At 40.3% G+C, this 109,195-nt stretch overlaps 6 protein-coding genes across 11 annotated transcripts; 3 read left to right on the plus strand and 3 right to left on the minus strand.

The window, feature by feature from the left end:
- Positions 1 to 11,519: 11,519 nt before the first annotated feature.
- On the plus strand, positions 11,520 to 16,353 carry slc32a1 (solute carrier family 32 member 1). The gene is made up of 2 exons (XM_082532322.1): positions 11,520 to 12,565; positions 13,710 to 16,353. Exons 1-2 carry the CDS (start codon positions 12,173 to 12,175, stop codon positions 14,895 to 14,897), a joined length of 1,581 nt encoding a protein of 526 aa, XP_082388448.1. The 5' UTR covers positions 11,520 to 12,172; the 3' UTR covers positions 14,898 to 16,353.
- Positions 16,354 to 19,575: 3,222 nt separating this feature from the next.
- On the minus strand, positions 19,576 to 28,666 carry aurka (aurora kinase A). Of its 3 annotated transcripts, none has more exons than XM_082534243.1 (9): positions 28,134 to 28,666; positions 25,436 to 25,501; positions 23,830 to 24,169; positions 23,701 to 23,743; positions 23,409 to 23,600; positions 20,814 to 20,952; positions 20,482 to 20,630; positions 20,179 to 20,353; positions 19,576 to 20,092 (listed from the first exon to the last, which is right to left on the minus strand). In XM_082534243.1, the coding sequence occupies exons 1-9, from the start codon at positions 28,332 to 28,334 to the stop codon at positions 19,910 to 19,912; spliced, it is 1,488 nt and encodes a 495-aa protein (XP_082390369.1). In that variant the 5' UTR covers positions 28,335 to 28,666; the 3' UTR covers positions 19,576 to 19,909. The 3 variants fall into 3 exon arrangements, with proteins under 3 accessions (XP_082390369.1, XP_082390371.1, XP_082390370.1); XM_082534245.1 differs by lacking the exon at positions 28,134 to 28,666 and adding an exon at positions 25,941 to 26,289; XM_082534244.1 differs by lacking the exon at positions 25,436 to 25,501.
- Positions 28,667 to 30,314: 1,648 nt separating this feature from the next.
- Positions 30,315 to 89,062, plus strand: LOC309707119 (guanine nucleotide-binding protein G(s) subunit alpha-like). 4 transcript variants are annotated; one of them, XM_082534249.1, is made up of 13 exons: positions 30,315 to 30,487; positions 30,999 to 31,108; positions 53,424 to 53,496; positions 60,039 to 60,093; positions 60,730 to 60,849; positions 67,951 to 68,048; positions 80,450 to 80,504; positions 81,733 to 81,806; positions 81,934 to 81,992; positions 82,235 to 82,355; positions 83,221 to 83,351; positions 85,827 to 85,894; positions 86,517 to 89,062. In XM_082534249.1, exons 2-13 carry the CDS (start codon positions 31,036 to 31,038, stop codon positions 86,661 to 86,663), a joined length of 1,074 nt encoding a protein of 357 aa, XP_082390375.1. In that variant the 5' UTR covers positions 30,315 to 30,487; positions 30,999 to 31,035; the 3' UTR covers positions 86,664 to 89,062. The 4 variants fall into 4 exon arrangements, with proteins under 4 accessions (XP_082390375.1, XP_082390374.1, XP_082390376.1 ...); XM_082534248.1 differs by having other exon boundaries at positions 30,315 to 30,483; XM_082534250.1 differs by lacking the exon at positions 30,999 to 31,108 and having other exon boundaries at positions 30,321 to 30,483.
- Positions 31,192 to 36,720, minus strand: prelid3b (PRELI domain containing 3). Its single transcript, XM_082534251.1, has 6 exons — positions 36,538 to 36,720; positions 35,260 to 35,428; positions 34,046 to 34,135; positions 33,252 to 33,322; positions 33,040 to 33,142; positions 31,192 to 32,641 (listed from the first exon to the last, which is right to left on the minus strand). Exons 1-6 carry the CDS (start codon positions 36,567 to 36,569, stop codon positions 32,525 to 32,527), a joined length of 582 nt encoding a protein of 193 aa, XP_082390377.1. The 5' UTR covers positions 36,570 to 36,720; the 3' UTR covers positions 31,192 to 32,524.
- Positions 38,239 to 47,470, minus strand: tubb1 (tubulin, beta 1 class VI). The gene is made up of 7 exons (XM_082534246.1): positions 47,148 to 47,470; positions 46,861 to 46,948; positions 46,087 to 46,157; positions 41,904 to 42,024; positions 40,459 to 40,567; positions 40,208 to 40,318; positions 38,239 to 39,737 (listed from the first exon to the last, which is right to left on the minus strand). The coding sequence occupies exons 4-7, from the start codon at positions 41,958 to 41,960 to the stop codon at positions 38,593 to 38,595; spliced, it is 1,422 nt and encodes a 473-aa protein (XP_082390372.1). The 5' UTR covers positions 41,961 to 42,024; positions 46,087 to 46,157; positions 46,861 to 46,948; positions 47,148 to 47,470; the 3' UTR covers positions 38,239 to 38,592.
- A 2,441-nt stretch (positions 89,063 to 91,503) lies between the features above and the next one.
- ipo9 (importin 9) lies at positions 91,504 to 107,445 on the plus strand. Its single transcript, XM_082534237.1, has 24 exons — positions 91,504 to 91,804; positions 93,469 to 93,530; positions 93,641 to 93,727; positions 94,322 to 94,523; positions 94,757 to 94,845; positions 95,033 to 95,119; positions 95,279 to 95,398; positions 95,540 to 95,640; positions 96,048 to 96,106; positions 96,197 to 96,348; positions 96,441 to 96,539; positions 99,251 to 99,357; positions 99,440 to 99,579; positions 99,857 to 100,019; positions 102,130 to 102,356; positions 102,517 to 102,665; positions 103,075 to 103,203; positions 103,319 to 103,594; positions 103,715 to 103,881; positions 104,238 to 104,371; positions 104,463 to 104,582; positions 104,866 to 104,979; positions 105,093 to 105,169; positions 106,653 to 107,445. Exons 1-24 carry the CDS (start codon positions 91,657 to 91,659, stop codon positions 106,761 to 106,763), a joined length of 3,120 nt encoding a protein of 1,039 aa, XP_082390363.1. The 5' UTR covers positions 91,504 to 91,656; the 3' UTR covers positions 106,764 to 107,445.
- Positions 107,446 to 109,195: the final 1,750 nt, after the last annotated feature.

Below are 109,195 nucleotides of genomic sequence, written 5' to 3' on the forward strand. Positions count from 1 at the left end.
TCGTTGACTACATGCTTAATCTGGATGGTATTACCTTTGCCTCCAGTAGCATCTTGGAGTCTAGGGCATGTCTTTCAGTGAGACCATGAACAAATATGTAGGACTGCCTTCATTCATTTACGCAATATCCCTAAAATTAGAAGCATCCTATTTCAGAGTGATGGTGAAAAACTAGTTCATGCATTTATTACTTCTAGGCTGGACTTAAATGGACTCCTCACATAGAAAATCCTGAGTAATCAGACCCCATCGTATCTTAAAGGCCTCATAGTATCATCCCAGTAGAGCACTTCACTCTCAGACTGGTTTATCAGTGGTTCTTAGAGTGTTTAAAAGTAGAATGGGAGGCTGAGCCTTCAGCTTTCGGGCCCCTCTTCTGTGGAACCAGCTCAAGGGTTTGGATTGGGGGAACAAACACATTCGCTTCTTTTAAGATTAAACTTAAAACTTTCCTTTTTAAAAAAAAAATAGTTAGGGCTAGATCAGGTGACCCTGTATCCTCTCTTAGTTACGTTGGCTGCTCGGGGTTTCCCATGATCCATTGAGTGTTTCTTCTTCAATCACCTCTTTTCACTCACTATGTGTTTAATAATAATTAGTTATTAATAATCTCTGGCTCTCTTCCAGACGGTGTCTTTTGTCCTGTCTCCTTCCTCTCACCTTCTCACAGCAGATGGTCGCCCCTCCCCAAGCCTGGTTCTGCTGGTCGTTTCTTCCTGTTAAAAGGGAGTTTTTCCTTCCCGCTGTTGCCTAGTGGTTCATAGAGGGTCCTGTGATTTTTGGGGTATCTTTCAATGTAAAGCACCTTAAGGTGACTCCTGTTGTAAATCCATCCATTCGCTTCCCCTTGTCCTTTCCAAGGCCGCGGGGGGCGCTGGAGCCTATCCCAGCTATCATAAGGCGAGAGGTGGGGTACACCCTGGACAAGTCGCCAGTCTGTTGCAGGGCTAACACACAGGGGCAGACAACCATTCGCGCTCACACTCACACTCACACCAATGGACAATTTGGATTAATCAATTAACCTATCCCCACAAACTGCATGTCTTTGGACGGTGGGAGGAAGCCGGAGTAACCGGAGGGAACCCACGCAAACACAGGGAGAACATGCAAACTCCACACAGAAAGACCCCAGAATGATGAACTCAGGGCCTTCTTGCTGTGCGGCAACAGTGCTAACCACCATGCCACCGTGCTGCCCCTGTTGTAAATCGGTGCTATATAAATGAATAGGACAGAGAAGCCTTTGGTATGAGAGCTGAAATGTCTTCACGGACCAAAAAGGAAGTCTAGTTTGGCTCCAATCTAGTCTAGTTAGCCTTCACATGAAGGCTAACCTTAAAAATGACAACAGAGACGGGATTATCCAGAATGCTGGAGAAACTAGATATACAAAGACACACAACATCAACAAATTTGGGATTAACCCTTTAAAGCCTAAACCATTAAATAATCACCATAAAATTCAATTTCTTTGAAAATTTAGTGTTTATTGAAATTGTCCAAGCGCTCCAGCGCCCCCCGTGACCCTGAAAAGGATAAGCAGAAGCGAATGGATGTGTAGCCGGATGGGCTATTTGCTTACATTTGCTTACAGTTTGTTGCTTTAAAATGTATTGTGCTATTTATTGATGTTTTTCAGGTGGGGGAAAAAATCACACTGATGATGTAGCGCTCTTAAAAACTCTAATATCTGAAATATGATACACTGGGCATTAAAGGGTTCAGATGCAAAACATACACAACAAAAACCTGGGATTGTAACATCGTGTTTGTTAGACATGAACAAAATGTCCACTTCACATGAAAACAAGAAGCCGTGGTCAGACGGCAGGGAGAGAGACTGCTGACAGGACCTGATTTGTGTTGCTGTCAAAACACAAAGGTTAATGAATTTGGGAATGTAAACCAACCAAAGAGAAAAGATAGTATTACATGCACGACTGCAGAGGGCAAATAGACACAGAACAAGCACACAATTTCACATATTATAGGCTTTTCAATACCTTAGAATGGTTCTCCACGTTCTGTGTCTATTTGCCCTCTGCAGTCGTGCATGTGCTCCTTTATGTTCTGCTCAAACAGGACAAGAGGGAGATCAAAAAGCAATCGGCGGTGAAATGTAGAGACACAGGACGAGGGAGCCTGAGGGTCAGCGTGAAGCGGGGTCGGAGAAGTTGGGCTTATTGACAGGTTTGTATGAGATGTGTTACTGCAGTCACCCTCGGGGATGCAGCTCACTATAGAACAAGTAAGGCAGAAACCAACTGGAGAGATTAACCTCTGTGTGTCGATGAAAGTGAATGAAAGATGGACTCGAGGGAATAACAGAAACATACTTGAGTGACTTGCGGATCGGTACCGTTTTTACAGTCTTTTGATTGCACTCTCAGTCAGCTGCTTACATTAAATGATGTTTAAATCGATAAATCAACGTTTTTTACGTTATTTTTGCACTGCCTTGACTGCTTTGGTCACTGTCACATTTAAAATCTGATCGGATGACACCCAAAGAGTCATGAAGAGCAGATTATCTGAATCATCTTAAATCCTGCCCAATCACAGCTATTTTTTTTACTTTAAGAACTTTGATTTAAAGCCACTTTTTAGGACTCAGAGACAGCTTGTATACTGGATTATTATGTTTGAATAAACAAACCTTTGGTTTTATATATTTCAGTTGCTTACTGACAGAAAATACCACAAAAACACTAAACAAGTGTTAGATTAGACAGTTGTGCACGGTAATTTTTTGCAAATGTTACTGAATTTTTCGAGGCTAGCATCAACTGGAAATTAGTAGATATTTAACATATCAAAAATGTTCATTCCTACTAGACTCTACTTGTGTAGCTTAGCATAATTCACAACAATCCTTATTCAATTTCGGCAGGCCCGAAATTCATCCTCTGTTTGAAACAAGATGCTTTATCTCCACCTTAAACCAACTTTCTCCTCATTGGCTGACCTTTGCAAACAGAAGGTTTAAATAGCAGAGGGGTGGGGCTGGTGTGTTCCCATCCACAGATGGCCATATTAAGCATGGCCGCTCTCACTGACATGATACAGATCCAAGGGTAGAAAACTAAATTTAGAGCAGTCTGAACTCTGGGCTATTTGGAGCTTTCTTGAATTTGCGATTGTTTTTTAAAAATATTTAAGCTGCCACTTATCTCTATAAGAAGGTGAAAGTGGCTGAGATCGGACTGAAGATTGAAGCAGTCCACAGCTTTACTGACCTAAAGTCTAAACATAGCTCAGTCATTGGCCTGGTGTCGCAGAACAATCATAGCTCTCGAAAGACAAAACACCTTTTGTAGCCCGGCCTCAGTATTTGTGCGATGTCTCGCACATCAGCGCAGAAATCAATAGTAACACCCATTCTCCTGCTGTGTGTTGTGCATTTTTGTGTGTTCCTGTATGTGCGTGACTCCTGTGGCTGAGCTCATGATAAGTGCTGGAGTATTTTTTTTTTTTTTGCTCCTGCACTTGATTGTGCTGCTGACAATAGCAGTTAATGACAGCCCAGAGTGGCTGCACGGTTCGACTGCTGGGGGAGGGGAGGACACGGAGGGGAAAAACCCATTTTCAAAAGCATACATGGTTTTTGTTCCTAAACCTGTATGCAACATGGCCAGCGGTTGCCTCTATTAGACTGCAAGCACTCTCCACGAGCACGGCGAGTTTCAATTAAATCAAAGCTGTTTGAAGGCCTGCCGACATCACAGGGGCTGAACAAAAAGCTTTCAGCAGGTTGTGAATGTAGTCAATTGCAAACAAGATGTGCATTTCAATGACTCATTCAGAGTGGATGGGAGAGGAAATGGAGGGGTTACGCTAATAAAAACACTGGGATGCATTAGAATAAACAAAGCATCGCTGCTAATTTAAAAATAAGGGATTCCCTGTATCACTCACCTGAATTTGTTTCATCTAATCTTTTGATCCAGTCTCTTGTTAAAAGAAATATAGCAATTTACGCTATCAGAAGAAGCACTTGGCATATTTTTTTTAAAACATAAAGGTTAGCAAATGCAAATAACTTCAGGACAAAAGAAATAACAAAATATTCCAGTGGGGTTTTTTTGTTCGTTTTTTTTGCTTATGGATACAAAACCTACAATTCATGTTTTTCTTCTGTACAATCTTAGCTGATTTTAAGATGCTTCTGTACTGAATAAACTATGGTTACATTAATTACTAGAAGAGATCACATCCTCTGTTAGATGGACAGTGTTTCTTGAATGGCAGATGGAGTAAAGTTAGCTTTTTGCCTGCGACTACGGTTTAGTGAAAGGCCTAGCAGCAGCTCTTGAGCTCGGCAAAGCCCTGGGTACTAATGAGAGGCTTGAAAACTGAAAAAGGTGGAAGGTAGGGTACAAAAATGAGAAAGAAAACCTATGTCTCAGGAAGTCAAATCTAGTCATGGAACCAGAAGAAGGTATATGGGTTGTGAAAATCTGATTGAAGTACACCTTGAATAAACATTTTGAGTCCATCTGGGTCCAACGACTTTTTAGCGATAATGTTTAACTAAAATAACATACGGTACATGACTTTAGAGAATGTTAATCAAAAATAGCATTAGTGGGAAGGAAATATTATCTGCTGACAAAAAAAAAGTCTTTGTCTGACTAGACGGTCACAATGATTTGTCAGCTACAGCCTTACTTGTGCTTTTTTGTGTGTGTAACATATTTTGATAACGAAATCAAAATCTGAAAAGTACTCTTATGATCTCTGTACCCACAGTTAAACAAGTGACCTGGTGATGCTGTCTGTGTGATAAACAGGAATCTGTAGTTAGCATATCTTAGCTTAGTTTAGCATAAATATTGACATCAGAGAAACTATCAAAAGCTTCCTGCGCATACTTGATAAGGGAACCTATGAGCAAACTATCTGTTAATTTACAGCTGGTTTAAAAGTAGCGTGTACTCTATGCTGTCACAAGTGACTTCACAGCTGCTGGCACGACTGTGTTGCACTTTCCCGCCATTTCAGTGACGATTATACAGCGGGAGATGCTAACAGTTTTTAAAGATGAGGCTTTCAAGAGAAAACTCGGAGATGTCCTGTGACATGATAGTTGTCGCCACTCAGTTAGAACTTCCACATCAGTGCTGGTGTGAGTTTGTGTTGTTTGTTTGTTTGTGTGGGGTTTTTGCAGTTTCTTTAGAAAGTCTCTTCTTTTCACATCATTGCAGCATCTCTCTCTGTATAATTTGGAAATATCTGAACTTGTGTTCTTCTGGCAGACGGTACAGAAGCCTGCAGACCAGGACCAACCGACATAGGAACAGTTTCTTTCCCCTCGCCATCTCCCTTCTAAGAACCAAATTCCTTGTATGTGTCTGCACATATACTTGGCCAATAAACACGATTCCGATTCTGATATATAATTAAAATGGAAGAAAACTTTTTGTACAATTGCATCTTCTACCCAGCAACCCCACCTAAGCCACCTTAGCCAGGTTACAAGCTGAACCAAATCAAAGCCTGGCTAGCACCAGGAGTAGTGACATCACTTTTGCTGTGTGCTGCTGTTGGTGAAGGTAGCATCGGGTATAAACAGGCCTTTGTGGGACTGTGGTGATGATACAGTCACCACACACAATAACCAACTATAATCTATGCCTTAACATTCAGGTATTGGCTATTTGGAGGAATTTCTGTTATAGCGAGTAATCATTTATGGAAGAAGGTATGTTTTAAAATTCTAATAAAAAAATAAAGACTGTCTCCAGCCAATAAATTTAATTTAATTTCTGTTTTCTTCTCCATATAAAGTGTTGAACCTGCACACGACCAAAGCTTGCTCAGATATGATTTGTATTTTTATATGCCAATATTTGTTTAGATTGGTTCACACCTAAAGTTCACTGAGTACATAACTAAGTAACAAAGTTTAGAGGGTTGGTTGGACATTCAGACTGTGTTTAAATAGTGTTTATGCTAAGGTAGCCATGCTATAGTTCATATTTAATGTATGTTTATATAATAATGTGACGATTTCAATAAAAAGCCAACATAAAGTGTCTTAGTAAACCACCAGAACAGCTATAATTATTTACGTTTCTACAAATCAAAGGAAGAAGTGAACACCAATCTTGCTACAGATGTTCCCTGATTTGGTCTTTTGGTGATGATGGTTGAGACGACTAATACGCTTATCAATAAGTGTTTAGCTGAGTTGAGATCTGGTGATACGCTTCACATATTTTTTACTCATCAAACCATTCAGTGACCACTTTTTTATATAAACAGAGACCATGGGATAAAAATGATCATTTAGAATAACTATTGATTGTGAGTGAATCTTTCCTCCAGTAAGACAAGTGGACACCAGCTGTATCCCTCCAAGCCACCAGATCCCATCTCTGACATCAGAAGGTGAGACTCTTAAACCAGATACCCTGTTTTTCTATAAGGTGGCTACATGAAGCCATGTACATTATAAGTGCTTTAAAAGATGAACAGAAAGCTTGACATGCACTGAGCTTATCAGGCTCTCACTCAGGGAGTGTGTTGTGCTTCAGTATGAAACACGTGTGAGCCTTTCAGCTCTCTCAGTCAAAGTGCAGCCTGATTCAAGCGTGGGAATCCCTGTGAGAGCGACAAGACGTCGCTGCTTTCATGGCATAAAACTTTAATGAGAACAAAACTGTTACACATCCGTTAAGCAGCCACTGAGGTCTGCTCCTTTATTGACTTGACTCTGGGTGACAAGACCACACACACACACACTGTTAGACAACAAACACACACGAGTAGGAGTTCTAACTGTGTTGGAGGTTGGAGATTAGGTGAGATAGATATTTATGGTTCTTGCTGTGCTATTCACCTTCATACAAACATTATGTCTGACAAAAATGGAAATGAATGGCTAGAATCATTTTTAACTGATTAATGGAGCATTTTAAAATAATAATTAGCTCTGTTAATAGACTACTCATGTATTTTACCCGAGGGCAAAATACATGATCTCAAGTGTCAGATATACACCAGATACCCTACATCATTTGAGCTGAGAGAAAAACACGCATGCCCAGGTCAGAACTGTGTCTGGTGATGGCTGAGATTTTTTTTTTTTTTTTTTTTTTTATGCTGGCAGTGTGTGAAAAATCGATGGTATAGCTTTGTGCCAGCCCCGGGCCGTGCAGGTCCCAGCGGATTGGCTCCGTTTATTGTGCTCAAAAAAAGGCAATTACAATGTTAATGTGTCACAGCAGGAGAGTGAACCCGAGCCGATCCAGCAAGGGGGACGTCAGAAGGTGATGGAGAGAGCGGAGTCACTGTGGGTTAACAGCAAAACAGCGTCTGGGGAGCGTTTTATATCAAATACACAAGCAGGAGGAGAAGGAGTACACTCACCAATGCTTTCAGTTTATATTAATGATATAATATAATATAATATAATATAATATAATATAATATAATATAATATAATATAATAGATAGATAGATAGATAGATAGATAGATAGATAGATAGATAGATAGATAGATAGATAGATAGATAGATAGATAGATAGATAGATAGATAGATAGATAGATAGATAGATAGAGTAGAAGAATTCCTCTTGCTATTTGTCATTGTTGTCGTGCAGACAGAAGCCACCAAGCAGGACTAATACAAACCCATCAATGTGGAAGTCTCACGGGAGCCCATAATAATCCATTAAACAGGCGCATTAGGAGTAATGAAAAGGCTCTTAGTGGTTTACCACTGCAGGCCACCTGGATTACTCTTCGTGGAAGTGGGCGGCGGCTGTGGTTGTCTAACGACTCGGCTGCAGCACAGTGAGGTCAGAAAAAATATGATAATGTGAGCTCTACTCTGCATATCTATACAAGCTTTAAATGCTTGATTTGTAATTAAAATGTTTAAACTAGGGAAATTACGCACAGACGACGTGGCTGATACGGCAAAATTACGCATTCATATGAACACATTTTGACGAGGACCTCCTCCTACAGAAGGCACCGGTAGCCCACTTTGAGGGACACCTGTCTCAGCTGTGCTGACTGCTGGTGTCAGTTTGACTTAAGTGTTTTTTTGTAATGCGAGGTTTAAGCGGTAATACCCATAAAGTTAATCTCACGCTTTTTTCTGGCCTAATCTAAAGTTTAGATTTCAGGTATAACTTATAATAAAGTTCCCTGAACCCAAATCCTGCAGGAATATATATAAAAAAGACAAAAACACTCGGCTGAAAGTGATGCGTGGTTCACGTGGCACAGAGAAATATTCTTTTCTCTCTGCTTTCCAAACGATTCACAGCAGACAACACACAATCCAGTCGATAGCACAGGCAGAGCGCTACCTGTGATTGTGATGCAAATGTTAATGGACTCTGAGGTCCTCTGATTAGCCTGATGTGGGCTAATTTCCCTGCTCTAATCCCCAGAGAGCGAAGAGTGCCATTTCACCGTCCCTTATTAATTGAGGAGTGTTGGGGTGGTATTTTCTGCCTCGCTGAGCAGGCGCAGCAGCCGGACAGTCGTGGGTTAAATGGAAGGTAATATGGCACAGGATCCAGAAATCTTAACCAAAAACCCCCACATTAAAACGGCCGCATGTGCGCGTTTTGTTGGCATCACTGTCTCGTGTCGGCTCGGCTTGGTTCGTGCGCCAAACACACAAACACACAAATAGTGGCACAGTGCCATATCTTTCTATTGTTTCATTGAAAACATTCATGGCTGAACTGCAAACGCTGCAAAAGCAAAAGTTGACTATAATTGTATTCAGCGATGCCATGGTAACATAAAACCACTGTTAATCTTTGACACTGCACCGGCGTAAAGACGTCAGAAGCCCAACATTAGCCTAAGTATAATTTTCCTTTTGATCCAATAGTCTGGTTTATGGTGGCCAACAAAAGCAAACTGCCGCCCCGGTTTATTCGGTTATTTATTTGTTCGGCCTTGTTCTCGGAATGATCTTTCTGAGAGAAAATGTTTCCTGCAATTGAAAATTATTTTATGAATCGAGAAATGGGGAGGGGCGGGGTGGGTGGGGGTCTTGTGCCAGCTCACCCATGTGTGTAATGCGAAATTTTTAAAGAAAAAAAATGTAGGGCCGGGAGGGGGCTGAGACACTGAGGAGAGAGATGGGAGGGAGGGAAAGCTGTGCATGCGGTGGGGGTGCGTGGGCTGAAATACTGAAATAAAATGAATCTGAGGACAAACTGAGATCACGATGCAATTTTGGATTCTTCCACCACAAAAAAGGCCGAATGGCAACGTAGATGACTCGAACATGTGAGTCAACATACAAAAGCAGCGCAAACTAGACAAAGAGCTTTGATCGGCCATATCTGTGTCGACAGAGATGTGGATCCTCCTGGGACGTGGCACCCTGACCCTCTGACGACTCTCGGGATGGGTGATAAACTGGGGGGTGGGGGGGGTGGGGGGGATCACTTTCTTGCAAGGATATCACAGCAGCGTGCTCGGATACAAACACAACGAATACTAGCTCATTCTGCCAGTTTATCATTTTATTATTAATAATAATAACAATAATAACAATAATAACAATAATAACAATAATAACAATAATAACAATAATAATAATAATAATAACAATAATAATAATGTGACATGACAGAAAAAGGGCTCTTATTTGTTTGAAAGTTGTTTGTTATCCTTGTGCACGATTTTGCGTCCCCATGCATGTGTGGGACTCATCACATGACCATAAAACCAAACTTTTACTGCAGAGTCAGACCAAATATCCACAAATGTATTATTATTATTATTATTATTATTATTATTATTATTATTATTATTATTATTATGTGTACAGCAGGTCGTGAGGAGGTCTGCAGCCGCTGTAACCTGCTGGCTGGTGGTGTCACGGCTGCTCTTTTCATCTCGCAGCACACTTCATCAGACAGTGCGGAGCGCAGATCAGAGGAGGGCTGCAGCCCGCTGATAACAGCCTCTGTCATTAACTCCTTCATTCAGGCCAAGGGAAAGCGGCCATTTTCGTTCCCACAGCTGGAAGTTTAAAGGGAAAAAAGGCACACAAAGGCGCGTTTGCCTCGTATTTTCTGATTCAAACGCACTGATTTAAGCTTTTAATGCTGATGCACAGGCCCGATAAAGAGCAGGCCTGCACTCCAGTCTGAGCCAGTCAGCGCAATCGTCGTGATGCAGTTTGGCTCCGGGGTGGATTTGGCTTGACACCGTTCAATTCTGCTACAGAGAGAAGAAAAATACATCTTTCTAGCTATTTTGCTAAAAGGTTTACATCACGCGTTTCATTTGAAGCAAAATGGTTAATTATAGTTTAATATAATGGCTCTTAATAGTTATGGAGTGTTAAAAAATACTGGGAAAAAACAGTTTGATATTGTCTGATTTTGTGGTTGCTGTTTGCTGATGGCCAACTGGAGATGAGTCAGCTGTATTTCTAGGGAGATGCATTTCTGGTCTTATCGGGTTACAAGCTATTGAAGAACCCAACGTGAAAGCTTTTAATAGGCCGCAATATTTATTCTCAGGTCCAAGTAAATGCTCTCCCAATGGAACTCACACAGACAGCAATGCAGCACACTGTCTGTTAGTTCAGGCTTCTTTTTTGCTTTTTCTCGTACCGAGCAAGGCCCCGGCTTTGTGTTACGGCGATGAACTCTGATACTGCAGCCTGAGGAAACACTGAGCATGGTGTGCACATCGCACAAAGTGCTAGTGACAAGGCAATGTCAACAAACCGTTTACAGCAATTTGAGCCTTTGTTACCGCCTCACTTAACCTACATTTACAAAAACAAATAAAAGCCGAAGGATTTCAAGCATTTTTTGTAAAGATGAGGAGAACTCAGATCAGCCAAAAGTTAAAATAAGGATATTTATTAATTCTACTTACGGTATGTTTAGAAGATAGTTTGTTGGCACCCAAATAAAATATCAGACCCAATCATCTGGGTTTAATTCAGGCTGACATATCACTAATCCCCTGTCACGTTTTTTATGTTCAAACTACGTATTTTATTTTCTTAATGAATAAATCTCGCAGCGAAATATAGTTTTCTTAAAGGGAGCATCGCCACGGGTCAGACTGTAACATCACAGATGCAAAATCATGAATGAGTGAATGTGAGTGAATGAATGAGTATGCTGAATGAAGGCTTCAGCCTGCAATAGAGCCACTACATGAGCTGCGGGTTTCAAACACAAGCTCAAATTCTACGTCTTACCACCTTTTAGCAAAGACAAAACGCGCGAGATCACATCCCCTGATCAATTAATCAACCCCAAAGCGATGTTTGAAACCCCGATCCAGGTAATCCCAGAAACAATTAAGTTAACTATTACGCTGCTCCGCGTCCTCTTCTTCTTAAAAAGAAATGACATTTGATAAAAGAAGAAATAATTACACCTTTTATTCCTACATCATACAATCTGGTCCGGAGAGCTTGGGGTTTCGTCAAATTTCAGCTTCCTTTTATATGGGTAAAGTTATGCAAGGTTTGAGGCCCCCGGAATGCCATTGGTTGTTGGGATGAGGTATTATAGATTATGGGTTGGGGGTGGTGGGGGTACTGCAAGCACCTCCCCTAGAAATGCAGCAAATCTCTCCCGTTTTCTCCTGGTGGGGCACTGGGAGGGCTGGAGACGTGCTTTGCATTGGCAGGCTGGTGAGGACACGTGTCTCCTCCCTGCCTCCCCCCCCGGGCTCCACGGTACCGCATTGGCATCAGTAAAGGCACCTGAAAGACGAGAAGTAACTCCTGGAAGCGCTGCCTGCCACCTTATAACCCAAAAGAAAGCGATCTTACAGGCCTGCAATAACCTGTGGCTCGCCTTTTGTCGTGCGTAAAGCTTTTGCGCACGCCGCTGAACTGCCTCAGAGACTGAGAAGGTGCGCTACGCGTCGAGCATCAGAGCGCAGTGCCAAGATGCAGAAACGGAGCAGCGACGTCTGAAGGTGACATGAACCTGGGGATAACGACAGGCTGCAGACGAGCAGTGACTAAAAAGTGGAGATAGCAACTGAAAACCGACGGTGTCTTCAACCAACATTTGCGCTTTCCTTCGTGGCTTTATCTAATGCAGAGAATCAAGAGCTGCAATCCAAAGTAGCCTCATTTTTTTTTACTGACTGGAGGAGACAAACACTAATTAAGCTGCAGACAGTTCGGAATCCGGAGAGGTTCGAAAAATGGCGACGTTAATCAGAAGCAAGCTTTCCAATAAACTGACAAATGCAGCCACGGCTGTGTCCAACAAATCCCAGGCAAAGGTGAGCGGGATGTTCGCCAGGATGGGGTTTCAGGCCGCCACCGACGAAGAGGCTCTGGGTTTCGCCGCCTGCGATGACCTGGACTACGACCACCGGCAAGGCATGCAGATGGACATTTTAACATCCGATGAAATGGGGGGAGAGGGGAGCGGAGATGGAGGCGCACTGGATGGGGACAGCCACTACCAGAGGGACGGCACCGGTCCACCGCACTCTGCCTCAAAGGACGGAGATCCGACGAACGAGTTGACCGAAGTCAGACCAAAAATCACCGCTTGGGAGGCGGGCTGGAACGTCACGAACGCAATCCAGGTAAAAACGCACCCCCTCCACGGATTGTTCTGGGTTCCAAATGGTTGAGCCGCTTCCGAAGCATCCGAGAAATTCGAGATAAATAAATATCTACGAACACATCAAAATAATTATACACAAAGAAAAAAAATCAGCAGGCTTTTCCCTTTGAAGCAACTTTGTGAAGTGGCTGGTTTTTAAATTAAAGTCTGGCAAATATCCACTTTCTTTAAACCTTTTAAGTGCGTTCTCATGATCTCTGATCACAACAGTGCAGAGATTTTTTAGACTTTTATGCGCTATAAAGGGGGGGGATAGTTGATGCCCTGGCCCCCTCCTTTTCTCGACATGCACATTCTTTGTCTGGAGTAATGTGCTGTGTAGCTGATGCACGTCCCCGATAAATGCTCTCACAATACTCCGCGTGGGAATAAATAAGTGGATGGAGGAATTTTTGTGTAGACTCTAGAATAAAAAGAAAACCAAAACCTGCATTTTAAAAATGTTTTATAATTTTGTTTATATTAAAATCTAAATCCAGCTAAGTTAAAAGTAAGAATAACACTGTAGTTATGCAGGAAAATTGGTTTTATGATCAAGTCCAAGTGACATTTTAGACTAAAACCATAAAGACGCGGCTGAAAAATATGAAATTTCAAATTACAGAGATCAGTGTGTGTGCAAAAAGCTGCATTTCGAAAAAGTATTTATTTTTTATTTTATCTTTTCATGTGGGGAAAAAAATCACCACTTTAAAGTGGAGCATTTACTCGAGAGAGCCTGTGTGTACGCGTGCGCGCGTGTGTGTGGAGGCTATGCGACAAAAATCCTTCTAGACGCAATCCTTTTTATGCTTTATCGGGGCTGTGGTCGCGGCAGTCACCCTGACGTCAGAGTGTGTCTCCTCCAGCTCGTGATGACGTCAGAAGCGGGCAGATGCGCTCAAAGCCAAGTGGAAAACCCACAACATGAAAAGGGGAGTGAGATTCACTGAAGGGTCGGGCAGAGCAGCCTCAAAGCACACATTAAAACATCATCTAGTTACACGAATAAAAAATACTATGATAAGAAAAATAATTAATGATTAAATTAATACTTTTCATTTAACAACTTAATATAGCGCACAGCCTAATATTAGCGATGCTTTATTTGTCTGTGTTTGTAGGGGATGTTCGTTCTGGGCCTGCCCTACGCCATCCTGCACGGAGGATACCTCGGACTCTTTCTCATTATTTTCGCCGCTGTGGTGTGCTGCTACACGGGGAAAATCCTCATTGCCTGCCTGTACGAGGAGGACGAAGACGGACAGCTCGTCCGTGTGAGGGATTCTTATGTGGACATTGCCAACGCTTGCTGCGCGCCCAGATTCCCGTCTCTAGGTGGCCATATCGTGAATGTAGCCCAAATCATAGAGCTAGTGATGACTTGCATCCTGTACGTGGTGGTCAGCGGTAATCTCATGTACAACAGCTTCCCCAACATGCCAATTTCCCAGAAGTCCTGGGCCATCATCGCCACCGCTGCTCTCCTCCCCTGCGCCTTTCTCAAGAACCTGAAAGCCGTCTCCAAGTTCAGCTTGCTTTGCACGTTAGCCCACTTTGTCATTAACGTCCTCGTTATAGCGTACTGCCTCTCCAGAGCGAGGGACTGGGCCTGGGACAAGGTGAAGTTTTACATCGATGTCAAGAAATTCCCCATCTCCATTGGGATTATTGTGTTCAGCTACACCTCGCAGATCTTCCTGCCGTCTCTGGAGGGGAACATGCAGAAACCGAGCGAGTTTCACTGCATGATGAACTGGACTCACATCGCTGCCTGCATCCTCAAGGGTCTATTCGCCCTGGTGGCCTACCTGACCTGGGCTGATGAAACCAAGGAGGTCATCACAGACAACCTGCCCCCAACCATCCGAGCTGTCGTCAACCTCTTCCTCGTGTCCAAAGCTTTGCTGTCGTATCCGCTGCCGTTTTTCGCTGCTGTCGAGGTATTAGAGAAAACATTTTTCAACGAAGGGGGACGCGCCTACTTTCCAGATTGCTACGGAGGCGATGGACGCCTAAAGTCCTGGGGACTCACTCTCCGATGTAGCCTTGTTGTGTTCACCCTGCTCATGGCGATCTATGTGCCACATTTCGCCCTCCTCATGGGCCTCACCGGCAGCCTGACGGGCGCAGGCCTTTGCTTTCTGCTTCCCAGTCTCTTCCACCTCAAGCTTTTATGGAGAAAGCTGCTATGGCACCAGGTTTTCTTTGATGTCGCCATCTTTGTAATAGGAGGTATATGCAGCATATCTGGTTTCATCCACTCAATGGAGGGGCTCATAGAGGCTTTTAGATATAACATACAAGAATAATTGCAAGCCATTGCTGGAACTAGATGTTAACTGCAAGTCTCCATTTAGTGAAAAAAATAAAATAAAATAAAATAAAATTTAAAAAACACATGACTCCCTGGCGAGCGCAGTCCCTTCTGCTTAATTCATGCGTAAAAGTGCGCACAGAGCACACGCGGACATTTTCGCACTCATACAGTGCTTGCATCAGTCTACACACACACACACACACACACACACACACACACACACACACACACACACACACACACACACAGTTGGTGGCAGTGAGGGAATCTAATGCATCCACGACACACTTTAGCCTACGGACAATACATGTTGTATAAATATGCCAACAAGAGTACATATACATATTTTCCAGTGGAGTGAACGTTTACAATATCGACCTTAAAACAAAATTGCAAAAAGGGCAGTTCGCCTTTTCGTCGCTCTTGTGGTGCTTCCCCACACGAGACTTCACTTCATGTAACGCTCGAGTTTGTGATGGACGGACTTGTTGTGATTTAATGATGTTTAAGATGTTTTAAAGGGATTAAAACACACGCGCGCGCACACACGCAACACCACTTCTTTTTTTTTAGGTGATTCGCAATTTGACTGCGGGCTTTGAGTGTGGCATTAAACCCAAAATCGAACGCCTGTGCATCTAAAAGATAAAATAAGACAACGGCAATAAGAGATAGAAACACACGACGGCGTAAAGACGATAAAAAGTAATTGTGAAGTTTCCTGAGAAATACGCAAAAATTGACTTTCCCCGATTATTTAATATTCTGGCAATGCAAAATATCAGAGAGTACACAGCAGCTAAACAAACTATGCATTGAATGTATGATATTTTAGACACAAATACATTGAAACTGGGAAGTGGAAATTTAAGAATCCTTTAATTTTCGGTTCATCCTCGTGTAATAGTAACGCTTTGTTGATAGGCCTGGTTTGTTTTTTTTCTTCGATATTTACTTTAATTCACTTTTCAATCGGCAATAACGTCCAGCCCCACAGATCTCAGCAACACGGGGAGTATTAAATGAAATAATACACACACATAAGAAATAGAACGAAAACACGCACATGCACGCACACACACGCGGCCTGTTCGTTTTTTATTTCTAATTAATTTTGAAAATCTCATGTCTCGGAAAAAAAAAATTCGGTGTCTGAAAATCTAAAAGAGAAAGATCGTTAAAGAGGAAAATGTGCATACAGACATTTTTCATTCTGTGCAATCCAATGGGTCCTGTGGAAATGTTATAAAACCGTATGTGTAGTGTGTTATTGTGGTTTCAAAAAGATGGAATGTATATCTCAAAGTCGTTATCATATATCGTGAAAATTAATATTAAAGAATAAAGAAATAAGTGAAATTATATTGTAAAAATGTGTGTGGTTTTATGTAAAACGAGAATCGGTCAGAACATGTATTTTTTTCTCTATAATAAAAGATAGAAAACGATGGTTAGTCGCATTCATATTTGTTAAATTCAAACTGAGGTTCAACGCGCAGAGTTAAGACTGCGCAGGCCCGTGACTTAGAAAAATAACCATATAATGTGTGTGCGAGTGAGTGAGAGGAGGGTATGTGGTCATACTACTACTACTACACAATCCGATTACCGTTTCAGCTCCACCCGTCATAGACCTGAGTCTGCAGAGACATCCACAGCGCGCACGTTTTCCACCAGGCCTCACATTCCTGCGTGTTCACATAAAATGTCGACAGATTTTCTGCTGCAGGCACTCATCAGGGCCTCATGGCCGACCTGTTTATCCACTCTGTTGATTTTATCCCGCCTCCTCTCAAGCTGTCAAGTTTCAACTTTACCAAGTGCGCCATACTAGTCAGTCAGGTATGGATTTTCCTTATAGCGCGGAACCCATCAAAATGAGTGCGCATTTAAAGGCGGGGTTACTGCAGAAAACAGGTTTTACAAAGCTCACTAGCTTGAATGTGATTTACGGCTCTCAAAAGGTGGAGATGCTTCACAGGTTTAACTGCAGACAAAAACAAAAATGAAAAGAAAAAGGCTTAGTTTGGTTTCAAGGTGTAATAGAAAACAAACAAAACTCCATCACGCATCAGTATTTTAAGTGAGCCACCCTAGAGAGCATGACATTATAGAACCAGAATTTACGGAATGTATGGGTTGAAAATATTAACGAAAACAACGAATTTTGTTACTAAAAATGAGTCTGATCGTCCCGTGATGATCTCAGTGACACATGGCAGGGGAGCCCCCTAGTGGACACAAACTGAAAATACTAGCTGGAAGCAGAGAGACTTATTGACTCCATTTCTTAAAATCTTTTCACAATAGCACGAGTTCTTTCGTGACCATTCCGGGACAAAACTACATTATTTTTACTGTAAACATTAAAAGACAGCAGGTCACAGTTGTTCTTGATGCTTTATTAAATACAACTTTGAAATAAGCTGTATAACCATGCTGAGGCACTCCATCCACAGCTGTGGCTCAGGAGGCAAATTATCTACAGATTCAGTCCCAGCTCTTACATTATGCTTGTCAGATGGTCTTTGGCCAAAAGTACAGTGGGGCAAAAAAGTATTTAGTCAGCCACCGATTGTGCAAGTTCCCCCACCTAAAATGATGACAGAGGTCAGTAATTTGCACCAGAGGTACACTTCAACTGTGAGAGACAGAATGTGAAAAAAAAAAATCCATGAATCCACATGGTAGGATTTGTAAAGAATTTATTCGTAAATCAGGGTGGAAAATAAGTATTTGGTCAATAACAAAAATACAACTCAATACTTTGTAACATAACCTTTGTTGGCAATAACAGAGGTCAAACGTTTACTATAGGTCTTTACCAGGTTTGCACACACAGTAGCTGGTATTTTGGCCCATTCCTCCATGCAGGTCTTCTCGAGAGCAGTGATGTTTTGGGGCTGTCGCCGAGCAACACGGACTTTCAACTCCCGCCACAGATTTTCTATGGGGTTGAGGTCTGGAGACTGGCTAGGCCACTCCAGGACTTTCAAATGCTTCTTACGGAGCCACTCCTTTGTTGCCCGGGCGGTGTGTTTTGGATCATTGTCATGTTGGAAGACCCAGCCTCGTTTCATCTTCAAAGTTCTCACTGATGGAAGGAGGTTTTGGCTCAAAATCTCACGATACATGGCCCCATTCATTCTGTCCTTAACACAGATCAGTCGTCCTGTCCCCTTGGCAGAAAAACAGCCCCATAGCATGATGTTTCCACCCCCATGCTTCACAGTAGGTATGGTGTTCTTGGGATGCAACTCAGTATTCTTCTTCCTCCAAACACGACGAGTTGAGTTTATACCAAAAAGTTCTACTTTGGTTTCATCTGACCACATGACATTCTCCCAATCCTCTGCTGTATCATCCATGTGCTCTCTGGCAAACTTCAGACGGGCCTGGACATGCACTGGCTTCAGCAGCGGAACAGTTCTGGCACTGCGGGATTTGATTCCCTGCCGTTGTAGTGTGTTACTGATGGTGACCTTTGTTACTTTGGTCCCAGCTCTCTGCAGGTCATTCACCAGGTCCCCCCGTGTGGTTCTGGGATCTTTGCTCACCGTTCTCATGATCATTTTGACCCCACGGGATGAGATCTTGCGTGGAGCCCCAGATGGAGGGAGATTATCAGTGGTCTTGTATGTCTTCCATTTTCTGATGATTGCTCCCACAGTTGGTTTTTCACACCAAGCTGCTTGCCTATTGTAGATTCACTCTTCCCAGTCTGGTGCAGGTCTACAATACTTTTCCTGGTGTCCTTCGAAAGCTCTTTGGTCTTGGCCATGGCGGAGTTTGGAGTCTGACTGTTTGAGGCTGTGGACAGGTGTCTTTTATACAGATGATGAGTTCAAACAGGTGCCATTCATACAGGTAACGAGTGGGGGACAGAAAAGCTTCTTACAGAAGACGTTACAGGTCTGTGAGAGCCAGAGATTTTCCTTGTTTGAGGTGACCAAATACTTATTTTCCACCCTAATTTACGAATAAATTCTTTACAAATCCTACCATGTGAATTCATGGATTTTTTTTTCACATTCTGTCTCTCACAGTTGAAGTGTACCTCTGGTGAAAATTACTGACCTCTGTCATCATTTTAAGTGGAGGAACTTGCACAATCGGTGGCTGACTAAATACTTTTTTGCCCCACTGTATAACTGAATTCCAAATTGCTTGCAGGCCCACTGAAGGCAGCATGTAGTAAAAAGTTGGTTGCTTATTGAGTAGAAAAGCTCTACAGACTGTGTCAGAGAATCCTAAATAAAAGTGTGAATTTCACAACAGGAAAGAACAAAACATCATGGTCAAGACAGGTCAGCAAACCTTTAACATGTTTTTCATATTTGGCACATGCAGTTTTAATCTGTGACTTATTGAAATTAAAGTCAATTCCACTTATTTAGGACTCACACACACACTCCCTCAAAACAAATATCTAACCAATCCAGTTACCACAGACCCACAAGTCACACTTACATTACAAATAAATGAAACAGGAACTTTTCATAAATGACAAATTCTTCTACCAGCTCCCTGTGCAGCCTGGACACAGCTGGAGGTGTATGAAGTCGATGAGAGCGCCTCACTCAAACGTCAGTGTGAAGACAGGTTACTGAGTAAAATAACTGAGCCTGAAACACAAAAACTGTTAAATACACACTGGACAAATTCCAGAGTGAGAGTCTTTGATGATAATTTATTTTTCAATTTCAAGTAACGACGTTTTAGAAAAGCTCAGTAAAACTCTCATAATTCTGCAGACAGTAAAATATTTACAGGAAACAGAATGCCACAGAAAGAAAGTTCAGGTAAGACAGAAAACATTAAGTTTAAAAAAAAAAAAAAAGATAACAAATATAGCTAAGTGGCTCAAAATATTTGCAAACCAAAATACTGTTCCACCAAGTGGTTTTAAAGTCAGAGATAGAAGCAGATTTTCATACATCAGCTACACCCTCGTGTTTATCTTGTACAGTCTCCATCAGACGTGCGGTCGTACATAGAGACCAGTCACTGGCTGGGCTCTTCACTGTTTAAGGTTGTTGGCTTCTTGGTCGAGTACTCGACCACCCAGGGGTGGGACAGGACTCCCTGGATGGGCAGTCTGTGCATAGGGTTGTGCTTCAGCAGCCTGGCAACCAAGTCTTTAGCTCCAGCACTGATAGTGGCCTGTGGTGGGTAAGAGTACTCCACCTGGAGGTCAAAGACAGAAAATGGGAATAAATATTCAACTTTTGAGAGAAGCCGTAGAGCATTTCTGTACTGTGGTGGTGTCATACCCTTGAAATCCTGCGGTAGGTCTCCTCGTGTGTTTTTGCTTCAAATGGGGGTTTTCCAACCAGGAACTCGTAGCAAAGGACCCCGAGACTCCACAGGTCCACTTTCTCGTCATGAGTTTTCCCCTCAATCATCTCTGGAGGTAAGTAGTCCAGTGTCCCACACAGAGTGGACCTCCTGAAGAAAAGAGAAAAAAAAATGTTTGTTCTCTTTAATGATATACAATTTCTTACCTGTGTAGGCTAAATCATTTCCATAGTTTCACCTTCAACATGATTAAAAGCGAAAAAGTTGCATGAACATACCTGGAGGACGGGGTGTGAACAGACCAGCCGAAATCCGCGATCTTGAGCTCCCCATTGGCCCCCAGTAACAGGTTCTCTGGTTTGATGTCCCTGTGGATCACCTTTTTGGTGTGGCAATAGTTGAGGGCATCTGCTAACTCCATGATGTACTAGAACAACACATTAAGCACACAAGTATTAAGCACACAACACGCATCACAGAAGAGATGCTTTAAGTGAACGTAAAACATCCTGGAAACAGGATTCTCTACAAATAAAGGGTAAAACTAGGGAAGCTCCTTAGATTATAGAACAACAAGAGTGCCGAAAAGGTCTTAACTCTGCACTCTTACCGTGGCGCTTATGTTCTCGGGAAAATGCCCACAGCGCTGGAGCTCGCTGTACAGCTCTCCCCTGGGTGCAAACTCCAGGATGAGGTACACACGAGAGGCATCGTGGAAGTAGCCATAGAGTCGCAGGATGTTCGGATGCCTGTAGGAAAATCAGGACCATTAGATATTTTGACAATCATCATTTCCAATATGTATGGACTCCCCAAACTAAACTGCTATTCATTACTATGGTAAGGGGTAATTTTACTGAAGGGAATGTGTAGTTGGCATATTTTAGTGCCATTTTTCTGTAAATGAATCCATGTGGTCATATTAAAAAAAAAAGTTGGGCATATGGAAGTCCAGAGTCTCACACTCGCCGTCTGATGATCAGATTTGTTGAGATTCAGAAACCATAGCGTGCCTGTGACGTTCTCCATATCTGAAGTAAAATCCAATCACTGAGGGAAAAGGTTTTAAACCTGACAGTGTTAACATTTAGATAAACGTGAAAACCCCACAGCATCTGAACATTTGTCTGACAGTGACATGAAGAAGAGTCTGATTTCCACAGATTAAAATAAATAAAAAATATATAATAATCAAAAAAATAAGTTATCATACTAACACAGGTCTTCCCAGCCATACAGCAGGAGCATACCAACACAGCCAAACAGAACACAAACCACATTTACACACTTTCATATGTGATGAGCCACATTACAGCGATGGACCCATTCATACAAGAGACAAAAGGCATTCACAGGTTAAACTCTAAAACCATACGCTGTTGCTCGTAAAGACTTAAAATCATCAATCAGCAACAAAACCAAGCAGATATTAGTTATGGGCTAATAATGTTTACTTTGAGGTGTTCACCTCATCTGCCCACTTCTTCTTGGCTCACTTATTTGCATTTTTACCAGTCGTAAAAAAAAAAAAAAAAAAAATTCCTGCAATTGAGATTCAAACGACATTTTAATACTTTATTTTCCCAAATTTAAAATTTAAAGGTCTGAATATTTGAGCAAGAACCCCACAGACACATTTACAGTCATTACAATTACAAAGAAACTAATTCAATGCAGTTATATCTAATATGAACAATGAGCACAAGCCACAGATAATCTTCCATTTTGGAACAGACTTTATTATTTTTGACCCAAAACGAGTGTCTGAGCCCGTGCACAAACTCAGAAGCAGCATTTAAAGAGTTGGAGTCAGAAAGCTGTTTTTCCATAGACTTCTAAAGGACTTTTTGCAACCACATCCATCACAGTCTGCTGGCCTTCAGGAGTGCAGGGTTTGTAGGTACTTCTACAGCTGCTTAATTTTTCTGACCTGGAATCTATGACTGTTTTATACCATTTGTATGAGACTCAAGACCAGGACTGGGCATCGTCACCAACATCTACAACTGATTCTATTCTGATTCGCAAGGTCCCGACTCCATTCCATTCAATTCAACTTAAGAGTCAGAAATATTATAATCATTTATCTTTGATTCGTACTGTCCAAAGAATGCTCTAAAAATGGTAAATTAAAAATATTTCATTTCAAATTACTTGAAAATTTCTCTGCAATTACAAACTCAGTGTAAATTATCTAGGCATAAAAACAAAGCTGACACCTGTGAAACTTCATCAGAAGTGCAAGCCTCACAGCTGATGCCTTTGTGTCAAAGTAGCTAATGATTAATCACAAAAATATGAAGGAGAATTTCCTGGCATGGCTTTTTATAGCAGAAAGCCACTGCTGGAACTAGTTGTTAACTACAAGTCTCCATTTAGTGGAAAAAAAACCCAAAAACAAACAAAGAAACACAACTTCCCGGCGAGTGTAGTCCCTTCTGCTTAATTCATGTGTAAAAGCATGCACGTAGCACAAGCGGACAATTTCACATGTGATCTACTGCAAATATTAAAATAGTCACAGTACATTAAAAACAAGAAAACCATGAATCAACATACAAATTTTGCAATTTGGCAGAATTTGTAAAAGCTGAAATTTCTGCGATATGGAACAGCAGAAATATCTTGTCAGAGGTAATTTTTGGGAAAAAAACAAAACAACAGCGGCTAACAACGCTAGCTACAACTGTAGACTGGTGCAAGGGAATAATGCAGAAAATTGAGATTTTTGATGGTAAACTGATCTTGAAGTACACAGTCTTGAAGTACTGTGCAGGAAGTGTGATTTTGTTGTGGTGGAAGCAAAACAGCCAAAGTAAGAGGGAACATATTAAAATATTTTGGACCAGAAAATAGATTTTTTAAAACTCACTCCTACTCAAGACAGTTTTGAAAAATCAGACAAGGATCCAAGATAATTTCAGTAGAATAATGCTGTTGTGCTGACTACCAAAGTCATTTTTGCTTACTTTCCCTACAATAATCAGTCACTTCAGTTTGACCCCATCTCTTTTCCCCTCATCTGTAGCTCGCCTGCAGTGGGTCTATTCAATTTTTTCAATTCAATTTTATTTATATAGCGCCAAATCACAACAAAAGTCACCTCAAGGCGCTTTATATTGTCTACTCACCACAGTTTGAGAAACGCTAGTCTGGGGAGTAGTTAATTACAATTAACAGTAAAATATAATTCGACAGATGTTACCTGAGGTGAGACTGGATCTCCACTTCTCTCCTCAGCTGGTGCTCCACCCCAGCCTTCTCCAGCTGCTTTTTGAAGAGCACCTTCAGGGCCAGGATGAACTTAGTCTGTCGCTCCCTGGCGAGGTAGACATTCCCGAACTTCCCCTTTCCCAAAGGACGACCAATGTCAAAATTTTCCAGACTCCATCGTGTCCTGTGTGAGCAAAACAGCACACGGTTACAGCAAGAGCGACATAAACTTTAACCTGTCATAAAAGTATATGGATGAGACAAGGAACTACTCTTAAACGTACTTTGATGTAGAGGTTTGTGCATGATCGTTCTTGGCAGGTTTGTCTGGACAAAGAAAGAGGAGGATACATTTTAGCACCCAAAACACAGACACAAACACCATTGTTTTCCCAGTTTAGTATTACACTTACCCTGTGGCTTCTCTGGCTTTTGTGGTTCCAACTGGGGTTTGGTCAGGTTTGGTTTAGGAGCTTGCGTTTTCAGCTGCTTTTGCTGGGTGCTGGGTTTGAGCTGTGTTGCTGCATTTACATTCTGAGTAGCGGGGTTCACATTCTGATCAGCAGGGTGTGTCGACTTGACAGTAGCGGGCAGGTTTGACACTGGTTTCTGGTGACTCATAGGCCTCTGAACGCGCTGAGGTCCATTTGATACACCTAGAACTCGCTGATGCGGGGTTGGTGTGACTACAGCCTTCTGAATGGGCTGTGACTGCTGCAATACAGGAATCCGCTTGGGCCCATCACTGGTTGACTGCAAACAAACAAGATAAACAATAATAATAATTGAAAAAAGCTTCAAGCTTTTTACTTTTTTTTTTTAAGTATTATAAATTAGCTTTACCTTGAAAAAAAAAATTTGTAATTTGAAATTCATTTCATTTCTAAATTTTCTTAACCATCTATTCAACCTAGTCTCTCACTGAGCACATCCTGGACAGGTCGCTGGTGTGTCACATGGCTAACAGAGACGGAGACAACCATATGCTCTCGCCAACGTCCAATTTAAGGTCACCAATTCTGCTCATATTATCAAGATTAACAATGCTTTTTGTGGTGTAGTCAATATGGTCAGTTTAGTTTATTTATAAGCTCATTTAAAAAATAAAAAAAAACTGCTGGCTACCATCCCGTACAACTGGATGGGTAAAATACATAGGTAATAAAAATAAAATAGATTTTAAAAAGAAAAAATGAGAACATGAGTAAAGCAGGATTGAGAAAAAGTAATCCAATTAGAGTTAAAAGCCAATGATGAAAACAGGTTTTGAAAATGTCTAATGCTGGAGGGGTCCAGATGTGCAGATGCAGTTGGTTCCACAATTTAGGAGCAAAACCCTGATCAGCTGTTTTAATCTAGGAGAACCTGCTAAGCAGATCTCAGTGATCTAATGGAAGTAGGCAAAGTTATATGGAAGCAAGAAGGTGCAAACGCATGCAATGCCTTAAAAATGATATGTGGTCTGTCTTGCGCATGCCAGTTAAAAGTCAAGCTGCAGCATTTTGGACCAGTTGCAGTCAGGGTAATAGTGACAGACTGTCACCTGAAAAGTCAGGACTCTAAAAATCTGAAACTTTGAAATCTGTTTACCTTTGTGAGTTCCCTAATCTGAAGAAAAAAAAAAACCCCCAAACAAACAAGTTTTAACAACAGCATTTATCTTTTACCTCAAAAGACAAGGTTATCTAAATTAACAAACACCAATTCTATTTTAATCAGTGGATCAATACTCCTATGATCACATACAAGTGCTTAGTTCTGGCCATGTTCATTTTCACCCATCCAGCTTTGTGGGTAAAATCTCTCTTAGCTCAGTTTTTGGTGATGCATATGCCGAGTCTCTATATACACTAGATCTTCTTAATAAGCCATACAGAAAAGTGTCCAAAGACACTGGTATGCTTGGAAGCGCAAATCTAATGCCATACACAGTAATCAAGGATATTTACCAAAACAAAACAAGAAACAAAAACACATTTAATAAAAATTTTAACCAGCCCCGGGTTTATGATGAGTTACCTTAATTTCAGGCCTTTGAAGTTTCGTGCCTTTTGGCATCTTGTGCATAGCAGTAGAGTCCATAATCTAATAAAGAAGTAAACGGAGACAGGTTTTATTCAAAGAAATTGTTAAAAACGTGATTGGAATTAAGAAAAACATGCAGTTTGTTTAACTCTTTAGTCTGTCACATTTCTTCTAGCTAAGGAGGTTGGAAGAGACGCTTTTCTTTTCAACCTCCTTAGACTACGATGACCGAGAACCTTCAAGACATTTCTTCTAGCTTAAAAAAACCAAACAAACCCAATAACAATCCTGTTTGGATATAGACGCTCTTGTATTCATGTCTGAAATAACTGTTTAAAAATGTATATACAATTTACAATGTTTATTCTGTCAGGAAGATTAACAGTAGCCATCATCGTCACGTTGTTGCCGATCAGGTAAATTTAAATTAGCATCCACACCATAACACCACGTTAAACATCACCTTTTTGCAACAAGCTAGTTGTATAAAACCACTTACCTAAATATATTATTGCAATGACCCGATTCAGCGCTAAACGATAATTTTTCTAGAACATAAACAGGTCGAAAACAGCTCTAAGGGAGGCTAGCTAACAGCTACATCGGCCAGTAGACCACAGCTGGCGTTTGTGGCTCGCTACAAACATAAGGACTATCCACGAAGACGTTACGACGAGTCTACCTTAGTATCACTTCTTTTTTCTGAAAAATACTACATGAGTGCTAATAAAACAATAAAGTCGAAACACAAAGCTGTAGCAGTACAGAGACTGACTGAGATTGGCTAACTCTCCGAACACTACTCGTTTAATTTCAAACGGCCCTCGGTTTAAAACCTTTAAATACAACACAGGCTGCTATTGGCTGAGGGAATGCTCAGTACTCACTCTCCATTGGCTGAGGCTATCGCGGCGGCCGGTGGAGAGTGACGTACTAACGTCGAAGTGAATCTTCCAAAACACTAGGGGGCAGTCCACAGACACTGTCAGTACAGGAACTCTTCCATACCACATGCTATTACACTTAATGATTTTATTATTACTTCAGCTGCTTGAAAAAAAAGTTTCTTCCCAAATATAAACTCAGAAAAACAAGAGTTAATCATAGTTTCATAGTATTTTCTTTCTTTTTATTACTATCAATGATATCGCTTTTGAAATCTATTTAAATTTATTATTTTTGATTCCCAGTAGATCAGAAATTACAAAACGCATTTATTTGTCTTTATATTATTATAATTATTATTGGACGACTTTCTTTAAAAAGAAAAAAAGTTAAATCAGCAACAAATATAAGGAATAAATGCAATGCTTAAGTAAATAAAAAATGCAAATTACATAATCAACTGCAAATTATAAAGCGAGTTTAGAGCCCTCCTTTTATTTGTTTGTGTTGTCTAAATAACACAAACAAATAAAGCCTTTTATTTATTTTATGTTTCTTTTTGTTTTTGCTAGTTTTAAAACTTTGGCTGGAAAATGTAAGAAAAACAACTTCTGACCCCCTCACAGATAATTATTACACAAACTAAAGGCCAGAGGTGGGACCAAGTCATTGTTTTGCAAGTCTCAAGTAAGTCTCAAGTCTTTATCCTCAAGTCTCAAGTCAAGTCTCAAGTAATGTCAGGCAAGTCAGAGTCGAGTCTCAAGTCACTGGTGTAAAAGTCCAAGTAAAGTCACAAGTCTGAAATTTTGAATTTCAAGTCCTTTCGAGTCTTTAAAAAAAAACCGAAAAAAGGCATGTTGCAGTTATATGCTAAATGTAAATATTAGACCATGTAATTTTAAAATCTGTGTTTTTCTCAACACATGACAAAATAGTGAACTTAGAAAATATACACAAATTGTGAAATTGCACCTCTTTAAAATGCAGCTCAATTAAACTTAGCTCCAAGAATAATTTTCACCGACAGTTCTGAGATAAGCTGCATGTTATTCTTGGATGCGCTTGTAGGACCGGCTTTAAAATCGCATGACAAAAATATCATACATAAATAAATGATATTTAAAAAAATATATAATTAAAAAAAAAACTGCATCACCAACGTAGCCTGGAAAACATTTGCTAGTTAGATGAAGTCAGCTATCTCATCGTAGCATATTTATATGCATATTTATAATTATACGCTTCTTGGAGTGAGTGCATACACTCATGAAGTTTAGTAACTTCCGGTCACTGCAACAAGCCCAGGTACAGTTTACCGACGGATGGGTACAGGACCTTGAAATGCACCGTGTAGAAAGTAAAGACCATCGTACGTATCATAAGTTTACCAGTCTCACAAACTGTCGTCATAAATACACATTCCTTAACAGTTTATTAATAGGACCTTTGAGCTCAACGGTAATTAATTAGCAGTGGAAATAATTTCTGGTAGCATCACAGAAATGTAGCAGTGACAATAATACTGTATGCTGTAATCGTACTGGACAATTAGTGATACAAAAAACCTGTTTTATCCTGTGAATAAAAGTATATGTTTTTGTCAATGTACCATAATAACAGAAGCGAAACACAATATTCTGTCAGGACAATTCACTATTTATGCACAATAAACAAAGGAGCATAGCGCAACAATTTCTGTTCAGCGCCAGACTTGCTTGTAACCTATATCACCAATTATGTTAAGAAAAATGACGCATTAACTACAACAGCAGACTGACCTTTGTGGAAATGCTTGGAGCAGACTAACCTGTGAGCTGGAGGGTTCTGGGACGTTATAATTGGTCTTTGAATGGCTGCAATCCAGTCGCATCTTTGTTACTTCGGAAACATGGCTCGAACAATTTCTCTTCAACGACATAATCCGATAACAACCGATCTCTTTACCCGTCGGCTTCCCGTGGCTGTCATGCGACCAGCTATTGCAGTTAATAATACAACAGCTTGACATTTTTGTGTTTCTTTTTATCGCTGTGTGACTGGTTTCAATTGAAAGCCTGCGTGCGCTAGTACCGCTTGCCACGAGTTCCCAGAATCCTTTGCGGTTCTACCCGTGAATGACGTCACATTTTCAATCTCTATATAATATGCATGTTAAATTTTATATTTGGGGTAAAATATCAAGTCTTTTCAAGTAAACCGGTTCAAGTCCAATTCAAGTCCCAAGTCATTGGTGTAAAAGTCCAAGTCAAGTCACAAGTCTTAGAACATTATTTCAAGTCAAGTCTAAAGTCATAAAATTAATGACTCGAGTCTGACTCGAGTCCAAGTCATGTGACTCGAGTCCACACCTCTGCTAAAGGCTTATATAACCGAAAGGCTTATATAACCGAACAGCAAATGATTTATTAGAAAACTACGTGGAATTTTTTTTAATTACATGTCTTCAAACCTTTGCTAAGATGTGTATTACTAATATATGAGAAACTACATCCAGGGAGAAATAAACATTAATTAAGTGATTTCCTTTGCAAGATATCTTTGGGCATCTCTTGGTGGGTAATTAATCTAATTACGTGGTGATGAATCCAGTTTTATCAGTACCGTAGGGTCAGATATATCCAGCAAAACAGGCTTCCAAGAGATTCAGAATAATCATAGGATACTGTTATGATTTTTGTGGATTAAGAAAAGAACTTATATCCCATTTGTGGTGTTTTATTGAATTGTGCTAATGACTCAGACACAGACGATAAGGACATTTTCTCTGTTTTCAAAGATACTATGAGAATTTTATGTTGTGCAAGGGCAGCTTACATTCTTCAATATCACTGTTGCACTTCAGTGACCATTAACTATCTAACCATTAGCAGCTAACTGGCCAGAAAATGTATTGAAAGAAATCTCATTATGTCCCTGGAAGTATATGTAAATAAGAGAGCAGGGGCATGCAGATGTGATGGGTGTGAGGTTAGATCAGCCGAGGTTAAATATGATTTATTGCAGTAATCAGGGCTGCAAGACAAGTGACACCAAAGTGCACCATGCACCTGCAGTGGTGATGCCATTTTTGGTGTGCATCACCTTTTGTAAGGATAACACTGAGAATAAACTATCTGTTTATTCCGTTTGAACTGAAGAGCTTTTTATATGCTATTTATGTATTTATATGCTTAATTAGAATAAAAAGTAATACATTATAAAAGAAGAACAACTACAAGAAAACAATGTATACTGAAAAATAATATGTAAAAATCTATCAAAAAAATTGCACCATGTTGAGAAAAAAATACTAAAAACGTAATAAAACAGTACTTAATTAAACAATTTCAGTGACTTGCATACGTTTCCATTCACACTGTTCAAACTGGTTTGGTATAAAAATGTGTGTATGATGGTGTAAAACTGTTCCTTAGAACAGTATTTCTCAAACCACATGAGTGTGTGACCCATAGCCAAGGGGAGCTCAAGAAATTTTTGAAAATTTCAACACCTGTAAGAGATCTCAGCTAAGTTTGAGAGCAGGTGTTCTGGGAATCCATCCTACCTGGCAAACCATAAGGCCCATGCTTCTTTGAAGTGTATTTGCTTTTTTATTATTGTGTACTTTTTCCATACCAGATATACAGTGTTGGAAGGGGAGTAACGGAATACATGTACCGCCGTTACGTATTTAAAATACAAAATATGAGTAACTGTATTCCGTTACAGTTACCGTTTAAAAAGGTGGTATTTAGAATACAGATACTGTGTTGAAATAAATGGATTACACGGTGGTATTTGCCTGATTCATATTGTCACGGGTCAGGACGGTTTTGTTTGACAGCTATGTTCTGTTGTTCCAGCGTTATGGTGGCAGCGTTACGGTTGCCATGGTTACAGGGTGTCGCTCTCTCTGCGACTGTGTGTTTCCTGGGTGAGAGAGCGCCTTTTTGTTGTTGTTGTTGTTGTTGTGCTAAGCTGAATGCTACAGAATGTAGCCTCATGGGCAGTGTAGTCCGTGCTGCGGGGAGAATGGACTGCCATATCCGTTATGTGTCTGTGAGCCCGAGGAGGGAGGAAAAAAAGTGCGAGCTGTCACCGAGCAGAAACGGGAGCTGGAAGCATGTTAATATAATAATAACCACTGCAGCCAAGAAGAGTGCCTGATGAGCCCAGTTGTAAGTAAGCGATTAAGACTCGACTGTACACTGTGTTCGTGTTTTCCTCTGAAACAATAAGTTCCTTGGAGCAGCCTTTCTCGGTCTCTCGCTAGCAAACCTGACCCAGACAACAAAGTAAAGCTAGTTTTCGGCTATGAGCCGCGGACCTTCAGTAATAGTAATAAATCACATTCATGTAGTTATAAGCAGCATGATAATATATTAAGTAATCCAAAGTATTCAGAATACGTTACTCACGGAATACGTTACAAAATACATTTTGGGGCATGTATTCTGTAATGGAATACATTTTAAAAGTAACCTTCCCAACACTGCAGATATGTAACACAGCTGCTCATACACTGGTTCAAAATAAATCAGTCTGACTTGGGGTTCAGTATTTTTTAAATTTCAATAGCCCTGTAGAAATATGTCACCCAAAATATATAAAATATGAATCATTTCCTCTTCCACAAACATTTTAAATAATTCTTTTTAATTAGCATCATTTCATTTCCTTCATTTTTTCCCAGAAATTGTAACTGTGACATTTGTCCACTACGTGGCAGCATGTGGCGCCTGCATGATGAAGTCAGAACTTCAATCATCCTGTCAAATGTGCAGCGTTTCCCGTTTATGTCAGGTAACTCCCTCTGTGTTTAAAATATACAACCATTGCCTCCAGCAAGAAACCAGAAAACAAGAAAGAATATCTGACAAAAGCTCTTAAATAAAAAGGGTTCAAATATTTTATTCACACATTCTGCATTTGGTGAGAATCTTTTACACAATAACCCATTCAGAAAACAAAAATTATTACGTGAACATGTTGTTTTCCTTTAAAAATCAACCAAACTCATAGTTTGCTCTTCCAAATTGTTCTTTTTCCAAAAATAAATATCCCTGACATAGATAAAAAATATTTATAAATATGTTATAGACAGAAAGTTGTGCGTTTACCATCGCCACACAGATTCCCACTATGAGACTATCTCAAACACAGAGTATCCACTGAAACAGTTTTATCAAAAAGCTTGCTTAGCACATGTAGCAGCTTTTACTGGTAATAATTGTGAAGCTTTCGGCCCCGGCATTCAGTGATCATGCACGTGCTGATAAAACTACTTCAGTTGAAACGACCTCATGTTTAGTATGTAAAAAGAAGTCTGACCCTTGTTTCTACACAGTAAACAGATTCATGTTTATGTTACATTAAAGCAGCATTTGAGAAGGTCTACTATACCTTTTTAAAAGTATAAATATGGCAAGTACTTTGATCCCTTCATTTCACTTAAATACCTCAATGACATAAGTTATTACATTACATCAGTACAGTTTAGTATCAGGCTTGCATTCGTACCTAGTACAGTCTGTTGTTGTAACTGAGGTCCCATACGAAAACACTGTTGAGGTGGCTCTCTTACACAAATAAACCTTACTGTGGTCACTGTGGATAACCCAAACCGTTTAATCTGACCTGCTTGCATGCATTTGTGACATTCAGTGCGCTTGACATGCCGCCTCCATGGCTAATATCAGCCATCATTTCTCAGTGTACGCATTTGTTACAGTCACTCCTATACGTCTCACCATGACCTGTTTTTCTGCTGTAAACGTGAAGCTCGGACCAGAGACGATATGCTGGCATTCTGACACATTTCTGCCAGATGAATACACACCTGGAGAAGGCATTTGTAAAGACAAACAGCAGCGTCTGCATTGGCACATTTCTTGTGTTTCCAGTCCTTCCACATTGCACCTTTTTTCAAAGACACAAATGGCAGTAGTGTTTAAATGTCCCTGAGTGAGCCACCAACTTTTCAGCGCCCTATCAAAGCAGTCCCGCCAGGCCGCATCACTAGAAACCACTCAGACCTCCTTTAGGCAGCAGTCTCCGGCTTAGAATATAACTGGTAAAAGTACACAACATGCCAAATTGTACCCTTAAATAATACAAAAATCCCCAAAGCACCAAACAGGACCAGAGTATCATAGAAGGAGGCTGGCTGTTCTGCTGTGCAGTCCAATCTGAAACTTAGCTGAACACCAGAGTTGGGTGTCATTTCTCTGTGACTGCAGCAGCCATCGGGGTGCGTATGGTCCCACGTGCTGTGGCTGCCAGCTCCTCGATTTCTGTATTCAGTCGCCTGATAACCCACTCCACGGCCTCACGGCCCTGTTCGAGAACAAAGTGAAATGTTAGTTCACGGGAAAATGAGTTGCATCAAGTAGAATACAAGAACAGAAGAGACGGCGTGCCTGAAACACGTAAACCCACTTCATGCAGCGACTGGTCTGGAGAGAACGTTAAGCTGTTGACTAGTCATCTCGTAGTTTTTAAAGATTTTTCCACACAAGTACTTTTGGACGTACAAGTGAAATGCCACAAACCTGCTGCTACTGCCCCAGCATAACAGTTATCATCTCCCTTCTTTTCCTGCGATTTGCAATGGCTATAAACACTTCTGCCTATATGTAATTACAGCTAGGTTTTAGTTATTTAACCAACACTAGTCACATGCAAAACTACTTAAAACTTTACCAATCTCAGTACAGTTTGAAGGAACCTCTTACCTTTCCAGCATTAGTAGAGATGGTGCTGGCCATAACTCCCTCCAGGTAGCTGCTGAGACTGACCCCTTTCACAGAGATGATAGCCTCCTGGGTCAATATTGTTCTAAAAAAATCGTGAAATCAAAGTTATGGTGTGCATTGAACAATCTGACACTTCAAGCTCAGAGTGTTTATAACACATGTTACATCAGTGTAACAGTGTTAAAACTTACTTTTCTGGATCTTCAGGGTGTGGTTTATATGTTAATTTTTCATCCACAGATACCATGTTTGTGAATGTGATCTGGAGAGAGGGAAATGCAAATTGGGAGATTATGGAGAGATCATGCCTTACAGCAATAGGACAATAACCATAAGTCAATTGTTAAAACACCAGAAAAGGCATTAACAAAAAGAAAAAAAGAAAGAACTCAAATTCTTCCATTATTGCAGGTGCGGTGAAGCAAGTTCACAACAGACTAGTTACAAATCAGAATACTTATTAATCCATTAAAAAAAATTATGTGCAGATTATATGGTGTCTCCAAGACAATAAGAACAGTAAGAGACTGAACTAAATCAAAAACGTATCAGACTTGAAGATTTTCATGCTCTTAACGAGTTGATTGAATCACAAAGTTGAAGTTCGTTTTTAGTTCCAAAATACTCTACATGTGCCTCTAAAGTTAAAATGCACTCTGCTAAGAAGTGACTTCTCACGCAGTTTAACAAGTTGGACTTGATTCCAGGATTAAGTCACAGAAACTCTTCAGATGTGTGCATGTCAAACAGGTCTCATAAGAACATGTAAGAAAAATTCTCCCATTCTTAGCAGTCAGAAATGAAATCAGATTTGCTCCTGCTTGCCAGCATCATGGTCTATATTCAGCTGGCAGCACAACGAGGTACGACTGTAAAAGTGTGCTTTGATCCGTGCTCGGTAATCTGGTTTTTCACCCACTGTGAGCCAAAAAACAGGAGGTGTTTATACAATATTTGTAATTTTTTAAAACTTTTTAGTACTCACATTTGAAGACTGAAGTTCAAAAGTCTGCTCTTTGGGATCAATAACTGATTGTTCCTGAACATAAGTGTATGTTCGTGCGTTACCAACGAGCTGAGGACAAAGAGAGAGATACATTTTACACAAACCTTAAAAGATATTTCAGAAATGGAGCAGATAATTCAAAGATAATTCAAAAAAGTGAGGTTAGAAATCATAATTGACCTTCTAATGACTCTAAAGTTCATGTGAAGAAGTGTTACTTAATCTGTGTTTTAAGTAGAAACATGAAGGCTGCAGCTGAGTAAACACTTTGTGTTTTCACTAAATTACTACTTCCATGGATTACTTCCAAAAGAGGCTTTTTGATACCACGACACCTTAATGCGAGTTAAATTATCACATGGTGCAAATGTTAACTTCTTGTAACTCATATGCCATATTTTCCAGAGTACAAGAGGCAAAATAGACTGCAGTAAGAAAAGGCTGATTCCACTTGCTTGAGCTTCAAATTGATGATTTAGTTTGCCACAACTACAACTCTCCTAGGAGACCTTTGTCACAGGGCATCATCCATAAGATGGATCTAGTTCATACGCAGAGACTGAGGCAATCTGATTAAAGATTACATTAATACACTATCAATCACCGGGTCATAGTCTGTCCTTGGAATTACAGAGGCTAGTCATAGATGTAGTGAGTGAGCATTCCTTCACCCGAAGAAATCCAAGCAAAGGTCAGTGCTGACGAACAGCACCTGATTTCCTAATATTTAAACAGTTAAACAGTATGTAGCATATCAGCTTTCTGCAGTCTTATCATTACTGGCTTCAAAAAGTGAGGGTCAGAAGGAAAAGTTCAATGACATGACAGATATTCAGAGGCTTCCGTCACTGCTCCGATTCAGGAGACTGCTAGTTTTAACTGGGCTGACATACAAAGACGGAAAGTTACATCACATGGCGTAAAGGGTTACATCTGAGCAATGACAGAAATGTCACTACGGTGTCCTGTACAGCACGAGTCATGGCACGCAGCCATGAACCCGCCTGGGCAGACAGGTCAGCTGTTGCTACTATTCCTGGACAGAAATAGCCTGATAACCTGTTAGGTTATCGCTGCACTTGTTGAACGGAAAGCCTTAACCTCTCACCATTGCCACGCTTCTATCTGCTTTTTCTATCATTTGATAAGATTGTGCGTTTGTCAGTGATGCACAGCTGGGTTTTGATACTCACAGATTTCACTATAGATGGAAGCCCCCACTCTGTGCTGAGCAGTCTTTTACTGTGGAGGCATCCTTGTGTGTCAATTTTTCTGTCCAGAACATCCACCCCAACCACACTGGGGTTCATGGGGTTTGGGTACTTCTGCATAGCAGCTTTAATCACCATCTCCCAAGGGTGGCTGTTGAAGCAAAGAAAAATAATATTGTAACAAATAAAAACTGCCAAATACACATTTTTATGTCTTATACATTATATTTACACAAACTGAATACAGAGCTAAAATAATTCTTTATAAATTACCATTTTATGTTGGCTATCAACATTAAATCCAATATCAGCACTCATTTTATCTCACATCTATTAATTTATTCTCTTTCCTTTGTATAATATCTCAAACTAGTCCTTTGCGTTACATTTTGGTAGCTATTCTATTTCATTTAAGCAATTTGTGTCATGTTTTTCTTCTTTTTTGGCTGTATGAATATATTTTCCAACACTGCTAAAGCGAGTTTGCTAACAATACACACATTTAACAATTAAATGACTAGTGAATTAACCACTACTTAGTAACAAAAAAAAATGTTTTGTTATGTGCTCATTTAAAAAAAAAAAAGAAAGATTCGAACTTGTGTTTAAAGCATTTAATGTGTCAAAATATTTTAATGAGTCTAAACAATTTCCCACTTTCCAATTTTTCAAAATATCCATCCAAAGTTAGTTAAGTAGATATATAATGTTTGAACAAAACATCAGTAAAGAGCGCTCATTGAGTAAAAATGTTGTTTTGAGTGGTTGCCATGCACTGGCCCGTTGCGTAGTGACGCACACGGAGATGTAGGGGAAAGGTTACGCACCAAGGGCTTGACCTGGCTGGCTGATTATGCAATGACAAAAGCATCTGTAACCAGAAACCGGCAGTTCCGCACACACCATGGCTATGTTAATACTTTTACAATCACCTATGAACTTGCGTGACTTCTTTTAAGCATTACATTGTTTTTAAAATTACACACAGACTGACAACGAATAGAATACGTCTGGTACTTCTCCTTAGCATGTCATTTTAGCATACAAGCTAGCGACAGTAAAGTTATACCGTAGACAGGTTATATTTCACTTACATAGTCCGTTAGTTATAGTTAGGAACATCGTCTGGTTACAGTTTTGTGTTATAAACCCTACGTGTGTTGTTCAGCGGATTAAAACTAGCGTTACTTAAGTGCTGAACCACACACCGAGCTCCTGCAGGCCGGACATAAAAACGCTTTGCAGGGGTAATTTACTCACTTGAATATGTGCTCTGAGGTCCAGATCTTCATGGTTTAGGTAGCTGATCGCTGCTGGTGAAAGGGGGGTAATTTAAAGAGCCGGTAGACTGGCACAGACGCACTGACAGACCGGGGTGAACCACGTTCAAAGACAACCGCATGTCTCCTCCCTTCATACCAGAGCAAGTCACGGGTGCGTGACGCACTTCCGCTACTGTGGCACATGCCGTACAAGTCCGCTGACCCTGGAATAGAAGGATAAGAAATAGTTTATCGTAAATGTCCATGGACAATTCACTTAACCGATGTAACAAAAGCGTGATTATAACATATCATCTTAAGTATGCATAATACGTTTTTTCCCATCAGGCTTGGCAGGCTCTGTGAATATCGCCCTTGTCTGTTACACAACTCAGCTGAAGGTTAAGACCTACTCAGCTGATGCAACAGGACGGAGTCACAGATCAAATCTTCATGTAATGGTCCAGCACTTGGTTATAAGTGTGCAGGCTCTGTAGATCCCGAGTCTTTATTACGTTCTTAATTTTCTCTGCGCAATTATGAAGTGACAGACTTGTTTTACTGAGTGAAAACAGGATTTATTTTCACTTTCCCCCCCTTTTGCTCAGTTTTCAGTTAGGTTTAGTTTAGTTTATATAGCAAAAAAAAGTTACCCCCACCCCTCAAAAAACAAATCTTTATTGGCAGATCTTTAAAAAATTGTTTTAATATATATACAACTGTGGGCGGTATTTTTCAGGAGCAATATTTTAGAAAATTTGCAATATGCGTTACAAAGAAAACAGCAATACTCACATTTCCTTTAAAAAATATATTTTAGTTTTTTTGTGTGCAGTGTTTTTTCAGTCAAGTTTTGCTTCTTCAAAAGTGTTCTTTGAAAGTGTTTTGTCATACCTAGTTCTGGCTCAGAGTAACAACCTTGGGGTAAATGGTCGTCCTTGTCAATGGGAAGATGAGCTACTGGACGAGTTTGGGAACTGCTAGTACTGTGAGTGCTGTGTCAAGTAAAAACTGGTGTCCTTATCTCTTCCAGTGCAAGACAGTTCCAAGTAATTTTTTCAAGCTGAGTGTGATATCTTGTGGTTAATTACATAATTATTCAATAAAATTACAATAAATGTTAATGCTGCTGGACAGGATTATGTGAAATAAAGTTATTTTTTTAACATTTACATAGCTTTTGAGTTATTACTGAATACTCAAACTATTGAGAATGAGAAGTAATATCTCTCTTTAGTCAGTCCTTTTCTTTTTTGAGTGATATTAACCCTGCTTGCTTTTTGGTAAACATGACAGCTGTTTTTCCTTCCTAGCTTTGTTGCTACATTGTAGAATTTGTCCTCTGTGGGGCAATACTGCACTTGTCACCATAACCTATACCCCCGTGTGATTTACAGGCTTTTCTTTAATCCCAGTGCAGTGTGGCTTTATTGCGGTTGAACTTGGACATCTTGGCAGCATGTGTACTTATCTCAGAGTGCAGCTAGTTTGTTCGAGTTATGAGTAATCTCTATGCCCCAGGCTCGTGAAAGTGGGAGGAAACTGTGCGACAGCCTTAGCCGGTATCAGTGTCAGTGTGCTGTCAGAGGAACGTCCATCAGTAGAGCTGAGTTTAGTCCAGTTTAGCTTAAAATTGTGTCACTGAATTAAAAGTAAAAATATGGTTTTCCTTTTTCATTGTTGGAACAAAATTTCACTCTTGTTTTACTGTTTTTAATTGCTATCACAACTTATGCAAAATGCAAACGATACTGGTCAAGCAGTGTAAAGGTGACACTTCATGTTTAAAGCTGATGGATATATATTGCTGCCAAAACATTACTTTTCATATATACATGCAAAAATAGTATTTAACAAATTTACTGTGAAATTAAAAAAAAATCGAAAACGCACATTCAAGCACATGATCAGTTTAAGAATACAAAGCAGACAATCACCATTATTGTTGCAAATATGTTGCAGCACCTTTTATCACTTACACCAACAACAGATGCGACAAACTACAGAGTAAGAGTTCATTTTAATACCAATATTCCAACATTTCTTCTATCTTCTACTCATCTTTGGCTTCTTTGCTCATTTCAGTCACTGTTTCCAACGTAACCTCCACCTTAGACTGTGCCTTTCTTGTTGCTGATGGTGAGGGTCCCTCCTCTTCTTCCTCTTCTGGTTCCCAATCTAGATCAGCAGTGGCATCTTGGTACTGCTGGTACTCTGAGACCAGATCATTGAGGTTGCTCTCTGCCTCCGTAAACTCCAATTCATCCATACCTTCCCCCGTATACCAGTGGAGAAACGCCTTCCGTCTGAACATCATGACGAACTGCTCGCCCACTCTTCGAAACACTTCCTGAATAGCTGTGTTGTTGCCAATGAACGTGGAGGCCATTCTGAGGCCTCTAGGTGGGATGTCACACACGGCGACCTTCACGTTATGGGGGATCCAATCCACAAAGTAGTTGCTGTTTTTCTGCTGGATGGCAAGCATTTGCTCATCCACTTCTTTGGTGGACATCCTACCACGGAAGACGCCAGCGACCGTGAGGTAGCGGCCTCTCCTCGGGTCGCACGCTGTCATCATGTTGCGGGCGTCAAACATCTGCTGGGTGAGCTCCGGTACAGTGAGAGCTCTGTACTGTTGGCTGCCACGTGGCGTCAGAGGGGCAAAGCCTGGCATGAAGAAATGAAGGCGAGGGAAGGGCACCATGTTGACGGCGAGCTTCCTCAAGTCGGCGTTGAGCTGTCCAGGGAATCTCAGAGAAGTCGTGACCCCGCTCATGGTCATGGAAACCAAGTGGTTGAGGTCCCCGTAAGTCGGCGTGGTCAGTTTTAACGTGCGGAAACAGATGTCATAGAGGGCCTCGTTGTCAATGCAGTAGGTCTCGTCAGTGTTCTCCAGAAGTTGGTGGACTGACAGCGTAGCGTTGTAGGGCTCCACCACCGTGTCAGAGACTTTAGGCGACGGCATGACACTGAAGCTGTTCATGATGCGGTCGGGGTACTCCTCACGGATTTTGTTGATGATGAGGGTTCCCATTCCAGAACCAGTGCCGCCCCCGAGTGAGTGAACCAGCTGGAATCCCTGCAGGCAGTCGCAGCTTTCACTCTCGTGCCTCACCCTGTCGATCACCTGCTCCACCAGCTCTGCGCCCTCTGTATAGTGGCCTTTTGCCCAGTTGTTCCCAGCTCCTGAGTTTCCTGTAATGCCAGAATAAATGTATGTAGGTCAAGGATACTGATAACATGCATCACAATTTTAAAAAGAAAAGAAATTGTGACATTTTTCAGTTCTAGGGCAGTAAATGTATCAACTTTTCACAGGTTAAATGCTTAGCACAGCTATTTTGCAATAATTTTTTATCAGTTTTACCAGTTTTACTTTCTGAAATTCAATAAGTCAAATTCAGTTGTTTTTTTTTTTTTTAATAAAGCCAAGATGGAAACCTTATTATTTTCTTACTGCAAGGCTAATATTATAAAAATAATATAGCATTTACACTGTACAACTCTATCCAAGAGCTTTCTAAATCCAAAGCACAACATGTAGTGTATAATATAGTAAACTGCATATAGCCTCCTTTCTCAAAAAGTCATGAAAATCAAAAGCAGTGAAATGTGAGACAGAAAGTTTCAGAGTTTCAGAGTTTGCATATTATTGATTATCTCACCATGGATGAAGTTGTCTGGTCTAAAAAGGGCCCCAATGCGGCTTCCTCTTACACTGTCCATGGTGCCAGGCTCCAGGTCCACCAGTAGGGCCCTGGGGACATATTTACCACCTGCAAACACAGTTGAAGTTTTAAAAAAGACTTAATTAATTTTAATATTGTTTATTTGTAAATTTGTAAACAGCTGGAATTTATAAATAAAAATTTGAAATTTATCAAGCCAGATAAAGCAGCTCAAGTTAATAACGCACCGTGCGCCTCGTTGAAGTAGACGTTGACCCTCTCCAGTTGGATGTTGCTGTCTCCTTCATAAATGCCTGTTGCGTTGATCCCATGTTCTTCACTTATCACTTCCCAAAACTGCCAAGAAATAAAAGCATCAGTATAACATAAGCAGAAGCAAAAATGTTTGCAGATGCAGAAAATTAATACTTCATTTAACACTTTTGATGTTAAGGTCTTTAAATGGTTTCTTTAAAAATATATTTTGATCACTGTTTGCAGTATTTACAACCCTAATGACCATTAAAACAAAAAGGTGTAGGCTAAAATATCAGGCTGTTAAATCTACTGTTTTTTTCTAAATAACAAGAAATTTATAACATCTCACCAAATTAATAGATAATAAAAAAAATGAAAACCATACATCAGCACTAAAGTTGGTTACCACATTACTTTTAAACATTTATTTTACATTTTCATATTGAATGTTCCACCAGTTAATCCCTCAATATTTGTCCGGACCCCTACTTTTCCGCCCTGAGTTCAAACTGTTACTCTCTAATTTCAAACAGCCTCTGAATACACTTTAGATTTAGATTATTTTGTGCTTTGTGTTTTGTGAGTATAGCATTAAGATTAATAAAAAAATTTAGGGTGTGTAGTTTAACAAATAAGGAAGTGGTTGGTTCATATATGATTTTTAAAGCTTTCTTCTGTTGCATGTAAATTGGATTAAACTGGAGTTTATTTACACACACGATGTGCAGAATTTGCTATTGGACATAAAATTAGATTTTTTAAAAAAATTGTCTCAACTGCAAAAATCAACAAGTTTGTTTAACTTCCCACGTATGCAATATATTCGAAATGACTTTAATTAAGTTGCGCTGACTGCTACAATAATTGACTTTATCTTTTAACATTTTTTTAGTTTTACGTATTAGACACATCAGGTTGTACAAATGGAAATCTTTACATAAACAATACAGAATTAATAACAGATTCCTCAAGCTCAGATCTCGAGTTGTACAAATGGTAAAGTTATTTAAAGTCAGCATCTTGAGTCAACTTTAAAAGTATCTAAAAGTGTTATGTTTTCAGCTTTATTATCTTGTAGTTTCACTCTCTTTTTTGTGTCAGCGACGATAAAAATGTCACACCCAGTGCTCGCACTGCAGTTCTCATTTTAGCTCTTATCTTTAGCCTGAATGCCTGACAGGGAACACCCTGTGTCACTCAAAACTGTTTTTGATATGCAAAGAAAAATTGCATGTGACAATATACACCGAAATAGAAAAAAGCAAAATAATGCGGCCAGTAAAGAAAAGTATTTTCTGTCATTTTATCTCAACCACAATTAGAGTAAAAAGTGGTTTATAGTCAAACTGACGCATCTTTAAATAATCTTTTTAAGAATTACATAGGAAGTTTTAACGATGCTAATGCATTTGTCTATATATTTTATTTATTTTACCTTTGAGCCGATCTGGTTGCCACACTGTCCAATTTGCAGATGTACAATTTCACGCATGATGGTCGGGCTACAGTACGCAGAACAGCTGGTGGTCTGTGATAGTCTTCAGTCCTCCTGTCAGCTTTTATAGTACAAGAAATGATGTCACCAGCAGTGTCGGGGAGTCACCCCTGCTGATAATATGTGAGAGACCCATGATACACAATGGAAACTGTGCACAGAATAGCAGCGTTTACCATTCATTGTTTATGCTTCCATTAGTAAGTAGACATAGCATGTCTGCTTTAGATTTGTTTTTATATCTGTATGTTTCACATATGCAAATATAAATAGCTAATTATGAAAAAGGCATGGCATATTTCCTTTTGTATAAAACTTTGTAGACTTGCAAAACACCTCTACACTGAAAAAAGGCCAAGTTGGATTTATTTATTTCAATAGTGGACATTGGCAGAAACTTAAACAACTGAGTTAAATCAACACAACTTGTTCATATTCAATAAACCTGTGCATTTTGTGTTGATAAAAGGCAATTGAAACATGTTTAGATGAAGTAAGGTGAGCTCTTGGAATATTTTAATACTTTGCAATATTGTCGTACTAATGCAAAACACGACATTTTATTGGATATAAAAAGAACATCTGAGCTGTGCAGCTGGGCAAAAGAAGGAAGGAAGTGAACCAGAAATTAATGGAAGCTGATGTGTTTCTCTGGTCAGCGTCAGATAACACTCAATAAGCATGCTCGTTTATATATAAGAAGAAAATAATGTTAACACTGTAGATACATCTGTTTGCAGTGAATGTTATATGTGTGAGAGATGCTACCATCTAGAGGATTTATGTAAGCATAACATGATATAACTGAATAAAGTTATGTCACCCAAATGTAAATTTGGGTGACAAATTGGTTTAAACAGAATTAAACCATCATTATTGTTACTATAGTTGAGAGAAGTGATTTAGAGATAAACAAAGAGGACAAATGTTATTCTCCTGTCATAGCTTTTAACTTACTTTATTAGTTAGTGTGCACAGAAAATATCATAATTATTTAAGTGTAAGTTTTCTCCTTGACTGTACCTTCAGTACAGGTCAGCATAAGGACAAAGGCTCTATTGCTCACACCTACAGAAATGCCACATATGGTCAAATCATTTGCGTTTGTTGAGATTTTTACTGTCATAGTTCATGATACCACCCACTTTGACAGTTTGCAGGTGACTGTACAAAATTCCTTTCAGTATACTGGCAAAACCTTATAAGCGAAGTGCACGTGGTTTGCGACGACAAAAACGCCGTTGAACTGAGAAAAGTTTTGTTTACAGAGATTTTGCATTTATATTGCTTCTGAAATTGAAGTTATTAGTCTTTTTTCACTCGTCTGTGGGCATTCATTAGTGAGCCACAGCAGCATTTAGTTGTCATTGATGACCTTTATGTGTTTTGCCCTGAGCTTGTTTCTCTTGCTGTTTGACACATTTATGGAGGGAGGTGTGTGTGTGTGTGTGTTTTACATGCATCCGTCTGTGATCTAAAGGCCAAAGAGCCACTTGCATATCTAAATCGCCAGGAGGTGAGTGAAGATGACAGGACGTCCTTTTTTTGAATGGCTCTCGGTGTCTGTTTAATTACTTTAAATAATTGTTTTTATTGCTTTTTGCAGCTCGTCAGTAAGTTTAGGGTAGAACCATTATGAAGTGTTATGTTTTTCCAGATTTTCTGTCACATATATGCTCTTACAATGGTAAATGTACATAGTAAAGACGGCAAAAAATGGATGTTAATAAGGTCACCGGATGTATAAGGAATAAGTCCAAAGTTCAGGCTTCAGACTGCTCTTAATACTCTGTTAAGACTGTTAAGACTCCAGGATCTGTACGACGTCAGTGATATAGCCCTCAAAGCAAACACAGTGTGATCTCACCCACTAGCTACTGACGACCTGTTACCTCAAAATTTCTGATGTACCTTTTACCTCATGTTTAGCATTATTGTTGTCATCATTTTGGTGTTTTGAAACCAGATGTGATGAGCGAGGGGGTGGGATGGGGGTGACTGTGAAACCACACACTCACGGATGGTCATTAGCTAGTGAGCGTATCTCGGATAATCCTTTTGAACTCTAATAATGAGCAAAATTTACCAAATAAAGTATTTGGTAAATTAAATATTAAAGTATTTATTACAAGTACATGTCCATGCAACAGTAATGTTAGGCTTGTTAATGCTGCTGGCAAACCTATATACTTAATCAGAGTGAGAAAAGTGAATAAATAAATAAAACATATGTGTGGTAGATGCTATTTATATGCTAGGTGTAAAATATCACGCATATTTAAACTTTTGTGGATATAAATGATAAATTGTTGTCCAACAATAAAATGATACTGAGCTTTTTAAAGGTTGTTTTGCATGAATAACAACTAAAAACTGGTCATTTTAGCACGTTGCTAGGTGGTTCCTTGGCAACATGATGACATTGTAATATCTGATATAGATAAGAACCTCCGGGGGCCTATGATGTACCTGTGTGCCAAGATTGGTTGTTTAGCTCCTGATGCTCTAGGAGGATAAACAAATAATCATGCAAACAGAGATTTTGTGTGTTATTATAGAAGTTTGTTTCCAGCAGTGGAAAAAAAACAATCAAACATACAAACAATTTTTTCAGCCATATGTGGCTATATCAGAATTTTGACTAACTCAAACATCTGAGGAAAAAAAGGCTTGAATTTCTGAAATAATAATTCCAATTTTGACTTATAGATGACAAAAATAATTGTTCTTTCATTTGAAATAAACTTCCGTTATATCAAAGTAAAGATGGCATGGAACTATTTATTGAGTACCTAACGTCGAGGTGGAGACTTCTAAATTTCGCTCATGACTAACAATGACAGCACAATATTCATTGTTAGAAAGACAAAATTTTTAATATTATTACATCTTGTTTTTGCTGGATGCTAAATTCACATTTCAGCTTCATGATTTTTTGTATTTTTTATAGACATAAGATATATATATATATAAAAAAAGGTCTATCCTAGTCTTAGCATTAACCATAACATACCCTAAAAAGTGTTGGTAGTCTCTCAATGCCAGATTTATAAAAACCATGAGTTACTAAAGCAATGTGACCTCAGTGGTCTTTGGCAAAGCCCTGTAAACGCTGTTTCAGAAGCTCCATTAGGTGTTGAATTGGTTTGCAGACTGTGAAAGGCAGGACATGATTTATAGATATCCTTCTCCTCCTGAAGTCCTCTATCAGTCTCAGCATTTGTTTTGCATTCACTGTTGTAGTCTTTTGTAATTTAATGAAAGTTTCTTCGCAGCTTTTAAAATGCGATTCCAACAGGGCATCGCTACTTTCTTTTTCGTTCTCAAATAACTGACAGCGCTAATTTGACTTTTATAATCACCGTTTAGTTTGGAATGAAGTGACAATAATAATGTTATAAACGGAGAGCTTACGTTTACTTTTTCTATCAGATGTGACAACATGCCATTAAAGTAGTAATTTGTACCAAACCATGTGATACATTTGCTTTGAAAGCAGAGGAGGAGCCAGACATTTGAAACACCCGGGGCTTAGCCCTAAAGGGTAGTATGCATGTGGGATTTTTTTTTTTTTTTTTTGAGGGGGGGTGTAGAAATGACTGAAAGATTAATTGGCTCTGTTTTGAGTTTTGTTCAAAAAAGAATGACTTCATATAGGGAAATATATATATCACACATGCAGGACACCTTAAACTAGTTTTTTAATTAAGCAGCAAGACAGAACGAAGTCGGGGCTGTATCAAGACACAGGGACTAAACCCCAATTCAACCAGACGCAGAACTGATCCAGAATTAAAACAGGACTACAACAGTTCAAAATCAGGACTACTGAGGACTTAACCAAGACATAACCACAATCAGAACTAGATGATAGTAGCACTAAAAATCATCATAGACCTGCACTACACTTATTTATTTAATTCTACCAAAGTACAATATTTAGATTGAGAAAAGTTTATATAATTATTTAGCCTTGTTGTGCAAACAAGCCTGCAGAACTTAATAAATATAGAATTTGAAAAATAGCAAACCTAAAAAGAAACACTAGGTACGAGATACATGAGTACCTATGATACAGTGATACTTTTAGTAAGCAACCATTTGACTAACATGTGTGTCTCACCTGCTCTTGTTCATCTCTGTTCTGTCCTCATTCTCCATCTCAATCTCTGCTCCTCTCTCTCTCTCTTTGTGCTGACAATCATCAAATATACAGTTGAAACCAGATATTCACAAACTCTTCAGATAAAAACACAAACACTTTTTTAATTGTAACATCAAATCAGACTAAATGTTTATTTTTTTAGATTGATAAATATAAAAACATATTTGTTAACTTTAAGAGTAAAGAGAGAAACTGTCTGTGTTTTTTAATTGCAAATGGCACCAAATTGTATTCAAACTGAGCCACACTTATGGAGCTCCACAGTTCTTTTCCTGGTGTTTTGGTTGACATCTCTTGATTTTCCCATGTCACAGAAACAGGCTCTGTGTTTTGCCTTATATGCATCCACAGCTGTGCCACCAATTTACTCACATGGACTCTACTAACCTATCAGAAGCTTCTTCAGCTCAGAATGGAATCCTCTGGAGTTTTCTTATTAATTAACAATAAACTTAGTGTATATGTACTCCTAAATTTAATGAAAGTGATAAAAAATAGACAGCTCTGTCTCTCTTTATTCTGACATTTAACTAATTCAAAAGATATTTCAATATTTATCTAAAACAAAAGTTTTGATGTTGTACAGTAAAAATGTTTTATGTTTTCTCCCTAAAGTGTATGTAAATATCTGGTTACAAATGTGAATATCCTGCTGTGTACTGAAATCCCTCTTGTTTTGCATAGAAATATACTGAACAACATACAAAGCATAATATATAAAATAACATTTACCTGAGTTTTTTCTTTGAAAGAACCCTCTAATGTCCATTCTTATGTTTCAGTACATAACTGAAACCGATTTAGTCGGGGAGGGTAAGAACTGAAAATATGAAATAAACACACGTAAGCTAAGACTCTAAAAAAAATAGCATTTGTTCGGCTTTTCATTTTGCCATTTGTTGATTCACTTGAAGAGCAAGTAACGTAATATTGGTCAAGTGATCAGTTTCATATCAATCTTTCGTGATGCACCGTCATATTTACATTATTTGTACAGTACGAATGATTTGCTTTGGTACCTGGTCAAACTTAAGCTCTCCTTAGTATGGCTGGCTCCGTCTCTCCAACAGCGCACTCACGGGCAGCAGCTGCCCCGCCCCCTCGCTCAGTCGCTTAGTGCCTGAGCTTGGATCATACCAATATCAGGGGGGGATTCACGCACAGTCGTAAATTCCCACAGTGTGCACTATGTGCTTCGAATATTGTGTGTACTTTTTGTTTTATACAGTTGTCAGCCAGGCATCTAACTATGAAAAAATTACACTCCAAAATACCCCGGGCTTCTGACAAAACAACCCGGGCTTAAGCCCCGTAAGCCACCCCCACGCTCCGCCCCTGTTTGAAAGGCTGCAAGTTTTATCACTTACTTTTTACACGGACTTTTTTTTTCCATTTTTGCCACCTGAAGAATTTGGTAAACAAGATTGTTGCCCTTCACTTATTAACTGTTGATAGTCGTATTAGCATATTCCTGTTATTAGTAACCTAGCGGTGTTACTGCGATTGAATGTATATGGAAGCATTAATCTCTTTATGAGCCGATATTTGAATAACTTGATGTAAAGTTTGTCAGAGGTGTTGAATGAGGCGGCGGACAGGATAATAATCATTTTGCTTCAAAGAGGGCGCCTCTCCCCTTCTGTACCTCTGCTTCATGACGCTCCGGGCAATCATGTGATCCGACCCTGCTTCATTCCAGATGCGTCAAGTGGCATGCAGGCGGAAACGAGCGTTACTCTCACATTACCCTCAAAATAAAAGCCAAAAGTACCTTCTCGGCCTTAAGATTTGGTGGGTGGGTTAAATGTATTGATGTTTGTTCTGTTTTCGCAGTTCAGGTGAAACGTTATACTTTAACACACACACACACACACACACACACACACACACACACACACACACACACTAAAAAATTAATGTATTTACTAAATATATTTTAAAAATAATTAAAACTCCACTTGTGTGGCTGTAAGTTTTGTGCAGTTCAGAGAGAGGATTTTAAAGCCAGTTTTAGAAGAACTGCAAAAATCTGTGAAAAGAATAAATGTTTCACATAGCAAAAGTTTCAAAGGCTGTTTTTTTTTTTTTCTTCAATTAATGCTTGGATGCCTGATTTTTATTTTAAGCTCTTTCTGGGATTTTCTGTTGCTGCGGGGCTATATTTATCAGGAACCCTTTGCCCTGAGCTCCACATAGATTTGCATTAGTGAATCAATGTCAAATGTCACATGTTAAATAAGTAAATAAAATAAAATATTGAAAATATTTCCCTTTTTTCTTACACTTATAGGAGTACTGGGGTTTCGTTGGGACCTCTGGTCAAATTAGCCAAGGCTCAAATCTAAGCCTGTTGACGTTCCCTTTTATTAAATGCATGGTTTAGAATTCTAAAAGACCCCGACCCCTGTATATTTAATGGTTAAACAAAACAACATAAATTGTCTTAGTAAGGTCTTATACCACCATGTGCCACCAGATAATCCCTCAAAACCCAGATGTTCAAAAGATTTTCTTGGATTTGGTGGTAACAGTGGTGGAAAGTGCTGTCTAAAATTGGAAGTCTAAAATTCCAGTGTTGGATGGGGCTGAGAGCACATTACTGTGGAGGCCATTTATGACACATCACTGTGAGGACCTTTGCTATCAAAACAAATCACAAGCTATTTGCATTTTTTAACCCAAAAAATTATGACGGCTGATGTGATTTTTGTACTCAAATCATTTAATGACTCATTGCTACCTATAAATGGGGACATTGTAGGGCACCATCATTGAGGTAGAAATGTATAATCATAGGATAAAGGTCATCATTCAGCCCAACTTCCTATTTGTGCCACTTCCCTCAAAGGCAACTGTTCTGAAATGTCAGGTGCAGCCGGTGTATGATGGTGAAGTTTAAAAATATAAGGTGAAAAAAAAATTATGACCTTTTTTTTCCTTTTGCAGGGGAAATAACCCCTATCACTATTACGTTACCTCCATTGTAATTAGCGTTTTATGTTATTATTACTGATTATACACATCAGTCCACAAGTTTTTTGTGTCTGAAGAAGGCCACAACAGAGAGATTTTGTAAATTATTATGGAAGCTTGTTTTCAGGCCACGGAAAGAAATAAACAAAACAACCAAAACTATTTTATTTTTGCCAGCCATAGGCCAAACATGTGGGATAATATGTAATTTTCAACTTACTCAAACTTTTGGAAAAAGAAGTTTCAAGTTATGAAGTCTAAAATTTGAAATGAGAACCAGTAATTTTGACTTGGATGGCATCTTTTTTATTTATTTTTCAGTCAAAATAAACTCTCATATATAATAGTAAGAAATGACCTCGAATTAGTGAACTGTGAACTGAGGGATTGCACAAAGGTCCAGTATACAATCAGGCAATGTCTTGTAGAGTGCAAGAATACAGATAAAATGAAAACACAGAAAAACATTAAATCAAAGACGTGTGACCTAACTGTATACACACCCTGTATTTGTTTTTGTGTGTGTCAGCAAAAAATACTTAAAAAGGACGAAAACATCTATTTTTAAGAGATTAGTTCCGCTTATGCGTCCTTTCGGCTTTTATTGTGAAAGCTTCCAGCGGAAGTCGAGTTTCTCCGTCCCGGAAAACTTGACCACGGTTCTTCGTTCCCAGGGTTCCGTGAGAGCCGTTTGCCCCACCCCGCCTCTACAACGCTATCTATCTCAATGTTCAATTCTCAGAGAAAAAAAAAGGTGGGCAAAAATAATTCAGGGTAACACAGCAAAGAAACGAGTCTCACCTCCCCGACCGGTTCATCGGAGCAACCGCGGCCTGTCGGCGGTTAAAAATGACAGCGTCGCCGTTGGACCAGTGATTGAAAACACCGCGGTATGTTCATGTATCATGCACATGTAACCATAATCTACCATACGGATTCAAAGGGAATACAAAAATCCGAGAGACTTGACAGCGCCTTGTACCTGCGCCAAACGGGAAAATAACGGAGGATTTTCCACGAATATCACCTGGATATCGCGCTATATTCAAGGACATCCAGCTGCCAAACACCGCCTTAGCTCGGCCCCGGAGAAGCTTTCTGATGTGAGGAGAAATATAAATTGACGTTACGGAGAGAAAAAGGACGGAGAAGGGGCCTTGTTTCTTTCCCCCCTTTTTTTTCTTTTCTTTTTTCCTTTTTTCTTTTCTTTGGGGGGTGGGGGGGGTTCTCGTGAAACCTCAGGAAAAAAAAGCCAAGCACCAGCATCTACTTACGGGGGAGAGGAAATAATTTGGACATCGGCTAAAAACGGGATCTTATTGATAAGGCTCCTATATATAATGTGACTGTTGTGGTGGAGACAGAAGCCCGGGTTGTAGCCTGATGATTCACATGCCGTCATTTTAAGAGGAAATATTAATTTTTTAATTTCTCCCCATCCGCCCTGTTAATGTGCTTTTTTTCCTGGCCAGCCTGAGATAGGATTTCAAATAATAACCTGAAATTATATTTAAAGGGAGAGTCGATGGAAAAAAAGAAAACGGGGCTCTTTTTGGTTGTGAGTGGAAATGAATTGAACGGCAGAGTAGTGAGGCATCTGCCAAAGATGGGCTCCGGAGGAGACATTTGCTGAGGAAGATTTAACATCAAAGCTTGAGAAAATATACATACGTGTATATTTAAAACAAAGGAGGAAAAGAAGGGGGGGTAAAAAAAAATACACCTTTAAGGAATCTGGACCCCACCACCAGCACCATCGCCATCCCTAGACACTCATTCATGTGCAGCCAGAAGCTGGAAATTTTACATCCACTCTCATATCAATGTTGATGACTTCATTGCGGATTTACAGTGGGGGAAAAAACTACAGGAATCAAGCATCTGAGAAGGGCGGCATCGTAGCTCTGCTCCTTTCTGACTGATCTGTTGCTGATAAATTGCCAGTAAATATCCACACCCCCCACCCCATCCCCTCCTCCACACATACACATTTTGCCAAAGCCTGGTGAAGCTCACTGTCTACTACCTGGCGTCTACTTCTTCTGCATCTGGCAAGATACATGTCACCCATTTGGAGCCAGGTGTTCCTCTCTTGGGCCAGTCTAGGAATTTGGGATTGATTTAAAAAAAGATCCTCTCTTTTCTGACCATCACCCTCTTCTTTCACCCACCTACCCCAACCATATCAACCGCCCTGCCTCCAAACCCTGAACCTGCAACTGGGTTTTTGGGAAGATGGGCTGCCTTGGCAATAGTAAGACTGAAGACCAACGAAATGAGGAGAAGGCACAGAGGGAAGCCAACAAAAAGATTGAGAAGCAGCTCCAAAAAGACAAACAGATATACCGGGCAACTCACCGGCTACTGCTGTTGGGTAGGTTTTGTGAAATTTAACATTACTGTTTCCATTTTGTTCCTACAAAACAGCATTTTCACCTGTTTAACTCATGTTGGTGCCACTGTAGCAGACTGTACCCATGAAAAGTGTGTAAGGACCACTGTTACAGCAAGGCATCAAGAACTGATGCAACGCCATGAAGTCCCGACTAATTCGCTTCAAGCGTCTTGGCACAGGACAGTTGAAAAAGCAGGCCTGTCTGCATTCATGGGATATTATGGAGCATGATTGCAGAACATGTGAGAGAGAGGGGGGCAGACAGACACCACCATCTGTGTGAGGGAACCACACACACACACACACACACACACACACACACACACACACACACACACACACACACACAGGCACCACGCAGAGGCCGGGAGGCCACTCGCGGGCGTTTGTGCATGGCTCTTTCTCACCTCCACACATGTAAAAAAACCCAAAAAAAACCAAACTTGTGATCTGGTTCATTTGTGGCTGCTGCGTACATCCTGGTTGAGCCTAGTTTTCATACTGCATATGACATACTTTTTTTTTTTCTCTCTCTCTTTTTGCATAATCCGTCCACACCACCCACTCTGGAAATTAATATCCTCTAATTAGCCATTATTTGGTAAAGCTATTTTTGGCCTCATCACGAGAGCCTTCCTGACATGATGCAGTGTGAACCTTAAGGCCAGCCCTTGTGCTGGACTACAGAGTGCAAATTAGGATTACTAGTTTGCCTTGAATGCCTGTTTCTCTCGCTCTACGCCTTCTCTGAAAAGCAGGCCTGTAGCCTGGCTGGCTCCTGGTGCTTGGGGATGGAGATGTGATGGCCGGGCTCCTTTCACACTCAGTTTTGCAAGGACACGTTGAAGGCTGTTCTTATCCAGAAATTTATTTTCTTAATTATTAACATCAGGGTTCAGGGTCTAGCAGTTTTTCTCCTGAATGACATGCTCGGGGAGAGAATAGTTGTCTACATGTTGGAGCTTTTTTTTTTTTTTCCTTGGTCCTTGTCGCCTCTGGAAGAAGGGGCAGACTTTGGTGAAAGTGCACGTGTCGTGCATCAGCCTCCCTATGTAAAACTACACAAGTTAAATGTATTTACGATTCAGTGTTGCATAAAATGCGTAGTACAAGTTAAAAGTAGTATCCTAGTGTTTAGTGCTTTGCCAAGGTGAGGTAGAACAATTCATGAAGTTACCTGTGGTTCCCAAGATAAGGGTTTGGGTCACAGGAGAAATCTAAGGGGTCATGAGGTTTGCTTTTCTGGTCTGTGTGTGTTGCTTTGTGACATAATGGGTCTCAAAATTGTTCTTTAAATGAGACGTTTAAAGGGGAAATCTCTCTTTGGAGGAACTGCCTTTGGAAGAGGTCACTAGCCAGAAGTGGCAGGAACCACCGGTTTAATCTTTAACAATGCAGTGTGTATAATACGCTGACCTTTTTGTTTTTTTTAATGTAAAATCAGAAACTGCAAAGTAACAAATACATGAAGTAATGTTTTAAAAAAGGATATTTCCTTCTTAAACACAGTGAAGTAAAATGCACTGTTGAAATGGGAATACTCAAGTAAAACTCAAGTTTCTTCATACGTAAGATAAGAGCAGTCAATGATAAGAGCAGTAAAAAGAGATAAGAAAAGTAAAAGGTTCTTGACTCTTAGGTTGGGTACATCGAGGTCTCGCCTTTTGGCTTTTGTGTAACATGCACTGTTTAAAAGTAGGTAAGGCCTGTGACAGGGCAATGTCTGTGCACAATGGACAGGACTTCTCTGCTAAGGTGCAACATTGTTGTAGTTCAAATCATTAAAGGCATCGCTGTTTAGTGCTTCCAGGACTCGTCTAACCTTGGAACATCAAAATGCCTTCCATCTCTGCTCCTTCCTGGATATTTTAGTTGCTTGTACAACTTCATGAAACTCTTGTCTGACTTGTTGTTTCTCTGCTTTCAGGGGCTGGTGAATCCGGGAAAAGTACGATAGTCAAACAGATGCGAATATTGCACGTTAATGGCTTCAACGCAGAGTAAGTTTCGCTGGTTCCCCCTCAGTTCACTATTCACTAAACACTCCCACAGTTTCTCTTTAGAGTAAAGGAACCCATTTAGATGGATATCTGCTCAGGTACTGACATATTTGTTGACCAAATACCTAAATTATGTAATGATGTTTTGGAGAGGAGTAATGGGGCATTAAGAAGATACCACTGATACAAAATACCTTTCCCACCAGTCTTCAAGTTTTCAGGTAGAGCAGGAGACTTGGTTAGTTATTACTTTTAAAATCACCTTAAATACAGAAGTAAAAAGAAGCATTGGATGTTACTGTTCTTGCCTATAAATAATTTCTTTAACCATATATTTAGAAGTGATGAATTAGCAGCTGTTTCCAGCTTGTTTTTATATTATAGCTAATAGAAATACTGTATTTGAAGTGTTAGTTGGACAATGAAAGAAAAAACAAAATGTTATTGGATTCATTGTGAAAATGGTAAATCAGATTGAAAGCCTTTTATGATAACTGTTTAAAAAAATATTCTATACATGTCTATACACCAACAAATTCCATATATATATCTTAGTATTTTATCATAGTGGGTTAAACAATATGCATCAAGTGCAGTATTTTAAGAGGCATTTACCTTTTTATAAAACCTCGTAATGCAGCGAGTGTAAACTGTTTTTAGATTGCAGAAGCACTGCTGCAGTAGTTCCTTACTTTGTATTAACTTCATGCACAGCAGGATCTTCTGGTTTTTACCTTTTCTAAAATCAGTAGAGATGCATGCTGGTTAAATATACTCCACATTGTTTATAAGAATTAAAACAGACTTCCAGGTCCTTATGTCACAGCCCGGCTCGACGCAACATAAAGTGTAGACTGAGTCCAGAGTTTGCAGAAACATTGGTTTTATTTTAAATTACTTAACCTCAGCTAAAGACGACAGCCCGTAGAGCATGAAGGTAAGAAGTGGCATCTTTCCCTGAGCCAACCTGAGGCATGCCTTTATCCACGCCTCGTCAGGTGTAGACAATTGGGAATTAAGCCTCTGCAACACCCAGAGACTCTTTCTTCCAGAAAACCATTGTTAGTAATGACACCTGTCGTTAAGTGCACTGAAGTCAACGTGACGTCGGCAGAGCACGTACTCGCGTTCTATCTACAATTAGCATCAACCAAATCAGTGAGGAGACAAACTCCAGTTTGTCCTGACCTGTTATGCTTGTCATTTATATGCAGTCTACAGTGGCTGAAAGATAAATGTACACCTTGGTGTCAGTATAAGGATAAAAAAGTTTATTTAATAAGACTACCAATGCCGGATGAATATTTGCTAGCCGAGTTGCATCAGACGGTCTTTCTTCTGGCTAATGTTAGCTAACATTAGCCTAACTGCTGGTATGGACTGATTACTGCCCAACATAACAGGTGGACATCCTTCTAACCAACCACTTCCTGTCTAACTTTGTCACTGGTACAATAGAGCTTGATTTAAACATTTCCATGGTAACACTGATCTCCTGTCAATCACACTGGTAGAAGATCGCTGCCATTTGATTGGTTATAGTTTTTTTTTCTGCAACATGGTGAATATAATGTCTTTAAGGAAGGTTGATATCATACCATCGTTTCACAATATCAAACCTCGTATTATGTTCACTTTGGATCGCTACAGTATTATGGCTCATAATCAAAATCCCTATGGAGAATTCTGCTGAACTGTGTACCATCTGAAGTAACATGAGTTTGTCTTTTTTTGTACTTACTGCAAGTTTGCGTTGGTGTCTGGGTTGTGCTGTGAGCCAGCTGTTTGTTAACATTACTGATAAATAGACGCAGTGACTGAAAAAGGTTGCTTAGAGAAAGTTTAAGCAGCAAAATGCCTTTTAAAGGTAATTACACAGCTTTAGATGTGCTTTATGTTGTCTCGCATTTATAACAAAGAAGTAAAAGGTTTTTCCTTTTGGTAAACTGTAAAATTTACTAAACATATTCTCACTTTTTCAACCCGATGTTCTTAACAGAGGGGAGGAGCTCCTGTCATTCCTGTGAGTCAGGAAAATAAAGTTGTTGGGGCTTTTTTGTATTGTTGTGGAGCAAATTAGTGAAAAGTTGTGTGGCACAGGAGGAAGGCTTTGTCCTTGTCAGCTTTTCATGTGGAAACATGGCTTTGGGTGCTTTTAGCCACCCTGTCTTGTGAATTTCCTAAAACTCCTTCCCAACTTGATGCAGTGGAAATAAAAGTCACATTTTTCTATTCTTAATCATCAGTTTCCTTGAAAGGGGTTTTGGGCTAGAAGAATCATCATGTGCTTATTTTTGGGTCGCATCAAACAGACGCTTCTCACAGACCCAGGCGCCCCGGTGCAGTGATGAATTCCCAGTCTTTGTTAGGGTTCCTTTTCACTCTGTGGGTTTCCCCCTCTGCATGCAAGGCTTTGCCATTCAAGGTAAGGTCAGGCACAGGTATTTGTAAGGAGCCGGTAGTGGGATGATGATGATGATGGTGTTTAGTGACACACCAGGAAATGGGTGGGGGACACGAGAGATGACTGAGCAGGACAGCTCCTTTTAATAGAGGTGATCTGTTATTTACTTATTTATCTTGTGGAGGTCCTAGTGTGAGGAATATAGCATTTGAGTGAGTTTCATTACATTCACATGGAGCCTCAATTCCCTCACTCATGTTGCTTCCTCACATCCTGGCTCCTCCCAGCTAGGATGGAGGTGAAGCTGCCGTGTGCTGCATTGTTTGCTGCTTGCTTGTATACTTTTGATTGGCTGGGATTTCTTTATGGGTAGGGTTATATCACCACATGCTACTTTGGCATGTTCTTAACAATGCTTTCAATCACTTTGTTGTATTTTCAGGCGAGTGGGAGTGTTCACATAGATGTAGCCAAAAAGCATCAGGACAATATTTTTTTATTTTATTTTATTATTTGTTTTTTTAGACAGGCTACAACTGTTGAGTCAACCAATAAGCCAACTGGAAGAAAATATAAACAAGTTAGACAAAGAGAATGAAACACATGACAAGGTTGGGTCGCCAGGTAAACCTATAGACTAACATCAAACTGAGTATTTGTGCCATCACCATTTTATTTGTTTTTTTAAAATAAATCGAGACATTATGAGTGAGAGATGGATCTGACTGTGAAGCAGAGGGACGCGAGTCATAGGCTAGCAACTTGCTTTTTAAGCTCACTTTAAAGCATACCGTGGTAATATAGAATGATGTTAATAATTTGATATAAAAGCTGTAGCCTTATGAATTACAGCCTGTTATCTAGGAGATTTGATTTAAAGCAGCTGAGTTTAGAAACTCACATCATTTCTTTTAGATTAATGACAGTTTAACTGGGAGAAAGGACTGACTCTGTTGGACTTGGTAGGTCAACAGTGGTCAACAGAGTGCACTCATGGTTGTACTCGAGTGTTACCTGAGCAAAGCTTCCTTTAGACCAGGGGTGTCAAACTCAAATACACAGTGGGCCAAAATTCAAAACTGGAACAAAGTCGTGGGCTAACATTAATATTTATTGAAAAAAAAAATCTTCCTCCAGATATGAGAATGAATCTTTTCTTATGGACTCAAACAAGTTTTGCTGAAAAACTGAATATGGAACAAGCAAAGCTTAATACTAAACAATATATATATTAGCTGTATAATACCAGTAGGCCAGCTCTAATAGTAATTTGGTGTGGCTTCGCGGGCCAAATGTAATTAGGCTGCGGGCCAGAGTTTGACACTTATGCTTTAGACCGTAGAGAGATCACAAACTCAAACACAGTCAGGTTTTATTTGACCTTTTATCAAGTTATTCACAGACTTGCTGTTAGTTAGTGATTACTGACTGTGACACATATGTTCATAGCAGGAAAAGTACCTGAAGCTGCTTACTGCATGTGTTTTGGTGAATTTTGTCACATAGAGTCAGCGACTGGTTTGACCAGCAATCAGAAAGGAATCGATTAATATTTGCCTTGAAAAAACAAAACAGGGATGTGTGCAAAAATCCTGTGAAAGCAATTTTCTGAATGGATTTTTGTACTTGGGGTGGATTTCTCTTTTTAGCCTGATTGCGTTTCATGTCATTAGGTCAGTTGCAGTGCGTGTTCAGGTCTTCTGTGCTTTTTTGACTTGTTTTTTTTCACCAGTCAGGAATATATCCTACTGCCATGAATTTAAATGGCAATTATTTAGAGAAATTGGGTGCTTTTTAAAAATATTTGTAAATATGCAGACGAAAGAAATCTGTACAGCTGTGTTGGTCTCTGTATGGAGAAATAGTCATAGGTGAGAATGAGGATCACTGCAAAAATTCACATCTGGAATAAGGCAGAAAGTGCTCAGAATAAGTGACACGGGGTTGTTTTGGAGAATTTGTGCTGCTGTTGTGTTGCCTGTTCTGATATAATTGTTCTTAATCCACCTTATTATCAACAACGCTTTAAAAGATTCGAATATCAATTAGAAATGACCAGCATTCATCCCAGAAATATTATATTTTTGGTTAAAATATTGACATATTTTACTATTTCAGTGCCAGCTAGCGATGGTAGCTGATTAAAATGCCCACATGTGCTTTTATATTAACATGTGAAGTGGCTACAACTGGGAAGTATTGTTTACATTTTACATAGGACGCATGAGCGAGAGATATCCACCCATGCCTTTAATTTAAAATCTTTCCCCTCAGCACAAGTTGTATACGCTTAATTTTAGGGTTTGTATTCTTGCTGTAAGGTTAAGTAGCCCATTGTTGAGATATTTGTGGAATTCATTATCAAATCTGAATTTCAACAACCAGACTTTTGTGTTTTGTCAGGACACATTTGAAGGAATCCAGCACTTATGTTTCTGTGTGACGTCAGTGCTTCGCGATATCAGCAAAGCTCACAGATTGCATGAACTGCCATGTTGTGAAATTCTGTTTATCTCTACAACGACAAGGAAGGACAAAATGTGGACCGTATTATTTAATTTAGCAGTACTTTGGGCTCCTTGGTGTTCATGACTTCTCAAACTATAGTACAAAAATGTACTATAACAATCAACTAGCTGTGTGGTTTAGTGCTTAATGAATAGGGATGGGTATCGTTTAGGTTTTATCCAATACTAGTACCAAACCGGTACTTTTGAAACGGTGCCGGTGCTCAAACGGTGCTCAAACGGGTGCTTAAAGAATGGAGAACACAAAATTGGTCCAAAAACCTCTCATGGTCAGCTTGTTTTTTGTAAAAATATAACAATGTTAGCCTTTTCTGCAGCTATAGGGCATATATGGTATCACTCTTGGCTGGAAGCAGTGCTTAAACACTGGAAAAAAACACAAACTTTGTCCAAAAACCTCTCATGTTTAACTGTTTCCCTCTTTTTCTTTGGTCATTTTAGCCTTTTTGGCCAGGGTGAAGGGAGTATCTGCCATCAAACAAGAAGACAGCCGCATGTAACTACGACGGTGTTTGCTAGTTCACCTTACGTGCATTAATGTAATAACGTGGTTAGCCTACTCAACGTAAATCACACACGAACAACATTAAGTTACTCATGCAGAGAAGAATGGCTGCTGCTGCCATCATCATCCGTCATCATTTCTGCTACACTGGCAGGGCTAGGGGCCAGGACGCTCCTCTCCGGGTTTTTGGGGGATGTTGCATAACAGGCAACCCACCCGCAGTAGATGTGCTCGGTGTGAGGTCTCGCAGCAAGCTATCAAATTCGGCGCATTTCTGGGCTTTTAAAAAAAACGCTATGCGTCGCCAGGTGTTTCATCGGATTTGAGGTGTTACTTCCTTTGACAGTATCACAGTATCAGCTTAAAGCACTTGTTGCTGCTGAGTTTGCATATTTTGCTGTGAAGTACAGCCAGACTTTTGACCGCTTCGCCTTGGGCATTTTTAATCTGTAGCTCTGCTCTAAAAGAACGTACCTACCTGGACCCGCCTACTATCCTCGGAAACGTAAAATGATTGGCTAGAAGTGTATCTCAGCTCAGGAAAAAAAAGCACCGAAATAAAGCACCGAAATGTGCGCTGCTTTTCGGTCTGGTTACTACCGTTTATGTCAGAACCGGTGCCATCATGGCACCGGATACCGGTACCCATCCCTATTAATGAATGTCATTGTCAAAATTAAGACAAGCTGTTCTGTTCTTCTTTGGTATCAGCAAAATTCAGTGGTTGCACTTGGTCAGCAAATAAACAAAATATCTGTGTATGTGGGGCAGTCGTAATACTGATGTCAGATATAATTTAGCTCTAGGCTGACAAATACATCCTGGAGAAGTTAATATTACACAGCACATTTCCACTGGAATCCACTGGGACTGACACTGAAGAAACAAAACATCTCTGTGTAATTACAGTTTTTATTTAAAAATATTGTTTCCTGTCCCTGTTGCACTGCGATGGCCATATTTGGATTTATAGCTGTACATGAATATTTCTTTAAATGTCATCATTCACTGTTAACCTTTGTAGCTTAGGTCAATTAAAGCTAGTTGCCATCTATGCTTTTAAGTGATAAATAAATAAAGCACATGCGAACTCTTCTCTTCACAGGGAGAAAAAACAGAAAATTCATGATATTAAAAACAACATTAAAGAAGCTATAGAGGTAAGACACTGTTCTTTTTTCCTTTGATAGATGAATGATGTTTCTTTGTAATGTTCTGTCTGATATGCAGGTTTTTGGCTAAAAGAGGAAAAAACATGGATTATAGCTTCTTAAAAAAATAAATAAAAAAATCCAAAACTCAATGCTGTATTCTAAGCGAGGAGGCTTTCAGTCACACATTGCTTCAGACCGGTCAGCGACCCCATGTGCGCTCCCAACCAGCTGGGAGTCGTTACAAAAATTTGCTGCACCACAACTCTCCTTGCTGTTACTTTGGGCAGTACCACATTGTCACAGTCACTTGTAGTTTGCATCATCTCGTCTACAAACACCCACTACCCACTCGCTGGGTGGTGGAGAAATTTCAAAAAGTGCAGAAGCAACCTGCTAGCGACCAAAGCAATCAGATGGAGGCTTGCGGTGCAGTCTCGAATACCTCCAACCACATGGGGAATACAGATTTATCACTAGCAGGTGGTGGTTGTTGGCGATGGCTAAACAGCCTCTAGGCGTGGGTGACTGAGGGGCTAAGATGATGAAAATTTGTATCTAAAGCCGTTTTGAGGCAGTGTAAACACATTTATGAATAATATTAATGAATGAGGCTTTTTGTGTTTGTGTGTTCTTTTCATACAGACGATTGTGGCGGCCATGAATACGCTCACACCTCCTTGCCAGTTAGCCTGTCCTGAGAACCAGTCTCGGATTGATTATGTCCTGAACCTAGTAAACCAGAAGGATTTTGATTTTCCTACAGTAAGTTCAACTGTACTTCATCTCAGATCTCTGACTTTTAAATGCAGTTTGTTTCCTTCTGCTTTCATTCGAACCTCTTGATCTGTGTGTAAAGAAAATAATGAATGTCGTGACACAATGAAACATGTGATCAGACAATAAAACAAAATTGAACAGCACAATTTTTGAAGAGCAATTTGGTTTTAAACAAAGCTGCTGCAAGTTAATAAATCAAATCTCTTTTTCCCCAGTGGGTGTTTTTTGTTGTAAAATCGCTCCTGCTATTTTGCACTAACAGGTGTAAATGTGTCAGATTCTCATTACTAACCTGCTGAATCTTACAGGTGTTCTGGCTAGTTGTGCTAGAGGTGAGTAAGGTATCACGCGACAGCCTGTATGAGTCCGCCTGGTGTGTTTGCGTGGTGATTCAGTAATTAGCAAGTGTGCTTCCGCTTGGGAGGTTGTCAATTGAATGAGCCTCTCACCTGAGAGTACCACACCGCCGATTAACTCTAATTGTCTGTAATAAACCTAAATGTGTCCAGAGGGACATGTCTTCCATAAACGCGTAGACCAGTCTGCTCCCAGCGGCCTGGGAGGAAGTCGATGAAGGTCCCACCACTGATCTGGAGATTGATTCATTGATTTATTTGCTCATGTCTTTCTGTTATTAAGACTGGTGTTCCAGATTAGTTGATCAATCATATTTTACAAAGTAATGTTCACCCTTCACTTGACGCCCCTTGGGGTTGAAATCTGCGGCCACAGAATCAGTTTGTGTGTTAAGTATTCTGGCTTTAAATTTGTGTTTCGCTACTGAACAATCTCCAATATTTCAGTAAGTACACAATGACCGCAAAATTCAAGCTTTTTTGTGTTAACTATCTAACAGTGGGCAGTTAATTAAATTTTAATTTCAATTACAATTTTGCATCCAATGATTATTTAAAAAAATAGATTTTTTTAAAATTACATTGATCTTTAATTGAATGTGGCACATTGATTACTTTTTTGCATTTTTACTATAGCGAATCAGATGTTGAATGTGTTTCCTCCACCCTAAAAGCCCAATCGCTTACTTTAGCTTAGCTAGAGCCAAGATCATGCAAAAGAAGCAAAAGTTGAAAATGTTTCAATAGATGAGCTTATGTTGGGAACAGTTTGTTGCAGCTATGGATGAGGTGGTCTCTCACCTGGTCCACTTTTGGGGACAGAGGGGTCAGGAGATGTTGGCTCTCCGTTTCTCTGTGCGTCGCTGCGATGCCGGTGTTCTGTCCAGTCAGCTTACGTTCTCAAATCAGCATACACTTTATGACACCCTGACTTGCCAATTTACAGTTTGGCATACAGACCTTTTGTCGTCTGTATGCCGAACTGACGGCTCCTGTTCACATGGTGGAATTATGTATGTATGCTACTCTGATTTGTCTGCTGAGATGATGGAACGACCGGTTTCCTGAGGTGGGTTAGTGTATGAAGGTGCGCTAATACTGAAAAACACACCATTATCTCTACACCAGATCAGCCTGTGTCCTGCCCTGCATCCATCTCCCTTTCTTCATTTATCTGGTTGTTTTTCATTTAAATTATGTACTAATTTAAAATTTAAGGAAATCATACATTCAAAAAAAGTGTTGTTGTTTTTTTTGTTTTTGTTTTTAACACATTCAGTAAATGCATGTTTAAAGTGAATGAATATTTTGTTTTGGCCCTATAACTATCCCCATTATCTGCTGACAAATCTGACAATAAGATTATGATCATGCAACCACACACAGTGAAAAACACGTCCTTTGCGTTTGGGACGCCATCTGTGAGAAGCTGACAATCACTGTTAAAGCAGGGATTCAAACAACCGGGTCTTTAATAGTGATAGTTTCTGATAAACGGGAGGAAAAAAATCCCTAACTTTAGTTTCCCAAATGTGAGTTTGCAGCTTTTCTTTTTTGTGATCTTATACTTTCTATGTTTATTGTATATAGGTCAAATTAACTGATGAGTAAATCTCTATAAGCAGAAAATAAATGAAACTCCTGAGTGCAGCATTACTCAGTTGTTGTCTAACAGGGGAGCGGTTACATAGAGGGAAAAGAACACAGAGTCTGTGTTTTTCCAGCATGGTGGCCTTAGTGTTTAAACTGGTTGCTCCTTTCGTGTACATTTGTCTTGTACATTTGTCGTTTACAGCTGAGTTTCCAGTAAAGAGTGAGCGTATTTGTGTGTAAGCAAAAGGAAGTCTCCTGATATTGTCTCTGTTACGTCATGGCAAATTTATTATGTGGGCCTATCTCGAGCTGACCCTTCCCTCGGGCTGTCCGTCCGTCACTAGACTTCCACTGCAGGAGGGAAAAACCAGAACTCTTTTTAATTTTAGGGTGTTGAGGATTACAGTAAATCCAAACGTGAAGGCAGTGCTGTTAGTGAAGTACTGCTGTGATTTTTGAAAAGCTCACAGTGATAGCTGGTTATTTAAAGCAGTGTTTAAAGAGCATCAAAAATTGAACAGTTTGTCCATCTGAACGCGTATTTGTTAAGGAAAGAGAAATGATGGGGTCGGCTCCTCCTCAGCTGCCTCCTCTTCCCGCTCCCCCTTGCCTGGCCTTAGGGTCTACTGGAAACCAGTTTGACTGGTTGACGCTGCCTTTCACTGTAGACAGACAATAAGCATAGGGCTTGTGTTGAATATCCACAGGCTTTTTGTGAATTTCCCCTCGAAGCTTTATGTCTAATCAACAATCCTCATAATTATTATTCACTAAAATTACTTTTTCTTTGTAAACATTAAGCACTGAACTTTTTTTTCCATTTTAAAAGAAAAACTTTTGTACTAACTTAGTCTTTGTAGACTGATTTTTGCATACCTGTGCTCAGCTGTTTGCAGCACACAGCATACCCTATCCTTAAAAGCCTTTCGATGGTAAAAAGAAAAGGAACGTTCAGGGAGAGGAGCAAAGGAGTGATCCCTCTTTCAGGACAGACAGGTGGGGTGTGTGTGTTTACAAATTCACCAACCCCTTCACTTTCGTTTTACAGTAACAAATATGCAGGAAGTCTTTAAATGAAAGTGACCATGAAAAAGTAAATAAGGCCGAGATGCATCAAAAAAGGATGGGAAATAAATAGAGGTCATCTGTGGATTTGGCATAAAGATTTATCTGTGTTTTATTTTATGCTCTTATCATTTTTCATTGTCTAAGTGTATTGATTTGCAATTAAAAATAATATATAAAAATAAAAGACTTAGTCATTCACACAGACACCCCTGCCTTAATAAACACATACACTTCTAAAACATATAAATGATACTTTAATTCTAATTCTGTAGGAACCCTTTTAAATATAATATAAAGTTAAAAAAGAGAATAAGTGAGTTAGTTGTTACTCCTAACTGAAACACTTCTTTTCTTCTTAAAACCAACATTGTTAGCTGATTTACAAGCTGGTCTGACAAAACAACCAATGGATACAGATTTCACCCAGATTTAAACTTTCCCACTTTTTTATGTTATTTTAATTATTAGATTCTTTTGGCCTTTTCTTTTTGTAGTTGAGCTGATCATGATAACAAATTACATCCTTTGTAGTTGTTGGGTTTTTGTTTTTTGGCAGGGTAAACAAATTATTAAACGAAATTATATTTAGCAATATTTATAAAAAGTTTTTGTGTGCACTTTTTTTTCTTTGCTGCAATTTATTTCAAATGGTGCTTATTGCTTTCGATTGATCATTTATTCTGAAAAATGTTCATCTGCTTCTATTTTCTTAACTGTTTATCCAGTTTAGGGTTGGAGGAGCATTAGAGCGTTTCCCAGCTGACACAGCTTTTAGCTATCCTAAACTATAAATTCAAAGCCCTTAAATCCAGGATGCAATTACAGTCTCACTTGTTTTTACGTCATTACATTCAGTTTTTCTAAGTTGGTTCAGAAGGAAGTTAATGTCATTGTCACGATCATTAGACCTTCTGAATTCCAGCACGTCCAAAACGTTGCTCTGAGCTCTTCCCACAGTCTACAGGGATAAATTAAAATAACAATAATGAATAAGACTGTGTGTGTAAAGACAACAAGTAAGTGCATACAGTTCACCTGTATGCATGCACTTTGGGGACGATCAATCAATCGGATACAGCGAAACGTTAAAGTTAAAATCCACATGCGTAAAATAAAATAAATTCTAAAAACTGCAGTGGCGGATACATGACCAGTTAGTTCTTCTGTTAAGTAACAACTGTTTCCTGAGTTGAGCAGTGCCTTTTGAAAAAGTGTGACAGCACCTTAATGCCAAACATTTATGTCATGTGCAAAATCTCACTTTGTGCAACATGTCAGAAGATAAAAAGTTCCCAGGGTTAACTTTTCAGATGAGTGTACTATGAAGCAAGATTACCGGTAGTGGGTTTCTGTGGAATGCCGAGCTGAAAGCCAAAGTTTTGTGCGCTAATTGAACTTAGCTAGATTACCACAGTCGTTTCAGAATCACCGCGTTTAGAGCGTGCTCTAAGAGCGATAAAGATTTTCTGCAGAAGGAATGTGTTTTATACATGTAACCTGTTGATCCATACCTTTAAGAAGCAGACTCGTTGGGAACATGCGAACATGCAAAAGGCCCTGTGCTGCCAACCTTTCCCAAGTTTGTTTTATACTCTGCGAACTGCAGCTAATTGTGTTTTTAGCCTATGAGTAAAATCGTGTTCACTTTGATCTGGTGACGAATTAAACTTATTTCTACAACTCATGCATTAGGTCATGTGACCCACCTGAATGAACTGAGTAGCCTATAATATGTTTTATAGTTTCACACTTTGCACCTTTTGTAGTCATCAAGTTAGAAACACACAGCAGCTTCTGATAGCGTACCATAATTTAAAAAAAAAAACCCCAATCCCATGTCCTCTTTATTTGTTGCATTTTTGTTTAATTTCTTATATCCTGTATGTATCTTAATCACCTATCCCTCTGTCAGAAGTAGGCAACATTCAGTCTTTAAATTCTGTTTGTAGGAATAGTCAAGGGATACATCAAATGCCCCCTTTTTACATGAGCATGCGCAGAGCCTAAAAAAAGAATGGGTTAACAAAGAGAGCTAGTTACCCACCCTCCCCAGCTAATGTAGATGAAGCCTAGCTATACTGGACTTGCTACATAGCAAGTTATATCTCTCAGAGTGTTTTGATTCTAGCCCAGCTCATAGCCTTTAACTAGTCTTTACTTGTCGGACCAACTCTGCAGTGATAGGTGGAAAACACAGTGCCCAGCATTTGGTTAACAATTACACTGAAGCTGGTAACACTTTTATGGCGATTTTCAGTAACTTTGTCTATGTTACTTTCCACACACTAACAATAGATTGCCACTCATATACAGAACGTACAAATTACCCAAAAGGCCACTTCTCTAAAGTGAAAGGCTCAGCTGATAACCCATGACTTCTACTCATTCCATTATCCTACTTAATCCTTCCTGATTTTTTTTAATAGTATACAGTTTAACTCTATGTCTCATAATGGCTTCTTTGTGCCTGTCTCCATTGTATGTGACAATTCTAGATCACAGTGAAGATAGGCCCCTGCGTAGTGACAGTCTAGCCTTGTGTTGGTACAAAGCTCTCCGTTTCTACATGAACTCTGTGAACTGCTCTGTTTCCTGCTTATATCAGTTTGCTCATCTGCTGCTCCTCGGCGAGCCGGCCTTTAACTCCAAACTAAGCTGGGGTGTATCACTGACCCCTCGGCTGTCCTTAAACGGTTTCAGCCATCGAGAACCAGATGAAAAATACAGCTGTAAGAAAGGGACACAGGCCTGTCCAAGATCACACTCAACTTTTTCATGTATAACTAGTCACTAATATTAAGAGCAGATCGTTAGTTTGTCGGTCCTTCTGTATCCCGCCTTGTAAACGCTACATTTCTTGAACACTTTTCAGGCGATTTCATGAAACTGAACTCGGTTAAACTGATTACACTATAGTGATCAGGGTCACAGTGACATCACAGGAAATATAAACAAATGCTTAATCCAATAAAATAATTATGCGATGGCATTTTATATTTAAAAGGTCAAAGGTAAACTTCACTGTGACATCAGAATGTCCTGCAAAAGCTGACTAAATGCGACAGCAGTAAGTGTTAGTCACATTTGACCAACTTTAACTGCTTTCCCTTTATTATTGTAGGGTCTTTACCTTACAGTATAAAGCGCCTTGAGGCAGCGGTTGTTATGATTTTCCGGTATATAAATATAACTGAACTGAATTGAAGTGAACATTTGTGTGACGAATAGAACGTGTATACGCTACATGTAGTTGCAAACAATTATGTGTTAAGGCTAGCTTAGCACATATTTTGGACTGTTTGCTCAACTTTTGGAGGTCAACACAGCACATGTTGCTTCCTGTGTGAAAGGCCCTGTAAGTTAATGATATCCAACATCTGTAATGCATAATGCGTGGCCCAAAAGGCCCCCAAAAATCCAAAAACATGCGCTGTTGAGAGAGAGAAAGTGAGGAACATACAGACTAGGAGTTTATCACTTCCAGCACAAAGAAACATCTGACATACAACACTGGGTGATTTAGCCAATTGTAACTGGGTAACATAAGTTGACAGATGTAAGCTGAATTGCTAAAACGGTATGAAGTCTTAACTTTTACTGGCTCTACTTTGTTTAAAATGTCTAACCTGTCTGTCCGGCGCCCTTCATGGTCCCCTCGCCTCACAGTGAACAAAAATGGGGAAAAGTTGGAGATAAGCGTCTCTGCAAATTAGATCACGTTGCAGTTATTTAAAAATCAGGACATCAGAAATATTTTGTCTCATTTGATAATAATGATGTCTGGCTGTAGTTTCTCCACACACCTGCCGAAATCTGGGCGTGCACTTCTCCAAACACGCCCGTGCATTCCCAGAAACCTTGTGGATATGTGACGCATGACTATAGGGAGGGAGATTTGATTTATTGTAAATCGTAATTGAAATTAATTAATGCAACTTCAGGTGTTGGTGGAGGTTAACAACCATAAGGTGGTAATTCTTGTTTTTACAATCAGTTACCCTGTTTCCAGTCGCAGAAAGCCGCAGATCTCAGATGTGTTGCTGATCCAAACAAGCTTTTGTCTTTTCAGGAGTTTTATGACCACGCAAAGATCCTCTGGCAGGACGAAGGTGTGCGGGCATGCTGGGAAAGGTCCAACGAATATCAACTCATCGACTGCGCACAATAGTGAGTCTTTGCTTTTCTTATACTATTTTCACCTCTGTACGTACACTAGCAGTTAAATACGGGCACATTTCTAAGAACTTCCTTCTTCGGGTTTTGACACTCAAAGGTGAGACATATAAACCATTTAATGTGTGCTCTGGGGGGGGTTGGGTTGGGTTGTTTCCCTGTGGTTTATGTGAGCTCAATGTGTGAAGATAAATGGTGATAATGAATGCAGTGCTACTTTGTCAAGTGTATTTATTTTGGCTAGTTTATTTTAGTAGTTTTGTAGATCATTTCTTTAGGCTGGAAATAATGATGTGTTGTCTCTTTTTTCTTTTCTTTTTTCTTTTTTTTTTTAAAGGATTTGTGGACTTTGTTATGGTGTTGGTATTTTGTTAGTTGGTCCACCACTTTAGTATTGACTGAAATATTTGAGCTACCATTAAATTGGTTAATATGAAACCTCTGACTCACGTTAGTTGTCCCCAGTGGATAGTTCCCTTGTGGGGACACCAGGGGATTCCCTTTGTAGTTTGGACTAAAACCTTTCTATAAAGGTTAAAGCCACTTTCAGTATGAAATGTTGCAGGCAGTCTATACTTGCAGTTGTGGCTTGTGTATGCCAAAAATGGCATCACAGCTGCTGGTGTGCAGTGTCCTTTGGTGACGTTTTGGTTTGCCATGCACCTTCTAGCTTTTGTAACCTGAAGCCTGCGATTATATGTTCTGCAAAAAAAAAAACCTGCTTAAAACTTAGCAATCGCTTTGTTTGCATACTATTATGACCATTTAAATTTTCTTCTCAGTTTTGACACTTACCCATGCACGTGTTGACATAGCTTATTTATTAAAACATGGATTTTCCACATGGTAACGAGTGCTGTTGAGAGCATGCCAGAGCAACAGGTAGCAATAGACCCCAGCACATAGAAAACTTTATAGAAATATTGAATCCTACAGACAATAACTTTGTGCACATGAAAAACTGAAAATGAAGGCACGCACAGCATGTGGGCAAAGGCTTGATATTCAAGTGTTTATCATTGAAAAGTACACTGCTACTTCTTGTGCTCACATTTATGACTATGGTGCTGTGTTGACGTCACAGTTCCCTCAAGCAGCCACTAATGTGTCAGGCCAAACTGTGGCATAATTAGTAAAAATGTGTTCATTGCATTGGTTCAACTATTGTTCCTATTTTGTGCTAATTAGCAAATATTAGCTTAAATGTTAAGCTAAGGTAGTAAAAACGGTAAATGTTAGTGTCATAGCGTCAGCATTTAGCTTAGAGCACCTCAATGCCTCCATAAAGCCTCAAAGAGCTGCTAGCATGGGTGTAAAGAAGCATCACAGATGGCCGGTGTTGGTCGCACCAATTAATTGCGATTTTGGTCATTTTCTGACTAAAATTTGTGCTCACCCAATCTAAAGTTTCCATGATGCTTGGTTACAGATGTTCCTGCTGTGAATTGGACTGTTGAAAGGTTTCGTTTCCATGTGCTGGCAATTGGTTTTTTTCTGTCAGGTGGATTTCTGGTTAGTCTTTGCTAAACAAAGTGCAGACCTTTTGGATGGTGATAGTGTGTGTGTTTTCACTGATGGGGAATTGGTTAATCTTCCTGGAACATCTTTTTGTGTTTTCTGCATTGAAATTTGGAACATATTTAGAGGAACATTAGCTTGAACTTCCCCAACCCGTGCCGCCTGACTCTCCCTCTGCTGTTCCAAGCACGTTATCTTTCCCTTTGGTCTTTGGTCAGTCTGGCTTCATTATAAGACACAAAACGATCACATGCGTCAGTATGGGACGTGTGCTGACTGTTTCATTTGTCGTTGTGTGTTTAAAGCAAGTATCAAATATAAAAGCTCTCATAGCATTATATTCGTCATTTATTGCATGGTCATAGCATGCAATAAATGACTAGATATAACGGTGATGCATGAATTCAAATGGCATATTTTACTGTAGCAGCCGGTTAAGGGGGAACTATTTTTAAACTGCTTCACATATAATTAGTTATCGAGTTTCTAACCTTTGGGTTTAGATCAAAAGAGGAAGGAGTGAAGCAAAAAGTAAAGTTGTACTGCACAAATTCATGTTCAAATTGTAAGACTTTTGATATGTTACAAATAGTTAAATCAACTATTTGATGAAACGCTTAATGAATGACTTTGCCTCCCAGGATTTACTGTTAATCTGTAGGGACTACATGCCACCAAGTCCACTTTCAGCTCTGTGTGGCATGTTTTACATAAAATCTCACTGTAGTAACTCAAGCAATCAAATGAATGAGGAGTGAATTCTGTATACATTTCCAAAAAGTAGAATTAGAAGTTCTACTGCATGTGAAGTTGTACTTTGTGCCGTATTTTTGATGAGTGTACTCAGTTACTTTAGTTACTCAGTTACTGTCTTTGTGAGCGTATGTTGTCATTGGGGGGTGTGTATGCATGTCATTTCCATGTTGCAAATGCGACCACAGTTGTTTGTCGCAGTCACAGTTGCGTGTGTGTGGCACTCTTATGTTTTGTGGGAGGCGGGTGGGCTGACAGCACAGGCTGTCAGTGAGATGATCATGAAAAACCATCACTGTAAGAAGTGTGATTGAACACATGCGGCGTTTCACGCATCTGAGGAGAGACAGCGATTGAAAATGACAAAAGATCGAAAAGAGAGATTGAAATTGAATGAGGGTTTTCCTCTGTTGCAGGAACCCTCTCCTCCCTTCTCCTCTCCTCTGTCCTCTCTTCTCCTCTCCTCTCCTCTTCTCCACACCCAGCAGCCCCAGTGTTATGATGGATCAGATGTTGGGCTGGGTGGCCAGACCGGAAGTGCTCCCCTCCCCCCTCTGTGTGCTTATGTAAACGGAGAAGCAGAGAAAGAGAGAGGGGAGAGCTATTTTTAACCCAGGCAGGCTGCAGAAGGAGAAAGAATGAGCGACTGTGTTAGAAGAGAGAGACAACTTCAGCATTATTGATGAAGGTTGTTAGCATTAAATGAAAATGTCAACCCTGGATCAGCACAGGAAAAGTGAGGCCCACCATGTACACCTCCTGCCTCTCTCTTTGCAAAGATCACCTGACCCGTGTCATGATCGGGGGGGGGGGGGGATAAAATCAGGAAAAAAAAGGGAAGAAGAAGTTGACATGGCACTGATGCTTTGTCTCTGTGTGATTAGAAGGAAGTCACTGAAGCTTTTGCTCCGTCATGCTCCGCCGTGATGCATCATTATTGTTGCTGTTTTTCCCCTATGCATTGAGGATGCACTCTAACTGTAAGATGTTCAAATGCAAAGTCCACTCAGTGCCTCGTTGCCCCCTCTGCCCAACAGGGCTGAGGCGAAGGGTTTGTCAGGTTTCTATTGTCTCATCATATACAGTATAGCAGTGTGTAAGTGTCGCTGTAAGTGTAAGAATTTTCAAGATAAGTGGAAAAGAGAAAAAAATCGTAATTTTTATTTATTTATTTTTTCAAATTGCTTTACTCATCACTTCACAGACTCTGTTACCTCATACACATAACAAAGGCGAATCCAAGCTTCTTTTGGGCGCTCCCTTGCTAACAAACAGCATGCCACAGTGGATGGCTTCCCATACTTGATTTATGATTTTTATGCTGGTTATCCTTCCTGACCTAATCTCCGAGGGTTTTTTGTCTCCTGCTCGTCTTGAACCAGGGATCTTTTGCATGTCAGACAAATGCATAAATCACAAATCTATGGGCATAGTACAGCCAGGGGTATTATTCTAAGTTTCTTATATTATTTGTATAATATTCCTAACCTTGCAAATATCCAGGCTTGCAGTGGTAAAATTTGCAAGACAAAAATGGTACATATATCCAGAAAATAAGAGGGATTCTTTGAGATTTAAGACACAAATTTATAAGAAACAGATGTTTAAAAGAAAGAAAAGTTGCTTTTATTTTTGCCGAGCTTCCACATCATGTCAAAGTGGGACGTTAGAGGTTTTGTAGGCCTTATTTGGCGAGTCACAAATACACAACAGTGGTAGTACAGACTGCACTTTCTACAGTTTTACTGCTGCTGCCATGTTGGATTCCAAAGTTGGAGTTGGTGTGACTTTGCTGACTTTCCGAGTGGGAAGTCCAACTGGAGGGGGCGTTTGAGCTGAAAATCCAGTGGAATTCTGACTTTCCACTTCAAATGGCATGCAGCATCATTCCTAATATAAGATGGACTATTCAAATATAGTCTTTTTTGCAGTTGGGGTTAGCAATAAGTGTTTATTTTATAATAACCCTTACATTTCTTATCATCATAAGAAATGTAAAGCATTTTTAAAAACCTCTGTGAAAGGGGAATATCACCTGTCCAAAGCTTCAGTATGGTGAGCGCAAATTATATTATTATTTTAAGAAAGATTTAATTGGATCAAAGATCAAGTTGAAATGTATCTGACTGCTGTTCCCAATTTTATAAACTTTAGGAAATATAAGGTTTGCTTTATTTTTTTCCCCTAAGGGCATGCTGGGTAATCTGGCCAGGTAGTATGGCAGTGTGGAGGAGGCTCTGTGGCTACAGGACACTCAACAAGATGCCATAAAAAAGAGAGGGATTAAAAAGAGAGACTTGTTTAAGTGTTAGATACTTGTTAACTCAGAGAGGGTTAAATATTTGTGTGGTTTCTTTTATTTATGTGGTATTTATTGTATGACAACATGCAATTGTAAAAAGTGCAGCATGGCTAATCTTTTGAAAATACTGCCATATTGCTCAAAAATATTCCCAAACTTTTTCAATAATATCATAAATTTCACGCATTTTTCTTGAGATTTTATTTTTTTACCTAAACCTCTGTAAATTTCAGGATTTTTCCTCATTAATTTACCAAATTAAGAGAAATCACAATTAATTGTTGAATAAGTACCTGATTTTAAATATGTCGAGTCTTGCACATATTTTTGCAAATATTTATTTATAATACACCTCTTTTATTTTATTTTTATTTTTGATATTATTATGGCTTATTGGAGGATCAACTAACTGTTTTAAAGTCATGTCCTTAGTTGTAGCTTCTTGTCATCTCAGTGAAACATCTAAAGGTTACACCTTTTTTCCATGTTTTGTAAGACTTTAGTGTGGGTGGTAAGCAGATTTAATCTTTGGACAGAGACAGATATGCTTCTAAGCTAAGTGGCAGCTTGCTTTTTGTCTGCAGAGGCATCGTCTCCTCCATCTCTATAAAGCAGATTGCCACCAAATCTGAGCCCTTCCTTCAAATGAGAAGTAGAAAGACGCTTGTACTTGTGGCCTAAAGACAAAGAAATAATGCAAACATGTGGCCAAAAGGAAGTTATGGAAAACTAAGCCAATAATGAGATGTTGCTGACCAGTTGGAGACAACTGCATATTTGGAAACAGTGAACAAAGCTGTACATACTTTAGCACAAGTCCTTTGTAAGCTTTACACAGTCTTCACCTTTTGTGGATTTTTTGAAAATACCATGAATCATTTTGTGTTTGTTTATGATCATTGCTGATCATATGAAGATTGTTTTCCTGTAAGCTCTGTTCCTCACACCGAGAGGAAAAAATTGACTGGAGATCATTCTTTTAACTTTAAGGCAACATCAGCCTGAACTTAAACATTTGCTTCCCTGACTTTGTAACATGTAACAAACTGTACATCCAAAAATAAGTACATTATTCATGTAATTCCTCCGCAGGGGTCTTGTTTCATCTGTCTGACCCTGCTGTCATTTACACCGTCATTCTTCTTTACCTACCCTCTTTCTTCCTGTCTCACCTCCTTACACACACCTTCAGTGTGGAGTGGAGCTGTCAGGAAACAGATAATAAGTGAAATAACGTTAATTGAGTTCACGAGAACACATTACGTAGCTGCTTTTATTCTCAATCTGTGAAAAATATAAATGAAAGCTAATTTGAGAGAAAATGTTTTTTAAGCATTTGCTGAAGCTGTCAGACCGACTTTTATTTCTTTTTTTAAACGATTGATAAAAATGATTTGATGCAGAGCGTGAACTTTCTTCCAGGATATGCACAAGCATGTAAGGCAAGCATAATTGTTTGAGCTTTTCAGCCATGTTGACACACTGAGGTCAAGTAAAAAAAAAAAAACCCCAAAAAACTGCTGTAATCAGACACGGACAAGTTGCTGGTATAGTAGCCGGTGCACAGCTCCTGGTATGTGGCTTAGTAAACACGGAACAACGTAAAATTGGATAAATTAATTATTTAGTCTCTTGAACCAGAACGATATTGATGTTGTATATTGTTTAGGTCTCCTGTTACCTTATTGTCTGACTGCTTTTTTATTTTTAAATGACAGTATAGAGGTACCCGTTGTGTTAAAATATGACGAGGAGTACCTGACCTGAAGCTGGGAGTGAAGGTGTTTTGTTTTTACAGGCTTTTATTTTGAAGGACTCTTGCGAAACAGACTTTTTTATGCATTATTTTATGAAGCATTCCTTCCATATGCAACACTTTATTAACAAAAAAAATACATAGAATCTTAAACATGAGCCCCAATGAAATGCTAATGTTCCATTTGTTCATATATTAAAGTGGATAAAGTAATAATGTATTTGGGGGGGAAAGTAATTTTCTATTACTTTGTTAAAAATTAGTTGTGCCATCTATAATGCAAAATAACGTCAGGATTTTGCATAAAATAATATAAACAGCGCCACGCCATAGATTTGCAACACCAGATGTAGTGGATTTTTAATCTCTGCTATATATTTTGTTTGGTTTTCTTCTTCTCAAATGTTAGGAGTGTCTTTTTTTTAAATTGGGGGTGTTTGTAACTGTAGGAGAAGTCACTCAGAGACGTTACGTTTGTGCCGCCTGGCCATGATACCGGCCGAGAGTTACCACCGTGTTTATTAATTGTGGATTCTTTGAAACGTTATCCCAGCGATAATGTGCCAGAGTCCCCCTAAAGTACTTCTTTGGCACCCTCGTACTCCTCTTCTCTCCCCCCGTCCTTCCTCTGCTCTCGCCTCTCTCTGTCTCTCCGTGATGTGTGGCGGTGTTTGTGCAGGGACAGAAAATGGTTGAGATTGAGTCTCTGACTCATCCTGAAGGAGGAGGGAGGGGAGATGAGGGATGGGGGCAAAGACGAACTGATTTTTTTTGTGTTTTGATGGGGTGGCAGTGTCACTGTGTGTTATCCTGAAGATGTTTAAATGAAATTTCCAGGTGTGTGCAAGCTGCAGATGTTAAATGTGTAAATGTGTTTGGAGACGGGCAGCTGTGGGAAACTTTGCTGCTGCTGCTGTAATCTCGCCGTCTTGTGATTTTTCTGAATGCTGTTTAGATGTCTCGTGTTTACTTAGTTACTTTTCCTTTATTTTTCTTCTTGTCGTTGTCTTTCTTTCATTGAGTTTTGTATTCTTTTTTACTTTACTGTACAGGATTTGTATTTTCCTTTCTGGTCCTTTGGGGGGTTTTCTTCATTTTTATGCCTCATTTAAGGTTTCTTCGTGACTTTTCTCTGGGCTTTGTCTCGCTTTAAAAAGTTTTCTTCATGCTCTTGTTTGTTTCTTTTTTGCTTTCTTTTATTCTTTGATTTCTGATCATTTGTTCATCAATTAATTTCATTTTTTGTCACGTTTCTTTCCCATCTTTGTCAGTTTCTTTAAAGTTTTTATGCTCTCCTTTTACTTTTCTCTTTATGTTCTTTTTTTCCTCTAAACTTTCCATTCTTTTATTAATGTTTCACTATCCTGTTCATTTTTTTTTATTTTTATCTTTGATTCTTCTCTTTCGTTCTCTTTTTGTCTTTCTCTTTCACTCTGTTCTCGTCTCCTCCTACCTTTCCTACTCTTATAATCTGTTCACTTTTCTCTGTTTTCCTCGTGTGTTAGTTCTTTAATTGCCTTCCTTCTTTTTTTGTCCTTTTCTTCTCTCGCGCACTTTTCCCTCTGTTTCCTCTAACCCACTCCATTCCCTGAATTTCTTTCTTTCTGTCTCTTTGTTGCTCGCTCCATTCCTCTCTGTCCCCTTCTTCTGCCTTTCTTCCCTTCTTTTCCCTCTCCTCTCTCTGTCTGTCTCTCCCTCTCTCTGGCCTCTCTCCAGCAGCACAAGATTTGGAGCCGATTGTCTATTTATAGCGCCTGTGGTTCTGTCGCCATGACAACCAAGCTGGAGGCCAGGGCGCCAGGGAGCTATTTTTGGAGCAGCTCTGTAATGTCAGACATAGCCTTCTCTCTCTTTCTTCCCTCTCTCTCTGGATGTGGTGTGTGTTTGATTAAGGATCGGCTGGCGAAGCCTTCGGTTTGGTCTGCTCGTCGCAGTGTGAAGCGCTAACGTACAAAGAAGCGGTAACCCCCTCAAGTCTTGCACCGTCCCCCTCCCCCCACCTACCTATTACCTCCACCTTGAGGAAGCACCGAGACCATTTTTTTGTTGGGTTTTTTTGTATTTATTTTTTTGAGTGGGCTCGGTGCTTCAGAGGCTTGTAAAGCTTCAGTTTTCTCTCGTGCAGCTGAGATTGATTTCAGGCGCCTTAAGTGACACGTTTGAGTGTCTGCAGTGAGATTTGCAGCAACAATAAAGACACAATTTAAAGCCCTGTTAACGTAAAAAAAAATACTAAACTGCATTTTTTGTAAATCTGAAAAAACAAATTTAAGTGTTAATAAATGGCCAAATTATTGTCAGTAAAATTGACACTAAACTATATTTAAGGATTTAATACTTAAATTTACAATTTTAAAATGTATCCTTTTTTTTTGTAAACTTCTAATAATCTTTTAATTTGTTTTCACAGTTTTCCTGTTTTACAGTTTTACTGTTAATCAGCTTCTCGGGAATGTGCATTTTCTGTATTTGTAAAGGTTTTTGAGCGTCTTCATTTTTTACTTTTGTGTAAAGACATGGTGGTTGAACTTCTGAAAACTTGCTTGGACATGAATAGATTTGAGGAGATGTGGAAAGAGGCGCTTTTTAGGGACGCAATCCTGCTCGCTGATTTGTGTGTGTCTGCGTGTGTGTTGTCACACAGCGGAGCTGCTCGGACGCGGTGGGGCAAAGTTTTCCAGATGCTGTGTGTTTGTATCTTGTTATACTACAAACCCTGATACAGGTTAAAATACTTTAATTATTACTCTGGTACTATTAAACTGTTAACACAGTTAATGTGTTCTTTGATCAAATACTGGCTTTTTTTTTTTTTTAAAAGAGACATTTCATAACTGTTTCTCATATGAAGGTAATTTAAAATTAAAGTACTATGATCTGAAAATTTGGCTCCCTAAAAACATAAAAACCTGCTCCGTCCTGTTACGTTTGATCTGTTTCTGTTTTATCCTTACCAGCTGTAAGGTTGCAGGCCGGACGACACAGTTGTGTGTCAGAGTAATCTAATACTGAGTAGAGATGAGGACGTATGAAAGCTCATAATCTGAGTAATCCTTTGTTCTAATACTGCCACTTTTACAAGATAAATGCATTATGGGAGTGTTGTCAGCTATGTTGGGACAGTGCGCTGCTGCTGTTACGTTTTTTTTGTTTGTTTGTTTTTCAACACATGAAAAAAACAAAAACAACTTCATCATGTTCAAAATTACACGTGCAAAGCAGATCCAGTTAAAAGGTGTTTTCATAGCAGTCCAATAGGCTTTAATTATTGTAGCAATAATATAGAAGAAATTTGGTAATTGAACTTTTGTTAAAAAAAAGTCTATTTTTTAAAATATAATTGATAAAACATGTGATTTTTATTTTATAAATTTGAACAAGCATATTTAAATATCCTTCAGGGTTGTTTGTGTGGCAATAAAACAATGAATCCAAATAAAGAATTGAAGTAAATATGACATTTTAAAAATATGTAAATGCTAGAGTATTTATTTTTCATTTTTCCACAATCGTGGCCTACATTTATTGTATCTGCAAAAAAGAAGAAGAAAAGAAACCCAAAGAAAACAGAAGAATGAATTTTAGCTTTTCTTGTAAATACTGGGTCATTTTTAGCTACCAGACAAGTGACCTGTGTATATTTCCAGAGTTTAAGTCACCCTGTCTGCTGCCCAGAATAACCCTGTGGATATACATAACACCGTAGACCTCTCTGTTACTGGGGCAGCCACTATTATTTAGTTCATCTTAGTAGGCATGGTTATTATTGGCACTTCTCCTATTAATAGGGAGAAGTGCTAAAAATTGAGCAGTGTGTTTGTCCTGGGCGTGTTGATGCCTCAGACCGGAGCTGTAGATAAACAAGATTTTGGCCTCAGCAGATGTTGGGGGCAGGCATGTTAACTCTCATCATTAGAGCTGTAGCTTTCACCTTCACCCAAAATGAAAGTTTTGTTGTTGAGGTGCTCACTAATAATGTAATGTTATGGGCTGAAGTTTGACTCGAAGGTGCTGAGGTGTGGGAGCACCTGAGCCACTTGGCCCCTGCAGAGAGCGGCTGGTACCAGACCGGCTGACTGCCTAATGGTCTTTCTGTGTGTTTTACATGAATATCTGTGTCAGTGCGCATTTGTGCAGAGAAATGCGCATGGCCCGCTCTTTGTCTCTGCGAACCCTTTCTCCTCCCTCTCCTTCCTGGCTCAGGGGTCTTTTTGTCCGTTTGTCCAGCACTGTAGCGCCTGCAGACGCAGCCCCCCGTTCCTCTCAGTGTGTTACCTGCAGCCCTTCTGTCACATTTCACCCCTGCCCGCAACATTCCTAGTTATCTCAGAGGGGGCTGCATACCTGTTCTCTGAGAGGCGGCTGCAGGCCAGTGTCTTGCCTTGCTAGTTGTAAGAATAGAGCGTAGACAATTATTCAAAGCAGACAGCCGGGCGGGCCGGGGAACAGAGTGGGAACGCAGTATGTTAGCAACTACTCTGTAACAAGCAGTCAGGGATTACTTAAAGCATTTTGGTTGGTGAAGCTTTGCAGAGATTTAAAATAAAATTGGTTAGATGAAGTTGCAAGCAGTGCTTTAACACATCAAAGCCATGTCTGTTCATTTTTTTTTAAATTAGCAAGCATTAACTGTGTGGCTACACTTTAACACTACTGCACTATAACCCTCATCCCTGCTTAAAACATGCTGCTCAGGGGAAAGCTTTAATATTTAAATATTGTTCCGGAATTTTGTGAAGTAGAAATGCATCAGAATAAGGTACATTAAAGTACATTAAGGTTAAAGTACAATAAGGTACAATAAAGTACATTTAGCATATTTGGTGTTTTATTTTAACAATTTGTATGGAGGTAATTTTCAAGTTTCTTTCTACAGAAAGACTCCCATTGCATTTCAAGCTATATCTGTCGGAGACCCTGTAATTATTTGTACTGCATTTCACGTCCATTCAGTATTTACTTGAGATCTTGTTGTTTAATATAACATGGTAACACACACGAGGAAGGGCTAAAGTTTAATATGCAAATGTTTAAGTTTGAGAGCAGAATCCGTGATTGAAACATTTGCATGATATTAAAGCTGCGATTGTGAAGTTTTCAGCTCAGTTTCTGTAGGAAAACTGCAGCACTTGTGCTCGATCAGTGCAGGCGAGTGCGACACTGCTGCTTAAAGATAATCACCAAATTCCTTTCGGTATAACTGGCCTGAATTCAGCTCACTCCTCTTTCCATGCCACAGCTGAGCAACTCTTCTTTGATAATGTTTACCTCTTTACATCTGAAAGTCCCGTCCGGACAGCTTGGAAGTTTAATTTTCCACCTTCATTTTATTTACATGCATGTGCAGTGGCTCGAAGGGAGATGATAGGGAAGTTGTTTTTTTTTCCTGTGTGAAAATCTTATTAATGCTGGTGTGCATGTACACGACGGGTACTAGTGTAAAAGTGTCTGTGGTCCAGACAACTCCGAAAGAGTCGTCAGGCTGCCTCACACACCTTGAAAGCATACACCCGTTCACACAGACCATTAACATGCATTTGGGTAGGCGCTCTTCAAAATATGAACGCGCTGTAGGCCTGCATACCCACCCACGCACACACACACACACACACACACACACACTTCTCCTTCTGTGCAAGTACTACTACAGCAGCTCCATTGACGAGGCTTCTTCAGTCTGACAGAGCAAACGGCTGCCGGTGACTCAGACTGGCTGCCTCTGATCTCGCTGCGATTTCAAACACTCGCCCCCTCGTGGCCATTCAGGGACTCATATCCTCCATGTTTCCCGAGCTCTCATTGCTGTGCTCGGCAGCAGCGCTCGGCCTGTGTTTGTGTGCGTTTTTGAAGCCAAACTCTTCCAGTCTGATAGGTTGGTGAGTTAAGGAGGATTTTAAGTTGCGTTTACAGTTCAGTAGGTTTTATTTTGAAGATTACTGTGGTTAGTTAAAATGGACTGATTTACTGTGAAAGTAAGCAATACATTAGTTTTATTGTAATATTGTATATATATTTTTTCTATACAGTTCCAGCTGAGATTTAAAAGCTTTTGTGTTGTCTTTGCAGCTTCCTAGACCGGATTGATGTGGTCAGGCAGAACGACTACACACCCACTGATCAGGTGAGGCAGTCAGCACTCAAACACCAGTTATAACAGTTTTTATCATTTTTATTTAGTTTTGTAAGTTTCAGTTATATTCTGTTATTTTATTGTTTAAAAATGTTCACCAGTGTTTAGTATATTCTATAATGTTCAAATTGAGCAAAAACGAAAATGGAGAGTAGTTTTTGTTTTCTATTCCAGTTAATCAAAATGTTTTTTTCTCTTGTAGCTTTCATTTTTTGAGTTTTAGTTCACTGTAATAACACAAACAGGATTGAAGGTGATGAACCACCAGAGCAACGCCTGCCAGACATTTGCATTTATTCACCAAACTCAAATAATATTGCAATAACAACCTGTAAGCAGATTTTCAGGTTCCCATCATGACACACTCATGCTCTGTGTATATTATTTGGAGGCACCTGTGCCTTCCCTTCTGTGACGTGTCAAAGTTTAATCTTGGGGAAACTCGAGAAGAAGTAAAAAGTGTGAGTGTGTTTAACTGTGTAGCCGGAACCAGACAAAGGATGTGAACTGCAGTACACGTCATATCATACGTGAAACGAGCGTGTGCAGATGGAGAAGTTCACGTCCCAACGACCCGTGTGGACGTGGAAAGCATGAAGAGACCTTCATGACGGCATTGTAATTACGCATCACCACTGAGGGCAGCAGAGCCGTGCACAGGGCATGTTTGCATATAGAAAATCATAGTTGGTGAATACTTTCTAGATTTTTATGTACAATCAGCTGTGATTAGCGTAGAAGCGAGTAAGAACAGTGCCGTGGGAAATGGAAAGTGAATATAGAAAAATTAAAAGTAAAATGAGTGTGGAATTTATCTGCTTTTATTTGATTTAGATAGCCAGATAAAACTTTGAATTTGATTGTTTTTGACCTGTTTTTACAAAAGATCTACTCATCTACAAACACTATTCATTATTAGGTGTTATTATTCAGTATGTCTTATTGAAAATGGACTATATGCACAGCTTCTTTTTAAAATTATTTTATTTATAATGTGTATCAATACTGATAAGTGCATAATATGAACTGTGTCACACATCCCGGCATTTAAGTTTAAATGCTGTTCCCTAGATGGACTTTCAAGACGCACGCATCAGTTATCTTTATTTGTTTTATTTCCTCACGAAAGTCGACTTCTTGCCCATTTACTGCCATTTTATGCTTCATTGTCCACTTGTGCTTCCTTTAACCCTCCTACTCCTTTTTTTTTTTTTTTCAGGACCTGCTAAGATGCAGAGTACTGACATCTGGGATCTTCGAGACAAGATTTCAAATAGACAAAGTTAATTTCCAGTGAGCAACCTCAATGTTTATTTATCACGATGTGTGCGATAGAGCGAAAGTAAAAAAGTCAAATAAAAGGATTAATACTGTTTTAAAAGTGTAAATATAAAACTTTTTAACTTCCTCTGTCTCTCAGTATGTTCGACGTTGGAGGTCAGAGGGATGAACGGCGAAAGTGGATCCAGTGTTTTAATGGTAGGAGATGATCCTGAATTATTTCTGAAGTATCTAACACTCACTTTGCTGCTTTTTTCATGTCATTGGGTTTATAAAGTTACTAAAGCAGATATATATGTAGTGTTCAGCAATCCGTAACTGGATTGAAGCATGTGCGTTCATTTAAAGTCCAAGTTGAGAACAAGGTTGTGTATCTTGAGTTTTTGGGTATTTTTATTCATAGTGGTTTTATTAATCCTGCTCTGTGTTGTGTGCCGCAGATGTGACAGCTATCATCTTTGTGGTGGCGAGTAGCAGCTACAACATGGTGATCAGAGAAGATAATCAGACTAACAGACTACAGGAAGCCCTCAATCTTTTCAAGAACATTTGGAACAACAGGTCGGAGACAAATTTTTCTTTGGACACATTTCTTTCTTTTCTGTTTTTGTCTTTTTTTGTTTGAAGGTGAGGAGACAAAAGGGAGTCATAAAAGCCAAGAAATGTTGCTAAAAAGACTATAGAAACTAAATGCTGTGACACTTTGGTCCCTTTCTAGCTCCCTTTATGTAGAAGGTAAAGGGAGCAGACATAAGAGCAACTTAAGAGTGAAGTATATGATTACTGTGACTGGTAGTTTTCCATTGTTTGGGCTAAAAGAAAGTCATATACAACAATACAATACAATAATAAAACTTTTACTTTGAGTTGAGAGGAATGCCTAGTTACAAGCCATCTTGCACACAGCAGGGAAATACGGGGGAAAAAACAAAGATAAAATAGGATCAAAAGAACATGAGACATGATGTGAGCTTTCTGTTAGCTGTGCAAATGAAAACACAAATCAAGCTGGGAAGGTTTGTCATCTGAGGGGCTGCTGCTTTTGCTAGTTTGGTAAGAGAAGTCATTTCTTTTCAGAGATAAGTACAGTAAATTTAAACAAAGCGCTCGATACGTTTACGTGAACGGTGCACTAAAAAATTCTTCTGAAAATCAAGAAAATGTGAAATTTCTGATTCAGGGTGTATATGTAGAGGGACAAAGCTCTGAGCAGACACCATGTCCGCCTTTGACTCCATATGGGCTGTTTATGGCAGAAGCTCTAAGACCTTTTTAACCCAGAACTCCAGAGAGTAAATTATTGCCGTGTTCTCCAGCCAAAGTCTATTAAAATGTAATTTCTACTTTTAAAACAGTGACTCTCCAGCAACACATGTTTTGGGTCTGAAACTAACCTTGGTCTGAACTTGCTCACTTCCCTCCGCAGGTGGCTACGGACCATTTCTGTAATCCTCTTCCTGAACAAACAGGACCTGCTTGCTGAGAAGGTTTTGGCAGGAAAATCTAAAATTGAGGAGTATTTCCCAGAGTTTGCACGCTACACTACGCCTGATGATGGTAAGGCTGGCGCTCTTAGATCTGCTCATCTTCATCTTGCTGTCAGTCTTTTTTTCCCCCCAAACATTATCCCTGATGATATAACATCCCCAGAACTGTCCACTTTAATACAATAATATTTATATAGCTCCTGTTAACAACTTTCATCTCAAGGAACAAGTTAGAGAGCGTACAACATCAGAGGGAGAAGCTGTATTATCCAAAAGTTCACTATGAACAGGCACTCCAGAGAGACCACCAGCAGACCGAGACTCAAAGAGGGGAAACAATCCAGAGATGACAAAGAAACGGAAGCGTGGCTACAGCATGAACAAAAAACTGGAGAGTACACTTTATGATGTGCAGATGTTGCATATAAACCGACCAGAGCCAAAGCCAGAATAACAAAGGGATGGTTCATGATCACCTAATACAGTCCTCCCTGGGAGCTGGTTCCACAGCAAAGCAGCCTGATATCTGAAGGCTCTGCCTCCTGTTATCCAGTTAGATCGTGTGTCCGTGTGACTTCACGGCCGGAGCTCTTGGTTAGTTTGAGTTCTGAGTGCTCCATCGAAATGTCACACATGCTAACGCCCGCAGTGCACTGACATGTTAATATTAGGGGTGCAACGATATTCGTATCGATATTGAACCGTTCGATACAGTGCTTTCGGTTCGGTACGCATATGTATCGAACAATACAACATTTGTAATTTATTTTATCAATTTTCCTTCTGACGATGCTGTCTGTGTTGAGCGCTCAGTGAATCTGTGTTCGACTACTCCGCCTAGGCTGCACTGTCGAGCGCAGATCCACTGAGCGCTCAACACAGACAGCATAGTCAGAAGGAAGAGCGCAGGGCAAGCTAGCGAGACAGAAGTTAAGCTCTACTTGCAACAGGCAAATTGAACCTCATTCAGATCTGGCGTTTGGAATTATTTTGGTTTTCATGTGACGTATGACCCTGAAGGTAAGCGAGTCATGGACTAAAGTAAAACAGTATGTTGGATGTGCCATGCAATGCTCAATTACATTGGTGTGAACTAGTGTGTTAGCGCAGTTAGCTCGTTAACGTGTTGGCCGTCTAGCCCCATGCACGGAGCGATCGGCGGTAGCTCGTTAACGGAGATTTGCCGTGTTGTGGCGTTAAGGTCATTTCAACGAGATTAACCTGAAAGCACTAGTGGGAACACAACGAATATGACTGCACATTTACGCCGACATCATCCTAGTGCAAAGACAAGTGGAAGCAGACAAAAAAAAGCAAGCATGCTACTAACTTTAGCCGAGTCATTTAGACAGCTGTTAGCACATGATTCTCCTTATGCTGCTGAGAATATAGCCCAGAAGAAGTGGATAGTATAGCTTTTATTTTGGAAAGAGCCATTTCTCTGTAATAAACTCTCTTTTCCAAAGATGAGTGATTCCTCAATCAGATACAGGGCTTGCAATATCGCTAGCCCGACGTCCTGGAGCTAGCGATTTTTTTCAGTCGGGCTACCAAAATCTTTCTCTTCCCTGCCCGTCGGGCTATTGTAGGAAAAATATATGTCAATGCTTTTGCATTCTTTCAGAAATGTAGCTGGGTAATTATGTCATTGGCATCGGTGAGCCACTGTCAATATGTGACATATCGAAGTCGCGTTTGAATTTGCGCTTCTGTTTTTTTGCTTTCACTTTGCAATCGTACGAACTGTGTATAGAGAGCGACAGCACTGATCTGTGAGTGATGATAATTTGTGCACCAATTCCTCTGACATCGTCTTATTAATCGTTAGCTTACTATGCAAACATGACGCAGCAAGCTTAAACATGTGAGAGGTTGATCGCGCAGAGAATCGCTGAGCTTATGTGAGTCCGTGTGTAAAAGCATTTCAGTTCTGCTGAGCCAAATAAGACAGGTCAGGGTGAAGAAGTGACAGCCAAAGAAAAGCTTACCACAAAATGGAGAAGTTATGACAAATCAGACTATAAGGCAAAAAGAAAGTGCAGCTTTATGGTTTCATGGACAAAATAATTTCTGTGGCTGCAATATGACAAGCTAAATAACCAGGGCTGCACATAAGTGGTCCGCAGGTGCGCATTCGCTGTCAAAATAAAAAACACGCACAAGGGTTAGGGTTAAATTTAAAAACTGTACTTTTGAGTTAAAATATATATTTATAATTTTAATAAATGACAAATTAAGAAGGCATGAACATTTTTTTTTGTATCGAAAAAATATCGAACCGTGACACCAAAGTATCGAACCGAACCGAACCGTGAATTTTGTGTATCGTTGCACCCCTAGTTAATATGTAAACATGCTGAGGTTTTTCTCCTCACGCTCAGTGAAAATCAGTAGTTACGGTCCTGAGATCAAGTAAAGTATTGGCCATTTTTACCAGTTTAACTCTAATGTGGTTTATTCTGTGGTAACAGTGCTGCACCGTGTGACTATTTAATGCTGCAGCGTGAAGGTGACTCGAATGTGACCAGATTTCTTCTTCCAACAGCAATACCAGAGCCAGGTGAAGATCCCCGTGTTACCAGGGCAAAGTACTTCATACGGGATGAATTTCTGGTGTGTACAAAAGTCAAAGAGGCAAAACCTGTTTTGCCTCTTTGACTTTAGTTTCCCTTTTTTCTATTCTTTATATGACATAAAAGACTAATATGAGGTTTGAGTTATATTCCTGACAAAATTCCTTTAGAGGCTGATTTACATGGGATGTGGTTTCCAAATTGGCTTGAACTCCACTCAGTCTCTCTACTCTGGCACTGCTGAAGGAGCTGAACATAGTTTCAGTGTTTTTGAGCATTTGATGGACCGCTTATGTCCCAGAGATGTAGATTTTGTCACTACACCAGAGTACATAAACTATCAATGTGTATCAGTGGGTGAGTATAATACCTGCCACTGGAAAAAAGTTCTCCCTCAGTTTGGTGTTAGAATAATTATATTTTAATGAGTATACTGCATATATAAGTGTTCTCTGATTTTCGCCCATAAGGTTTTTTTTAACTTTGGATATTAGGAATGTATGACAGCTCAATAGTTACATTAAAAAAATACATGATAATATAGAAACGATAATTTACAGATACTCCCTTCTATATAATAAAAAGTGGTAGACAAGTTTAGATCAGCGTTACTCTGCGGGCATCGTCAGTACCAACTAGTCTTTGTGTGTCTCTTTTCTCAGAGGATCAGCACAGCCAGCGGAGACGGGCGGCATTACTGTTATCCCCACTTCACCTGTGCGGTTGACACAGAAAACATCCGCCGCGTCTTCAATGACTGTCGCGACATCATACAGAGGATGCACCTACGGCAGTATGAGCTCTTGTGATTGGCAGCGGCGTCCAATCTTACCTAACTACCTATCATCATACCTAGCTAAACACCCCCTCCCGACCAGTTAGCCAATCACTCATCCACTTCCACCAACTTCACCTAACATCTGAGCAAGCAACTGAGCGCCTTGCCCTCCCCTCCACTCCGATACAGCTTCTCCCGATAAACACAACTGCAGAAAAGCTGAACAGCGGAAAGACTCTTTTCAAAACAAAGGAAACGTTGTTACAGATACACCACATCATCAACTATCAGCCTGGACTGACTGCTGTACTCAGCCACACTTTGACCCAGGAAAGAGGGTCAGGACTGGAATCCCTGAGTGTAGGCGAACTCTCCTTTTAGCTCTCTCTCAGTTAAATGAACACACATGCTCACAGGTACACAAACACACACAGATATGAGAGACGACTTCAGATAGGTTTTAATACAGCAGTAAGACGCATACACTCTCACAGAGCCTTTCAAAAGTCAAGTTCTACTGCTTTCCAAAGTCGGCAGAGGCTAAATTGAATAATGCCTTCTGAGAGGGACGAGTTTATTCACCTAGTGCTGAACACGAAGGAAGGGAACGGCAGACAGCGAGGGTGGCAAAATGATACAGAGGAGGGCTGTTTTGTGCCCAGAGATGGACAGATGGACTAATTGACTAATGGCTGCCTGCGGACGTGAGCGTGACTCTAACAGAAGACCACACGGCTCTTCAAGAATCCAACCAAGGAGGGATGCAGAAAACAACAACAGAAAAAAATAAAAAAAATAAACAAGATGAATATCATACAATGCATAAACTCATGCATACCAGTGAACTTCATGCAGTGCAAAAAATCCAAGCTATATATATAGATATTTATATATGTGTGTATATAAATATGTATATATATATATATAAATATATAAATATAAATATTATATATTCCTGTAATAACGCAATTCAACTTTTAAGTTTTTGTTAGTTTTTACCCCATGTTGTGTGTGGGTGTACACTGTGTGTGTGAGATCTGCCTTTGTGCACCATTTAAACCTCCAACAGCCACACACACACATACACACATATATAAAATATATACATCCTCGCCCCCTTTGCTCCAGCTGCTATTTGACAACTATTGAATATGTGGAATTTTTATTTAACAAGGAAAGCATGACGACGCAAAAGGAACGTACGAAGTTGAAGAAACGACTCGTCGGGGCTGGATGCGACATTCTGACCTGGCAGCACACACGGACACACTAACACACACACCCGTGCACATGCACTCACAGGCCTCCTTGTCCACACTATGACCCACCTCCACACCGTTTACCTTTCGTCTTGTTCTCTCACTTCTCCCATTCCCACCTCCTCCCTTCCTGGCTTTAAGTACGTCTGTCTTTATTTTACTGCTGGACTATTATTCCTGTACAGACTGTAAAATGTATTATTTTGTACAACTTTATTGAAAAAAAAAAAAAAAAACTTGTAGAAGATCCCTGTGCCTTGATCACGACTGTACGTGTAAAAATGAGCTAATATGTAAGTTATGTTTCACTGCGCTGTACAGCTGGACGGGTCTGTCCCACCTCGTCCGGGCTAGCTCACCCCTCCCGCTGGGGAGGGTGGTTGTGGGGTGGAGGGGGACGGGGAACGGGCATCGGATCGGGCGGAGGCCTTTCGTCTGTTGCTTAGTTTCCATTTTATTCCCACATTTGTTTGTTCGTTGATTCATTTGTTTTGTTTTGACTCTCCTCTGGTTTATATGATAGCGTTGGAAAAAAGAAAAATGAAGGAAAAAAGATAATAAGACACACCACTTTAATGCTGTGTAGTGAACGATACTGAATCCTAACACAATTTAATATATATATATAAAATATATGTCAGATTTTATATTTTATATATATGTACTGTACACTTACCTCCCCATCACCCTTGTGAGCTGTCGCCCGGGTTTCCTTTGCTTTCTGTCCGTAACCTGCAAATATTTTCAGGTGGTGGCAATTCTGGGTGCAGCGGGGTGGGTGTTCATTTCTCTTTTTTTTATTTTTAGCTTTAACTCTTTTGGAGAGGAGGGAAATATCCAGTTGCAAAACATTGCTTGTTTCTACATAAACCAAATTCTTTTTGCTCAAACAAGAGGAAACGGTTGTTTTAGTCTTTGGTTTGTTCTTAGAAATCGGTATATTAGATCAACATTACACGAGCTGAAGCAGTCGCTGTCTAACACCTCAGCCACGCAGTGAATCCAGTCCTTAATGATTAGTGGGGGGATTCATATTTTATTAACCTTATTTTCTTTTCTTTTTTTTTTATCACAAGTGGTAACTGTTCAGAGTATATCATGTTTTATTCATATAGAGAAAGAACAAAGAGTGCATAACAAATTAAAAAATAAAAACAAAGTCACATATACACTCACCAGCCACTATATTAGGTACATCTTGCCTGTACTGGGTTGGACCTCCTTTGGCTTCAGAACTGTCTTAATTCTTCATGAAGAAGGTGCTGGAAAAAGATTCCTCAGAGATTTCAGTTTATAGTCATATGACAAAATCGCACAGTTGCTGCACATCCATGATGCAAATTTCTCATTCCACCACATCCTAAAAGTCCTCTGTTGGGTTGAAATCTGGTGGCTGTGGAGGCCCTTTGAGTACAGTCAATATTTTAAACACGTTGAAGAAACTAGTTTGAGATTATTCAAATTCTGTGAAATTGTGCTTTATATAAAGGAGATGGTTCAACTGTGATCATAAAGGAATGGATATGGTCAGCAACAATACTTGCTGTTTAAAGTTTGGTACTAAAGGGCCAAGAGTGTGCCAAAAAAAGTCCCCACACAATTAGACCACCAGCAGCCTCAAGACACTCACACACGGCAGGATTTATCCGTGCTCTCATGTTGTTTAACCCAACGTCTGACGTCTGCAGAAAACAAGACTCATCAAGACGGAACATTTTTCTGCATACCTTTGTTGTAATGAGTTATTTGGGTTATCGTCTTACCTGTCTTGCCTTCCTATCAACTTGAAGCAGACTGGCTATTATGCAGAGCACCTCTGCTCAGTGGATATTTTCTGTTTTTCAGACTAGTAGTAGTCATTTTAATTTAAAAAAACTCAAGGTAAAAATTATTAAAAGAAAATCAATTCTACAAATACGAAAATATAGAACAAGTGAAAGAGCAGCATGTTCACAATGGACTTGACAGAAACTACGAGGCACCTCAGACTTGACTAAAAGGTGAATTTTAAGAAATGATTGCTGCTTTCTGGATGAGCCCTGCAAAGTCTTGTCAACTTTGGTTCTTAGTCAAGAGCTGGGGTCTGAAAGAAGTTTGGAGGAGGACCTCAGTGACCTAGAGCCACAGTATGGTATTAGAACTATTGTTCTATATTGTGGTGCTGGCTGATCCATGGAGTTCTTTAAAAGCAAATGATAAATAAATTAAATCTGTGATTTGCGATCATCCCAAAAAGTCAAAGATTTTCTTCATACAGCATAAGTCAAACGTTTCATGGCATTATCGACTAATGTGGCAGCGTGGCAGATCCACATGTTGGCAATAATAAATATTCTCTTTTTGAGAGATGTAGCCAAAGAGTAACATGTAACGAGAGAGAAAAGGGAATAAAAGAGGACCTAAGATGGAGCCTTGAGGAGCACCACATTTAATGGATTTTCTGTAAGTATATAATTATAGGCCTGGAAACCAATGTCCCTTCTTTAGTTTGGGACATTGGTTTCCAGGTCCATGGACTATTGCTTTTACCAAGGTATACCTCATAACTGGCAACAGAGCGTATGGTTAGTTTTGATACTTTTTTTATGCTTTTTATATTTACATATTTGCCAAAGTCACATATGAGTGGGGATTTTACAAGAAAAAAATTATATTTTGTAATTGAGTTTCTACAATATTTGCTAGTTTTCCATAAGTCATTTTTCCTGTATGTTGTACATCTTAGAGCAGTGAATAATAACACAAGATTTTTATATTCAGACATCCAAACCGCCACACATTTTATGATTAACAGTGTGAAGGGAAAGTATTAGGGATGTAAATGTAACAGCCTTGCAAATTGCACACACTGTTTCGCTGTAGGATTATATGGTGAAGCTGGTAGCTCAGATTCCTCCAAGATTTTGCAAGTTGTTCACACTTAAGGTTAGGCTACGGTTACTTTGACCTCTTTATATGGCGAGACAAATATAAATATATATAACTCCATCCATCCATTTCCACTTCTGTCATGGGGCCAGGTGGGGTACACCCAGGACATGTTACCAGTCTTCTGGAGAGCTACATATGCCGTATAGCGCATAGAAACTGTTATGCCACAGCAGATCATCTGCCTCTGGCTCTCACCCCAACTTTCCTCTGCATGTCCTTCTCGACTCTGTCCACTATCCCTCCTCAGCACATGTCCAAACTAACTTTGTCTCCAAACTGTTCAACCTGAACTATCAATCTGATTAACTCATCTAATTATCCTGGCCACTCCCAATGAAATTGTCAACATCTTCAACTGGCACCTCCAGCCTCCTGTCTTCATGTTAGTGTGCCACCGTCTCCTTACCATACATCACAGTGGATCTCACTATCTAAGTTTCCATGAACCATGCCTGCAATAACACAAAATCTTTAATATAGCCTTTACTATGAGAGCTCTACTATACGCAATACTACAACTAGTATAATAATAATAATAATTATTATTATTATTATAATAATAATTATTATTATTATTTACCTGAGCTCAAAATCATAAATTTCCTCCGCTCCACCAGAGGGCGCTAAACTATAAAAACAAAAACAAAGGGAGAAAAACACGTGGGCCTAACCGGACGACAAACACACTTCCTCCCGCAAAAACCCCGCCTCCGCGTTTCCATGCATTGGCGCGCTTCGCCTCTGTGGCCGTGGCTCGTCGCTCCTCCCCGGGTGGTGGTGCTACAGCTGCTGGTAGACTGACTGTAGCGGGCTGCGGGTGAAAACACAGCAGGCATGAGTGCAGCGGGTAGCGTTCGGCCCGGTTCGGTCCAGCAGGGACTTAAAGAGGCTCTGATCGAGACGCTGACGGCCATCCTGTCCCCGGTCCAAGAAGTGCGCGCCGCCGCGGAGGAGCAGATCAAAGTGCTGGAAGTGACAGAGGGTGAGTGGCAGCCGGGGTCTGAACAGCGCTTTGAGAAGTTAACCGGGGTGTTGTCGCTTATTAACAGCACGGGGGCCTCCGCTTCGCGCCCAGTGCGCGAACAGCTGACGGCCGCCGTTATTGGGGCTAACTTTGTGACTAAGCTAGCAGTCATTACGTTAGCTGAGCGACTGTCCTGGCTCCCCGGAGCAAACATTAGGCCACATTTCCAGGAGTTGGTGATGATTAAGATAATAATGATGATGATCTTCGATTGGGGTTCGAGACTGGCCGGTTGCTTTGCTCAGGCGATCGGTTCGGACAGCCGGATGTGTCACAAGTGTGGTCAGTAGCTCGGACCTAGTTACCAAGTTTGATGAAGCACATGGGAGCTGTGTGCACCCCGGCCTCAGCAGCACGGCGGCGGGATCGACTCTGGGTTCAACATCTGCGTCAGTAAACCAAAGGGAAAGACAAGAGTCGCGTGGTCTTTTCAGCCAGGTGCGCGTGAACATCTTGATAAAAAATATTACCACTTTTTTCTGTCTCTCTCCTTTTTTGAGAGCAGCTACTTTGGTCACGTTCACGCAAACTCCAAAATCCGCTGTTTGACCGCCCGGACAATAGCGGATTCGCCGCCTGCCTAATATTAAACATTCATTAATTGCGCCGTCACTATGCTAACAATTGAATGCCTTACTGACAGATTGTTTTTTTTCCCCCGCGAAGATGTGTCCCCGGGGGGCAGGGGCTTCTCCCAGACTTCCAGCTTCCTGCACCATCAGGACCAGCAGGGAGGGCAGTACACACAGGATGGCCAATGAAAGAGCTGTTAGTGTTTCATATGGAGTGGGAAAAGTCTGAGGCTTCAGTGTAGGAGGAAACCATCAAAGTCACAGAATGTGTGTCAGAATTGTATTAATGAGGGGGGAAAAGAAAGTAGTAGTGATGCTTGTACTTAGAACATGTTAACGTAGATCCTGAAGTAATCTTGTGGTGTTGCTTTATGCAGTTCATCTGTTGGCAAAGTTTTAAGACTTGATTACTTTTCTTCTTTTTTTGATAGAGAAATAAAAAGACACTTTCTGTCTGATTTTTAGTAAAATTTGGACAGATGGATACTGTAGCCAGGGGGGTGTAGCTCTGACTCTGCTAGACCTCCCATTGTTTGTCCTGCAGTCCTCGTGCTGCTGGTGAAAGGCTAATTGTGCGCACTGATGTCGGCTGTACTGCAGTATCGCAGCGAGCCGACCCTTTCCGCTGGCCCCGCTCTAAGGCAGCCGCGCTATGGGATTGTCAGCACTAACATTGTCTTCTGGCGCCTGATGTCACCCTGATGTCTTTGGCACCCTGCATGCCATGTTCAGACTAAAGCATGCTCCGCTCGAGTTTTTTCCCTCTGCCTGTATGGTGTGTCTCATGTCTCTTACTTAATGTCACACACTGATCCCTTGTCATCCTGTTGCTGCTGAAGGATGCATATTTTCATATTTTGCCAGGCTCTTTAAACCATAGTGAAAATTAATAATGGAAATGTGTAGGATTAGCAAAAACCTCATTTATAAATTCAGTATTTATACATCCACATTTGGCTTTTTCTATATTCATCATGCTCTAAGCGAGCTGATATGCATTTAGTTGTGTATTTATATCCTGTTGTCCTTGCTGATTTGTTCACATTGCAGAGTTTGGCGTCCACCTGGCAGAACTCACAGTCGACCCTCAGGGAGCACTTGCCATTCGTCAGGTGAGCAGGAGAGAAACTGAAAAAGAAAAAAAATGAACCTTTACAACAAACACCACTTTTTCTGTTGTTCCTCATCATTTTCTTGTTTGTGTGGTTGGCTGTGTTTACAGTTGGCATCCGTCATCCTGAAGCAGTATGTGGAGACTCACTGGTGTTCCCAATCGGAGAAGTTCAGGCCTCCTGAAACCACAGATCAGGTAAACCCTGCTTCATCCTCAGTCTCAGGAAGCATGTTCAGGCATCTCAAACACTTTTAATTATGTTGCAAATTCAAACTTTAGCTACATCATTTCTCACGCATTATGACAGTGAAGAAAAACCATGTTTTAGGCCTGCTTTCAGATGTATTAAAAACCAAAAACGCTCTGCTTCAGGCACTGCTAGTATTGTTCCAACAGTGCAATGGCAAAAGGATGATTCATCATTACTGAGGGGGGTAAAGACATTGTCACTTACAGCAGGGACTCACTCTGTAGGCCACATGGTGCTGTAGTATCTGAGAGGTGGCTGCCCGCTCAGAGAAGTATAATAACTTATCCATAATTGAGAAGAAGTAACAGCAATGCTTATAAATCCTGCAGTGGTATTTAATTTGCCCTTTTTAAGAACAGCCTTCGGTATCCAGCCTCGTCTCAAAGAAGGAAAGTAATTGTAAAAGTGACCTATGTCTGATTATTAGTAAGTATAATCAGTGGTCAGAGTGAGGGAGCGGAGGGGCAGATCACCCAACTCTACACCCCTGTTACACGATTGAAGCCAAAGCGAGTCGGACTTTTGTTGTTCCCCTCCAGGCGAAAGCCGCCATTAGGGAGCTGCTGCCCAGCGGTCTGCGGGAGTCCATCAGCAAAGTCCGCTCCAGTGTTGCGTACGCCGTGTCGGCCATCGCCCACTGGGACTGGCCTGAGGCGTGGCCGCAGCTCTTCACCCTCCTGATGGAGATGCTGGTCAGCGGAGACGTTAATGCCGTGCACGGGGCCATGAGGGTGCTCACGGGTATGTAGTAACATATAAATAACACAATAAGTCTATCTGCTTGGGGAATTTTAAAGGTTGCACAAACATTTGATCCGTTTTGGAAGTCAACGCTTAAAGTGACTGTGATCTCAGGAGCAGTTGAGTTTTTTTGTTGTTTTTTTAGCTTAGACTACGGCTAAGTTCTTGAAGATTAGCTTTATGCATTTCCATTTTTCAGAGTCTTTAGTTTACAACTTCTTTTTTTTTTGCAGAGTTTACTCGAGAGGTGACAGACACCCAGATGCCGCTAGTGGCTCCAGTCATCTTACCAGAGATGTATAAGATCTTTTCCATGGCAGAGGTACTCCTATATCTCCTTATGTGCTCCTTATCTCTATCAGTATTGAGCCTCTGTGGATGCAGGCACACATTTTACAGCTGTCAGTCTGAACAGTCCTGTTTTCTGTGACTGCCATTAATGACTGCACATTGCATTTGTGTGATACACCGGCATGGATCGCCTCCCTGAACTGTTTTCACTTTTGCAGGTTTACAGTATTCGTACTCGCTCCAGAGCAGTGGAGATATTCACCACCTGTGCCAACCTGATCTGTGCTATTGAAGAGCTTGAAAAGGTGAGGCGGGGTCAGCAAACGTTTCAGTTTTAAGTTGATGGCCTTTCAAAAAGGCTTCTACTCATGCATCACTTTTATATCTGCATTAAAGTGGAAGGTATAGACCTGAGTCGCTGTTGCTGTGTTTTTTAATAATCGTTCTTATTGACCTGGGTGTAGGGTGCAGCCAAAGCGTTGATCTTCCCTGTGGTGCAGCAGTTCACAGAAGCGTTTGTCCAAGCCCTGCAGATGCCCGATGGGCCCACGTCTGATAGCGGCCTCAAGATGGAAGTCCTCAAGGTGAGAAACTCTGTGCACTTGGACCCTTTTGTCGGACTGATTATGATCTGCAAACGTTAAGTCAGTCTTTTAGTTTTCTTTTTGTCTGTGGCTACTTTCCAGGGTTCAAATCCTTGTTTTCTTTGCTTATTCGTCTCACAGGCAGTGACAGCATTGGTAAAGAACTTCCCCAAACCCATGGTGTCCTCCATGCAGCAGATATTACCCATTGTGTGGAATACACTGACTGAAAGCGCAGCTTTATATCCTGTCATCTATGTATTAGCTGTTTCCTCGCTCCCAGCAATCGTTTGAAGAGCATTTGTTTTGGGGCTGAACACTTCTTACCTCGAGGTTTGACTTCCTTTTGGGGATCTTGCAGACAGACAGGTCATTTGCTGTGACTTGTGATCTCTTGTTTATTTGACAGTTTCTCTAAACCACTAATCCACATTACTGTCGCAGTTTTTAATGTATGGAAATCACCTGCTTACTCAGCAGGATCAAAACCTCCTTTGACATACTTAAAGAAGCACTGGGGTGTGACAAGGTAATGGACTTCACAGACAAGCTGTCTGTATAGGGTCATCTCATATAATAATTAAATTTACAGCCATTAATGAGAGAAAAACGTTTTTGTGAGTGCATTGATCCTTAACCAGATCTTCACTTATGTGAGAACAGAAGTGAACTACACAGAGGAAGTGGACGACCCAGTAGACTCAGACGGTGAGCAGAATTCAAGTCTTGCTGTGTTACACATGGTTATTAATATTGTTATCCACTTATTTATTTATTTGGTTGCTTGTGTTTTTGCAGGTGAGGTTTTGGGCTTTGAGAATTTGGTGTTCAGCATCTTTGAGTTTGTCCACACGCTGCTGGAGAACAACAAGTTGAAGAGCACGGTGAGGAAGGCGCTGCCTGAACTCATCTATTACATCATCCTGTACATGCAGATCACTGAGGACCAGGTGAGAAACGACTGCAACATCTGGTAGAAGATGCACGTGTAGGTGGAAGTAAAAAAGAAAAAACTAAGTATATTTGTGTTGTTTCTCTTCAGATCAAAGTGTGGACAGCTAACCCGCAGCAGTTTGTGGAGGACGAGGATGATGACACCTTCTCCTACTCTGTCAGGATCTCTGCTCAGGACCTGCTGCTGGTGAGAGAACAACAAAAAAAAAGTATCACTGCTTAGTAGGAGTGCAACGATACACAAAATTCCCGGTTTGGTTCAATACTTTGGTGTCACGGTTCGATATTTTTTTCGATGCAAAAAAAATGTTCATGCCTTTTAAATTTGTAATTTATTAAAATTATAAATATATATTTTAACTCAAAAGTACAGTTTTTAAATTTAATGTTGCTGAAACAACAAAATAAAAAAAATAAATCTATCTGATCGAGAAATCATTCGTCTTTGGAAAAGAGAGTTTATTACAGAGAAATGGCTCTTTCCAAAATAAAAGCTATACTATACGCTTCTTCTGGGCTATATTCTCAGCAGCATATTAAACATATCAGGTCCCCATAAGGAGAATCATGTGCTAATGGCTGTCTAAATGACTCGGGTAAAGTTTGTAGCATGTGTGCTTGTTGTTTTTCTCTGCTTCCACTTGTCTTTGCACTAGGATGCTGTCGGCGTAAATCTACAGTCATATTCGTTGTGTTCCCACTAGTGCTGTCAGTGTTAATCTCGTTGAAATGACGTTAACGCCATAACGCGGCAGATCTCCGTTAACGAGCTACCGCGGATCGCCCCGTGCGTGGGGCTGGACGGCGTCAATACGTTAACAAGCTAACTGCGCTAACGCACTAGTTCCCAACAATTGAGCATTGCGTGGCACATCCAACATACTGTTTTATTTTTGTCCATGACACGCTTACCATCAGCAGTGTTGGGAAGGTTACTTTTAAAATGTATTCCATTACAGAATACAGAATACATGCCCCAAAATGTATTCTGTAACGTATTCCGTTACTTTACTCAATGACAGTAACGTATTCTGAATACTTTGGATTACTTAATATATTATCATGCTTTTTACAACAACGTGAATGTGCTATTGCTGTGTGATTTATTACTATTACTGAAGGTCCGCGGCTCCGAACTGTAGTAAAGGGACCTCTGACTAATAAGGCGGGGTCCCTGTCGGCTCGTAGCCGAAAAATAGCTTTACTTTGTTGTCTGGGTCAACTTTGCTTGCGAGAGACAGAGAGAGGCGTTGAAAGACTGCTCCAACGGAACTTATTGTTTCGGAGGAAAACACGAACACGGTGTACAGTCGAGTCTTAATAGCTTACTTACAGCTGGGCTCGTCAGGCACTCTTCTTGGCTGAAGTGGTTATTATTATATTTACATGCTTCCAGCTCCCGTTTTTGCTCGATGACAACTCGTACCTTTCCACTCGCTTTTTTTCTCCCTCCTCGCGCTCACAGACACATAACGGGTATGACAGTCCATTCTCCCTGCAGCACGGACTACACTGCCCATGATGCTACATTCTTTAGAGCTATGCTTGTAGCATTCTGCCTGTTAGCTTAGCACAACAACAACAACAAAAGGCACTCTCTCACCCAGGAAACACGCAGAGAGAGAGCGTCACCCTGTAACCATGGCAACCGTAACGCTGCCACCTGGAACAACAGAACATAGCTGTCAAACAAAACCCAAACAGTCCTGACCCGCCACGATATGAAACAGGAAAGTACTGCCGTGTAATCCATTTATTTCAACAAAGTAACTGTATTCTGAATACCACCTTTTTAAACGGTAACTGTAACGGAATACAGTTACTCATATTTTGTATTTTAAATACGTAACGGCGGTACATGTATTCCGTTACTCCCCAACACTGACCTTCAGGGTCATACTTCACATGAAAACCAAAATAGTTCCAAAGGCCAGATCTGAATGAGGGTGGGGGAGGTTCAATTTGCCATGTTGCAATGAGCTTAGCTTCTGTCTTGCTAGCTTGCGCTGCGCTCAGTGGATCTGCACTCGACAGTGCAGCCTAGGCGGAGTAGTGGAACGCAGATCCACTTAGCGCTCAACACAGACAGCATCGTCAGATGAAAAGTTGATAAAATAAATAAAAAAAATTGTATTGTTCATACATATGCATACGACCGAAAGCACTGTATCGAGCGGTTCAATATCAATACGAGTATTGTTGCACCCCTACTGCTTAGGTAAAGCAATCTTATTGGATAAAGGTCTCAGGTATGAGAGCTGTTATTTAATTGGCTGACAGATGACGCCTGCTTTTAAACACAGAGGCACTTTTTTTTGTAAATTAACAGCCTCCTTGATCTAGTTTAGTTTGACTGACTTGAGCCATTTCAGTTCCAAGATGGTTATAGAGAGGTATTTCAATAAGTTTGCAGGTTTTATCTTACAACTTTCAGTTATTATTTATATAAAATGAAAAAGAATTACAAGAAGTCGAACTTATCTGAGGCTGTAAAGCAGAGAACATGAGGATGTGCGTGTCTGCCAGGCAGCTGTATTTAGACTGAGGGAAATAATCCTCTTGGCTCTGCTTTTTCTTCTCCTACACACACACACACACACACACACACACACACACACACACACACACACACACACACACACACACACAACCTCCACGGACACTGGAGGCAGATTTTAAAGCTGTGAAAGAAATGGGAACAGTTTTGTTTTTGTTTTCACTATACACTGTGTGTGTTTCATGCAGTGTTATGATAGAAGAGGTTAGATCTGTGCAGTCAAACACATCCAGAAGTTTGTTGTGGTGTCAAAGTCGTACTTGCTCATGATCTCGCTTTTCAGCCTGGGGTTCGCCCTGATCAGGTGTATCATGACGGTAACCTTTGACCTCTTTTTGCAGGCCGTCGCTGCAGAGTTTCAGAATGAGAGCGCAGCAGCGCTGGCAGCAGCTGCAACCAGACACTTCCAGGAGGCAGAGCAGGCTAAAAACGGTGGCAATGAGCACTGGTGAGGGCAGACTCGGTCACAGCCAGTCTGGCTTTCTATGTTTTCGCTTTCTGTTCCTTATGTTGCTTTTATTTTAAAACAGGTGGAAGATCCACGAGGCCTGTATGTTGGCCCTCGGCTCAGTCAAGACCATCATCACAGAGAACGTGAAAAATGGCCGCATCCAGTTTGACATGCACGGTTTTTTGGCCGGCGTTGTCCTGGGTGATCTCAACCTGACGGGTGAGTCCGGTCAGCAGAAAAACAGGAACAAAGCTCCTGAGTTTTTTCTGCAAGAGCGTGGAACTTCTGACGAGAACTAACTTTGAGTCCTTTGTTATATCTCTGACCTCGAATGATCTAACAAGCCGTGAAATTCCCCCATAAACTATAAAAGACTGCATTTTAATATTTTAGGTTTTTTTAACAAGTCAAAGCCGTCAAACTGCAATGAAACGTGAAAACGGTTATTTCACTCTTTATGTTTCTCACCTCATCTTGCTTGTTTTTTCTTTCCCAGCGGCGTCTCCCTTCCTTCTCGGTCGTGCTCTGTGGGCGGCCAGTCGCTTTACAGCCGCCATGTCTCCCGAGGTCATCCAGCAGTTTCTCCAGGTCACAGTCAGCGCCCTCCATGACTGCCGGCCGCCTTCTCTCCGCATCTCCGCGGTCAGGGCCATCTGGGGGTGAGCTAGCCGTTCATAATTGTAACCAGGTCACCGCCAAAAGAAAACCATCCTTTTATTTTGTGATTGAGCAACTTTGTCTTGGTCCACGGTACAGGTTGTAGCCTGTTACATTCGGGAGCTGTTTAAAAAAGCAGGCAGGTATCTCAGATTTGCACAAAACCTGGGAACAGAAGGAAAACCACTATCCTAGACTTGTCCGAATCTCATAAAAGATTTCTAAAGGAACCTCTAAATGTCCACTTTCAAGTAGAGCAGGGCGATATGGCCAAAAATATTTATCACGATATATATTTGAAAATTTGCGATAACGATATAACCGACGATATAATTGATGCCAGACAAAATACAACTCCACAACATTACTAGCGCAAAAAGACAACCTTCCATTTATTTTTCACTTAAACAAGAAGCTGGTTTTTATGTACATTAAAGCTTTATAAAAATGTAACAGTGCAAATGCAAATTCCTTGCTGAAAGTTTAACCAAAAGGCATTTCCAGTAGAAATGGGCTGACATATCCTGAGCATAACCATGTATAATATCCACTGAAGTTAAAAAGAGGTGCTTTGCAACATTAAACTGCAGTGTGCAGTACGCATTTTTCGGACCATAAGGTGCACGGGATTATAAAACACATTAAGCGAAACAAAGCAGTCAGATAAATCAAACTTTATTAAACTCATTCTTCTTGCTTCCTCCACTTCTGTACCATTGATTCATTAATGTTGAATTCTCTGGCAGCTGCTCTATTCCCATGTTGTTGCAGTATATTAATGACTAACCTCGTATTGTGGATGGATTATCTCAGTTGTTCTCCTGACTGAAGTTTGGTCCGTTTACAGCATCCTGCCATGCGATTGCATTTGTCTCTAACTATCAGGCACGTTAACTTTTATAAGTGGAAAAGTGTTAGTGTTCGTCCTCCAGCTTCACTGTTTATGTTATGCTAACATAGCTGTGTCGCTAGCGATCACGTAGCACATCATTATATACCAGCTAGCCCAACTTCAGTAACCCTACAAACGTCACTGCTGTTTAGTTTCCTGTCTTCATTTATGTTGGAAGTGATAGCAGAGCTGTACGTTTGAATTTTTTCAGAAATCTCTGAACATGCAATATCATGCTTAGGTAACTAGCGAAACTAGCGAGCTAACTTCCGCTAGCTTCCTGCTAACTTCTAACTCCATTAAATGTAATACATTTTGTTTTCATGGATGCCTGGAAGTTAAACTTCATAGTTACACCTGGTAAAGCAGCAATGCTGATCGTTTTATTAAAGATGAAAGAATTTAGACAGTTTTTAACTCCCAGTGATGCTGCAGTGTTCGTTTGACCTGAAGAATACGGAGTTTAGGACCCAGATTACTCCCAGATTTAAGAGCATCTTAGTCCGACAAATACGACAATAACGACGGCCGCTTGCATGTTCTGTAAAAAAATGTGCTTTGTCGTGTATCTGAAGGACAAACACCAAACCAGTTCCACATCACTGAAGTTGCACCATTTTTACAAACCAGTTCTGGTTCATCTGTTTCACTCAACAATCGGCCATGTGCGTATGAAAACAAAGGCACTGCGCATGCGCGTTTTACTCCCATTCTATCGCGATATTTCATTTTCCTATCGTTGCCTAACATTATACCGGTATTACCGTGAACGGTATAATATGGCCCAGCCCTACTTTCAAGCATCTTGCTCTGTGTGGGTCTCCCATGCCATCATCAGTGACTTCAGGAAGTTACTCAGCCACAACATAAATTAGTTAAACTATTTAAGTGATATTAAGATAACCGACTAGTGGCTGTATGCTTAACTTTACCAAACACATTGATTTCTCGTCTAAATTTCAACAGGTAATCAGATAAGTTAATTTCTTTCAGCAGCTGTGCAGTTGGGTTTTATGTTTCGTAGGTTTTTCGCATCATATCCTTTCCTCGTCTGAACTTGAGTTGTTTCATGGTTTCTGTGCTTGTTAGTTTTGTCCATCACTAAAATATGAAACAGATCATGAAGTAGAGCCAACAGTCCCACATGAAAAGGTGTTACCTCAAAGCAGTGACTATAAAGTTATAAAAATATTAAGGATGCTGCGTGTTCATGTCTCCAGGTACTGTGATCAGCTGAAACTGTCGGAGAGCACACATGTCATTCAGCCCTTCCTCCCCAGCATCCTAGATGGACTGGTTCAACTGGCCGCCCAGTTCAGCTCTGAAGTGCTGACGCTTGTCATGGAGACGCTGTGCATCGTCTGCACCGTTGACCCGGCGTTCACCACCAGTGCCGAGAATAAGATCTGCCCCCTCACCATTGCCATTTTCCTTAAATATAACAACGGTACTTGACTCACACCTTCTTTGACTGTTGAACTAAATTCCCAGCATGCTCTGGTCATCAGCACCTGATTGCAAAATCTTAAGTTGTACCACCTTTTCCAAGCAAAGTGCTTCCCGGATGAGGACATGGTGTGATAAGATTTGTGTCCTCGTGTCCTCAGACCCTGTGGTGGCATCCCTGGCTCAGGACATCTTTAAGGAACTGGCACAGATTGAAGGCTGTCAGGGCCCCATGCAGATGCGTCTCATCCCCACGCTTATCAGCATCATGCAGGCTCCACATGACAAGATCCCCACCGGACTGTGCGCTGTAAGTACCAGGTGGCATATACAAAGCTGTTCAGAGAATTACAAGGTGCAATAATGTGTGTCAGTCTGCTTTTAAAAAATAATTTATTATGTTAGTTCAAAATAACTTATTTGAAATGATTGCACAGTGACATTTGCCACATTTAAAGAAGAAAAAGTATACAAGTAAGAGTCTTCATGTAACAGTGGGCATAAGTATTGCTTCAGTCAGCGTGCAGACCAACAAAAACAAGAACTGGCCCAAGAAATGTGGATCAGTGGAAGCCAAAAATGCCCTTTGTGGGGGTTTTTGTGTTTTAAATATGTAATACTTGACATTTTCTGCATCCAGCTGAGACGATTGCTGAGGATAGAACATGATTCTTTCTGAAAACATCGGTTTCTCTTTCTGTTCTCCTGCTCTGTCGCAGACGTCCATTGACATCCTGACCACAGTTGTCAGAAACACCAAACCCCCTCTGTCAGAGCTGTTGGTGTGCCAAGCGTTTCCTGTGGTGGCACAGTGCACCCTGCGCACTGATGACAATGCGATAATGCAGGTAAACAAAACAAAGACGAAAAGGTCCAGAAATAATTATGTCACACGTGGTCACTTTAACTGTGTAAAATGTAGCATGTGGTGTAACACATTGATCACTTCACTCCTCTCTCCAGAACGGCGGTGAGTGTCTGCGGGCGTACGTCTCCATCGCCCTCGAGCAGGTTGTCCAGTGGCGGGACGACCAGGGAAACAGCGGCCTTTGGTACGTCATGCAGGTGGTCAACCAGCTGCTGGATCCCCGGACGTCCGAGTTCACTGCCGCCTTCGTGGGCAGGTTGGTGTCCACTTTAATCTCTCGGGCTGGAACTGAGCTCGGTGAGCAGCTGGATCAGATCCTCCGAGCGATTCTGAGCAAGATGCAGCAAGCCGAGACCCTCAGTGTCATGCAGGTAGGAAGGAAAGATGGTTGATGGCTTTGCCGAAGGGCCGCAGGCTGAATTTCTTTATTTTAATTGAGTTCCACTGGATGCCGGTATCTGAACCACCTCCTGTTTCTCCTCCCTCTCCAGTCTCTGATCATGGTGTTTGCCCACCTGGTTCACTCTCAGCTGGAACCTCTGCTGGAGTTTTTGTGCAGCCTGCCTGGACCGACAGGGAAACCCGCCCTGGAGTTCGTCATGACCGAGTGGATGAGCAGGCAGCACCTTTTCTACGGGCAGTACGAGGGGAAGGTCAGGTAAGAAAACTACAACGATTTTACTTTGGCCTACAGTGAAAGAAGATCTGAAAGGAAGAACATGCGTCATGTCAGAACATGAAAACCTTCAGCTTTGAGTTCAGGCTGTGTTGTTTTAAAAGTGATTGGGATGAGTGAAAGGTGGATCTGACTAAGAACCTGAATACACAAACTCTCAGCTTTGTCTATTATGGACTGTATCTGAAGAAGTGAACACCATGGTGAAAGCACTCGTGCATTTAAAAAAAAGTGCTTGTATGAATGGGTGAACAAGGCATGTTGTATAAAGCATTTTCAGAGTGTAAAAGCGATGTATAAGAACGTGTCCATTCAAATGTACTCTTGAATTCCTGCAGCACGGTGGCTCTCTGCAAGCTGCTGCAGCACAGTCTCAACACTGATGATAAACGTCTCCAGGACATTGTGGTGAAAGGTGAAGAAATCTACAGTCCAGACGACGGCATCCGCACACGCTCCAAATCTGCAAAGAGTAAGACACTAAATGATTTTGAACTTGAACAGAGAGACTGCTGAAAGCAGAAGTTTTATCATGAGAAAATGCAAATGTTTCGATTGAACAGATCCAGAGCGTTGGACCAACATTCCTTTGCTGGTGAAGATCTTTAAGTTGATCATTAACGAGCTTTCGACTGTAGTCGAGGCAAACGCCAGCAGGACGAACGCCGCAGACTGGAGCCAAGGTGAGTCAGTATGTACTCGTGGACCCCAGTACACCGTCACCAGAAGTCAGAAACTCCACACAGGCCTGTTGGGGGAGCTCCAGTCCTTTTACAAATGCACTCGTTTATTCAATTATATTTGTAGTTCCTAAATGTGATGTTGACTCAGGTCTCTAGAAGTGCATCATGTTGGGCAGGTGAAGCCTTCTGACTTACTGAAAAATCGCAGTTTGTTCAGTTGTTCTATTGAATTGCTGGGACAGCAGACCTTTCAGTAACCAGCTGTTATTTCTGCTCATCTTAGATTCCAGTGGTATGTGGGAGGACCAGGGGGAGGACGAGGTGGAGGATGATGATGACGAGGACGAAGGGCTGGCGGGGCAGCTCCTTTCTGATCTCATTGCCGCTAACAAATACGGTACCAGTACCTCCTCACTGGATTTCATCTTAATTTCTTCTAAGAGCAGCTCCCTCTCTGTGTTCATGACAGAACGTTGTTTCACCTCAGCGAATAAAATTTTATTTTTATAGATGATGATTATTACGAGGACGACGATGAGGATGATCCAGATGCCTTGAAAGACCCCATATATCAGATTGACCTGCAGGTAAGTGTCTTACTTCAGATCTAAGCGTGGGTGGGACACACTGGTTGGAGCTGTGGAGCGACAGAGAATAATAATATGAAAGCCAGCTTCTGTGTTTTTACTGCTGGAGCTGGTTTCCTCTGACATTTTATTGGCCTCTCTGTTGTCTTTCACTTAGTCAAACACAAGTCAAAGACTTCTGCTGGTTCCCTTTGAATGAGTAACAATAATTTAGATATTTATGCCAAATATCATGTAGATTGAACATTTAGTCTTCATTGATAAACTATCAATGAAGACTAAATGTTCAATCGACTTGCTCAGATTAATCTTCACTGGTTGATGCATAAGCATAAAAACATGGATCTTTGCTATTTCATAAATGAAAATGTCTGCTTGAGATAATTAAACCTCATTTAACACAACTCTATTTACAGTGCTGTACTTTTCTTTTGGCCGTAGCTGAAATCTACTTAAGTGATGCCAACAGTATATCTGTGTATGTATAGATTTTTAGCAGTTGCACATAAGTAAACCTCCTCACGAACTACCTTTCTGTTACCCATCTTTCAACCCGTGTAGATATTCTGCTCACGTGTTTGTAGCTTATACTGCCATCTTGAGTATCAATAGTGAGCTATTCAAAGTATTAACAAGGGAAATATGTATTGACTGTATTATGCACTTAACAGCCACTTTATTAGGTCACCTTGCTAGTACTGGGTTGTACCCATTATGCCAGCAGACATACTGTAATACATTATGTTCATATATAAGCTGCCCGGGAGGCTGCAGCCCTTAAGAGTGGCCAAGGTCATTGCTGCGAGTTTACCAGCGTTTTCTGCCCTAGAATGTCAAATCAGATGAGAAGACGCTCTAATTATAACAGAGCTTTAGGATAAAATGGCTTGCTGGATTAATGTTGGAGACGAGACACGCAATTTGCACTTTCATCTGCTGGTAAACAAGCATTTTTCAGGATGCATGGCATTGGGTCGAGTTGTGTACTATTGAGGAACCGAGCCATTAATAATGTTAGTCGGAACAACGGTGTTTACCGGCTGGTTCGTGTTGAACTGCTGCTGTAAACGGGGTAAATTGAGATGAGGCTGATAAGCCCTGTGAGTGCTGACTAAAACTGAATTCCATGAAAAAGTGCATTATTGGTTCCGGCTTTTTAAAATATGCTAATGTGCTGCTTTTCCTGTCAGTGATTACGATAAGTTCAAGGTTTGGGTTGTACAAAGAGTCACTGTGACAGCTCTGAGACCATCTTCTGAATCCTTAAATACAAACCATCCATTTATTTTTAGGTGGGTACAAAGACCGGCCGGAACCATTCATGCTTTGAATCGCGGGTGTAAAGTCACAACACCAAAAACTGATCGCTTTATCCTCGAATCCAACTGAATGTTTGAGCTAAAGCTGAAGAAATGTTTAAGTTGTTTTCCCCACAGGATTTACCACCTGATTACCTCCACTGTATCCTCTGTCTCCTCTTCAGGCTTACCTTACAGACTTCCTGACACAGTTCGCCCAGCAGCCGTGCTACAGCATGTTCTCAGGCCACCTCAACCAAGCCGAGAGACAAACCCTTCAGTCTATAGGCCTCTAGCCCCGCCGTCTGCAGCTCCAGCACATCATCTTCCATCATCAGCCCCGTCACATGACCCTCACAATGAATTTACAGCAAAAGAAAAAGAGAAGTTGATAAAAGAGGAGGGGGATGGGGTGGGAAGAGACTCATGCACGTGTCCATAGCTCTCCTGTTACTACATTCTTGTGATGGGATGAAGGACTCTGTTAAAACGAGCAGCGTGGCGAGGTGAGCGACTGCACCGGTCAGTTCCCGAAGAGAGTCTCACCATTTTGAAGGAACTTCAAACTGGACGAGAAGGTTGAACCTTGATGTATGTACGGACTTTTTCGCCACGTGTTGTTTGTAATTTAGCCCGTTTATTTTTGTGTGTGTTTCTGTACAAACGAAACGAGTGAGGTGCAAGACAGAGAAACACTTCCAGGAGAACTTCACATGGACTGAAGGAAAACAAAACACCGGGATGTTCGAGAGGGAGAGAAACATTGGCGGCCTTATATTCCATAAAACAGACTGTTGACAACAGGAAATGAAGCGCTTTCAGACCCGCTGACGTGTATCTGGGTACGGTTGGTATTTGGGAATTAACACTGTTGCCATGGTGATTCACAGCCTTGTCATTTCCTTGTACCCATTGGCGTTTGGGATGAAAACATTTCTAAATAAAAGTCCCAGCAGGACAACATTTTCAGAATGATCACCAGATTCCTGTCTTTGTGTCCGACTTCAACTGAAACAGAAAAACGCTTCACCTACTCGGACTCTGATTGCTGACATGTCTGTTTTGACCTTTACTTGGAGTCCAGGGTAGAACAGAAAGCAACAAAATTATTATTAAACTACAGAATTAACAACTAATCACTGATTCAAAGAAAACAAATACAGGACTTAAGATCTCGCAGGTTTGCCACAAACATAAAAGCATCGTCCACTCAGCAGAGTGCAGTGTCTCAACAGGGCTACGTCCTGAGGCTTAAAATGCAAAATCTAAGAAGTCGGTGCTTTTCAGCTGTGGCAGATCTGGAAGCCCAAGAGGTAAAAAGAGAAAAGCAGTTCTAGTCAAAAAAAAGAGGCCAAAAGGTTGTGGATATAATGCCAATATGCAAACAGATTCTTTGAAAATGAGTTTCCTGTAGATTGGTTTCTATTTTAATAGAACTCATGACTAAATTTTCCAAGAAAATCTAAAAGGATGTGATGTTTATGCTCGCTCCTGAGCTCCTTACCCCAATGGACCTTTGTGGGCAACACAAGCTAATGTGGATTTAAAAACAGAATCTGCTAATCATGAATGTCAACATGCCAAACAGCTCAGACTGTTTGGCATGTTGCAATTTTGGTCCACTGTTCTTTGCAGAGGTGCTTTGATTCAGCCGTATTGGAGATTTTTCTAGCATGAATGAACTGTTTAAGGTCACACTAAAGCATCTGTCCTCCTGGGAAGGTTCACCACTGTTCCAAGTTTTTTCCATTTGTGCATAATGGGCTTTGCCGTGGTTCACTGGAGTCCCAAACCCTTAGAAATGGCCTTTTTAACCCTTTCCAGACTGATACATGTCATTGAATGTGTTTCTCGTCAGTTCTCGACTTCCTTCAGATTGTGCCATGTGTTTTTGAGATCTTTTAGCTTACTTCACTTTGTCAAACAGCTTCTGTTTAAACGAGAAGATGGAATAACGTTTTTCGCATAGGGCCAGCTGTGTATGGATAACTTATTTCCCTTAATAAATGAAATCATAAATTAAAAACTTAATTTTGTATCTACTCAGATTATCTTTATCTATTGTTTATTTATTTTTAATGATCTGAACCATCTAAGAGTTTGTTAATATATAACACTACTTAGATGACTATAAAACACCACAAAAAATGTCCATAACACACATTATCGTTAAGCGTGTTTGGTGTGTGCAGAGTGGAGTGCTTCTCCTTTCAAATGTGTCATGTCTCCCAGCTTAACAGATTGTAGCAAAGCTACTAAGAAGGTCAAACAGGTGAGCAGGATCAGCTGTGTGGGCAGAGAGAGTATTTAAAAAGTTTTTCGTATCTCTGTTTTTTCCTTCCACTTAATGAAACTTCATACAAATGAGGTTCATAGTTGCATATTTTCACAGAAAAAATAATGAACCCGGGCTTATATGGCTTAGTTAGGTGGTTTATTTTAATCTCCTATAAATAACAGGTTTTTCAAACATGTGGTCATTCCACGGTTTCAGGATATTTAGCACCAGTGTGACATTAAAGAAAGCAGTTTTTTTTCAGGTACTTGCTAAAATCCAGACAGTGCAGGCTGGAGGTAGGAAGACTCATTCAAGGCGGCTCGACAACGCGAGCTCTTAACGAGACATCCTGCAATATACTAAGCATTCAAAACGATGTTCACGTCAGTTATGGAACGCCAGGGTTGACATAATGAATTGATTAAATACACCATTAAATAATTATTTAAA

This window comes from Aulonocara stuartgranti, assembly GCF_965226115.1.
Source record: "Aulonocara stuartgranti genome assembly, chromosome: 5".
Lineage (NCBI taxonomy): Eukaryota > Metazoa > Chordata > Actinopteri > Cichliformes > Cichlidae > Aulonocara > Aulonocara stuartgranti.

Coding starts and splice junctions, on each gene's coding strand:
- slc32a1 (XM_082532322.1), top strand. CDS start 12,173: ATGGCGACGTTAATCAGAAGCAAGCTTTCCAATAAACTGACAAATGCA. Junction 12,566..13,709: donor ACGTCACGAACGCAATCCAG/GTAAAAACGCAC, acceptor CTGTGTTTGTAG/GGGATGTTCGTTCTGGGCCT.
- aurka (XM_082534243.1), bottom strand. CDS start 28,334: ATGTCAAGCTGTTGTATTATTAACTGCAATAGCTGGTCGCATGACAGC. Junction 23,744..23,829: donor AAAGCCAGAGAAGCCACAGG/GTAAGTGTAATA, acceptor TTCTTTGTCCAG/ACAAACCTGCCAAGAACGAT. Junction 20,093..20,178: donor CCTACCGCAGGATTTCAAGG/GTATGACACCAC, acceptor TTTGACCTCCAG/GTGGAGTACTCTTACCCACC.
- prelid3b (XM_082534251.1), bottom strand. CDS start 36,569: ATGAAGATCTGGACCTCAGAGCACATATTCAA. Junction 33,143..33,251: donor CACCCTGAAGATCCAGAAAA/GTAAGTTTTAAC, acceptor CGATTTTTTTAG/AACAATATTGACCCAGGAGG. Junction 32,642..33,039: donor TCTCTACTAATGCTGGAAAG/GTAAGAGGTTCC, acceptor GTTCTCGAACAG/GGCCGTGAGGCCGTGGAGTG.
- tubb1 (XM_082534246.1), bottom strand. CDS start 41,960: ATGCGTGAAATTGTACATCTGCAAATTGGACAGTGTGGCAACCAGATC. Junction 40,568..41,903: donor GCAACCAGATCGGCTCAAAG/GTAAAATAAATA, acceptor ATTTCTTGGCAG/TTTTGGGAAGTGATAAGTGA. Junction 39,738..40,207: donor ACCAGACAACTTCATCCATG/GTGAGATAATCA, acceptor CTGGCATTACAG/GAAACTCAGGAGCTGGGAAC.
- LOC309707119 (XM_082534247.1), top strand. CDS start 51,337: ATGGGCTGCCTTGGCAATAGTAAGACTGAAGACCAACGAAATGAGGAG. Junction 81,807..81,933: donor ATAGACAAAGTTAATTTCCA/GTGAGCAACCTC, acceptor TCTGTCTCTCAG/TATGTTCGACGTTGGAGGTC. Junction 83,352..85,826: donor CTACACTACGCCTGATGATG/GTAAGGCTGGCG, acceptor TTCTTCCAACAG/CAATACCAGAGCCAGGTGAA.
- ipo9 (XM_082534237.1), top strand. CDS start 91,657: ATGAGTGCAGCGGGTAGCGTTCGGCCCGGTTCGGTCCAGCAGGGACTT. Junction 96,107..96,196: donor CGACCCAGTAGACTCAGACG/GTGAGCAGAATT, acceptor GTGTTTTTGCAG/GTGAGGTTTTGGGCTTTGAG. Junction 99,358..99,439: donor AACGGTGGCAATGAGCACTG/GTGAGGGCAGAC, acceptor ATTTTAAAACAG/GTGGAAGATCCACGAGGCCT.